The following is a 115,206-nucleotide window of genomic DNA, read 5'->3' on the forward strand; positions in this document are numbered from 1 at the left end:
AACAGATCCTTTGCCTGAACCCGTGAGCCTGAGTCAGTTGGCACGGACCAGCCATGGGTTTATAATTGCAGTGTAGACATACCCTCAAACACTGAATGAAGCTGATCTGCGTCAGACTCCCTAGTGCTGAGTGATCACTGAACACCACACTTGTTATCGTTGTTTCTTGAAGTCACTGGAAAAACTGCCATTGACCATGATCAACCTTGGATTAGACCCCGAATAAACAGAAGATTTCAGTCTCAGATACTGTCATCGTACACCTTTCATAAGCACTAATTAGGTTTTTACAAAAAATTAAACAAAGAAAAACTCACCAAAGTCTCAAGTAAATGTACCTTTATTTAGGCCATCAGACAGGAAGATGTAGAAATTAGGAAAATATCCATATATATTATATGAACATATCTCCAGTATCTAATATACAGACAGTAAACCAGGGGTGGGCAAACTATGCCCCATGAGCCGGATCCAGCCCGCGAGCCGTTTTAAGCCAGCCGCGAGCTCCCACTGGGGAGCGGGGTCTGGCTTTGCCCCGCTCCGGCACTCCAGCCGAGGTGCTGGGTTGGGGGCCGCATCATGCAGCTCGACCCCGCTCCAGTGCTCCAGCCAAGGCACAGGGTCGGGGTCCGCTCCATGCGGCTCCTGGAAGCCACAGCATGACCCCGCTCTGGATCCTATGCGCTTCAATGGTCCCCTCCAGCGCTCCAATGGGAGCTGCAGGGGCGGTGCCTGCAGATGGGGCAGTGTGCAGAGCCGCCTGGCCGTGCCTCTGCATAGGAGCCGGAGAAGAGACGTGCCACTGCTTCTGGGGGCCATTTGAAGTAAGTGCCGCTCGGAGCCTGCACCCCTGAGCCTCTCTCCACACCCCAACCCCGTGCCTCAGCCCTGATCCCCCTCCAATCCTCCAAGCCCCTCGGTCCCAGCCCAGAGCACCCTCCTACACCCCAAACTCTTCATCCCCAGCCCCACCCCAGAGCCCTCACCCCCTCCCACACCCCAACCCCAATTTTGTGAGCATTCACGGCCTGCCATACAATTTCTATTCCCAGATGTGGTCCTCAGGCCAAAAAGTTTGCACACCCCTGCAGTAAATGTATGCATCTGTTCAGAAAAAAATTAAAATGCTTTTAATCTAATTTTCAGATCTTGCAGTTTGATATATTAACCTGATCTCAATACAGAGGCAACAACGAAACCACAAACCATGTTGTGAAGCATGACTGATACTGTGAAAGTGTGGTTATGTTACAGACAAATATCTGCAACAAAAGAAGCATGCACTAGCTACTTAGTCAGTCAAATGTATGACTTGACTGTTATGCATAGGATTTATAAATAACAGTAACAGAAACCTGGTTGTTCGTTGTGAAGCCTACAACCATTATCACATCAAGCTGTGATCTTGTCATCTCTGTCATCTAAACACAAATGTTCTGAATCAGTACTTTGATGATAGACCTCTAAAGAAAATCCAGTTGCTACAGGGAGTGGTACTGGTATTTCAGTTTGGAGGATGTGCTTATCTCTCATGTATTACTATTGAGTCAATGCACAAGAAGGATGTTACGGGAGCTGCCCATGTAAGGAGAGTTTGGCTGCAGTGAGGACAGGTAAGTGCCCTTATTATTCAGCTTTTATTTTTCATTTCCATTGTTTTATTAGTTTTCTAGTGAGTTTAACTTCCTAAATGTTAAACTTCCTAAAAATGAATTTGGACGGCTTAGCAGTGTAAATACTTTCAACCTCTAATTTGTAGGGGCTTAGCATTTTATAGGCCAAGCATTTTAAAATTTTATTTTAAAATTGTAGTTTAAAATCTAGTTTGTAAGAGCTTAGCATTCTAAAGGTCGAGCATTTTGAAATCTATGGGCATGTCTACACTACAAAATTAAGTCAACTTAAGTTAGGTCGACCTACAACCATGACAATAATTAAATTGTCTCTTCATGTCTAGCCCCGGGGTGGCAGGGCTCCAGCTGTCAGCCCCCAGGGTGGCAACAAGTGATGTAAGCAATGAGTACACTGACACTGAATCAACCTAACTACATCGACTTAAGTGCTACCCCTTTCACAGAGATGGAGGTAATAAATCGGTGTAGTGAGCAACTTACATTAGCTTCTTTACGTTGACCTAACTCTGTAATGTAGACCCGGCCTTAGTTTAAAATCTAAAGGTTTACCCAAGGCTGGTCTATGCTAGAAACTTACATTGGCATAGCTATATTCCTCAGGGTTGTGAAAAATCCACACCCCTGAGAGACATAGCTATACCAAGTTAACCTGCAATGTAGACAGAAGAATTATTCTGTTGACCTAACTACCACCTCTCAGGGAGGTCGATTACCTGCACCAATGGAAGAAGCCCTCCCATCAGCATAGATAGTGTCTACACTGAAGCACTACAGCAGCACTGTGCCACTGTAATGTTTTAAGTGTAGGCATACCCCCCAATCTAAACCTTAACTTCCAAATGTGGTCAGGGAGGCTGCATCATAGCCCCCTAGGAAGTGCTAGGCCAGGGGTTCTCAAACTGGGGGTCGGGACCTCTGAGGGGGTCACAAGGTTATTACATGGGGGGTCACAAGTTGTCAGCCTCCACCCCAAACCCCACTTTGCCTCCAACATTTATAATAGTATTAAATATATAAAAAAGTGTTTTAAATCTATAAAGGGGGTCGCACTCAGAGGCTTGCTGTGTGAAAAGGATCGCCAGTACAAAAGTTTGAGAACTTCTGCGCTAGGCACAGTGGCAGCTGAGTCAGTCACTCATTAGTGATACTCCTTGATCAAAGGGATAGCCTGTAGAGGCTAGAATCTAAGTAATCAATAGGAGGCGGGAGGGGGTTGTGGCCTAAGTATAAACCTAGAGGCCTCCTGTGAGAGCCCCTTCTCAAACAGAGGGAGCATAGCAACTGAGGCCAAGTCTACACTACAAAATTATGTCAACCTAACTTACATTGGCATCGGCATACAACCACCACAGTCATTAAATTGCTTGTGTGTGTACAAACTTGGATCCTTGTGTCGGCGGTGCACATCCTCACCAGGAGCGCTTGTATCAATTGTATTGTCAGTGAGGGGCATTGTGGGACAGCTCCTGAAAGCTAGTAAGAGTCGACATAAGCAATGCAGTGTCTACACTGCCAATGCAGCGTCCTATTTACATTGACGGTGACTCTACACCACTCGGGGAGGTGGTGTGATCAGCATAGAGAGGCACTTCAGTTGGTGGGAGCCAAATTTAAGTGAAGACACCTCCACAGCTAGGTCAACGCCAGGCAGTTTACGTTGTCCTTACCCTCTAGCATAGACCAGGCCTGAGTGAACCTGCCCAGGTAAGGAGAATCTGGCTGCAATGAAAGTTTGGCTGTGAGGGGAGGAGTCTGAGGGATTATCGCAGTTAGAAAGGCACCAAGTCCTTCTCCCATGAAAAGTAACTGACAGAATAAAGAAACCCCAATAAATGGTAGACAATTATTGATGTAGTCCTAAGCGGCGCACAGGCTCTGGTGCAAGTATAAATATAGCTGAGCCGCTCGGTAGTAGTGACCATAATGTAATTAAATTAACATCTGTGTAGGGGAGACAATACCAAAAACCCCATCACAGTAGCATTTAACTTTGAAAAGGGGAACTACACAAAAATTAGGGAGCTTGTTAGATAAAAATTAAAAGGAGCTGTCACAAGGGCTAACTGCTTGCAAGCAGCATGGGGACTATTTAAAAACACCATAGTAGAGGCTCAGACTAAATGTATACCCCAAATCAGAAATGAATATGAGGACCAAAAGAATGGCACCATGGCTAAAAAGCAAAGTAATGAAAGCCATTAAAGACAAAAAGGCATCTTTTAAAATTTGGAAGTCAAAGACTAGTGAGGATAATAGGAAAGAGCACAAACTCTGGCAGGTTAAGTATAAAAGTATAGTAAAGCAGTTCAAGAAAGTTTTTGCATCTTTAGCAGGTTGCTTCTCAAATTGCAACAGTAAGAATTTTTTTAAGTATATCAGAAGCAGGAAACCTACCAAACAGGCATTGGGGCTACTAGATGGCCAAGGTGCTAAAGGAGCACTCAAGGAAGAGAAGGCCATTGCAGAAAAGCTAAATGAATTTTTTACATCAGTCTTCAATGCAGAGGATGTGGGGGAGATAACCACATCTGAGCTATTCTTTTTTAGTGACAAGTATGAAGTACTGTTCCCCACACTGATGTGTTAATAGAAGAGGTTTTAGAACAAATTGATATATTAAAGAGTAATAGGTCATCAGGACTAGATAGTATTCACCCAAGAGTTCTGAAGGAATTCAAATATGAAATTGCAGAACTACTAACTGTGGTATGTAACCTATCGCTGAAATCAGCCTCTGAACCAGATGACTGGAAGGCAGCTTATGTAACGCTGATTTTTGGAAAGGGATCCAGAGGCAATGCTAGCTGTTATAGGCCAGTATGCCTACCTTCAATACCAGGAAAATTGGTAGAAACTATAGAAAAGAACAGAATTATCAAACACACAGATGAATGTGATATGTTGGGGAAGAGTCAACACAGCTTTTGTAAAGGGAAGACATGCCTCACCAATCTATTACAACCCTCTGAGAGTGTCAACAAGCATGTGGATAAGTGTGATCCAATTGATATAATGTACTCAGATTTTCAAAAAGCCTTTGACAGGATCCTTCACCAATGGCTCTTAAGGAAACTAAGTAGTCATGGGATAACAGGAGAGGTCTTCTCATGGATCAGTAACTGGTTAAAGATAGGAAACAAAGGGTAGGAACAAATGGTCTGTATTCATAATGGAGAGATGTTGTGCTGGGACCAGTGCTGTGTAACATGCTCATTAATGATCTGGAAAAGGGAGTGAACAGTGAAGTGGCAAAATTTGCAGCTGATACAAAATTATTCAAGATAGTTAAGTCCAAAGCAGACTGTGAAGAGTTACAGGCACCCAGTGCTGTATAGGTCAAACTTCAAAAATGAATTTGTATTACAAACAGGTGCATTGGCAGTAGGACTAGGGGCGATCCTTTCTCAATACATAAATGGAGAAGAACACTGGATAGCATATATCAGCCAGAAACTCTCCCCCCATGAAAAATATACTCAGTGATAGAAAAAGAGTGTTTGGCTGCCAAAAGAGCAATAGAGAGACTGTGGAACTACCTCCTAGGAAAAAAGTTCATGCTAGTTACTGATCATACACCTGAGCTGTCCAAATGCGATGAAAGTGACACACCCAAGGATCAGGAGATGGTAGCTGTCACTACAACCACACAACTTTCAGATACAACACCGGACAGGAACTTGCATTGCAAGTTTATCAATTTTCTGTCCAGGGAAGTAGCCTATACCAGCTAAGGCTGGGCCTTGGCCTTGTGGAGAAGGCTACATGAACCCCATAATGAGCATAGACAGAAGGGGTAGGAGAGCCACTCCTCTTTATAAGCAAGCAACTTGACCACAACCCCATGCAGCTGCCAGAGCTGCCAATCATGGAGGCAGGCACCCACAGCTGCAGCCAATAGAGGAAACACGGCCCACCATAAAGGAGAGAGCACAGAAAAGGAAGAGAAAGCAGAAAGGCCTAGGACAGCAAAGTGGTGATACCCTCAAACCAGAATGCTTTGACAAACACTGCCAACAGACTAAAGCAGACTGCTAGACTTAATTAGTGATAAGGGTCCAAGAACTACCCTGACGGAGGACAAATTAAGTAGGGCCAGGCAGGAGCAGCAGAGACCCCTCAAAAGACCATACCAGGAGCCAGTGACTCAAAACTAAGGGTAGGTCTATACTTACCTCCGGGTCTGGCGGTAAGCAATCCATCTTCTGGGATTGATTTATCGCGTCTTGTCTAGACACGATAAATCGATCCCGGAAGTGCTCGCCGTCGACGCCGGTACTCCTGCTCGGCGAGAGGAGTACACAGCATCGACGGGGGAGCCTGCCTGCCGCGTCTGGACCCGCGGTAGGTTCGAACTAAGGTACTTCGACTTCAGCTACGTTATTCACATAGCTGAAGTTGCGTATCTTAGTTCGAAGTGGGGTGTTAGTGTGGACCAGGCCTAAAACTGTCTTCATTTGAAAGACGTGCTTTCAGTTTATGCTCACAGCCTTTGTAACCATTTGATCTGCCTATGTAACCACCAGAGAACTATTCTCGGCTACTTCAAGTAGCCTGAGAACAGGTTAAACCAACATCCAGTTACAGTTATGTTCTAGATGGAAAAGCTGCAAAAGTTGCACCAGAGTGGTACTGTATTGATAAAGCTTGTGGATGTCAGCAGTTAGGGCTTGAGGTCTTACTAGGGAAATACATCATGTTAGAAAACACACTAGCTAATACTTTACAAATAAATTATTTTATTATAAACATACATTAACTTTCCATACAAATATTAAGAAATCTTATTTGTAAGTTGTATTAACTTTAAAGACTAATTTGTGTTTGGTCAAACTCTTATCTGTGCATTTATTTTGTTCAAATTCCAAAAATAACCTTGTATTAGAAAAATCTACTGGATTCTGATAAGTCTTCTATTTTTTTTCCCCCACTGAAAGTATTTTTCATACTTTATTTCCCCATGCCACTAATGTTGGAGGATCTGTTACTTTAAAAACACGTGCGTGCGTGCGTGCACACACACACATACACACACACTGAGCTATCATACAGCTGGTTGCTAGTAGTAATTATGACTTGTATCTAAGGGTCCTTCCTGTAGTTAATAACCTCATTTGGACTGTAACCTATTAGAACCACTATCAGTTCTGGGAATAGCCTAACTTTAACTCGTTATTTTTCTGCATAATACTATTATCTTGGGGGCAATTCCCAGCATATTCTATTCTGTATAGGTTCTTATACCATGTGTAACGATGCTGGTTCTGGCGGGACCCACCTGAGAGTGCCAATTCAGGATAAATTGCTTAAACAGGGCAGTTACAGCCCTAGGCTGGGGTTTTTCCACCTCTAAGGCAAACCAAACCAGCCAGACAAAGAGGACTTTGATTTCACCCCACTGGCTAACCACAAGTCACGCAAGCAATTCCCTTAGACACTCCAGTTTCCCAGTATCACCACCGGTGCCACTCATTATGGGGACAAATGGTTATGAAAACCAATACCCCAGTAAAAGAAAAAAAGGGTTCTCTCGATCCCAAAGGACCAAGCCCCAGACCCAGGTCAATATACAAATCAGATCTTACCCACAAAATCACGCTGTTGCCAATCCTTTAGAATCTAAAATCTAAAGGTTTATTCATAAAAGGAAAAAGATACAGATGAGAGCTAGAATTGGTTAAATGGAATCAATTACATACATTAATGGCAAAGTTCTTGGTTCAGACTTGTACCAGTGATAGAATAAACTGCAGGTTCAAAATCAAGTCTCTGGAGTACATCCACAGCTGGGATGGGTCATCAGTCCTTTGTGTAGAGCTTCCATTTGTAGCAAAGTCCCTCCAGAGGTAAGAAGCAGGCTTGAAGACAAGATGGAGATGAGGCATCAGCCTTTTATAGTCTTTTCCAGGTGTAAAAACACCTCTTTGTTCTTACTGTGGAAAATTACAGCAAAATGGAGTCTGCAGTCACATGGGCAAGTCCCTGCATACTTTGCTGAGTTACAAGGCTTATCTGCCTTCTCTCAATGGGTCAATTGTATAGCTGATGGTCCTTAATGGGCCATCAAGCAGGCTAGGCAGAGTTAACACCAACTTGTCTGGGATGTCTCCCAGAAGCATAGCATAAGTTTGAAATACAGACAGTATAGAGCCAATATTCATAACTTCAACTACAAAATTGATACACACATATAGACAGCATAATCATAACCAGCCAACCATAACCTTGTCTTAGACACCTCATTTGACCCCCTTTATACAAGATTTGGTGCCACTACAGGATTTTGGTTGCGACAATGTTCTATATGGTCCCAGTTCAAATCAATAAAGTGACACCATGCTCATCACCATAGAATCTGCACATCTTCCAGTAGTGCATTAAGCAACATGACTACACATCTGTCATGTGGTATTAGTTCTCTCATCCTCTCCCAAAAGGCAGAAGCATGTGCAGTGGAGTATCATGTTTTGGTAGAGAGTGTGGGGTGTGTTTGTTTCAGTATAAATGTAGCTATTACCATGTGTTTGTTAGAGAAGGCAAAGTTAAAAAAAAAAGTGACTTGGAGTGGCAAAAGTTGAGGTATGAAATGGTCCTTAGTTCTTGGGGGTGTTTTCTGCGGAAAGGTCCCTGTTCTTCCACATCCTCTCCAGCATTTATGACTCCCTTTTTTATATATTTTCCTGAGCTTAAATAGAGTGAGTTACCATTGACTAATATACTTTGTCTAAATTTTCATTAATGGCTACACAAATAGATGAAATGTTGGCCTTCCTCCAGATATTCTCCCGCTGTTCCGAAGTGGTATCTATTTTAACTAACCTGATGTTAAACATTACTTTGCCTTTAGTGTGGGCAAGGATGGTCATGTTTAAAAATGTTAACTAGTCACAGTTAAACTTAGGATCTCCTCCTACACTGATGCCTGATCTAAGGAGCACCTTAGGGTTAACCACAACCAGTTAAAATGTTTTTAAATATAGCCTTTTCCCCACTAAGGGAAAAGTAGTATTTACTATCATGTTAGTTAAAACATGTCAGTCTTGTGATTAGGACACAGGACTAGGAATCAGAAAATTCTTGAGATTTCCCTTAAATGCACCGTACCTCAGGTTCACCATATGTAAAAAAGGTAGGATATTGTCTTACCTCACAGGGGTACTGTGAGGCTTAATTTATTAATGCTCGTGAGGCACTCAAACATTACAGTGACAAGCACCAAATTTACTTACAAGTAAAATAATACTACTGGAATGGGTCCTATGTTAATGACAAAGTTCCCGATTGTGGCTTATGATACTGGTTTCATACAATAATATCTGGAAAGATAAACCAACAGCTTCCTTCCCTACCAAAAAATAAATAAAAAAAATAGAGAGACCACAGACCCTTCCAGCACAATCAAAAGCCCTTCCAAAAGCCCCCAAACCATAGCTCCCTTTACCATAGTATTCCTTCCACCATTAAAAACAACAGAGAATTATGAGCACCTAATATTTTTGGCAAAGAGCTCCCATAAAATCCTCCCCTCCCCCCGCTTTCCGGCCTGTCTAAACACATGAGCTGTACTGTTTTAAATGTACCAGTGTAGTTAAGGTGATACAACCTCCTACCTCCCAGTGTTGACTCAGTTTTATCAGTATAAAGCAGGGGTTGGCAAACTTTCAGAAGTGGTGTGCCGAGGCTTCATTTATTCACTCTAATTTAAGGTTTTGCATGCCAATAATACATTTTAACGTTTTTAGAAGGCCTCTTTCTATAAGTCTATAATATATAACTAAACTATTGTTGTATGTAAAGTAAATAAGGTTTTTAAAATGTTTAAGAAGCTTTATTTAAAATTAAATTAAAATGCAGAGCTCCCCAGACCGGTGGCCAGGACCCAGGCAGCATGAGTGCCACTGAAAATCAGCTCGCGTGCTGCCTTTGGCACCCATGCCATAGGTTGCCTACCCCATTATGAAGGTACTTATACAAGTACAGCTATACCCCTATGGAAAGGTTCCTTTATATCAATATAACTGCATCCAAAGTGGGAGTTATATAATTATTTCAGTCAAAATCATGCCCCTAACCAATAGTTACACCAGTAAAAAAACTGGGTGTAAACCAGGCCTTAGTCTGAGACAAACCTCCTGTTTTAGGCATATATGAGTTGAAAAGAGAGGTGAGGGACTAGGGATCAAACAGAACAGTACTTCCTCATCATAAACAAAGAAAGATGCAACATCAGTAGCTAAGCCAAGTTATGCTGCATGCCCTGAGAATTCCTGTTATGCTAAATATTGATACTGTGTTTCTGAGAAATACACCAAGTATTGACAGTGCAGCTGAGAGTCTGGCTACATAATGGGGAAGCAGAGTAAAGTGCAGTAGTAGCTGAGATTTGAGGTGGGGCTATGTGTGTGAGGGGGCGCTGAGTGTGGTGGGTATGCAGAGTGTTGGGGGATGCTAATAGCTGAGTGGCAAGGGTTTGGGGGGAGTGAGCGGTGTATGGGGCTGTATGGTGTCATCGGGTGTGTATGGGGATGTTGGGCAAGTTGTGGTGTCTGATTAGAGGATTTGTAGGGGCTGCTGGGGGTGGTTTGTGGTGGACTGGCGGGGGGCTGCAAGCATATGCGGTTATGGGGGGGGAAGGGACTGTGGAATATGCAGGGCTGGCTCCCCCCACAGGCTCACACACCGGTCACGGTTCTCGCTCTTCTCGGGGAAGCGAGTGGCTCCGCAGCAGCATCTATGGCAGGGGTAGGCAACCTATGGCACGCGTGCCGAAGGCGGCACACGAGCTGATTTTCAGTGGCACTCACACTGCCCGGGTCCTGGCCACCGGTCCGGGGGGGCTCTGCATTTTAATTTAAATTTAAATGAAGCTTCTTAAACATTTTACAAACCTTATTTACTTTACATACAACAATAGTTTAATTATATATTATAGACTTCTAGAAAGAGACCTTCTAAAAACGTTAACATGTATTACTGGCACGCGAAACCTTAAATTAGAATGAATAAATGAAGACTCCGCACACCACTACTGGAAGGTTGCCAACCCCTGATCTAGGGGATCCCAGCCAGCGGGCCCAAGGCAGCGCAGCCCTGCCCGAGAGACTCGCCCCTGGCCCGGAGAGGGGATGTGCAGATGCCTGGAGCTCCGCCCCGTCCCCCCCCCAGCGATGCAGATCCCGCCCAGGCGCTTTCGCTTTCGCCCCAGTCCCATGTCGCCATGAAAAACTGCCGGGGCCCCAGCTCCTAGCAAGACCGCGCTGCTGCCAGGTACAGGGGGCACTGGGGAAGCAGGCGAGCGGAACGGCAGGATAGGGGCAGGTCCCCTTGTCTCCTCCAGCCCCGGGCGTGTGCTGCCGCCCCCTGCCGCGCTCGGCTGGCAGCGGGGCTGGGGCCCTGGGCTGCAGCTGGGGCCCCGAGCGCGCCGCTTGCTGCCCCGGGGTTGCGGCCGCCCCGCGCGGGGTAGCGCCAGGCTCTGGAACGGAGGGGGGTCGCTAGGAAAAGGCCCCTGTTTCCAACCAGAGACGTGGGAGAAGAGCTGGCTGGGAGTGATTGGTGGGCCTCTCACCGAGCAGAGATTTCCATTCACCCTACCCTCATTTCCCCAACACGCCCCCCCCAGTGGTCAACGAGTTACATCGCAGTGTTGCCAATGTAGTCATTATTTGGAAATTTGAATCGAAATTGAAATATTAATACACACTTTAAAAGCACATGCAGCGTATGATACAATGCTTGTACTGAAAAAGTATAATAGGTTTGAAAAGTATGAACAAAGACCAGCTTCCTCATACAGCTGTTGATTTTTCTGACAATGTTGGCACATTCGTTTCTGCAATGTTGGCCAACCTTATAATTTCAAATTATGATTTGTAAGCAAGGTCTGAATGAGCTCTCCCTGACAACTAGTGATGAGCCACTGGTGGGTGGAGAGGCTTCAGGACCAGACTGTATTTACATGACTCACCTACTCTCCCTAGGTATCTAGCAGACAGAGCTGTGTTGCCCAAGTGGCCCATTTTGGCTGGTGGTCGGTTACAGATCACTTTAGTATTGAATGTGGGGGTCATGAAATGTTATCCTTATTGTATGAGTAAAGGGCAGCAGAACTAAACTTAGCCTGTCCTGATTGAGGGGTTCAACCTCAATGCTTAATTTTGCCAGTGCTGAGCCCCCGACATCTTTAGGCTCCGCAGTTCATAGCCCTGGGACCTCTGGGCTTGCCACATCAGTTATGAAAGTAATGAACTTGCTTGAACTCCGGCACCTCTTTCTTTAGAAATTAAGTACTGATCACCCTCAACTGAAATGCACTTGATAAGCAAGGGGTTTGGATGGCAGATCCCCGGAGAGTGGTGGGGGAGGATATGGGGGGAAGAGGGAGAGACAGGGATTTTGCTTGGTGGTGAGGGCTGTACCTAAGAATAACAGGCACTATTTGACTTGCTCCTCTCCCCTATTTAAAGATAGAACTTATTAGGTGCCAGAGAGAATCTTTTGTTAAGTGAGAACTGAAGCTGAAATCAGTAATAATCAGGTCTAAGTGCTTAGACCTGCTGTGGGACAGTATTTCTGTGGAAAAGACTGCCCAGCCTGCACTCACTGTGAGGTTCCCCCACTGAGAGCTGAAATCACTGAGAGCTGGGTGGAACCTCAAGAGACCGACTCACAGAGGTCACAGTGGCAGGTGGCAGCAGAAGTTGATGGCACAGGGCCATCGGCAATGGGGTGGTGGAGTGAATAGTGGCATGACAAACAACAGCTGCCGACGCGAGTGGGAAGTGAACTCTTGAGAAAGCACCTCTGAACTCTGGATCTTCACTGACCAAGGTCAACAACTATGATTGGGGGGGAGCGGTAGAGGGAGAAGGGAGGGGCATGTTGAACATTTGTTTGTTGTACTATTTTTAGTGACTTTGCTCCAGAATACTAGATTTGTGACTGAGAAACTTATATAAGTATACATTTCCTAGTAGGCCAAGAGTTTTAAAATGCATTATTTGCCAGGATCATTATCTCAGAGTCTTGCTATCTTGAGAGGTCATTATCTTGGGGGAGAGTTTCTAGACTAAACATTATTATATTTTAATTAATTTTTACATAAGAATAGCCATATTCGGTCAGACCAATGGTCCATCTAGCCCAGTACCTTGTCTTCCAACAGTGGCCAATGTCAGGTGCTTCACAGGGAATTAACAAAACAGAGCAATTATTGAGTGATCCATCCCCTATCATCGACTCCCAACTTCTGGCAAGCAGAGGCTCTCAGAGCATCGTATGGCATCCCTGCCCACCCTGGCTAATAGCCATTGATAGAAATATCCTCCATGAACTTATCTAGTTCTTTTTTGAACCCCTTTTATAGTTTTGGCCTTCACAACATCCCCTAGCAAAAAGTTCCACAGGTTGACTGTATGTTGTTCTTTTGTTTGCTTTAAACCTGCTGCCTATTAATTTCATTGGGTGATCCCTAGTTCTTGTGTTATGTGAAGGAGCTTATTCACTTTCTCCACACCAGCCAAGATTTTATAGCCCTCTATCATATCCTCTCTTAGTCCTCTCTTTTCCAAGCTGAAAAGTCCCAGTCTTCTTAATCTCTCCTCATATAGAAGTGTTCCATACCCCTAATCATTTTAGTTGCCCTTCTCTGTACCTTTTCCACCTCCAATATATCTTTTTTAAGATGGGGCGACCAGAACTACATGCAGTATTCAAGATGTGAGCATGCCACGGATTTATATAGTAAAAGTGGAGGAGCTTGATTTGCCAGACTGATCAGCAAAGCCAATGCTGACAAACTATGTGAAAAGGCTGCAAAACACCAATCCTCTTGACTGCATCAACATGCAGAAAACCTTATAAGCCAGTCCTTGTCAAAGCCAATTTTAGAAGTACTTAGCCAGGCTGTTAAAAATGGTGGAGCCACAACACAGTTTATTCAAACAAACATGGCTGTCACATCATACTTTCTCTTTAAGCAACAGATACCACACACTACAAACTGGAGGTCAATGTTAAGTGCATTGTCATTTGTTAATCCTGAAGTTTGACACTGATTCTGACCCAGACCAGCAAATGCTCACTATCTTTCTGCAATAAATTCAACTGACTGGTTAGAAGTATGCATGCAACAGTGAAAGACTCAGCCATTGAAAACCCATTCAGAAAATGTGCATATGTGGCAGATGAATGAAATGGGTGTCAAGTATTAAGTCACGGCATAAGTTATCTTGATTGCAGTGATAGGCCAGTAGATTAATTTCTAGATGTTCAGGTTATAGAAGAGTCTTAGAAGAGTTAAATGCTTGTAAATTGAACCCTAAAGAGATGGTTGCTTGTGCATTTGATGGAGCTGCAAACTTCTCTGGAAGACATAGTGGAGTACAAGCTTTGCTCAGAGAAAAGTGCAACCCTAATCTCTCCAATACACACTGCAGAGGCCATCTACACCAATTAGCACTAGTATGAGCTGCAGAATCTTCAAAAGGCATTTGAAAAGCTATAAACTTAATGTCTTCATTATACTCTTTTTTCGGCAAGAGTCCAAAAGAACTGAACGTCTTGGAAAATATAGAAGATACACTGGGACTGAAGTTCAAATTAGTCCAACCTGGGAAAACCCGCTGGCTTTCTCATGAGCGATCCTTGGCTGTTGTCTTAAAATTACTGCAACCATTGTTATTGACTTTGGAAAGTATCTACCGAGATGGGACAAATCTAAGTAGTGAGGCTGGTGGACTGCTTTTGCTACTAAATTCAGAAAAGACAATTGCCCTTCTCTCTAATAAGTCTACTGTTGAAACCACTTGGGTCATTAAACAATGCCATCCAGGCATCTGCTACAACAGTAGTAGATCCCTGTCCAGAAATGGAAGCTACACTTGGATCAATCAGAGAGATATCCATTGAAAACATACTGGAAGAAGCAAAGACTTCCGTTCAGAAGTTGACTAATTATGGCACTTCTATTGACTCCTTAAATGAAGAGGACAAGAAAAATCCACACCCCTACCCTGGGGTATCCCCCATGGGCCTTAATAAGTTTGTTTAACCTTTGACTGTTTGCCAAGGGGCTGATGAGCTAATAGAGATTGTGGGTCACTAAAGTAATGAACTGTTGTGGGGAGGAGTGGCCAAGCAATCTAAGACTTATGGGAGTTGAGGAAATGATGAGCCTCTTAAGGGCCCAAGGTGGACCAGGCCTCATGAGGCTCACAGGGATAGGGAGGTTGTCAGGGGGCTGGAGAGCTTACTAAAGCCATGTCTAACATAATGCGCTGCAGCAGTGCAGCTGTACCGATGCAACTGCATCACTGCAGCGCCTCTGACAAAGACACGTTATGCTGATGGGAGAGCGCTCCCCCTTCGGCATAATAAAAAAGCTTCTGCCATTCACTACATCGGTGGGAGAAGCTCTCCCGCCGACATAGCGCTAGACACATGAGCACTTATGTCGGTGCAAGTTATGTTGCTCAGGGGGTGATTTATTCACACCCCTGAGTGACATAAGTTATGCCGACATAGGCTACGTCTACACTAAAGCCCAAGTTTTGGGGGAGTCAAAGGCAACAGGTAAGGGAATGTTCACTCGCTGGAACCCTTTTCGTGGGGACTAAGGAGCAATACAAGATAGTTGGATGGAACGTGACAACGGTTCAAGACTCTCTTCTTGGGAGATGGGCAGCAGAATGTGGACAGAGACTTTTCCCTGATTCTACTGATCCTCCAAGCCTCTTGCCAGGCATATTCCCACCCAACTTTCCCTTTCTGCAAGAGAGCCCCAGTCCTGTAGACATTAGGAGGCCAATTGGAGGGGAACCCCCTTCCTATCCATGTACTGATCTTGAAGGCCTGCAGAGGTTTAGAGGAATGGGACTTTTCAGTAGGTTTGCAGCAGGCAGATCTTTGTTCCTCTGGATATCTTTAAGTGAGAATAGTCAGTTAAAAGGGTGATGTTGTTACTGTTCACTTAATTTATGGTCCAGCTATCCGACTCCTGTTCATGATTGTTTGGCCTGAAATATTACAGACACATATCAATGTTTTGAACATATATTACCATTCAAGATTGTTAAAGTTAAAAACAGCCAGTATTAGAAACCCAGGAAATTCAGAGTTGAGTTTGAATTCTCAAGTAGGACACTGATTTTCTCTGAAGCAAGAACCATCCCCTTAGTTCTTTTCCAGTGAAGCCTGAGGCCTCATTTTCACTAAGAAGTTAGGTCAACCCATCTACATTACTCAGACTGAAAAATCCACACCCCTGAGCGATGTAGTTTTAAGCCGAGCTAACCCCGGTGTACACAGTGCAAGGTTGATGGAGGAATTCTTCCTATGACCTAGCTACTGTCTCTCAGGGAGGTGGATTGACTATAGCAACAGAGAATCCTTCCTGTTGCTGGTAGTGAGTGTCCGCACTGACATGCTACAGCAGCATAGCTGCAGCTGTGTCACATTTTGAGTGTAGATATAGCCTTAGGCAAAATTCCACAGTTCTGGACATAACTGTCAGTATTCCATTACATAGACTAGTCATCAGAATGTGTGAATGCAATGGTTGCAGTGTCATTGGAGAAGTGAGGCTGTGGAAAACTTATTTCACCATTCTTTCCATTGGAATTTCAGTATCCATATACAGATCCAAACCCCCAAGTTTGCATTCTGTCATTGTGGACATAAGGAAACCCTTTTCAAAAGGGACATGTGCTCTGTTCTTTCAAGTATTAGAAGTTGAAAGGGAAATCATTACGGATTGGTAATTGACAAATTCCTTATCCCAAAACTACAGATTTCATTAAAACTAACCAAAGCTTAATTTCAAAGTTAACTTACATTTTTATAGCAATTTCTCAAAAAACGTTTTATGCCCATAAATGTGTGGCGAAATCAGACTTGAAGAAACCAATAGATTATGGTATTTTGCCTCTTCCCATTATATTTTTAGATGTATAGATGTCCACAGCAATGGCCTGTAGACCTCTTTTCAGCTTATTTTAACACACACAAGTCACTGCCAGATGTTTTAGATGTAGAACTGTAAAAATGATCCATAAATGAAGTCATCTGTGACAGATTGCAGTTTTCCCTGCAATTGATTTATCTCCCTGAAAGAGATCCAAATCAACAAATATTCTTCCTTAAGCATAATGATAGAAAGGTAACACTGCAATATTTTGACTCCATTCAGAGAATATAATGTGGTTGCAATTCTAGTGGGGCAGAATTGTTATTTGAATGTAAGTCAGTGGCTTTCTCAACAGATGCAATTTTTAAAGTTTCTAGTATTTGGTGGTGGTTGTGGGCATTTTTTTTTAATTATAACATTTAAAAGTTTATATGCATTTTAAGAACATTTATGTACCTGCAAGCCTTTGCCTCTTTGTAAGAGGAATTTATATTGTCATCGGGATTGCTATTGTGCTTCTGAGTTTTTCTTTTCTGTAACAAAAAATATTTAGAAAGCACTAGAGAAAGAAATAAAATGTTGAAAAGATGACCGTTTGAGTTCATGAACTGTGAAGTAGGTGAGCATTAAATGCTGTAACTAGTCTTTTTAGATTTGAATTTCTCCCATTTTACAAAAGGGCAGATAAAATTCCTTTCAAGTAAGAATTTTTCCAGGTTGATGTATAACTTCAGAAGGACAGATTTATCCATATGTAATCCCTTATGCTACATCACAGATTATAATTAATATGCACTATAATTCCATAAGCAGTGTTTTCTGCTGCTGCTAAGCGCCGACTATTTATAAGAGCCATTACATCCAAACAACTGAATGAATTGAGTTGACTTTTCTTAGGTTGCTACTGTTTCATTAATACTTGGAAATACATGTGTTATAGGGATGGTGAAACTACCTTCTGTTAATGCTTGGGGTATGCCTGTTTGTATATGTTTTTAAGATACTTGTCAATGTCAGGGAGGGACTCTAGAAAGTAAGAATTTATCTTAACACTTGCATTTATCTCCTCTTTGTACAGTACTAACCTGTTGGAGTGTAGTGTATCACTGTAGACTTTAGCATTTACAGTGATATAAATTTGGATGATGTCACGGATGCAGCATTGTACTGATGTTTACCTCTGTATTATGTGTAATATTTTATTTAATGTTTAATCCATTTCATTTATATTAAGTGTTGTGTAATGGGTTCCTTGTAGTGTTTCTTCTGTCTGCTAAAGGCTTCTTTTTCATTCTTTGATATTCCCATTTTCATTCCTTTTTCTTCCTTTCCTGCAGGGTTGTTTGTATGTGTATTTAGACCTTGCAGGTACAGAAATATGTATATGTGTGTGTGTGTGTGTGTTTAATTTAGTTCCCTGGATTAAAAAGTTTCAACACACCTCAACATGGCTGCTTAATACTGGTGGTTAGGGAACAGTAATTCAGTTAAGGAGGATTTTGAAATTTCAAAATCTGGTTTCATTCTGACATGGAACAAAACCAAAATTTCAAAGTTCGCCACAAAATTGAGATCTAAAAAAGTTTTGTTTCAGAAACATTGAAAAGGCATTTTGTTTTGACCTTTTCAAAATGTTTCTGATGCTCCCCAACCTGCCCAGAGTCCTAGCAACCCAGGAGGTGGGCAGGCTGGCAGGAAATCTGCCTGGTTTCTGTCAGAATTTCATCAAGACACATCTTCATAGAACATTTAGATTTTGCTGAATATGCTAATTCTGATGAAAAAATATTTAGTTGAAAATTTTCCAATAAGCTGTACTGCTTAACCACAAAGTACTGAATCTTGTTAACATGTAACTTGATTTCAAACCTGTATCATTTTAAAGGTAAATTTATTATTCATTGTATCATATGCCTGACTGTATGGACATGCCTGTTACTTTGGTTATTCAGCATAATATTTAGAGCAGAATCCTAAAGGTAACTAATACATCTACTTTGCATAGTACTAAATATTCAGTGCTTTGCATGTATCTTGTGATTTATTGTAAGGATTAGGATTAAAAGAAATATATCCATGTTTTGGAAATTATTATGTCATTTACAGTAATGCAGATGTTGTGCAAACTTGAAAAATGGTTTCATTCAGTAGCTGATCATGTCTTAGCCTTAAGCTTTCTGTTGAAGAGTTTTCCATCACTTTTCAAAACAAATATTCCATTGCTGGTTTAGGCACTGGTTCTAAAAATGTTTACATTTATGCTTGACTTTGCACACGAGTATTTTCACCGACTTCAGTGGTCTACTCGTATGTACAGATAAACATGAGCATAAATGTTTGCAAGATCAGGGCCTTGGGGCAAGATCCTGCAAAGAGGCTGCCTTGGGAAGCCCATTTTGAATAGATAGATACCTTTGAAGGATTGGATCCTTAAATGACATGCTACTAAAGTGTACTTCTGCTCTTTAAAGTGACTGTAAAAATAGCATTGTGAGGTTCCATTTATTGTCTTTCAGTGGCATCTGTATGAAGTTTGCTCATTGCTGTTAAATATTTTCCTTAATGACTTGGATAATGGAGTGGATTATAACATTTGCAGATTACACCAACCTGGGAGGGGTTGCAAGCACTTTGGAGGACAAGATTAGAATTAAAAATTATCTTGATGAATTGGTCTGAAATTAGTAAAGACAAGTGCATAGTACTATACTTAGGAAGAAAGAAATCAAATGTAAACTAGGAAATAACTGGCTAGACAGCAGTATGGCAGAAAAGGGTTATAATGGAGCATACATTGCATGAGTCAGCAGTGTGATGCTGTGGCAAAAAGGGCATATATCATTCTAGGATGTATTAACAGGAATGTCATTTGTAAGACACGGGAAGTAATTGTCCTGTGCTACTTGGCACAGGTGACGCCTCAGCTAGAGTACTGTGCCCAGTTCTGGGTGCACATACTTTAAGAAAGTCATGAACAAATTAGAAAAAGTCAGAGGAGAGCAACACAAATAAGAGGTTTAGAAAACATGACCTATGAGGAAAGGTTGAACGTATTGGACACGCTTAATCCAAAGAAGGCTGAGGATGGGGGGAAATATTTCTTTAAATATGGGAAAGATGGTTATAAATTGTTCAGTTTGATTGATCAATTGTTCTGTTTGTCCAGCAAAGGTAGGACAAGAAGTAATTGCCTTTATTTGCAGTAAGGGAGATTTAGGTTAGATATTAGGAAAAACTTTCTAACAGTAAGGATGGTTATTTCCTGGAACAGGATACATGGGGGAGCTGTATAATCCCCATTCTTGGAGGTTTATAAGAAAAGGATAGATAAATATTTGAATACCTGTAAGGAATGGCCTAGGTATACTTAATCCTGCCTCAGCACGGGGGATGGATTTGATAGCCTCTCCAGGTTCCTTCCAGCCCTACATTTCTAGGATTTCTAAAAAGTAGAAAGTTGTTTTTTCTAACTGTCTAACTTGTAAACTTCCCCGAGACATGAAAGTAAAATGGTTGTTTCTGGCTCAAGCATTCTCACCAGAAATGAGGATTCTTCAGCACAAATTATGCCCTCATTTATATCTGTTCATTGAAAGCAATTAGGTTGCAAAAATGGAACTTAGTGCACTGTTTGGAACTTAAGGCTACATCCTGCAAGTATTATTTTACCAGTATTAAGATGGTAGAATAATTACATCTATGGCCAAGAGCAATATAATAGAGTTTATAATTTTGTGCATCTTGAATTTCCCCTCATGTTCCACATCTTTCCAGAAACAGTCGTTATAACCACAGATTTTAATAGCATTTCACATTCAGTCAAACCATTTTTAATTTTCATCTTTTTTATGTTGGATCTAGTGGCATAGTGCTCCCAACTGCCATCTGTCACAGGGCATCTGCACCTGTATTTCCCCTCAGTGTTCCAGCAAGGGCACCCACTCTAGAGTCCCAGTTCCCCAGCAGTTTCCCCACTTGGATGGAAACGTGTTCCTCTCCCGTCTAACTAGGGTATTTCCAGGCTGCATCATTTCCTGCCTACATTGTGTTATCCTCGGCAGAGGCCGGCTGCCCAAACAGAACCTGCTTGCTTTCTCTTCAGATACCGTTAACAGGGTAATTGCTACAGCCTACTTTATTCTCAGTAAAAAACATTACCAAGAAAACATTTAAAACAGTAAAAGAACCCACACACATGCTAATTAGCTTATCAGAGTTAACTCCTGTTGTTGTTGTCCTTCATAGCCGAAGATGACTCCAGCAGCTGTTTTATGTCTTCTGGATACAATTGTGGCTAAAAAGGCCAAGGAAAGAGTGGTAGTCCTGTCTGCATGAATTGCATACGTAGTGCGATACCAAGGAAGGGATTACAATCTGTGTCTCCTGAGTCTGCTGCTGTTTACAGCTCAGCCTCTGTGCCTCAAGATCCCTACAGCAGTTAATCTCAAATTGGGTAACCCCATCATTGACTGCTGCTTGCCAGAGTGATCTATCTGTTTCTGATGTCTCTAAGCATTAATGTTGCATTGTTTCAAATTACGCTTCAATGTGTCCTTGAAGCATTTCTTTTGGTCACTTTGTAGGCAGTTGCCCAATTTCAGTTTGCCATACTGCAGCTACTTTGGCATCCTGGTGATGTCCATCCTTTACACTTGTCCAGCCCAGAGTAATTGTGATGCAATAAGCATGGTTTCAATCCCTGTGGAGTGACTACTTCCAGATTCTCATTAATGGCAACTTTTGGAATTAGTAGACACTGGGTTTTTCTCCCCACGGTGTAGTTTGAAAATGGAGGATTGGAAGTGGGTCATTTGCATTCCCCAGGTACTTCCTAGGATATCCAGTTCACAGGTATTGTTCCAAAAAGTCCTTTGAAGTTTGTAAAAGCTTCCAGAGATTAGTCAGTCTTCAAGAGAAGGTACAAACATACAGGCCCACAATAACACAGACAGAATTGTGTTTTTAATACAATGGAACCCAAAGATGTTCAACTTAATTTGATAAAGTTCATTCAGAATATTGTCAGTCTATCACACCATTTTCATATAAACCCTTAATGAAAATACTTCTTCTTTAAACAAATGTTTGCCTATGTTTATTTGAAACACTACAAACCCTGCATATCTCATGTTAAAGATACTGTTTCATCCCAGTTCCCACACGACATTAAAGGTGTGATATCACCTCTTACTACAGAAGCCCTGTTGTGCTTTTAGATCAGTCATCCAGTAATTATGCTGAAGTTGATTTTGCTTGGTATAATTGCAGATCCAGAAGTAAAATGAGTACTTCACAATCAATAAGATGTGCTTCTAAATCATGATGGCAGTACTGATTGGACCACTGAGTTTTTGTCAACTTGGTAAGTTACTTAATTGTGTATACAGTACAAAGAAATAGCAGTGCTGATCATGCTAGTGGTCAGTAAAGATTCCATGGCATGTTTTATAAGAAGAGGGGTGTTCTGGAAGAACTTGTTGCATTCTGCATCCCTAAATTCCCCTGTACTTTCAGATGGATAGAGGATTTTTCATTTCCTGTCCTAAACTTTTGGACACTATTGCTGTATGATTTTAAATCATTGGAATTTATCAGGGTCCAGCAGGGTTAATACCCTAACATTATACAACTAAAAAATCTGGCTTATCTGCCATTTTAACAGGAAACCGCTTTGGCAGATTCATTTAACTCTGTAGAAAAAGCAACAGAATAAGCGGTGAATTTATTTGTCCTGAAGATTCCCCGTTTAACTTGCAGATCATATCCCTTTGCATTCTCATTCCTCCTCCTCTAATCTAAATCAAGATATACTTCTTCCAGTTTGTTGTTTCTTTTGCTATCTGAGGCCAGAACTACACACACACACATTGTGTACCAATATCACTATTTTGGTTAAGGGTGTGATTTTAAAAAATAATATTGAAATAGCTTTGCTGGTACAATCCCCTGTCTGAATGCAGTTATACTGGTATAAAAGTGTCTTCTACCACAATAGCTTATTCCTCTTCCAGTACGTGAATAAGCCCTTTTATACCAGTGTAACTGCATCCACATTAGCAGGTTGTACTACTTCAACTGTACCAGTATAGTTGAAGTGGTACAACTTTGTATCTATTCAGGACCTCAATCATACTGAAGAAAGAGCACTCTATAAAGGAAAGTAGTAGCTGAAAGCTGGCACTGTTGCACAGGTGTAATTTGTAAAGCTGTGGGGGTTTTTTGTTTTGTTTTTTAAAAAAGGTCCAAAATGGCTGTTGTTGGTCAGCAACAGTAATGACTAAACCTTGTGATGGCCTAAACAGAAAGAGCTCTCATCCATAATTATAGCTGTTTTGATCACTTCACACTAACTCAACAGATGTTCTAAGCTTCAGAGTGACATTTGATGTCATTGTGTGTTCTACTTGTGGCATTGTGTCTGGAGGATGTTGTGCTGGGATATTTGTGTTGATTTGTGCATGTGGTGAATGAGGGGCACATGCTGTTGTGAGGGCGGTCGGTGTGTTTCGCATTATTGTGCATCCTTGTTATATGGGTATGTAACGGGATGCACTTACTTCTTCTGAGCGCCCCCTTGGCCATGTGCGCGCCTGCACACTCACTCCTGTCTCTCTCCGATTGTCCCTCCTCTGGAAACAATGTCTTCCCCCTCTTGGGGCTTCCAAGCTACAGCTCTTCATCTGGGCCACTATAGTTCAGTTCCCCCTCTGGGGTGCCTCACTGTCCAGGCCACTTCTCCCAGTGGCTAATGGGCAGGGGGACCCAGGCCCGCTTACTACTCCGGGTCCCAGCCCAGGGACACTGTAGATAGCAGCTGTCGCTGTGTCCCTTTATCTAAAACGCTGCAGCTCTAATTCCCAGGCCACTTCCCTGTGGCCCTGTGCCATCTTCACCCTTACCTCAGGGCCTTGTCCTGATGGAGTCCCCACAACCAGCTCAGGGCTCCTTCTCGCTCTCCCTGGCTTCTGGCAGCACTACCTCATCTGAGGTCCTGTACCTCTGTCAGCCAGCCACACACCATCCATACTCCTTCAGCTCCTGCAAGGAACTGAACTCCGTATGGCCCTGCAGCTCTTCTTATACTAGGCTACTGGGCCCTGATTGGCTGGGTCCCACACAGACACTCTAGACAGCTTGGAGGACCCTCTCCACTGCCCTTTTTTGGGGTGGGGTATGGCAGGGCCTCGAGGTCTCTAGCAAGGGGCCTCAGAGGGTTTGGTGTACCTCGTCACAGGGTAATTGTGTTGGTTGGCGTCTAGGGAACTGCTGGGAGATTTGTATTGACTTGTGTGGATGGCTGTTTGTGCACAGGTATGGCAGTTGGGCCAACTAATCCACCAGTGGTGCAGTCTCCCTCATAGAACTAATGAAATTGCTGAATGCAAATTAGCTGTAGAATACAGGTATACTGCACAAGTTTAATTTACAGTATCTGTACACCACACTGTATAATTTGTAAAGTCAGAATAGCTGAAAACTTAATAATTGGATGGTAAAAGACGGCAAAACCCAGTGATGGTTTAGCCTGGTGATATTCTGAACAAAAGGAATCCTCTACCATTCTTGTGGCTGCTTCCATTGCTTCGCATTGGCTCAGCAGACGTTTTAGGTTTCATCGTGACACATAGCGTGACATTCCTGGAATCTTATTATATTGCTGACAAATATGATTTCATGTTAAGGCTTTCCAAGTTTCTGTTGATGTAAGGAAACTCGGTTGTTGAGGGCAATGTGAATTCTCCAGAATAGGAATTTCACCCATTGTGCTTGCCAAAGAAGTTACACTTTTAAAAAAATATTAACTATTGAGGACAGAAACTAAACCTTCTACAAAATTGATACGTTTTATAGCTGTAGTTTTAGTTACTATTTTTTAAATTAAAGATAACTTGTATCAACAATAGTGTTTATCTTCTTACAGAAGTGGTAGGGCCTCATCCAACTCCCACTGAAGTCACTTGAAAACTTTCTATTTATTTCGTTGGAAGCTGTATCAGTATCATAACAAGGCAGTAGTAATATTATTTTATTTGTGTAGTGGAAGCACCCAAAATATACTAGCTGCTACATTTATGGGAAGAGAGAGTTCCTGCCCCCAAAAGCTTAAAATCTTAACTTATATGTTACTCTACATATTATAAAAGTTATAGCAATTACTTATTTTTTAAAGCAGTGTTTTACTATTCATCCCACTAGACCAAACTTTATAAAATAGTTGATAATCTAATGCAGAAAATAAATTGTTCTAGTTCTCTTGACTTTCTACTCTCTTTAACTACCTTTCTATTGTGGATTTTTGTTGTGCAATCATAGGGAGGAGGAAAGAGTGTGACAGGAAGGATGTCTTGTGGTTAAGTCACAGACTGGAACTCAAGAGAAAAGGTTTCTGTTGGGCACCACCACAGATTTACTGTGTGATTTTGAGCAAATTGCTTAATCTCTGTGTGTGTCAGTTTCCAAGGATACTGAGAGGATAAATTTATTATGTGCGAGGCATTTAGTTACGATAGTGAAGAACATCACAGAAATGTCTGTAAATACATTTGTCTGCAGTTTCAAGGATTCTACACTGGTATCTTATTGTTTAATTTCAGTAATTAGGACACTTCATTTATACTATAATAAGAGCAATTAAGGGGTATTTCCAGGAAATAATTAGACTGGAAGTCTTTCTCCATGTACAATCAAATGTTATACTGTATTACATGTAGCATTATAAGCATGCATGATTGAGTTAAAAGCTTGTCTTTTCAATTGTAGCAAGTAATTTGCTATTTCAGAAAATATTTTTAGACTTCTGGGGACATTTCACTTTATTTTGTATCTCATTTGTCTGCATTGTGATCAAGTAGTTTATTTCACTGCTAAGTAGGATATCCCTCCTCTCAGAGACTGACATTTTTAAATTAAAACAAGAATTACTTTCCCTAATAGAATATTTAGACAATTAATACAAAAATGTTACTAGCTTATATCAATGCTGGATAATTCCTTCCAATGTCCCCAAGCTTATTAACCTCCTTCTTAACCTGGGCTGATGTCCCACTAGAATCTTGCACCCACTTTGATTTAAGGTGGGTTTGCCTTAATTTACAGTTCTCCATTCAGTGGTCATGTATTTTAAGTTTTGTCCTAAGACTCCTTTCATCCTTTCAAAATCTTCCATGCTATGACTTTTGTTAAAAGCTTAAAATGGTTATATTATTATTTATTGTAGCATCTAGGAGTCTTAGCCCTGGACCAGAACCCCATTGTTCTAGGTGCTGTACAAACAAAATAAAAAGGTTGTCCAAGCCCCAAAGATCTTACAAATGAAGTATAAGATAGGAAGTATAGCAGGTAGATACCAACAAGCAGGAGTATTTAAAAAAAAAAAAAGAGCCAATGTTGGTCAGCATGATAGGCAGTGGTATCAGTGCAACAGTGGCCTACTTGTTGATTTTTTGGAGGCATCATGGTAAATTAGAGTTTTAAGGAAAGATTTGAAGGAGGATGATGAGGTAACTTTGTGGGTATTTATGGGGAGCTCTTCCCAAGTGTGAGGGTCAGGATGGGAGAAGGTACAAAGGTGCTTGTTTGAAAATTTAACAAGTGGGCAGTGGAGGCTGGCATTATTGGCCAGTTGAAGGTGGGGGTTGACATCTGAATAGTAAATGAGAGATGGTAAGGAGGGTGGGGATAGACCGTGAAGGTCTTTGAAAGTGAATACAAGCAGCGTACATTTGATGCGATAAAGAAGAGGGAGCCAGAGAGGGGTAATGTGGTCAAAGCAATGGGCTAAGGGAATGAGATTTGCAGCAGCATTCTGAGTGAATATAAGTGGGGCAAGACTGCGTTTTGTCGAGGCCAGAGTAAAGGATGTTGCAGCAGTTGAGACACTAGATGATGAGACTCTAGATGAGGGTTTTAGCTGTGTGGATGAAAGGAAAGGGCATATTTTAGAGATGTTTTGCAGAAAGAATCTGCAAAATTCAGACATAGCTGGGACATGGGTACCTAGAGAGAGGTCCAAATTGAAGATGATGCCCAGGTAATAGGCCTGACTGACAGGCAAGATGCTGGTGGTGTCCACAGTGATCGAGGAAGGAGGGAGCGTGGATGGCTTTTGTGGAAAGATTCAGAGCTCAGTTTCAGCCATGTTGAGCTTCAGCTAACAGCTAGAGCCCTGCACGCATACAAATTTAGATCCGCGGATGCGGATATCCGTGGATATAAACCTGTATCTGCAGAACCACACGGCTCTCCCCGGAACCCGCAGCGGCGAAAGGAGCAGAACGTGGGGCCACCGCTCCCAGGAACCAGTGCCCCAGTGCAGCTGTACCACCCTCCAGCCCTGCCCACTGGGGTGGGCACCAGGCTCACCAGCAGCTGTCCCTGGTCTCGCTCTTGTGTTCAAGCGACATGCATGCCCCCAGACAGGAAATGCAGACAGCTGCATGGAAGGGATGGGGGCAGGGCTGGGAATGGAGCAGCAGGTGGTACAGCTACGCTGGAGGAGCTGCCGGCCTGGGCCACTGGCTCCTGGGAGCGGCGGCCCCACGTTCTGCTCCTTTCGCCACTGCGGTTCCCGGGAGAGCCCTGCGGTTCCATGGATACTGATTTATATCTGTGAGTATCCGCATCCGCAGAAATAAATTTTTATCCGCGCAGGGCTCTACTAACAGCTAAACATCCACAAGGAGATGCCAGAGAGACAGTTGAGATTTTAGTTTGGAAAGAAGGAGATAGGGATTAGGTAAATGAAAGCAGTGAATTATATGTTGCAACTCTAACAAGCTACAATATTTCGGAAGTCCACACTCCTGACATGTAGCCACCAAGGCACATGTGAACATATCACATCAATATTCCTCAAGTACTACTGGCTCCATATCCCTTTCCAGATAGAATTTTTAAGGCCTGGACACTGACTTGCCAGGTACTTAATAGGTTGGGGTCTGAGCTACCTCAAAAACCAATTATCCATTCACAACCCTCCATGACAGTGCTCTAAAAGAACTTTTCAACTAGGCTGACCCAAGCTAAGATTGTTGGGTCTGTGGAACAGAGTATTTTCAGCAGCAGGAACCTGGCTAAGTAATACCTTACCAGGGGAGATCAAAGTGAGCCTGAGTGACAGTGTACATGGATCTGAATGATCCAGGAAAATGCCATCCCACATTCTGGAAGATTGGAGGAGAGAAAGAAGATGGCAAGATGGGGGGAAGAGTAAGAAAAGAGCACCCACACATACATACTGGGGACAAGGGAGGCTGTGAGAACATTTCCATTTACTGGGGCTGTCTTTAATTATTATATAGTGCTTAAATATCACAATGATATGCAATTTAGAAACTCCTGAGCTATCGCTGATCACCTCCTTAAGGATAGTAATGGAAAAGCATTTGATACAGAAAGGAAATAATTCAAGTGCAGTTTCATCAAGAAAAAAATGGTATAATCTGAAAGGAAAATGATGATGATAGAGATAGAGAACAAGATTAACAGGAGTACTTGTGGCACCTTAGAGACTAACAAATTTATTTGAGTATAAGCTTTCGTGGGCTACAGCCCACTTCTTCGGATGCATATAGAGTGGAACATATATTGAGGAGCTATATATACACACATACAGAGAGCACGAACAGGTGGGAGTTGTCTTACCAACTGGCCTCTCAGAGTTGGTAAGACAACTCCCAACTGTTCATGCTCTCTGTATGTGTGTATATATAGCTCCTCAATATATGTTCCACTCTATATGCATCCGAAGAAGTGGGCTGTAGCCCATGAAAGCTTATGCTCTAATAAATTTGTTAGTCTCTAAGGTGCCACAAGTACTCCTGTTCTTTTTGCGGATACAGACTAACACGGCTGCTACTCTGAGAACAAGATTAGTATCACTAATAGTAAATGAATAAGAACTCTAATTTATCATTGACAAATACTGTAGAACACACATGTACCATTTCTCTAATGAATAAATATATATACACATGTTTTCATTTCCAGTGTACCTCAGCATTTTGACCACTACTTTGTTCAGCTTGCCAGGTAAGAATTTTTATTGTATTTTAAGCACAATCCTTGGAATAGCTCAAAAGATGTGTATACTTCCATCTGGCATCCTTTTGACTTCACTATGCATTTCCATGTAAGAAAGTTATATGGATAATATCCTGCAGGACAGTCCCATGCACTTGTGCCTCCAATGCAATGAATGTGCAATTTAAAATGAATTCATCTTCAATCTTGTAGTTTTCTTATCTTTTTGGGGGCTGATATTTAACTAATTGGTGGGTAGAATTACCATGTATAATGGTATTGCATTTGCTGTCCTTTTCGAATGCTTCTTAATCTTAGCAACTTTTTCTTTTAATCTAGAAGCATCTGTGATAAATCCACCTCAGAAGTTAACAATGCGCTCTGAGAATTTCCAGCACATTTTATCATGGGAACCAGGAAGTAATACAACTATGCCAACATACTATAATGTGAAATACATAGGTCTCAGGTTTGTTTCCTTTCATACTGTACATGAATTTGTACTTTTTCTTACTTAGTAGTCAAAATATTCTATTGACTATTTTGTTTTCCAAATAGATTTTCTGAAATTTGCCATTCATTGGATACAAGGGAAAGAATTAGGTTTTAAGATATGAGTAGCTATTTGAACAATTTTAAACAAGTACACATTAATTCCTAGAGCAAATTTGTACATGGAAGAAACCTGTATTTATCAAAGGAATGATAACTTCAACTTTTGTTGATCATTTCTGTTACTTTCTGTTCTTATTCTTTCATCAGTGCAAAGTACTGTACCTTAATTGAGAGATTGGACCACAAGCCCTTTGGAAGTGTGATGGATTGGCTGACTGGTGCTGAGCCATACTATATTTGACAGTGCATGTGTGCAGAGCACACTGAACTTTAAATCAAATATTTTTCAAACTGGTGATAACATATATGCTGAGTGCCCCACATAATCTGGGACACTGGGCATATAACAACACCGAACAAAGGTTCAATATCTATAAATAAAAATAAATACATTTAAACTATTTTTTTGTTTTCCTTTTTGGATTTCACTCCAAACTCTCCCTTTTCCCAGCGTAACACTGTTCAGTTCCTGTTCTCCCACCCCACTCCAGAATGCCTCATTCTGTGCCATCACAGGTACCAGGAAATTTGGCAAGCCAACAGACACTGCCAATAAGAGATTACCTAAATGGTATATAAAAAAAAAGATATCCACATTTTTTAAAAGAACAATTTTATAACCTTAAGAATATAAAATAAATTAAACTTTTCAAGAACATACCATGTCATGTTTTAAATGCTGCTTATCTTTGATGTTCCATAATGCAGTGTGGCTTCCTAATATTTTTGTCATAACAGAAATACGATCTGTGTCATCATTACAGAACTGGAGACATGGGAAGAGGTACCTGAAATGGGATCCCATCTGTGTGCTCAATGTTATATGTCAAATGCTGTTCTGTCTCAGGCTGTCTTGAGACATGCAAACAACTTTCAGGGTTAAACTATTTTTTTTAAATAATCCTTTGCAGGTCACATTTAAGTAAAAAGGATTCTTCCCCATTCTATTTATTATTTGTAATACAGTAGCATGTACGGACCCATCTCCGATTGGAGCCCTATTGTGCAATGCAGTGTGAAAACACATAATAAGATAATCCTTGCCCCAATGAGTTAACATTTTAAATAGAGAAGATGAAAGGTTCAGGAGAAGTGGAGTATGACCTACAAGCAGAGCGAAAAATGTGAGGGGCTGCAAACATTGTTAGTTTCCAGATTTTGTCGTGGTGGTGTTTTGATTTTGGGTAGGGTTATATTGAGAAGAAATTAGTTTGTACATAACCTATATGGACCAGGAAAGGAGCCAATATGATCCTAAAATAGATTAACCCTACTAGAGTGAGTAGATTGGGGTAGCCTTTTGAGAAGAGGAGCAAGTGGGGTCCCTCTTCAGGAAGTTTATTTTATGTTGCCGAGGTGAGTGGGAGATCCTGTGCAAAGCTTATGATTGACACTTCTTGTATATCATTTTTGTTTTTATCCCTTAATCATTCTGGTTTGTTGTGGTTTGAGATTTTGTTTTTTCAGGTTTCTTTGTCAAACATGTACCTCTCTTCCACGCCTCATGTAGGTACACTTTAAATAAACCATATGGATTTTACTAGTCTTTGTCGTTTTGATTAATTTTGACACTATTTAAGGTGAGAGCAGTGATCGCTTCATCCAGTGCATCTCTGAGTTTTCATGTTACTCTCCAGAGGTACAGTCACAAATCAGAAGATCCTTTGAACAACACTGATTTTTTTTTTCTTTCAACTTAAAGTGGATCAGAAAAGGAATGGAAAATGGCTAAAGAATGTTCAAATACCACATGCCTATTCTGTAACTTGACAAAGGAGTATGAAGAATATACTTCTACCTACATAGCAATGGTTCAGAGAGTCACAGAACATGGAGAATTAAATTCATCTATTCTTGAATTCTCTCCATATAGTTTCAGTAAGTTTTCGCTTACTATTCTATTTTATCTGCATTTATTTATTTTCTTGTTTTTATTCTCAGCTATACATAACCAGTGTTTTACCAATGATACTATAAGTAACTCCAAAGTAATTTAGTTGGTGATATACTATTTTATGTAAGATGTTTTGAGCTAACATATCATCTAGTGTATGTATAATGATTAATCATGTATACATAATACATGGCTTGAATAGTTCTTATGAATAGAAATAAGCAACGGTTTTGAAGGAAAAAGCAAATGTTGGAATAGATTTCCTTCCACTGTGCAGATATAAGAATCAATTTCTTTTATGTGTTTTTATTACAAACTTTTATAAAGGTGGTAGCATCATTTAGGGCATTTGAGAGTAGAAATTAAAAAAAAATTACTACCTTTATAAATTGCATAATCTACTTTTTTGAAGATAATTAATTGGTTAAGTGTTGAACAGGCAAAAACAAAAGGTGAGGGGTGGAGGAATATCTGTTTTCATTCTAGCTGTCACCTGGATTTCCCCCTACCCCCTTTGGTATGTCTCACATAAACACCAGATGCTCATTAGCAATGATTGCCTAATACTGCTAGAGGCTGCTTCTCCCTGGAGTCCTATTAACAATATCGCCACACTAATTTCTTTTTTTCCTCTCCTGAAATAAGGACCATTTATGTTGGGGAGCAAGTGGTTAAACTGAACACAGAGACTACTGTACCTCATGTTAGGTACAAGGTTACAGAAATAGTATCAACTCAGATCAAAGACTCTGAAATACTTTAATTGTAATGCTATCGAGCCAGGATAACATTTTCATGAATGGAAGTTTCTCCATTAGTTTTAAATATAATGGTTAAGCTATTTTGCATCTCAAATTTGCAGGCCTTCAGGGAATAGTGTAGCCCTTATTGCAACTTGAATTGACTTATATAGCTTCCCCCCCACACACCCTTGTTCCTGTCCTCTTCTGTCCAAACATCAATGCCCATTTATCTGGTGAAGCAGAGAATCCTGAACTTGAAAATAATGTAACACTTTTCCTCAGCTGACTCATCAACATAGTGCCTTACAATGAGATTGTTCTAAAAAATTGGAAATGGTAAATTATACCTTGTAGTCAGACTTCATTGTTCCAAACACCTATTTTTCATAGATATGTATCAGAAAAATAAAAATATTACTCTGTAACAGTGTTTTCCAGCTGTTTCGCATTTATGGATACGTTTTCATGGATGAGGGTGCACTAGCATCTTTCCCATGCCACCTCTATGTTTGCTGTTTTGTAAAATTGCAGAAAAGTATTATCAGTTTACTGAAGAGCCAAGCTCAAATGGTAAATGTTTTAACAAGGGCAATTTATCTATTTCTTTTCTTTTCTTTTCTTTTCCTGGTGCATATTTAAACCAAAATGGCCCTAAGTAGAAATGCAGGGCTGTTCTGATCCATTACCCTAAAGCATCTGATTTACTCCTACCCATAAAATAGGAAGGGTTGGAGCCTCTCTGTCCTTGGCAGAAGGATTTGAGGCAGAGACAGATGACTCTTGCAGTCAAAAACCATGGGAAAAACCACGTTCAGGTGAAAGCTTAGGTTGAGGTTTATTGTTGTTTTGTATAAATTAAGCAACAGGCAAACTACAGGAAGGGGTGGGGAGTAAGATTTGGACAGTATTAAGTGTGTGCATGCTCCTGTTTGGAGCAATGTCAGAACGCCACCTCTTTAAAATGTTTACTTATTTTACCTATATGATTACAATAATGAACCAGACAAGTAGTTAGCACTTACATAGCATGTTTTAGATTTTTCAAAGCTCTGTGTAGACAATAACTAATTAGATCAAAACACAGCACTTGCAGAAGGATCAGTGAAGTGCAAAACTTTTGACCTTCAGGTTTTGGAGATTCTGCTATGTTGTGCAGTGGAGAAAACGTCTGCATAGTTTTTAAAGTCAGGGAATTGTCAGAGCTCATGGCTCCCCAAACCCCTGGGCGTTCTGAGAAACAGGATCTCCAGGCATTGTTTTGAGGGCAAAAGTATTCATGCAGAAGCCAGGCTCAGGATGGTATTCCTCAGGTCCTGCCTCACAGTCACCTGCAAGAGTGCATCTTCCTTTGGAGCTCTGCGGCCAGTGGTTCCCAGCCAACAGTTAGTCCCTTTGTCTACCTTCCAAGGGGTATTTGTGTGTGGAGGGGCCACCTGCAGGGATTAATTCATATGGGTATTTCAAGTGTTTAACTAGAAGATGCTGCCACTGAAAACAATGTTCACCTCTTCCCCATCAGCCTGTACTCACTTCCAAGCCAAACAAACAGAGCCTTAGTTGCACAGAATTCACACAGAAGGGCTTCTGTGGGGCTGGAGAAACAAGGGATGCTGCTGTTTTGGCTCAACTCCCCTCTCTTCCCACCCTCCTCCCCAAATCCCTTTTCTCCCATGGTAGTTTTTGGATTGTTTTAGGTTTTACTCTGTTTTTATTCCCTCTGCTAAAAAAATTGGAGGAACAATTTTCCCCTGAATCTTTGATAATTTCAAGCCCTTTTGGGCAACTAATTAGTCAATCATCTGACACATGGGAATTTACTTGATTTTTACAGCTTGTCTAACTGATGTTACATGTATAAATGTAGTTATATTTTTGGGGTTTGTTTTCTTTTTCTTTAAACAGCATACTTGGGTCCACCAGCAGTTAATCTTACTGCTTGTCCAGCCTGCATAAATGTGACAGTAAAACTTCCAGCCGCATATTTAAAAGAAAGTTCTTTAATTGCTATATATCAAAAACTTGATTATACGATAACAGTGGAATCATTTGATAGAAAGGAAAAGGTAAGTAACTTGTAGTTTTTTAAGATTTTAAGAAAAACGTACAAAGCATAAAATATAAATTGGCTTGAGCAGTAAGGAAGCTTGCTGAAGATGAGCTCTGTCGTATCTTATCCTAGCTCTTTATATGAATAAGACTATTGTCAGTGGTTTACACTACTTAGGATAAATATGAGCCTTCTTCAGGCATGAACTGATGATTTGGGTACAGGAGGAAATCCTTCTGCCCTTCATTCCACCCCCCCAGTGATAAAGTATTCACCAGTAAGTGCAGTGTAGGGGATTCTCTTCATTCCTTTGAAGCATCTGACATTGGCTACTGCTAGAGACAAAATAGCTGATTAGGTAGACTATTGGTTTGTTCTGGTATGTCAGGTCTTATGGTATCACATAGTATTGCAGGTCTTATGGTATCACATAGTATTGATAAGAAAAGTAAACTCAGTGCTAGTGAATATCAAAAGTGCCTTTTTTCCCCTCTAGGAGCTCCCCATCCAAATTTTAAATTGTAGTGAGCCGTTCCTTCAACTCACTTGAAAAGTAGAGAACACATTTACATTGTCACTTTCATCCTGAAGGATCCCAGAGTGAACTGTATAAGGAGATCACTTCTCCCGCCTCTAAAATGAATCTTGAAGGTTTATGACATTCTAGGGTGTAATTGAGACCACTGTGGGGCGGTGTCACTCTTGCTCTGCAATCCTGGGTGCCACACAATGCTTTGCTGCTGTATCTTCCACTTGGGCTGCTCAGAAACAGCTTTGCAGCATGTGGGTAACACCCTTAGTATCTGTGTCTAGCTGTAATCTGCCAGTGACACATCAGTCTCACACTCGCTTCCACCAGCCTTGGTGACCACTTGCAGGGTGACTCCAACACACTCCCAGTCCTGGATTTTCCCCCAAAACCTGTGTTCTGTACTACCCGGCCCTCTCCTGGACAGTCCAGATCTATTAGTCCATTGCCCCTCTAAGGGGATAAGTATACAACAGTCTGCTACCCTAAAGGGAGCTACACACATGGTTCACAACAATGGATTACTTTTGATTAAAGAATAAAACAAGTTTATTTAACTACAAGGAAATGGGGTTTAAGTGAATACAAGTATAAGGCATTAAATTCACAAATGATACAAGAGAAATAAAGATAAAATGCTTCCTAGTACTAAAACTTAACAATCTTGATTTGGTTCAAGGTGTAATCTCTTGCCACATGTTTCCAGTAACATTGCTGACCAAATTCACAGATCAGGATCTTCTCCAAGAGTCCAAAGGTTGTTTCTTTTGTTGTCTTAGGTGAAAGAAAGAGAGGGATAGGGAGAGAGAACTTGGAGTGTTTTTGCCCCTCACTTTTATAGTTCAGTCACCTTCTGAAATGCATTTTCCTGAAGGTTACCTCTCAATAATGTTCATTCTCACTGTGAGGATAGAGACAAGGAGTCTGGTGGTAAAGAGGGTCCATGCTGTTGTTTGCTAAGATGCAGATTTGTTTGTTCATGCTCCCCCTTCCTTGCCAAAGAATGACCACTTGGTAGGTGATTGCCCATGAACTTCGATGCCTCCTGGCTAGAGGCGTTAGCTTGTCCTTTGTCTTTGAGAAACTGGTTTACCCAGACTTTTCTGGTAAACACATTTCAGATCTAATTTCTGCTTATCTTTATAACTTTACATATAATGTTGTTGTTCACATTTCACCTTGATATGATTGACAAGCCAGTTATTAGTTTTTAAATGATATCTTACAAGGCATATTTCATACAAAGATTATTACTATGGTGTGTAGGGTGTGACTACAGGGGTGCATTCGGTCACACATTTGTTCAGTATTACATGACAACAGATTGGGACAGACATTGCATAAGAATTCTCTCCAGATGAAAATGTGAGCTGGGTTCATTACTGACTCAGAGAGAAGTGCAAGAAGTATTTCCACAGTGCCTGTCACAGTGGTATCTAATCACCAAAATATGAGTGATTCAATTACACTGTTTTCTGCAGCATCTAGACCCCCTATCTAAGAACTGACCTAGCCCAATTCAGCTAAGCTTCTGAGATCAGATGTAACCAACATTAATAATCAAAACCATTGAAGGGGACTCTTCTAAAAGTCTTTAATAATCCACTGTGAAGACAGATACATTTGAAGGAAGAGAAAAGGAATGTAGATACAAGACTGTTAGCTTTTCTACTGATCAGCAAAAGTGCCGTTTTATGGTGCACCATCTTCTTGCTAATGTAGAACTTGTAAGATTGAGTTATCTGTAATGACACCCTTTTAATAAATTGAATCCAGTGGACAGAAGTGTAGGGTCAGTCCTTGAGCTCTAGTAACTGCTTTCCTTCTCTCGAAAACTGAAAAAGTGCTATGCTTCCTCCCCACTCTACCCCAACTATACAACTCAGTTGTACTTGCTACTGTACAGCTTCACAATGGGATATTAAAATAGCTATTATAGGCACAGTTTTTTTTAATCAGTGTGTAACAACTCTGTTTAGACAAACAGGTTTCAATAAGATATTGTTTTCATGGCAGATTCCTATTAAGAATGAAACCTCTGAAGAAAGCTTTACCTATGTTGTTGGAAGCTTGCGTTCAAATACAAATTATTGTGTGTCTGTTGCTGTGGCTGCATCATTAAACCGTCATTCCATCCCTTCGGCCTTGAAATGTGTAATCACCAAGTCCAACACTCAACCAGGTATCACATATTTTAAAGTTTGGTGGGGGAGAGAGTCAGGTTGTCCTATGGTTGTTTTTTAGTTTTTAATAGTATTTTCAGAAAAGGGAAACTGGTAAATATCCCAGTAAGAGAGAAAGCATCTTTTGATAGACATTTGGTTGGACCTATAAATGACGTATGAGGTACCTGATATCTTTGGCTAATCCTGCTGGCTGTACAAATAGCCCTTTAATTGTTTTCAGTGATGCAGAGCTGTCCTTTTCAATCTTAAATAAGTGTGTAATATAAAATAAGATAAATTGGAAATCTCTCCTGCATCTATTGGGTTTTACTCAGTATGGTTTTTTTTTTTTTCCATTTGCAGGTTATGGTATAATTCCAATCCTAAATGGTGGACTTGTTGCATTGATAATAGGCATCTTCCTACTAGGACTGTATAAAGGAGGTTTCATTTGCTTAAAAAGTAAACCGTGGCCAAAAGTTTTGGTATGTCTTTTTCATATTTAATTTACCTGGTGGGGGAGAGGGAAGGGCTCATAATGTTTATACAGCAAGTAGCAAGATATATTCTTCATTAGATAAAAGTTAAGCAACAAACATTTGCCCATTTCTGATTTCCTTCTCCTAGGAAAGGCGCAATGAGCAGTGCTTTGGGTCACTTTAAGGCTCTACTTCCTTGTGAATCAGAATGCTAACATCCCTTGCCCACTTCTGAAATGGGTGCTGTGACCTCTCTTGGCTGGGGTTTTCTCTTCCTCCACAGAGCATGCTCCAACATGCTCTCCCCCGAGATTCTTTCATAGAATCATAGAATATCAGGGTTGGAAGGGACCTCAGAAGGTCATCTTGTCCAACTCTCTGCTCAAAGCAGGACCAATCCACAACTAAATCATCCCAGCCAGGGCTTTGTCAAGCCTGACCTTAAAAACCTCTAAGGAAGGAGATTCCACCACCTCCCTAGGTAACCCATTCCAGTGCTTCACCACTCTCCTAGTGACAAAGTTTTTCCTAATATCCAACCTAAACCTCCCCCACTGCAACTTGAGACCATTACTCCTTGTTCTGTCATCTGCTACCACTGAGAACAATCTAGATCCATCCTCTTTGGAACCCCCTTTCAGGTAGTTGAAAGCAGCTATCGAATCCCCCCCCCCCCCGGTCTTCTCTTCTGCAGACTAAGCCAGCCAAGTTCCCTCAGCTTCTCCTTGTAAGTCATGTGCCCCAGCCCCCTGATCATTTTTGTTGCCCTCCGCTGGACTCTTTCCAATTTTTCCACATCCTTCTTGTAGTGTGGGGTCCAAAACTGAACACACTACTCCAGATGAGGCCTCACCAGTGCTGAATAGAGGGGAATGATCACATCCCTCGATCTGCTGGCAATGCCCCTACTTATTCAGCCCAAAATGCCGTTAGCCTGCTTGGCAACAAGGGCACACTGTTGACTCATACCCAGCTTCTCGTCTGCTGTAACCTCTAGGTCCTTTTCTGCAGAACTGCTACCTAGCCACTCGGTCCCTAGTCTGTAGCAGTGCATGGGATTCTTCCATCCTAAGTGCAGGACTCTGCACTTGTCCTTGTTGAACCTCATCAGATTTATTTTGGCCCAATCCTCTAATTTGTCTAAATCCCTCTGTATCCTATCCCCACCCTCCAGCATATCTACCACTCCTCCCAGTTTAGTGTCATCTGCAAACTTGTGGAGGGTGCAATCCACGCCATCCTCCAGATCATTAATGAAGATATTGAACAAAACCAGCCCCAGGACTGACCCTTGGGGCACTCCACTTGATACCGGCTGCCAACTAGACATGAAGCCATTGATCACTACCCGTTGAGCCCAATGATCTAACCAGCTTTCTATCCATCTTGTAGTCCGTTCATCCAGCCCATACTTCTTTAACTTGCTGGCAAGAATACTGTGGGAGATGGTATCAAAAGCTTTCCCCAGACAGACTGAAATCCTCTAGATGCAAGGTAGAAGAGAAGTTTGAGTGTGAGACTTGGGAGGCCACTGCTAAAAAAGGACAGAAGGGGAGGGGCGGGGACAACAAAATCTAAGAAGCCCAAGAAATTCAGGGAGCCCAAGGGGCAGCCTAAAAAGCACAGTGCTTCTCTGTCTGATTCCTCAAGTTCCTCTTACACAGAGAATGGTGAATTATCTGTGCTAAAGTAGACTGTAGTCTGTACATTGTTTTCTTGAAAGAAGAGTTTGAAGCCTTGAGAAGAAAAATGAGAAAATGTCATTTACAAACAGCCAGCTAAACCTGTTTCTGAGAAGATGAAACAAACTGTCCCCTGGCAACTATCTGCCCTGCAAAGTCAAATTAGACATGCTTTTGCACTTATACTTCTTTCAAGGATATGGTAAAATTTGAATGGGCATTGCCAGACAAAGGCGAGCAGCTAAGCAGGCAAGCCTTAGCTCTTGATAAGATCCAGGAACACAAAGATTCTGAGAATTGAAGCTGAGGTGGCTTCATGGCCAAAGAATGTAGGTATTGTCTCAGGTGGAGAGAGAGAGAGTGTGTGTGTGCGTGTGTGAGAGAGAGAGAGTGAGAGAAACCCTGTTACCAGAGGCAGAGCGCTTCCTGAGAAAAGAGTTTGAATCATCAACTGCCCTGAAAGTGGCTCTATTTTCTGCTGGTTTGGCTAGAGCCTTTATGGCGTGAAGTCACAATTTAAAATCTATGGAGACCTTGAAGATCTTACACGCTAAATAGACAAGGTACACAAAGATGTGGAGGAAAAACAGACACAGAGAGAGGAAGTAAATGCCCTAGAATTTCATACCAACCTATGATATCCCAGTCCCCAAAGTTCAGAAGTCAGGAAAGACACATGCTAATTATGCAGGAGATCTCTTCCCTTGTCATTCTGGAGGGCCAACAGCAGAAAAATTCCCAGAGCTGTTCTTCATATTTTTTATTGTCCACAAGAGGACAGGAGACCAAGAAGCGCTAAAAATTCAGCACCTTCATAAGAAAAGACAAAACTCTGGATGAAATGTGGAAAAGAGCTCTTACAATTGATCTATCACACACTGAATAAGAGCCCAGTATTTTACTTATGTCATTACACCCAGGGTGTGAAGGAGACAAGTCATGAAGGGCTTCTTTGGCCAGGTGGATAAGATGTTGCTTTGAGGAAGCATACAAGTCTTCAGGGTACGTCATTCCTGAGGAAACCTGAACTTGCTCTACAACGTCATCAGCAGTCTCCCAAGCAAAGAACATCTTTGCTGAAATAGATATACATAGAAGAAGTCTGGCCTTCAGATTCCTAGTATATCAGATGTTATCAACTGGATCTGCAATCATCCCCAGGAGTGTGCTCTAACTAGTGGTTCCAAAATAGATATGCCACAGGATTCAGGATTTCTCTCTTATCCCCTCAATTTCTCTTTCATCATTTATTAGTGTATTCTTATATCAATGAGAATTAGGGGAGAGTTTATGCTAGAGAATGGAATGGAAATTTCACTAGAAAAAAGGAAATTAGCATGTGAGTATTCTAGAATTGCTATGTTTTCTCATAGCCAACTACAAACGTATGACAAAATCTGTCATTAACTACCAAGTGTCAAAGCTGGAAAACACTTAAGTACTTATAGGTTTAGAACAGGGGTGGGCAAACTACGGCCTGCGGGCCAGATCCAGCCCCTCAGGGCTTTGGATCCGACGCATGGTGCCGCCGGCACCACGTCCCTGCAGCTCTCAGGGAGGGGGGCAGAGGGCTCCATGCGTTGCCCTTGCCTCCAGGTATCGCCCCCTGCAGCTCCCATTGGCTGGGAACTGGCCAATGGGAGTTTCGGGGTAGGTACCTGGAGGCACGGCCAGGGCAGTGCACGCAGAGCCCTTTGCCTTTCCTCCCCCAGGGGCTGCAGCACTTCCTGGAGTGGTGCGGGGCCAGGGACAGGACAGGTGTGCAGGGAGCCTGCCATGGCCCCAGTGTGCGCTGCTGCCACCCAGAGCCGCTTGAGGTAAGCGGGGCTGGAGCCCGAACCCCTCCTGTAGCCTGCCCCCCAACTCCCTGCCCTAAGCCCCCTGCCTGCACCTCGCACCCCTCCTGCACCCCAACTCCCTGCCCTGAGCTCCCTACTGCATCCTGCACCCCTGTGCACCCCAAGCCCCTGCCCTGAGCCTCCTGCCGCACCCTGCACCCCTCCTGCACCTCAGCCCCCTGCCCTGAGCCCCCTCTCGCAGTCTGCACCCCACTTGCACCCCTGCCCTGAGCTGCCTCCTGCACTCCACACCCGTCCTGCACCCCAACCCCCTTCTCTGAGCCCCCTCATACACCCTGCACCCCTCCTCTTCCCCAATCCCTTGCCCTGAGCCCCTTCCTGCACACTGCACCCCCTCCCACACCCCTTTCCGCACCCCAACCCCCTGCCCCGGTCCTGCATACTATTTCCCCACCCAGATGTGGCCCTCGGCCCAAAATGTTTGACCACCCCTGGTTTAGAATAACTCTTCTGGTGGTTGGCCAGGTAGGCAGGGCCAACATCCCCTGCATAGACTTTAAAGTAACTGTCTCCAGTCACTTGTACAGATGAAGACAAAATCCATGATTGAGGATTAATGGTGAGACTAGTAGAAAAAAGGAAATTTAATTGGCGAAATACATTGTACATTGTCTCACACATTTTGACTAAAACAATCTTTCTCAGGTTTGTTATGTGAGAAAATGTCTTTTACGGAATTCATACAGCTAGGATATTATACGTAGATATAAGATTTTGTACAGGTGGCAAATATTAAAAGGGCTTTAAAAGTTGATCCTTAGCTTCCAAGAAGGAAATATAAAGTGTTAGTTAAGCAGTGTACTGATGAGTTTCAGGACTACCCGCTGAACCCATTTTCTTTTCAAAGATGAGCTTTCAGTCCTGGAAATCTGTCTCTGCAAAGAGAGCTGGAAACTTCTTTTCCCTCCCCTTTTCCTTGTTCTTCAAAACCTTGCCACAAAATATATTTGACACTCTTCAACAGAGAAAATCCCACAAAAAATACATCTTGAAAGCACAGTGCCTTCCATCTGGGGTTTTCTTTGGCGAAAAGCATAAGGTCATTTCTGATCTTATTTGGAACGAATACGCAATTGCAGAGTCTATCCAGTTCTCTGTGTTTCTGTTTTGGAGCAGGATGCCATTCTTTTTTGAGTGCAGGAGGGGGAAGACTTCTGGATTCTCAGAGCTTTGAAAGATAATGCCAAAACATTTATATTGGGGTGATCCATTGGCTTCTGAACACTTTTGCCTGTTTACTAGTATAAGTGCAAAGTGGTGAGGCAGTTGTTAAAGTAAATAACAAGATTACTTTCTTATACTCTTATCTGTGTATAATTTTTGTGTGTGTGTTTTTGTTTTGTTTTGTTTTTTTTAGGAAACCACAAATAAATTACATTGCTCGGTGCATGAACCTGATCCTGAAAATGTGTGCTCTGTACAAGTCATGTATAAGGAGGTGAAAAAAAAGGAGTGGGAATACTGTTATGATGATGATAGCGAAAGTGATAGTGAAAATTCTGGTGAATATGCCAGACATGTCATCTTGGGCAGAGTTCCAAGTTCCCATGCCAAATCAAACACCTTCGCGCACCAGACTATAGACTGTACATCTGCAGAGAGTAGCAGTCAAGCAACTGAACTTCTGAATTCTGACGCAGAAAATTCTGAAGAGCATCAATCTGTCATTAGAGAAAATGAAATCACAAGTAGAGTGTTCTTTCATCCTTCATCTGAAGTAAACAGTTCCTCAACTTCTGAGTTAAGTAACAGTGCTTGCTTTAACATAAATTTAAATACTGTGATGCTGGGAGACCCTGACAAGACCTGGGATGATTCTGCAACATTAATCTCCCACCAAAAGGATGCAATTGACTTGCAAGATTCTAGTGCTTCTGATGCACTTGAATCAAAATTTTTTACTAACATAGTAGATGTTAAGAAGCCAGTTTGTCATAACATCTCACACGAATGGCAAAAACCTAGTGTCTCGGATGAAAGTGATGCATCAGATTCTGAATACATAAGGAGATGAATTGGTGAAAGCAAGAACCACTTTATAAAACATGAATAAACAATTGGTCATGTTTCAGAGTATCGCTTTCTGGTTTGAACATACAATTCAGCTTCTGATGAAGTCTGCATTTTTTACATTCTAAATATATGCCCGTACATTATAAAAGCATGCAGGACTCATGTATTAATGAACAGTGTTTTGGTAGCTTAGGGCTTATCTACACAAGGGGTTTAGTCCAGTCTAACTCAAGTTAGTACAGATTGAAAATACCTATGTACACATGAGGCAAACCCTAACTCTTAACTTGGTGCAAATTCTGGAGTCCTCCGTCAAAGTGTACTAAGTTCAGTGAAAATTGAGTTAGTGCAGACTATCGCTCATGTCTGCACAATGTTGCTACGTGCTACTTTAGCACTCCTCCAACATCTGTCCCACACGGCTTTGTGGGGTCAAATGATAGGCATGTGGGCCCCATCAGTTGCCCCAGTACAATTCAGGAAACCCTTACATGCATAGCCATCAATAATCTGAACATTACCAAGATTTATAACCTGGTGCAACAGTACCTTCTGCATGCCAGCACACACCTGCGTGACAATGCCTCCAGTAGTCGATCGCCCCACATCAAATTGGTTGGCTATGGACCAGTAACAGTTGGGGTGGCCAACTTCCAGATGGTGATGGAAACGCATTTCTCAGTGGGTTATGGGACATGACATGTTGGTATGGTGGCACTGCAGCTAGTTCAGCCCAGATCTCGGAAAAGATTGCCTTCACTCTTCTGAAATTCTGTTGCCACCGCTGGTCATCCCAGATCCTCAGAACAATCCTGCCCCACCAATCAGTGCTGGTTTCCTGAGCCAGAAATGGCACAGCACCAAGTGAAGCTGCTCCAGGAAGAGTTCAGTAGCAGTTGCTCGATGTCCTGCTCGTTCCTCTGCTACTGCTGCTGGGTAGCCACATCAGCTGCTTGTTGATTGGAGGCCAAAGCCACCCCGCACTCTGAGCTCAAATAAAGTCCAGACAGCCTCTGCGTATACTCATAGTTGCCAGAATTGTGATGTGGATCATTGTTGCCCCCATGCTAGCCAACAGCAGTTCAAAAATGGTGTTAGCCTTCCCTGATAGAGAGGAATCGAATCAGGGTAGACGGAGCAAAATCATGGAATTCTGAATTTTACCTCAAGTCCGAGAATTCCACTGGCTTCTGCAATGCATTTCACAGTGTGCAGCAAGAGAAATCCTAGAATGCACACAGCTCAACAGCAAAGCAAAGGACTATCAGATACTCACCCAAAATGCCACACGCTTAGTACGCACAAAGCCTCCACCATGTGTACGAAATGATGCAAATTGAAAGAAGGCACAACTGTCCCATATGCATGCTGTTAGAGCAAGTTATGTATTGGGCACCAACTGGTACGCATCAGCTGAGAACAAACTAAACCCGTTGTGCAGACAAGCTTTTAGTGTACAATACTAGCTGTATTTCACACACATAAAAGCAAAGTACAGATCTGAAGGTAAATATATGTAGCAACAGTATATGCTAGTTATTAAACTTGGTGAATTCTCACATGTTGTGGTCCACAGACAAATCTGCTTTAAGTGTTAATAAGTAGTAAACCTTTACCAAAAATTCACCATGAGAAACAGAAGTAATGATGTTACTATATGGGTGGTCTCACCACAAAGTAATCTCCACAAGCAGTCTCTGGAAGGCCTGCTCTGTATGGGGGGTTACTTTGCAATATGTTTTCACCATTGCAAACAATAGAGTAATGCTGCATTCCTGTAAATGAATTAATCGTACACAGAAGCTGATTATGCAGAGAAAGCTGATCAAGTGAAAACCCTGGGAAAAGAATGAAAACTGACATTGTTCCTGAACTGTATCTCCTATATTGATAATGTTTAAACAAATTCAGCATTTACTTCAATCTATAGTGAAACAGAGACCAGCCAACTAGTAGATGGTCATAGTGTAATTATTGCGACAGCTGTATGCCGACATAAGTTAGGTCGACTTATACCTATGGCCTTCGTCAATGGGACTTTTGCATATGTTTCATTGGAGCCAGGATTTCACCTGATGATTAAAGCAGTTCAAAATAGTATAAGGCAGTGGTCCCCAATGCGGTGCCATGGCGTCTGCCACGACATCTATGTGCACCCGCCCACTGGCCACCAGACAAGCTTCTTGGCGACATTTCAACAGCTGCTTGTCCAGCAGCCACGCTCCTCGGCGGCTAGTCGTCCGTCGCCTGCCACACGGAAAGGTTGGGGACCACTGGTATAAGGTATTAAGAAATAAAAATTTTATTAAAGTGAATGTTTAAAATGAAATATACATGAGTTAAGAGGCAAGGTACTGTACATCTGGGGTCAGGCTTGGGTTATGGGGGGTTACAGGTATCGTTTGCAAGGATGAAAAGATACATATATATCACATAACCTGCATAGACCCAGATTGGGGTGCAAGGGCTTTAAAGTGTCAGTGGATAGGTGGGCTCAGGTACGCCACCCATGGAATGAATAAGGAGTCAAAGTCAGTAGCGGATAAGTACATGGGTGGAGTGCGTCCCTGGGTCCATCAGGGAAGGAAGTGGGTTATTTTCCTGGTCGGCGGTCTCGGTTACTCAATGTGGTATTGACAGTATCCTGTGATGTGTTCCGTATAAATGTCTCTGGACCACCTGATGGTGTCGGACACCATGAGCTGCCTCATGAGCCGGGCGTAGACATATTTAGACTGGTACCATAGATATAAAATCTCTATCAGAAGTTAAAGTGTGAACTTCTAATGCAATGTATGGTGCTGCATGGAAATATTCCTTTTTGTAATGACATATCCAAAAAACTGTATGGCCAGAATGTATGTAATGAAACCAGGAAACACACAATATTTTCTGAGCACAGTTCAAGCTGCTAAATTAATGCAACTGGTCATTCCTAACCGGTAATGGAAGTGGATGTCTTTGTGGGGGTTTTTTATTTTAATTACCTTATTACTTTGTATATATATTTTTTACATTTTTTGTAAAATTATCAGCCACCACATTATATTTTTGAGGTGTTGTAAATGCCTTTTTAAAATAAAGTTTTTGAAAACGTGTAACTATTGCTCTGGAATATTTAGTGATAGTACATATATGCTCCATCTAATCTTGTGGCTAGGTTTAAGAATGAAGATAAACTGTTTGAGTCAGATTCTGTGTTTCATTCTGGCCCCTTTGTGCCACTGGAAAGCCACCAGCTCTTAGCAGATGAGAATTTCCTCAGCATAGGGAAGCTTTTAGCTGATGTAGAGCTGACATTCTGTTCCAATCTGGCTCTGGCATAGGAGACAAGGAGGTGCCATGGCCATGTGCACTGTGCTCCAGTTATGATTATGGTCCCTTGGCAGCCATTGCCAGCCAGTCTTGGGATGAGAGGGAAGGTCCTCTGATGGATCAGTAACTGGTTAAAAGACAGTAAACTGTAGCCCATAGAGCCAGCTGAGCCTTTTATGTAATGCAAGGAACCTACAGGCCTGTGTCCTGTAAGACATTGGCTTAAGCAAGTTAGTATAAGTAAGGTAGGCCTAGGAATAGCTTGGTCAAGAGAGAGAATTGGTCCATAACAATACCAAGCAACTGCAGGAACACTGAACTGGTACTGGGTTTGGATATTTCAGGATAGAATTGCTGGCAGATGTTTAACCACATGCGTGCTTTAGCAATAGGTGATGTATATGATAGAGCAGCGTTTCTCAAACTTGGGTCTGCAGACCCCTGGGGGTCCATCAGCCCCACTGATCATCTCATCTCCTCCCCCTCCCTCCCATCACCTCTTGCATGCTGGGAAACAGCTGTTACCCGGCGTGCAGGAGGCACTGGGAGGAAGGGGGAAGAGCAGGGATAGGGTGCGCTCAGGGGAGGGGGCAGGAAGAGGAGGGGTAGGTGTGGAGCAGGGATGGGAAGAGGTGGGGCGGGAGTGGGGCCTTAGGGGAATGGGTGGAGTGGGGGCAGGGCCTGGGGCTGAGCGGGGGGTGGGAGGGCAGGGGTATGTAGTTGTGTTCCTGAAAAATGCTACTTTAAGCAAAACGATGTTGAGCTAATCCAATTTCCCCATAAGAATTAACATAAATGGGGGGGTTAGGTTCCAGGGAAATATTTGTTATACACACACGCAGTATAAGTTTTAAACAAACAATTTAATACTGTACACAGCAATGATGATTGTGAAGCTTGGTTGAGGTGGTGAAGTCAGTGGGTGGAAGAGGGTGGGATATTTCCCAGGGAATGCCTTACTGCTAAATGATGAACTAGTACTCGGCTGAGCCCTCAAGGGTTAACATGTTGTTAATGTAGCCTCACACTCTACAAGGCAGCAGGAATGGAGGGAGGGGAGACAGCATGGCAGAGAGAGACAGAGACACACCCTGTGAGAGAGAGAGAGAGAGAGAGAGAGACACGCATTGCCCCTTTAGGTACACTGACCCCACTCTAAGGGTATGTCTACACTGGAAACTTCAAAGCACTGCTGTGGGAATGCTCCCCCAGCAGCGCTTTGAACTGTGAGTGTGGTCGCACACGAGTGCTGGGAGAGAGCTCTCTCAGTGCTCCTGGTAATCCACCTCCAGACTTGCTGCGCTCACAGGGGTGATTTTTCATACCCCTGAGCCAGCAAGTTAGAGCACTATAAAATGTAAGTGTAGACAAGCCCTAAGTAGATCAGCAAGTTGAGACAGCAGCTGCTGCCCGAAAGCTCCCTCCATCCTGAGACCTGTCATGTTCCCCCTGCTCCCTGCTCTGTGGAGGTGGGGGGAGGACACCCTGACATTAGCCCCCTTCATTCCCCCCCATCCATCCCCTCCCCCCCACACACACACAGCAAGCAGAAAGCTCCTGGGAGCAGCTCCAAAGCAGATGGCAGGAGCAGCACATGGCAATGGGGGGAGGGACAACTGAACTGCCTGGCAATTGATAGCCTGCTGGGCAGCTGCCACACAGGGAACTTAGAGGAGCTGATGTGGGGGCTGCCAGTCCACCCTGGTTCCAAGCTCCCACCAGCTAGCTTCTACCGGCTGCTCTTTCTGCAAGCAGTGGACAAAGCAGGCGGCTGCCAAACAACGTTATAAACGAGCATGTTCTCTAATTGATCAGCAATGTAACAACAAAACAACGTTAACCGGGATTACGTTAAGTGAGGAGTTACTGTATTAGAAATGAAGAAAGTAGAGAGAAGGGCAACAAAAATGATTTAGGGTATGGAACAGCTTCCATATGAGGAGAGATTAAAAAGACGGACTGTTCAGTTTGGAAAAGAGACAGCTAAGGAGAGGTAGGCTAGACGTCTATAAAATCACAAATGGCGTGGAGAAAGTGAATAAGGAAGTGTTATTTACCTATTCAGTTAATACTAGGGTGACCAGATATCCCAATTTTATAGGGACAGTCCCGATTTTGGGGATTTTTTCTTATATAGGCACCTAATACCCCCCCCACCCCCTGTCCCGATTTCTTACACTTGCTGTCTCGTCACCTAGTTAACACAAGAACCAGGGATCACCCAATGAAATTAATAGGCAGCAGGTTTAAAACAAATGTAAGGAAGTATTTTTTCACACAACGCACAGCAACCTGTGGAACTCATTGCCAGGGGATGTTGTGAAGGCCAAAACTATAACTGGGTTCAAAAAAGAATTAGATAAGCTCATGGAGGATGGGTCCATTAATGGCTGTTAGCCAAGATGGTTAGGGATGCAACCCCATGCTCTGGATGTTCCAAAGCATCTGGCTGGCAAATACAGGCACTGGATAAGAGGGGATGGATTAATAATTGCCCTGGTCTGTTTATTCCCTATGAAGCACCTAGCATTGGCCACTTCAGAAGACAGGATCCTGGGCTAGAAGGACCATTGATCTGACCCAGTATGGCAATTCTTATATTAACTTAATTGATAGGGCCATCTGTTCAATGATGTCTTCAAAGTATGTATTTACTTACACCTGTACTACCCTACTCCTGTGCAATCCAGTCCATAACTGAGGACAGTGAGACTATACAGATGTAACTGAAGGCAGAATTTGGCCTGCAGAAACTTTTATTACTGAAGATGATGCACAAACCAGAAAGAATGCACTGATCCACCTCTGATAAAGGACTGGCATTCCCAACTGACAAATGTATTTTTGCTTAAATGAGCATTGATTATGAAAGTATGAATGCAAAATCATCATACTCATGGTGTTGGATCCTTCAGTCTATTCATTATGGATCGAATCCTGAAATCCATAACTTTTACTTAGCCCCTTGTTCAGGTAAAAACTCCCATTGATTTCCCTGAGAGTTTTGATTAAGAAGGGGCTGAATATGAACTTTGTGATTTGTCCTGTGTTTGTCTATTTCAATTCATGCAATTATTCCATTTGTACACTAATCTCCATGCCTACAGTTACATAATGATTTTTTGTCATCATTTATAATAAAATACCAATAATTACAGTCATAGAGTTTAAGGCCAGAAGGGACCACCAGATCATCTCATCCGACCTCCTGTATATCACAGGCCATCAACACCACAGGGCACCCACACACTAAACCCAACAACCAAAATTAGAACAAAGAATTACAACCTGCCACAGGAGACTAGACTATTATGTGCCACGGGCAGAGAATAGGAGGTACCAAGGTGCACCAGTGCCCAAGGCCCTGCAATGGCAGGGAAATGATTAAGTGAGATATAGCTAGATAATCTTGGCAAGTGACCTGCACCCACACGCTGCAGAAGAAAGTAAAAATCCCCCGGGTTCATTGCCAATTTGACTTGGGGGGAAATTCCTTCCTGGCCCCATATATGTTGGGTGATCAGTTAGACCCTGAGCATATGAGTAAGAACCAGACAGCCAAGCACCTGAGAGAGAGAATGGTCAGTGACACCTCAGAGCCTGGACCCTCCCCATCCAATGTCCCATCTCCAGCCAGGGCCACTCCTGATGCTTCAGAGGAAGGAGATTTTAAAAACAAAACAGAATACATTGCGGGGGGAGGTGGGAATCCTTCCAGGCCCCAGCAAGTCCGATCCTCCTCTATACTAACAATGCCTCCCAACTTTGTATCATCAGCACATTTCATTAGCCCTCTGCTGCTTTTTGTACCAAGGTCATTAATAAAAATATCAAATAAGATTGGTCCCAAGACCCATCCTTGAGCAACTCCACAAGTAACTTCCCTTCAGTCTGATAATTCACGCTTCTGCACAACCCATTGTCTTTTCCCCATTAGCCCATTTCTTTATTCACCTTACAGTTCTTGTACTGATCCCCCATCTTCCCTAATTTAACTAATTACCTATATGCTACCATCTCAAACACTTTCTTGAAGTCCAAGTATATTAGATCTACTGCACTTCCCCTTATCTATAAAATCAGTTATTTTCTCAGAGGAAATCAAGTTAGTTTAGTGTGATCTAAATTTGGTAAATCCATGTTACATTACCTCCCTTTTACCATTTACCTCCATGAATTTAATTATTTTTTCCTTTATAATTTGTTCTAAAGCCTTGCATACTACTAAGGTCAGACTAACAGGTTTGTAATTACCTGGATCACTTTTTTTTTCCTTTTTAAAGTATAGGTATGACATAAGCTATTCTCCAGTTATATGGTACTACCCCTGAATAGATAGATTTATTAAAAATCATTGCTATTGAACTAGCTATCTCGTGTGCCAGTTCTTTCAGTATTCTGGAATGGAATATATCCAATCCCCCTGATTTCAGTCCAGTAAGCTCTTTAAGATTTTCTTCCACCTCAAATGTGGTAATTTCCATTTCTAGACACTCATTTCCATCAGCCATACTGCCTTCATGCACACAGTCCATATAATCATCCTTACTGAAAACCAAGACAAAGTATTCATTTACTTTTGGGGCCATACATAGATTATCTTTAAACTCTTCCTCATCCATGCAGCCTAGCAGCCCAACCTCATCTTTCCTTATTCTCTTTTTATATAACTAAAAAAACTCTCATTATTTATTTTAATTTCTTGGGCAAGAGCTAATTCCGCTCGACTTTTAGCAATTCTCACTTTATTTCTACATTTTCTAACCTCCATAATGTAGCTTTCTTTGCTAATCAACCCCTTTTTCCAGTCCCTATAGGCTCTCTGCTTACTCCTAATAATCTTTTTGAAGTGGTTATTCATTCAGCTGGGGCTGGAGCCTTTCTCTACATGTTTTTTCTCCTTTCTTGGGATGCAAATTTCAGATAATTTTGTATTGTTGATATGAAGAAATTCCAAGCCTCCTCCACATTTAAGTCCTTTAGCTCTGCAGTCCAGCTCATTTCTTTAACTAGTTCCCTTAATTTCCCCAAATCCGCTCATTTGAAATAAAAAATGACAGTTGATGACCTGGTTTTGATAATCCTCCCATTTAATTTAAACTGAATCAGCTGGTGATGGCTCAACTCAAGGTTATTTCCTATGACCAGCTCTTCTAGGATGCCTGCACTGCTAACAAAAGCCAAGTCTAAAATTGCATCACTTCTTGTTGGTTCAGTAACAATTTGAGGAAGAAAACTGTCATCTATCACATACAGGAATAAGGGGGCCTACCAGTATTAGTAACATTTATTCTGCAATTGATATCTAGGAAGCTAGTCTCCTATTATGACACAATTCCGGGTAGTATTTATTTTTCTAATAATACTAGAGAGATCACTATCCATATCCGAGACTGACCCTGGGGGTCTACAGTAGACCCCTAACATTATCCCAACAGAACCTCTTTTACAATCCTTCCGCAAAGTTATTTTGACTCAAACAGATTCTCTCTTGTCCATAGTATCACTTTGTATTTCTTTTCAGTTTGCTGCTTCATTGATGTACTACACTACCCCACCACCTTTACTGTTATTCCTATCTCTCTTAAACAGCACATACCCTTCAATACCTGTATTCCAGTCAGGGCCGGCTCCAGGTACCAGCTTGGCAAGCAGGTGCTTGGGGCAGCCACTCCGGAGAGGGGCGGCAGGTCCAGCTATTCAGTGGCAATTCAGCGGGAGGTGCTTCACTCCCAGCAGGAGTGAGCGGCTTTTTTGGGGTGGGGGGAGGGCTGCTTGGGGCAGCCAAAACCCTGGAGCCGGCCCTGATTCCAGTCATGAGAGCTAATCCACAACGTTTTTGTTATCCCTATATCTGGTTTGACCTCTGGCACCAGTAGTTCCAGTTCCTCCATTTTATTGTCCAGACCCTTTGCATCCATGTACAAGCATTTCAGTTGTTTTTCTTGCATCTCACCCAGTTTTTTAGCCAGACTGGATGAAGTCTTTTCAATGGGGCTACATCTACACTACACACCACTGGAGGTGACGTGTAGTGTGCATGTAGTTACACGCCACATTGAAAGGCATACCCTGTCCACACTGCAGAGCGCAACTACGTGTGTCAGTGAAAGGCTCAGGAAGAAGGAGACAGCGGAGAAAAGCTTCAGCAGCTCCCTGCTGCTGGAGCCTTTCACTGTGGCAAAGAAAGGCTTTAGAAGGGAGGAGACGGCAAAGGAAGCTAAGCCTTTCCCTGCTGCCTCGCCCCTTCCAGAGCTTTTCCCCACTGCCAGTCTTTCCCTGTATCAGGGAAAGGCTTCAGCAACAGAGGAGCTGGTGGAACTTTTCCCTGCTGCCTTGCCCCTTCCAGAGCCTTTCCCTGCTGCTGGAGTCTTTTCCTGAGGAGAGAAAAGGCTCCAGGAGCAGGACACTACACTACTACAAATAGCAGTGTCCACGGAAGGCATGGTTTGGGTGAGTAGAGAGCCATATAGGGCATGTATTCACGTACATATCCACACCCTTCAGGCATGACTTTACTCTCCTATGCCATGCCTTACTCTCTACAGTCCTGTTTATACTTGTGCGGGAGTGGGGGGGGAGGCCGCTACCCAAGTATGTACTCTACACGCTGCCAAAAGAAGCATGCAGTGTAGACATACCCTAAGTGTAACACCTACCTGCCTACTATGCCAATCAATATTTGTATTTTGTTTCTCCTTGCTGTCCATACTGTTGCCTAGTGGTGTTTCATTATCTCCTGTTTTATCTTCATTTAGCTGACTTTCTCTCTCCTGTGTACTGACACCAGGCATGGAGATTTCATGAATCGCTCCCAACCTTCCCCCTTTCATAGAATCATAGGGTGAGAAGGGACCGCAAGAGTCATGTAGTCTATCCCTCTGCCAAGATGCAGAATTTGTTGTGTCGAAACCAGCCAAGACAGATCAGGCCAAAAGAAATCTGATGAGGTTCAACAAGGACAAGTGCAGAGTCCCGAACTTAGGACAGTAGAATCCCATGCATTGCTACAGGCTGGGGACCGACTGGCTAAGCAGCAGTTCTGCAGAAAAGAACCTGGGGATTACAGTGGATGAGAAGCTGGATATGAGTGAGCAGTGTGCCCTTGTTGCCAAGAAGGCCAACAGCATATTGGGCTGCATTAGTAGGAGCACTGCAGGCAGATCGAGGGAAGTGATTATTCCCCTCTATTCGGCACTCCCCACATCTAGAGTATTGCGTCCAGTTTTGGGCCCCCCACTACAGAAAGGATGTGGACAAACTGGAGAGTCCAGCGGAGGGCAACGAAAATGATCAGGGGGCTGGGGCACATGACTTCCAAGGAGAGGCTGAGGGAACTTGCCTTGTTTAGTCTGCAGAAGAGAAGAGTGAGGGGGGATTTGATAGCAGCCTTCAACTACCTGAAGTGGGGTTTCAAAGAGGATGGAGCTTGGCTGTTCTCAGTGATGGCAGACAACAGAACAAGGAGCAATGGTCTCAAGTTGCAGTGGGGGAGGTCTAGGCTGGATATTAGGAAACACTATTTCACTAGGAGGGTGGTGAAGCACTGGAATGGGTTACCTAGGGAGGTGGTGGAATCTCCTTCCTTAGAGGTTTTTAAGGCCCGGCCTGACAAAGCCCTGGCAGGGATGATTTAGTTGGTGTTGGTCCTGCTTTGAGCAGGGGGTTGGACTAGATGACCTCCTGAGGTTCCTTCCAACCCTAATCTTCTATGATTCTATGATAGATCCAGCCTCCTTTTGAAAACCTCCAGCAAAGGAGCTTCCACAACTTCCTGATACAATTGGTTCTATTGTCCTACTGTAAGAATCTCTCCAGCTGACATAGGTTTCACACCTCAGAGGCTAGGTCTACACTACCCGCCTGAATCGGCGGGTAGAAATCGACCTCTCAGGGATCGATTTATCGCGTCCCATTGGCGCTCTTACTCCACCAGCGGAGGTGGGAGTAAGCGCCGCCGACAGAAAGCCGCAGAAGTCGATTTTGCCGCCATCCTCACAGCGGGGTAAGTCGGCTGCGATACATCGAATTCAGCTACGCTATTCACGTAGCTGAATTTGTGTATCTTAAATCGACTCCCCCCTGTAGTGTAGATGTACCCAGAGTGATGTAGTTGTACCAAAGTAAATGTGTCGTGTAGACCTGGCCTGAGAAGAATGAAGTCATGGGACTACTTACGTCTAATCAGCCCTTAATGTCCCTGTACAGTACTTCTGTTCCTCCTCTGTCAAGTGGGGATAATATTTCTCTAGATCGCTGGGGTGCTGTGAAGATGAACTAAAGTTTGCAAGGCACTTAGGTACTGTAGTGATGGGGAATATCTAGATCAGTAGTTCTCAACCTTTCCAGACTACTGTGCCCCTTTCAGGAGTCTGATTTGTCTTGCGTACCCCCAAATTTCACCTCACTTAACTACTTGCTTACAAAATCAGGCATAAAAATACAAAAGTGTCACAGCCCACTATTACCGAAACATTGCATATGTTCTCATTTTTACCATATAATTATAAAATAAATCAATTGAAATAGAATATTGTATGTAGTATATAGAACAGTATAAACAAGTCATTGTCTGTATGAAATTTTAGTTTGTACCAGCTTTGTTAGTGCTTTTTATGTAGCTTGTAAAACTAGGCAAATTATCTAGATGAGTTGATATAGCCTTTGGAAGACCCCTATGGGTACACATACCTCTGCTTGAGAATCACTGATCTAGATGTATACTGGTGTACGTGCTGAGCACTGTTAACTCTATTGATTTCAATGTCCGCTGAAGATGCGCTGTATCTAAACAGGGTCTGACCCATTGGGAATAGCTACAAATGTATGATTGTTAAGAGATTTTTAATATGTATGTGCTGTAGGTAAGATTGTCATTATAGTAAATATATATAAATATCCCAAAGAGGACAGATGGTCCCAGAAGAAATATACTATATTCATAAAGAGAATTATATTTCCCCTTTTATTAGCAACCAACGGCTTTTCCCCTGGCATGATTTGTTCCATGGGTGGATACATGGAAGAAGGGATCATTTCTCTTTGATAGTTACAAAGTGGTACAGTAAAAGTTACAAAGCTACAGTACTAAACAGCGCCTTTTTCTTGTAAGCTCCCGCCCACCACCTTTGCTACAATACAAGAAGAAGGTAGGACAAGAAATCCACACCAGGAGAACGAGCTCGTGGGTGGAAAACGAGGGGAGGGCCAAAAAGATCGATTTACACCCCGTCGGGGGACTCGAATGATCTCGGCGCTGGGTTTCTCCCTCCCGGGACCTGGGCGCTCAGTCCGCCCGGAGATGGCGAGGCATTGGTTTGTCCTCCTCCGGCCCCAGCGGGATACAGGGAGCTGCCATCAAAAGCCTCCGCCCCGCGGAGCTTTCGCCTTGCCCCATTGAGCCCCGCTGCTTCTGCTCTGCAACGCGCAGGGCCCGACTACTGCGGGCCGGGCTGGGCGCTGCGGGGGCGTTTGCTAGCGCAGCGGGCGGCGCGTTTCCTCCTGGCGCGCCGCGCAGGGGACGGAGTTCACCTGCAGGAAGGAGAGGAGGGCCGGGCTGGGGACGGTCGCAGAGGGCTCGCCCAGTGCGGAGGCGGAACCAGGTGCCGGGCTGGGGCCTCCGCTGGGCAGTAGCCAGGCGGGCGCTCCTGCCGCACCCCGCGGACAGCCAGAGGGACCCCGAGGCCCTGGCCATGGCCCGGCGTTTCCTGGCGCTGGTGGCCGGCTGCCTTCTCTGGTCGAGTCACTCGGGTGAGTGCTGCGGCCGCTCCTGCAGGGTGGCGATAGGGAGGCGGCGGGGGTCGCTTGGCTACTTCCCCGCGGGTCCGAGGCCATATGTACCACAGCGGGGCTCCGACACTTTCCCCGCCAGCGCCCCTTTCCCAAGGGAGCCCCCAGTGGCTTGGTTGGGGAACTAGCCGTGGCGCACGCAAAGCCGGGTCCTCCCCCAGAGAGCTTCTAGCCCCAGAGTGGGGCCAAGGGGAAGGCGGGCTGCAGAGCCCCAGGGCAGGCTGGAAGGGGCTTGGCTCCCAGGCGGGGCTGTGGGCCAGCAACCAAACCCTTGTCACCTGGTCTGTAGGCAGCCCCACAAAGAGAGTTGGGAGGAGGGGTTTGAGGGAAGATAATTAGGTCGTTTTAGATCGGGGGAGAACTTGGTGCAATCCTGCCCACCTCCCTTCTTGCCCCCCACCTGGATGACAAAACTCCCATCGACTTCAAGGGCGCCAGGATTTTGCCCTTAAATATGGATGTTTGGCCAACACCATCTCAGGCTTTCCCCTCTCCACAGCCCTAGGCCAAGCCTGGCTTTCTGGCCTGGTTGCAGGCTCAAACCACTTGAGGCAGGCATGTTTTCTTCCCTGCCCCATAGCTCCCAACAAAGGACATTGTGCTGAAACACATCCATGGCACAGGGCAGTGACAGATGTCCAGAATTTGCCTCCTGGCACTATGGGAGTTGAGAGAGGTTGGTTGGGTAGTTCTCCAAGGGGACTAATTATAGAACCATAGAAGTGTAGGGCTGGAAGCGACCTCAACAGGTCATCTAGTCCAGTCCCTTGCACTAGAGGCTAAGTAATAACTAGACCGGGGTCGGCAGCCTTTCAGAAGTGGTGTGCTGAGTCTTCATTTAGTCACTCTAATTTAAGGTTTCGCGTGCCGGTAATACATTTTAACATTTTTTAGAAGGTCTCTCTCTAAAAGTCTATATTATATAACTAAACTACTGTTGTATGTTAAGTAAACGTGGTTTTCAAAATGTTTAAGAAGCTTCATTTAAAATTAAATTAAAATGCTGATCTTACACCGCTGGCCTGCTCAACCCCCTGCTGGCCTGGGGTTCCGTTCACCTATGCCGGCAGCAGGCTGAGCGGGGCCTGTGGCCAGGACCCCAGCTGCAAGGGGCTGGCAGCCAAAACCCCAGGCTGGCAGCGGGCTGAGCGGGGCCGGCGGCCAGGACCCCAGACTGGCAGCAGGCTGAGCGGGGCCGGGATCCCAGACCAGTGGCCCGCTGCCGGTCTGGAGTTCCATCCGCTGGCTCCTGCCAGCCAGGGTCCCAGCTGTCGGTCTGGGGTCCCGGCCCTGCCCACATAGAGTGGGTACCTACCTTCTCCCTGGTTCTGGCCCATTCTCTTTCTCTCTCTCTGCACTGAGCTGAGGGTGGGGGTGCACTGAGCACAGGGCTGGGGGTGAAGGAGCAGGCTGGGGGTTGGGGTGTAGGGTCTGGCCAGGAGCTAGAATGAGGGAAGGGGCTCAGGGTTGGGGCAGGAAATTTGGGTATGGAGCGCTTACCTGGGCAGCTCCCATTTGGTGCGAGGGGTACAGGTGGGAATGTGTGTGGGGGATGCAGGAGCTCCTGTTTCGTGCTCAGGGTGGATGGTGGGGATGTGGGGAGGTGCAAGAGTCAGGGCATGGGCATGGGGGGGGGCTGGGGATGTGTGGGGAGTGCAGGAGTCAGGGCTAGGAGGTGAGGGGGGTGCAGGGGTCAGGGCAGAGGGCTGGGGGTGGGCTGGGATCGGGGGGTGCTCCCACCCCCCTGCCCTGAGCTGCTCACGGCAGGGGGCTGGAGGGATACGCCCTGATTCCACCCTCCTTCCTTAAGACCCCGCTCCTGCCTCTTCTCCGCCTCCTTCCTGGTCTGAGCAGTGAGGGTGCTGGGGCTCCTCTTCTCCCCTCCCTCGCAAGGGCCATCAGTGGCGGGGAGGGAGAGGAGGCAGGGCTCGACGCAGCATGCTGGGGGAAGAGGCGGGGTAGGGGGAAGCTTGGCTGCCAGCGGAGCCTGCCCTACAGCAGCAGCCAGCAGGACCAAGCTTGCTTCTGTCCCCCGCTCCCGCCAGAGAGAGCGGTAGGCGGGGGGTGGAGAAGAACGGGCTGGACCGGGCAGGATTTTTAATGGCACGCTGCTGCCTGCCAGGGTCCCAGCCAGCGGCCCCACTCAGCATCGGCTGCGGTGTGCCATTAAAAATCGGCTCGCATGCCGTCTTTGGCACCCGTGCCATAGGTTGCCGACCCCTGAACTAGACCATTCCTGACAGGTGTTTGTCTAACCTGCTCTAATGATTCCACAACCTCCCTAGGCAATTTATTCCATGGCTTAACCACCCTGACAGGAAGTTTTTCCTAATGTCCAATTTAAACTGCCCTTGCTGCAATTTAAGCCCATTGCTGCTTCTCCTGCCCTCAGAGGGTAAGAAGAACAGTTTTTCACTCTCCTCCCAGGAGTGGCAGAAGCTCCCTAAAAGTAGGGGGCCACCAGTGCCCGAACCATGGCTCCATCCCCACACCACCTCATCCTCCTAAGAACCTGCCCTCTACTCGCTCCTATCCACCTCTCTTCCCCCCACCCCCATGTTCGTCCTTATGGCCAGTAAAAAGGGGGAGGGTATAGCCTCCCACTTTTAAAAGTGATGGGGCCATGGGCCCCTGGCCTGCCTTCTCTTTGTAACAACCTTTTATGTACTTGAAAACTATTATCAGGTCCCCCCTCAGTCTTCTCTTTTCCAGACTAAACCCAGTTTTTTTCAATGTTTCTTCATAGGTCATGTTTTCTAGACTTTTAATCATTTTTGTTGCTCTCCTCTGGACTTTCTCTGATTTGTCCTCTTTCCTGAAATGTGGAGCCCAGAACTGGACCCATTACTCCAGCTGAGGCCTTATCAGCACTCAATAGAGTGGAAGAATTACTTATCATGCCTTGCTTACTCCTACCATACCCCCGGCCCTCTGCTCAGTGCTACCAATTGAAAAAAGCAGGCAATGCTCAGAAAAAAAAAATCATGCCTATGTTGTATGCATCCGCTATTGCAGCGGGATCAGGAGTTGACTGATTCTTGCAATTAAGTGTAAAGTTGTTTTCATTCCTGACCTCCCCAGTACTCGGCTGAATTGCTTGATTCTCAGGACTTCCCAAAGGCCCAGATCTGAGAAATCCCTATCTTTAAAACCCTTGTGCTGGGGCCACTTGGCCAATTCAGAACCTTCTCATTTTCAAAATATCAATCTAGTGTACATTTACTCTAGAGTTTAAATATTGCTGCACTCTAATATCTTGTTTACAAGATGTATGATTAGGGAAAGAGAATGGTCTTCGGCTGATCTTTGGTATTAATTAAATATTAGGAGTCAGATTTTCCTCTCAGTTGCATGGGTATAATTCTATTGAAATCAAAAGACTATAAAAAAGGAGAATTTGACCCTCCAGATCAGGGGTGGGCAAACTTTTTGGCCTGAGGGCCACATCTGGGTATGGAAATTGTATGGCGGGCCATGAATGCTCATGAAATTGGGGGTTCGATTGTGGGAGGGGGTGAGGGCTCCGGCTGGAGGTGTGGGCTCTGAAGTGGTGCGAGGGATGAGGGGTTTGGAGTGTAGGAGGGGGCTGGGTTTGGAGCAGAGGGGTTTAGAATATGGGAGGGGACAGTGGGTTGGGGTGTGGGAGGGGCTCTGGGCTGGGGGTGCGGGTTCCAGGGTGAGGCCAGAAGTGAGGGGTTAAGGGTGCGGGGGAGGGGGAAGGGACTCCAGGCTGGGGTTGAGGGGTTAGGAGTGCAGGAGGGGGCTCCAGGCAGGGGGTTGGGGAGGGAGGGGTCTGGCTGGGGGGGTGGGCTCTGGGGTGGGGCTGGGGATGAGGGGTTTGGGGTGCAGGAGGGTGCTCCAAGCTGGGACAGAGGGGTTTGAAGGGTGGGAGTGGGATCAGGGCAGGGGGTTGGGGCATGGGAGGAGGTCAGGGGTGCAGACTCTGGGCGCTGCTTACCTTAAGCAGCTCCCGGAAGCAGCGGCACGTCTCCCCTCTATCTCCTATGTAGAGGCGTGGCCAGGCGGCTCTGTGTGCTGCCCCATCCGCAGGCACCACACCTGAAGCTCCCATTGGCTGCAGTGCCAGCGCTTGGAGTGGGGGCAGCGTGCGGAGCCCTCTGGCTGCCTCTACACATAGGAGCCGGGGGGGGACATGCCGCTGCTTCTGGGAGCTGCGCGAAGCCACCTCACGCACAGAGTGAGACAAACTCCTGACCCCGCTCCCTAGCAGGAGCTCAAGGGCCATATTTAAAGGTCTGATGGGCTGGACTTGGCTCACAGGCTGTTGTTTGCCCACCCCGTACAGATCTAAGTGCATCAATCAGCCAAAGACCATATGATTTGTGTAGGGGGAATATGTCTGTATAACTGAAACACCCAAGATTCCATGCAGCAACTGAAGAAAATAGCAGTGAGGAGAAAGTACTGAAGCTGATATTTATATTTTAAATGAAATTTGAACAATAAATATTTTTAAACAATATTTATACTATGGCTAGATAGATCTACCACAATTTACAACAGCTGAAATTCTGGCCCTGCGCTTATAGCAAAAGACTATCGTATAAAGTCTTAAAAGTGATCTGAAAAGGAATTTCTTTTTAAATGGATCTGAGCCTGAAACTTTGGGGATAGTTTGGGACCCATTTTATTTAATCTATTTATTACTGACCTCGGAACCAATTGTAGGAGTGGGCTGATAAAGTTTGCGGATGACACAAAGCTGGGAGGTATTGCCAATTCGGAGGAGGATCGGGATATTCTGCAGGGAGACTTGAATGACCTTGTGAATTGAAGTAACAGAAATAGGGTGAAATTTAATAGCGAAAAGTGTAAGGTGATGCATTTAGGGATGACTAACAACAATTTTAGTTACAAGCTGGGGACGCATCCGTTAGAAGTAACGGAGGAGGAGGAAGACCTCGGGGTCCTGGTAGACCGCAGGATGACTATGAGTCGACAATGTGATGTGGCGGTAAAAAAAGCCAATGCGGTCTTGGGATGCATTAGGCGAGGTATATCTAGTAGGGATAAGGAGGTGCTGCTTCCGTTGTACAAGGCACTGGTGAGACCTCATTTGGAGTACTGTGTGCAGTTCTGGTCTCCCATGTTTAAAAAAGATGAACTCAGACTGGAATGGGTACAGAGAAGGGCCACTAGGATGATCAGAGGAATGGAAAACCTGTCGTATGAGAGGAGACTCGAGGAGCTCGGGTTGTTTAGCCTGATCAAACAAAGGCTGAGGGGGGATATGATTGCTCTTTTTAAATATATTAGAGGAATAAATACCAGGGAGGGAAAGGAATTATTCCAGCTCAGTACTAATGTGGACACGAGAACGAATGGATATAAATTGGCCGTGGGGAAGTTTAGGCTTGAAATTAGACGAAGGTTTCTGACCGTCAGAGGGGTGAAATATTGGAACAGCCTTCCGAGGGAAACGGTGGGGGCGAAGGACCTGTCTGGCTTTAAGATTAAGCTAGATAAGTTTATGGAGGGAATGGTTTAATGGGATAACATGATTTTAGTCGAAGGAACACCGTGCCATCACTGGTAAGTAGTATAATGGCTAATGAGGGTCTGGCTGGAGAATCTTGCCTACATGCTCGGGGTTCTACTGATCACCATATTTGGGGTCGGGAAGGAATTTTCCTCCAGGGTAGATTGGCAGAGGCCCCGGAAGTTTTTCTCCTTCCTCCGCAGCATGGGGCAGGGATCGCTAGCTGGAGGATTCTCTGCTAATTGAAGTCTCTAAACCACAGGATTTGGGGACTTCAACAACAGAGTCAAGGGAAAGGGTTGGGATGGCTTTGTGGCCTGCATCATGCAGGAGGTCAGACTAGATGATCATGATGGTCCCTTCTGACCTTAAAGTCTATGAGTCTATGAGGACCATTTTATTTTACAAATAAAATTAAGTGTTATCAGTTTGTTTCCACATTGCAAATAACAAGCTTGTCAAGTTTTTCCTTTTATGGTTTTGCTGGAGGACATTTGTGAAGATGCTTATTGTGAGCTCTCCCATCTTAGTTGAAGGTGTGGGGTGATGAAATTTTAACAAAGGGCTCATTGGGTAGTGGAGTCAAATAGATGATGAAAATTAAAACTTCAAATAATCTAAAATCCCTGCTCTTCTGAATTGCAGCGAGCTGAAGCTCTTGCCTCCTTTGATGTTGTTTTTTAATTAGTTCACCAGTCAGACAGACCAGATCTGATTTTTAGGAGAGGTGGGGAAAGCACCAAGCAGAACTTTTTTTAAACAAAAATCTTACACACTTCTTTATACATCATAAAGAAATGAAAAGGGGCACAAATCCACTTCCCTTTCCAGGTCACTTTTATTTATGTTGTGTTGAAATTGTGAGTGTGGAGAATTGTGTAGCCCCTTTGGAGAAAATGAGATACAATGGAAGCTGCTTGAGCCAGCCAGAAGGCTGCTTTGCCAAAACAATGTTACCTCATGTTGTCTGCAACCGATTATTTTCTTAGGGTATGTCTACACTACGAAATTAGTTCGAATTTATAGAAGCCGGTTTTATTGAAATCAGTTGTATACAGCCGATTGTGTGTGTCCACACATAAAATGCTCTAGGTGCTCTAGTCGGCGGACCGCGTCCACAGTACAAGGCTAGCGTCGACTTCCGGAGCATTGCACTATGGGTAGCTATCCCACAGCTATCCCACAGTTCCCGCAGTCTCCGCCGCCCCTTGGAATTCTGGGTTGAGATCCCAATGCCTGGATGATGCAAAACAGTGTCGCGGGCGGTTCTGGGTACATGTCGTCAGGCCCCTCCCTCCCCCGTCACAGCAACGGCAGACAATAAATTCGCGCCTTTTTACCTGGGTTACCTGTGCAGACAACATGGAGCCCGCTCAGCTCAGCTGAGCTCACCGTCACCATATGTCCTCTGGGTGCCGGCAGACGTGGGACTGCATTGCTACACAGCAGCAGCTGCTAACTGCCTTTTGGCGGTAGACGGTGCAGTAGACTGGTAGCCTTCATCGGCGATCTGGGTGCTGGCAGCCGTGGGGCTTGCCTTTTGGCAGTAAATAGTGTATTACGACTGTTAGCTGTCCTATTACAAGTCGGGTCATCGTACGTTAGCAGAGTCTTCCCTGAGCAGCCGATTGTGCAATAGGCCTGAAGACCATCGTCATACACCGCCCCGTATTTGCTGCCAAGCACCCAGAAAGATGCCGAGGGCTATCAGTCACGCTGCACCGTCGTCTTAAGATGTAAAAAATAGATTTGCTCTGTATTCATTTGCTTCCCCCTCCCTCCGTCAAATCAACGGCCTGCTAAGCCCAGGGTTTTCAGTTTAATCTTTGGGGGGACCATTCTGTGTGACAGTTGTTTGTGTTTCTCCCTGATGCACAGCCACCTTTCTTGATTTTAATTCCTTGTACCTGTACCTGTACGCCATGTCGTCACTCGGCCCGCCCTCCCTCCTTCCCCTAGTCCGTCAGATACTACGTTTGCGCCACAGCTCAGAGAGCCGAGAAGCGCCTTTCGCGCCTTTTCTTTGAATTCTGGGTTGAGATCCCAATGCCCGGATGATGCAAAACAGTGTCGCGGGCGGTTCTGGGTACATGTCGTCAGGCCCCTCCCCCCTCGTCACAGCAACGGCAGACAATAGATTCGCGCCTTTTTACCTGGGTTACCTGTGCAGACAACATACCACGGCAAGCATGGAGCCCGCTCAGCTCAGCTGAGCTCACCGTCACCATATGTCCTCTGGGTGCCGGCAGACGTGGGACTGCATTGCTACACAGCAGCAGTTGCTAACCGCCTTTTGGCGGTAGACGGTGTAGCATGAGTGATAGCCGTGGGGCTGGCAGCCGTAGGGCTGCATTGCACCAGCCCCTTGCAGGCGATGGTATATTATGACTGGTACCCGTCATCGTCATACTGGTATGGCTGTCAATCATGGCCACCTGGGCAGACATGCTACTGTTTTGATGATGATGGTTACCAGTCGTAATATACTATTTTCTGCCAATTGCCCAATATTGTCTGCTAAGCACCCAGAAGAGGCCAAGGGCGATGCTGGGTGCTGGCGGACGTGGGGCTGGCAGACGTGGGGCTGCATTGCTACACAGCAGCAGCCCCTTGCCTTTTGGCAGATGATGGTATATTATGATTGGTACCCATCGTCATCGTACTGGAGAGGCTATCACTCATGCTGCACCGTCGGCTGCCAGCTTAAGATGTAAAAAATAGATTTGTTCTGTATTCATTTGCTTCCCCTTCCTCCGTGAAATCAATGGCCTGCTAAGCTCAGGGTTTTCAGTTTAATCTTTGGGGGGACCATTCTGTGTGACAGTTGTTTGTGTTTCTCCCTGTTCCTGTACCTGTACGCCATGTCGTCACTCGGCCCTCCCTCCCTCCTTCTCCTGGTCCATCAGATACTACTTTCACGCCTTTTTTCAGACCAGGCGCCATAGCTAGCACTGGGATCATGGAGCCCGCTCAGATCACCGCGGCAATTATGAGCACTATGAACACCACGCACATTGTCCTGGAGTATATGCAGAGCCAGGACATGCCAAGGCGAAACCCGGACCAGGCGAGGAGGCGATTGCAGCGCGGCGACGAGAGTGATGAGGAAATTGACATGGACATAGACCTCTCACAAGGCACAGGCCCCAGCAATGTGGAAATCATGGTGTCACTGGGGCAGGTTCATGGCGTGGAACGCCGATTCTGGGCCCGGGAAACAAGCACAGACTGGTGGGACCGCATCGTGCTGCAGGTATGGGACGATTCCCAGTGGCTGCGAAACTTTCGCATGCGTAAGGGCACTTTCATGGAACTTTGTGACTTGCTTTCCCCTGCCCTGAAACGCCAGGATACCAAGATGAGAGCAGCCCTCACAGTTGAGAAGCGAGTGGCGATAGCCCTGTGGAAGCTTGCAACGCCAGACAGCTACCGGTCAGTCGGGAATCAATTTGGAGTGGGCAAATCTACGGTGGGGGCTGCTGTGATCCAATTTGCCAGGGCAATGAAAGACCTGGTGATAGCAAGGGTAGTGACTCTGGGCAACGTGCAGTCAATAGTAGATGGTTTTGCTGAAATGGGATTCCCAAACTGTGGCGGGGCCATAGACGGAACCCATATCCCTATCTTGTCACCGGAGCACCAAGCCACCGAGTACATAAACCGCAAGGGGTACTTTTCAATGCTGCTGCAAGCCCTGGTGGATCACAAGGGACGTTTCACCAACATCAACGTGGGATGGCCGGGAAAGGTACACGATGCTCGCGTCTTCAGGCACTCTGGTCTGTTTCGAAAGCTGGAGGAAGGAACTTTCTTCCCGGACCAGAAAGTAACCGTTGGGGATGTTGAAATGCCTATCGTGATCCTTGGGGACCCAGCCTACCCCTTAATGCCATGGCTCATGAAGCCGTACACAGGCAGCCTGGACAGTAGTCAGGACCTGTTCAACTACAGGCTGAGCAAGTGCCGAATGGTGGTGGAATGTGCATTTGGACGTTTAAAAGCGCGCTGGCGCAGCTTACTGACTCGCTCAGACCTCAGCTAAAGAATATCCCCATTGTTATTGCTGCTTGCTGTGCGCTCCACAATATCTGTGAGAGTAAGGGGGAGACATTTATGGCGGGGTGGGAGGTTGAGGCAACTCGCCTGGCCGCTGATTACGCGCAGCCAGACACCAGGGCGGTTAGAGGAGCACAGCAGGGTGCGGTGCGCATCAGAGAAGCTTTGAAAACGAGTTTTGTGACTGGCCAGGCTACTGTGTGAAACTTCTGTTTGTTTCTCCTTGATGAACCCTCCAACCCCCCCCCCGACCCAGTTGACTCTACTTCCCTGTAAACCAAACACCCCACCCCACCCTCCCCTCCCGCTTGCAGAGGCAATAAAGTCATTGTTTTTTCACATTCATGCATTCTTTATTAGTTCCTTACAGAGGTAGGCGGATAATTGCCAAGGTAGCCTGGGATGGGTGGGGGAGGAGGGATGGAAAAGGACACACTGCATTTTAAAACTTTAACTCTTATTGAAGGCCAGCCTTCTGATGCTTGGGCGATCATCTGGGGTGGAGTGACTGGGTGGACGGAGGCCCCCCCCACCGTGTTCTTGGGCGTCTTGGTGAGGAGGCTATGGAACTTGGGGAGGAGGGCTGTTGGTTACACAGGGGCTGTAGTGGCGGTCTCTGCTCCTGCTGCCTTTCCTGCAACTCAACCATACGCTCGAGCATATCAGTTTGATGCTCCAGCAGACAGAGCATTGCCTCTTGCCGTCTGTCTGCAAGCTGACGCCACCTATCGTCTTCAGCCCGCCACTTGCTCTGTTCATCCCGCGATTCAGCCCGCCACCTCTCCTCTCGTTCATATTGGGCTTTTCTCATCTCCGACATTGACTGCCTCCACGCATTCTGCTGTGCTCTATCAGCGTGGGAGGACATCTGCAGCTCCGTGAACATATCGTCCCTCGTCCTACGTTTTCTCTTTCTAATGTTCACGAGCCTCTGCGAAGGAGAAACATTTGCAGCTGGTGGAGGAGAAGGGAGAGGTGGTTAAAAAAGACACATTTTAGAGAACAATGGGTACACTCTTTCATTACAAGGTCGCATATTTCGGCTTGCAGGCAGCCATGGTAGGCCACAGTGTTTTGGCTTTTTTAAACTTCTTAACATGCGGGAAAGGTTGCAAACAGCAGCGCATTTCCCATATCAAGGATGAATTGGGCTGTCCATTTAAAATGGGGTTTCAATGTAAAAGGAGGGGGCTGCGGTTTCCCGGTTAACATGCGGCACAAACACAAGTAAACCACCACCCCCACACACACACACACACACATGATTCTCTGGGATGATCACTTCACCCCTCCCCCCCACCGCGTGGTTAACAGCGGGGAACATTTCTGGTCAGAAGAGCAGGAACGGGCGCCTCTGGATGTCCCCTTAATAAAATCACCCCATTTCAACCAGGAGAGCTTTCTGGAGATGTCCCTGGAGGATTTCCGCTCCATCCCCATACACGTTAACAGACTTTTCCAGTAGATGTACTGGCCGCGATTGCCAGGGCAAATTAATCATTAAACACGCTTCCTTTTTTTTTGTAATGTTTACAAATAGTTACAAAGTTACACTCACCAGAGGTCTCCTGTGTGCCCTGAGGGTCTTGGGTGAGTTCGGGGGTTACTGGTTCCAGGTCCAGGGTCACAAACATATCCTGGCTGTTGGGGAAACCGGTTTCTCCGCTTCCTTGCTGCTGTGAGCTACCTACAGTACCTCCATCCTCATCTTCCTCGTTCCCCGAACCGTCTTCCCTGTGTGTTTCTCCAGTGAGAGAGTCATAGCACACGGTTGGGGTAGTGGTGGCTGCACCCCCTAGGATCGCATGCAGCTCCGCGTAGTAGCGGTAAGTTTGCGGCTCTGCCCCGGACCTTCCGTTTGCTTCTCTGGCTTTGTGGTAAGCTTGCCGTAGCTCCTTAATTTTCATGCGGCACTGCTGTGTGTCCCTGTTATGGCCTCGGTCCTTCATGGCCTTGGAGATCTTTTCTAATACTTTTCCATTTCTTTTACTGCTATGGAGTTCAGCTATCACTGCTTCATCTCCCCATATGGCGAGCAGATCTCGTACCTCCCGTTCGGTCCATGCTGGAGCTCTTTTGCGATCCTGGGACTCCATCACGGTTACCTGTGCTGATGAGCTCTGCGTGGTCACCTGTGCTCTCCACGCTGAGCAAACAGGAAATGAAATTCAAACCTTCGCGGGTCTTTTCCTGTTTACCTGGTCAGTTCATCTGAGTTGAGAGTGCTGTCCAGAGCGGTCACAATGAAGCACTGTGGGATAGCTCCCGGAGGCCAATAACGTCGATTTCCGTCCACACTACCCCAATTCCGACCCGCAAAGGCCGGTTTTATCGCTAATCCCCTCGTCGGAGGTGGTGTAAAGAAACCAGTTTAAAGGACCCTTTAAGTCGAAAGAAAGGGCTTCGTTGTGTGGACGTGTCCAGACTTAATTCGGTTTAACGCTGCTAAAGTCGACCTAAACTCGTAGTGTAGACCAGGCCTTAGATTATTTTCTGCACTAGGAAATTGGACTTTCCTTTCCAGTTTTTCAGCAATGGTGTAGAGCTCTGAAAATGAAATGGGGTGAAAAACAATTGTCTATACTGGACCTTATGCCCTTTGGAAGCACTGGTGCAGCTGCACCATTGCTGAAAAATTAGTAACCAATGTCCTAGTTCAACAAGGCCCTAGTGTAGATGGCCCCATAGGGGACTGGATGTGACTTCATTTGGAGCCAGTCAGTGGCACTCTTGAGTTGGCCACAGAGGATGTTGTAGAGTGTATGGGAGTCCATACCTTCCTATTTCCAGTGGTTGAGCATAACACCTCTACAGCACTGCTAATCTGGGACAGAGAGACAGAGTTTTGAACTTGGTCCATTTACAGTAGCTTCATCTTGGCCTACATTGAAAAGTTATGTTGGCATAGCTACATTGTTCAGGGATGTGAAAATCCACACCACTGACCAACATAGCTAACAAACCCCCCAGTATAGACACAACTACGTCAATGGAAGACTGCTTCCATGAACACAGCTAACGTCTTCCAAGGAGGTGGTATTCCTACACTGACAGAAAAACTCCTTCTCTTGGTGTGGACTGCATCTGCAATATGGGTCTACGCCGGTATAGCAGTGCCAGTATAGTCTCCATAGCATAAACATATCCTCAGTACACCTCTACCTTGATAGAACGCTGTCCTCAGGAGCCAAAAAATCTTACCGTGTTATAGGTGAAACCGCGTTATGTCAAACTTGCTTTGATCCACTGGAGTGCGCAGCCCCGCCCCTCCCCCCCCCCCCCCCCCCCGGAGCACTGCTTTACCGCATTATATCTGAATTCATGTTATATCGGGTCACGTTATATCGAGGTAGAGGTGTATGTAGCAGATCAGGAAACATCTTGATGGCCATAGATGAAATCCTGTTCTCACTGATGTCAATGGGACTTCTTCCATTGACTTTAATTAGGCCAGGATTTCACCTTACAAGCTTATTTGGCAAGGAGGAAAGTGAAATGCCAGAATTTCTTTAAATCAAAAATTCTAGATCCAAATTATGTACATAAGTGACATTCTCTTCAATTTAATGGACATTCTGACTGAAATTTTATGGGTACAGGAAGAGGTCACATTTGAGGAAGTAAACTCTGTACTTGAAATGGAGTTCCTGTGTTAAAATTTAGTTTCTGTCTTGTGCAGGTGCATGGAGTGTACTTCTCACACATTAGTTTCATGCATCTAAAATATGCACATAAAATTACTAATTAGTTTTTTTTTTTCTTCTTAAAGAGCATACACATTTGGTTTCTCTCTTGTGGCTTAAAATGAAATCGGCTCTGAAGCACAACAGTAAGAGACGTGCTTTGTAGCTGGCTTGGCTGGTATAATTTCTGACTCATCTGTAAAGAATCAAAATGATGATCATAACTCAGTAGTCACGGAAACTACTAGTTAGCAGTACAGTATGTGTATATTCCAGCAATACTTCTGGTCTCTTTTCCAGTTTTCAAAAAGTCATTGGACTTTTTACTTTAGTCATTGGAAGAACATATATTACAGTGGTTTTGTTTGTTTTTCAGCATTTGGAATAGTGCCAGAACCAAAAAATGTAACAATTAATTCAGTTAACTTGAAAAGCACTCTACAGTGGGATCCACCTACTTTTCACAAAGAAAATATTACTTATACAGTCGAGTATATAAGGTAGGTCTGGGAGCTTTGTGTATTTACCTTTGCAAGATGTCTTAGATAAACTTACAGTTTATAGTATTGTGTTCTTGTGACTTTTTTTTCCAGACGTGGACTGTCCCTTTCTTTTGGCTTATGCACATAAGACCTTCTCCTGAGCTAGATACCATTAAAGGGCATGCTTTATAGTTTTTAATATTCATTAGTTTGTCACATATTCATCTGGAGTGGGAAACACAGTGTAATCTTAACTGTAATCAGTCAGCTACACGTACATTTACATTCTCTGTCATAGAAAACTACTACTTCAACAGGCTTAGTACTAATGCATTCTCCCACGTTTTCCAATTTCTAATGCAGGCAACAGGTTCCACTTTTTCCCCAGAGCAATCTGTTTGTCAGGGCCCTCTACATACATGGCTAGTGAAGTGCAGCAAGAATGTTCCCCTGTCTGCTGCCTCTGTGCTCAAAAGCAGAGGTTCTCAGCAGCTTACTCTGAGGCCTCATTTTGTCAGGAATTTTTCCCATTTTTTCCCTCCAGATTGGTCTTTGTCTGGGAGGGGAAGGATTTTGTGGGGAGCATTGTAAAGAAGGCTGAGGACTCCCCTAGTCTAGTACTAGATCCCTGGCTGCTTCAGTAGCTGAACAAAGCCCAGACATCAAATTACCCCAATGAGTCAAAAGGTTAATTTCTTGGCAAAGAAAGAGTAGGACCTTAGGGAGGGGGAATGGCAGACAGTCAGGTGCCTGCTGAGAAAGGGCCTCTAAAATGATGTAGAACATAAAGTAAGCGTGTCTGCTATGTCAGTTAGTGGGGGGAAGGTACGAGGGATGTGTGGGACCCCCAAACTGCCAGGCTAGCAAGCTCCTATTCCAGGGTGGGCTCTAAGTACAAAACAGACGTAACATTCCACATATTAACTAGTACCCATTCAAGACCTGGGCATATAATGAAAGATTAGGATAGTGTAAGGCCTATCCAAAGGACCATTTGTAGAAAGGTGAGAATTCAACTATGCCTGAATTTTCAGTTTAACTTGGCTGTGGTATCAGGCATTTTCTGTCTGCTCAATCAGGATTTGCGGGTGCCAAGTCAGAGCAACAGTGTGCTTTTTGCTGAATGGTCACCTTAATCTCTACCTTTATCATAAAGTAATAATAGACTATCCTAATGTTATGAGTGTCTAATACCTATATATAAGTATGTGTGATAGATATATGAATGTTCTTATTTTTTTTCAGCTAATGAGTTTTGCCTGAGTGGTAATTAGCAATGTTAATACATGGTGAGTGAGTACCGCCACTTACCTGCTTCACTGAAATGAAGGATGTTTTCTGTTCCTAATATATGACTCAGATGCAATTCTTTTGCCTCCCATACAGTAGTATTTTTAACAGGAATGTGTGTGTGAACATTGTCATCACGGAGTGTGACTTCTCTTCTCTGCCTGTATATGGAAACTACACCTTGCGAGTCAGGGCTGAATCAGAAAATGAAAAGTCAGACTGGGTGAACATCATCTTTAAGCCAATCGATGACAGTAAGGCTTCCCCTACACGGGAAACTTTTGCTCACTAATAGCGAACTGTTAATTAAATAAAATTGCAATTAATCTGAATAAGTAGTGATATTAAAATACAGATTGTTTTAAATTTACAAATTATTTTAAGTAAAGTATGAAATATCCGAGTCCTATTTGGTATACCTTTTGGGAAGAGGAGAGTTGCTCTCAGAAATACTCCTGGGGGAAATCTGCACCAAAAAATTAAACATTCTGCTTACAATATTTTCAAATTCTGCATATTTTGTTTGTCAAAATAACAGAATTCAATTATTTTTGGTCATTTATTTCAAAATACGTGTCAGCAAGTATGTCTGTAACAATATAGACAACAAAAAAGATTCAGGAAATGTTTTTTGGCAAATAGATTCCTTACTAGGCATATTAATACAGAACTCTGAGTAATAATTCATTTAAACTACAGTACAGAAATGTATTTCCTGCACCCCTCAGTAGCAGTGCAAAGGCTTGGGGGAGTCAGAGGTAATGGAGGAGCTGAGGGAGAGGGAAGTAATTGCTGGGAAGGAGCCTGGGTGTGAACTTGGAGGGCTGTTGGGTATGGGTGGGAAAAGTATGGAACAGATTTTTTGGGGGGGGGGGCAGGGAGGGATTGTTAGGGAGCTTCCCCCCATGCAGACCCTGGCTGATCCCTAGCCTCTCCCATTCAGTCAGGCACATCTGCCCCTGTCCCCAAGTTTCCCTGCACCCCCATGTGTCATCGTACCCCCTGTCCATGTGTCCCTCCACCCCCACTTGGACACCCACTCCTCCCATCCCTATGTGTCCCTGCACCCCTCTCCCTGTCACCATGTGTCTCTGTTCCCCCACCCAGCCACCCTCCTGTCCCTATGTGGCCCTGCACCTCCCTTCCCCCTGTGGCCCTGCGCCTCCATTCCCATTCAGTCCCTGCCCCAGTCTGTCTTCCCCCACTAGCTCTTACGAGTCCCTATCTGACCCCCCCAGCAGCCCCATGCTGTCTGTCTCCCCATATCTCCTGTCCTGGCCTGACAGGTGCTGTGAAGAAGGCAGGCTCTTTCTTTTCCCTAACTGGCTGGAAGCTGCTGCTTTGTTCTATTGCCACAGCGCCCTCTGGTAGGCAAAAGGTAGAAGTGCAGCAACTTTCTGGCAGAAGCCTTTTTCTGTGCAAAAAAAATTAAAAATATGCATGGCTCATTAATTATGCGCACATGAAGTAATGCAGAATTCCCCCAGGAATACAGAAAACGTAGTAAGGTCAAATGTATATGTAGGTCATCACTGACTCTCTTCTTCCATTCTGAGACATCTTTTGAGGGATTTGAACACATATATATTTTTCCCCCTAAAAAAATATTGCATACAAATTTTTAGAGCAAGAGTGCTTTACATCCAAGGATTCTAATTTCCTACATATTTAAATCAGTTCAGCTACTTTCTTGTCACTAAGCGGGTGGGGAAATTAACCCTCCTCCTATATTTGGATATGTTCAAGGGGGGAAAAGTTTACTCTTCAATAAAAAAAAAAATCATTTTGAAGGTACCATGTTTGATGTTTGCTGTCTTGTGTGAAAGGTGGTGGAACTTGGCACTGCAACACTTTCTTATAGCAGAGATCTTGGGCAGCATGCTGTTGTCTGAGTTTGTGGGGAGCAGGATCTTTGTCAATGATTCTCAAAATTATTTCATCCATTAGCAAGCACAATTTTGTCTACTACCCAAAATTTCCATTTCTCCACTGCACAGATGTCAATGGGAAGCTATGCAAGAGGCCTCTTTGGTTTCTCTACCTCTAGAAAGAATTCTTAGTTTTCTCTTCTTCTCTGGCTTGGCTTGGATTTACTTAAAGCTTAACCTTTCTAGTCCTCGGTTTTCAGAGTTTAAGTTTCCAGTCTCATTTTCTCAATGCAATTGTTGTTTATATCAAAACAGTGTTTATGACATAATTTTTCCATATTAAATTCCAAATTCATAAGATGTTGTGGCCATTGCTCTTTGATCTCTTCACTTGGACATCTCTCTGTAAACTCACTCCCATATCCATGCACTAACTCTTGAAGGACTTTTTAAAAAAGACTTCAAAGCACTGATGAGTTTAAAGTATTCATTGAGAAAAATCCCTCACAGTAGGACAAAAGACATATTACCAGTTACTCTATTGGAAATCTGAAAATGGTTACAAGGGGAAGATTAGTTGCATACATTAGTGCAAATATAATACTTAAGGAAGAAAAAGAAATTTGGAAAATGAGAGCACGTTTTTGGGATTTGTCTTTTTTCAAAAGCTTAACTTGGAGAGAATTAAAACTGGCTGAACAGAAAAGCTGTATTACAACATAGAAAATTGAAGTATTTAACAAATACTATGAGAGTTAGGGTAAAGCCAAAAGAAACAGTAGTACTTAGCATGAACCCCCATATCAGAGAACAAATCCATTAACAAGTCAGAGTTTTATAAAGAATTGCATTGAAAACAGGATTTTGATTCACATTTCAAGGAAAGAGTTAACTTCTAAGCAACACTGACCTTCAAAAGCCAATTTATAATTGGACTAAAGAGTGTATGTATAAAACTAATTGAGGGAGAAGACCTGGCAGCACTGGTGAAATCTGCAATGTAGATAGGACTCTTAATCACTGTGTCATTTTTACCACAGTATTGTTTAATCCTGCTCAGAGCACCTAGCCAGGTGTATCATATTTGTATCTTACAGTTTCCACCAGCATTACCACCAACAGAGTTGTAGTTGTTGGGAAATTACCTAATGTGTAGGTGCAGCCTAGAAACATCAGAGTCACCAATGGGGAAATTTTTCCATAACTTTAAACCAGTTGGAACTACCGTGTAACCAAGGCTGCCACAGCCAGAACTGTTTTTATAACTAGTTTGAATTTCTGGAAAAATGCAAAGCCTTGTCTACATTGAGCTATTTCTTAAAATCTCCCACTGATGCTCTAGCCCTGGTGTAACTTCACTACTGGTAGCAATGGTTGGAGTGCTAGTGTAAACTGACCATTGGCATTTTTACAACCTGATTACAGGTTTAAATGAGAAGCACCCATCCAGTGGTACAGGTGGAACACTGGGAGAGTTTATGAAAGAGTTCATTGTAGACACAACCTAACTGAGGACTAAAGTACTCACTAAACTAAGTTATTTAGTGGAACAAAAATACAGTAAAAGGAGCCAGTTTCAAAATATAAAAATATATCCTTTGATGTAAAAAAAGAATAATAAATTCAGAAGCAATTCAAGAGTTGCAGTTCCTCAAATGAGTTGCAGTGCAGAGAGCAATAAAAACACTTCACCGGAAAGTTTCCTCAGCGAAGTCCGACGTCACTGAGCTGCAGCTCAGTGGGGAAATGCAGGCAATAAGATGCCCTGGGAGTGGGTTCCTTAGTATTCTTACTTCTTCCACTCGTGAAAGCAGCTGGTGGGACAGAACTGAGTGGCTTAGTGAGTGGAGGAGGCACAGACAGCAAAAGTGTCTTCTATTTAAATGAGACAAGTGGGTGAGATAATATCTTTTCTTGGACCAACTTCTGTGGTTGGGACCAACACAGCTACTATTATAGTGTATACAGCAATGGAAGATAGTCTATTTAAGTGTAAAGACAAATTCACTTTGACACATCTGTGAATGAAGAGTTTATTTATCCTCGATTCTTTGAGATGAGAGTTTTCTTCAAGTAAATAAGATGATGATAGTGATTAGGTGTAGTGCTGTATGCGATATAAAAATATCACTCTGAGAACACAGTGAGAGATTGTATTTTTGTGATTTTTTTTTTTCTCCTCTCATTTAGCAATCATTGGACCACCTGATGTAAAAGTGAAATCTGAATCTGGATCTTTGCATGTAGATTTCACAGGCCCTGTCGCTGTACAAGAGTCGCATGTGTGGCCTTTAAATAAATATTATGGCTCTTGGGTTTACAGGGTGCTATACTGGAAGAAAGGCAATAGTGAAGAGGTAACTTTTGCTCAACTGACTATTGTGTAATTCTGCTTTACAGCTGCAGCTTTGAACAGGTATTTCTAGGTATAATATGATATTGATAATGTTCTGAGACATAACATTGCTGAAGCAAAACCAAGATCTCTGAAAGTTAGTGATATCAGCAACTTATTATTGTCACAACCTGCATTCAGTAGCAAACTGGCAGAGGGAATGAGTAACCACCTACTAAATAGGCATAAATTATCCTTCCATAGTTAGAAATAGTTATTAACTTATGAGGGTTTATTCCCTTTGTGCATCAATGTTTTTATTTTTTCAGTGGTATATACTGCACACTCCTCACAACAGTACCCATGCATACTGCACAAAAAAACAAATGTAATTTAGAAGTGTCTACATAGGTAATATCTAGGGATATGATGAATAGCTGCTCCGCAACCAAATCATATGTGATTCAAGCAGTTTTGCTAGAATGATCTATTGTACAATACTGGCTTGAAAAAAGACTGGATTTTGGATGCTTAACATGGCTGCTGCCATAGGGTCAGTCTCTCTCCTGCTACCATCTTCCCTGTTATCAGACATAATCTGTTTACTCTTTCACTTCCATTATGGTCACCCTCCGCTAAGCCAGAGAGACATTCTGTCCCAGAGGTGGGCATGTTCCACAGCCCCAAAGACTCCACCACACTGTATGCATGGAAAAAATGTTATAAATAATAGGTTAATTATAGTGTCATAGAATGTTGCTTTTGATCCAAGAAAGACAGAAATTTCTATCAATATCAATGGGAATATACTAGATCTCTGTACAACACAGGAAATTTTTATACATGAAGACTTTGGTGCCCCTATTATTCTGATTCATATTAGGTATCCTTCACAATTCCCAGTCTAGTACTTAATATGCAGTTCCAGAAATAAAGGAATCTTCTTATCCCTAACACCTTATTAGCCCCAGCTCACGAGTAATGGAGGAAGAGGGGGAAAAGAGAGTGTTTTTCTGTAGAGAAAGTCAGTGAGTCCATACCTGGTCAAGTAGCCTTCGGCAAACTGCCAAAGGAAGCGAGTTACCCAAAAAGAGATTTCACTAAGGATACTTGGATTCCAGTACTCGAGTGCAAAGCTGGGAGATTCCCTCAGTGATTAAAGAGGCTTCCAAGAAGTGCCAGACAATGAGATTTCATTAGATTTTTTTTTTTAAATTTAGTACTTGGATAGTTTGTTCAAGTATATTTATTCCCTCACAGCAGCCAAGTCTCCTAAGACCCACCTACAAAAAAAATGTGTCCTCGTTTACTGAAAGCCACATCTAGAAGTAACAGCACTTTTAGCTGATGTCACCTAGTGTGACGTTGCATAGAGAGAGAGGCAATCTCTTTTGGTATCACCTCCTTAACCAGGGCCGGCTCTGGCTTTTTGGACGCTCCAAGCAAAAAAAAAAAAAACTGCGGCGTGGCCGGAGTGCGAGTGCAGGGGGACCGGCTGGGGGAGGGTGGAGGGAGGGGCGGGAGAGAGAGAGAAGGGGGCGGCCAGGGCTACAGCAGGGGCACTGCCACGCAGCCCCTTCTGCTGCGCCGCCTCCTGCCACGAGGGCTCCACTCCGGTCGGTGGGGAGGGAAGGAAGAGGACTGCCCTGCAGGGCGCTCTGGTTCTCCGCGCCGCTGCCCCCTACAGAGCAACCGGAGCGGAACACAAAAAAAAACCCAGCCGTGCTGCCCTAGGATTGGGCAGAATGCCGCCTCAAACAATCTGCTGCCCCAAGCACCAGCTTCCTCAGCTGGTGCCTGGAGCCGGCCCTGTCCTTAACCATATAAGGATTTATACTCTTAAGACCAACACCATTAAACATACCCAGAAGAAGATAAAAAGTCTGTGCTGTGAACAATCACACACAAAGTACTTACATTGATCAGCTGTTTTAAGTAGGCAGTGTGCCACATTCTACATTAGCTAAAGTATGAGTGGTCTTCATATGTAACCCTAAACAGAGCGTGTTGCATGAATACTTGTTTGGTTTTGTTAGTTGCATGATTTTTTTAAAATACTGCTACTTAGAATTCTGTGCACATTTATATAATAGCTTTAGAGTCCCTCTTTCTGTTACAGTGTGTCTCTTGAAAAATTATTTTATGACATAGTGGAAGGAGTCTGATCACAAGAAACTTAGAGCCCACTTCCTGTTGTTGGGTCAACCAGCTTAGGAGCTAGGATTTCAACACTGTTACAGCTCTTGTTTTGGAAGGTGATTATTTTCACCATCAATAGGATGTTCTAAAATAGAAAAAGCAATTTGAAGACAGATGATTAATTTTAATATTTGTAGTGTCCTTTTTAAGTAATTCTTAAAAGGAAACTTTTCTTGGATTCTTGTCAAGTAAGTAATACAGAAAACTACAAAACCGTTTTAACAGCTGATATTTTAAACTTTCACTTTTTCAGGAACTAGATATTGTGTAAATCCAATCCATAGTGCAGCTACAAATGCAAAGACTACTAAATGGAGTTCTAATTAGAAACTAGTGCTGTAATTTGTTAATTTATTGGAACTTGAATTTGCTTTTGAATGTTCTGTATTCTTCTTTGATATAGGTTATAACCACAGATACTAAATATAACTCAGAAATATTATCTGATTTGGACCCTTGGACAATATATTGCCTTCAAGTTCAAGCAGTTATTCCTGAATGGAACAAAACAGGAAAACTGAGTGAAGAGTTCTGTGATAGGACAACTGATAATGGTAATAGCTAATGCACCAGTATATTATAAACATGTTGAGTAATTATGAAACATTGTAAGACACTCATTGATTGACGTAAAAGAAACAAAAGCATGCATGTAAACCTTCAGAAATGTTTTGATACTTCCATATTGTTCATTGTGATATCCAAGTGTATCTCTAATTTGCAAAAAAAAATTGAAACCTTCATGCCAGAAAAAAGGAGAGCTTTAATTCAGTCTCTTATAACTACAAATAATAAGATACACAACAGATTAAATGTACTCCCATGCAGAGAACCATATGAGGCACGTCCATCCCTAAAGCCCTTCAAAGCAAGATTTAAGTGCAATTTAAGTGGTGCATAGGCCTTGTGCTGGCCCTTCTGCACAGGCGTAAACGTCATCTACCCATAAGCCAATTTACGTTTGTTTGTGAACCCTTTGGCTTCCACTGGCCTAGTGGAGAGTAGAATTTGGCCCTGCATTGCAAAGTCTGATTCTGTTTACATTTTGTAACAGAATTACATTGCTGAAATATTTTTTTTTTAATGGATAGAGCTCAGTCATGCTTTCTTTTTCTGTTCTCATGTTTAAAATCTTTAACTAGGCAAGCATGCCAGATAATCAGTTTTCTTCATGGTTACAAAAAGCATGTAATTTATTAGTCAAGGTACATCTTCCAAAGGAGTGAAATCCTGGTCCCACTGAAGTCAATGGAAGTTTTGCCATTGTCTCCAATGGGACTAAGATTTTACCCAAGGTGTTTTTCTCCTGGTGCAATCCAAAACTACCATTATTATGAACTCTCAATATAAAAATAAAATATTTAAACAAAGAAATTAGTTGTTTATGCAACTATACCAGTAAGTGCCAATCATAAAAAATTCTCCAATGTAACATCTGCAATGGGTAATCAGTATTCCAGTCTTTAATTTTTTATAGCACTAACCTGACAGTGGAAACTGGCTGAACACTCCAATTTCCAACCACTCCACCTCAATAGCTATCCATCAGTCAGGTGGCCTCCTCTTAGAAGAGAGCTTTGTGTTTCCATTTAAAAGGAAAAGTGCAGTCCCAGACTAATTAGTAAGCAGCTGCTTAACAATCATAGACAGCTTTAAAGTGATACCTCGATCAATCTTTATTCGTATCACATGCCGTGACAATCCCGTGCATGAAACCAGGCTTTAGAAGACACAATATTTTGGAAGTTAAGGAATTTTGGACTACCCCCACCTCCAAATTAGTTGTCATTTTTGTTACCATTATTTCATGTTTCCTTTAGCGAGAAACAGAATTCAGTGCTCTGGTTTGAAGCATCCAGGAATAAGTATACTGGGACTTTACATGTTGTTACCTTGCTTTGCCTCTTCCCCCATTTACCTAGAATTTTTTTCTTTCTGTAAATGTTTACATATCATGGCCATAGGTCAAACTTATCTAGTGAGAATGTCATGAGTGGTTGAAGTAAAAACAAAGTTGAGATATTCTTCCTTTTGGGAACAAAAATATGTATTTGTTCATTCTCCAAAATAGTTGCTAATACGAAAAAGTGGAGGAAATTTTTTTTTATTCACTTACGAGAATTAAATTCTGAAAATTGTATATTCAAAATAATTATAAAGAAGAATCAGGTTAATAAAGAAGAATTTCTCGTCTTGTCTCTTGCAGGTGTAACTCCAGTGTGGATAATTCTCACTGTTCTTGTAGGATCAATGTTGGTTGTTCTAGTATCAGTTCCTGCCTGTTTCTTCATCTTTTCATATATATATCGACAGGCCAGATATGTCTTCTGCCCTACTTATTCTTTTCCACAACATCTGAAGGAGGTTTGTCTATTTGTATTCTACACAGGGCCGGCTCCAGGCACCAGCCCAGCAAGCAGGTACTTGGGGCGGCTAACGGTGAGGGGCGGCACGTCCGTCTCTTCGGCAGCAATTCAGCAGCGGGTCCCTCACTCCCTTCCCGGAGGGAAGGACCTGCCGCCAAATTGCCGCTGAAGACTGAAGCGGCGGCGGTAGAGCTGCAGATCGCGATCGCGGCTTTTTTTTTTTTTGCGCTGCTTGTGGCAGCAAAAAACCTGGAGCCGGTCCTGATTCTACATAAAATAATTAAGTAAGCCTTCCAGGAGAGCCTCTTGTCTGTCAAAGACTCCTGAAAAGCTTGCAACTCTTGCATGTGAACCTTCTGACAGCAGTTCCTCATTCTTACACATGCACCTGGATAGTTAACTAGCTGTGTTAGTGTTACATGGGTTTTGCCTGAAGTGAATGTATGGGGTAATGGTGGTTATTAGGCACACAGGCTAAAAGAACCCAGGGGTAGTATATATGTTGCAAAATAATAGATATGAGTCTTAGCAGCTATATGGTATGATCTGTTTAAGCTATGTCACCTTTGGTTACTTTAGTTCACTTGTCATAAACTGCTTGTGTGGTTGACTGTCATTTCTAACCCTTAATCAACTGCAAAAGTTGATTAATCTGCTGCCAAAGACTTTGGACCAAACTGAGCAGTAGTTTAAGTGAGTGTAAATAGTGACGTAATGTGACTTGAGCCAATTCAGCATTCAGTTGGCTTCATTCCACAACTTTCTCCCACACTGCATAGGGACTGGGCTACACTTTAAATTTATACTGACATAGCTAAGTAGGTCAGGGGTATGACAAAACCACATCCCATAGTGACATAGCTATGCTGACAATCCTCCCCCCATGTAAATGCAACTGTGCTGACTGAACAGGGCTTCTAACAGCATAACTCACCTTGTTTGGGGATGTGGTTTTCTTATACTGGTAGAACTCCTTTTGTCAGTGTATGCTGCATCTAGGGGGCTATGCCAGCATATACTACGTTAGCATGACATAACCGAGTACCTTGCTCCATCGTCTGTTTCTGTTGATTTCTGTGGCACTGCTCAGCATGAGTAAGAGTGGTGTTACTCTTTAGTAAATGATGAAATCTTGCCCATCTGGTATGTTGTAACAGAATACTGTAAAGGAAGCATTCAACAGCTCAGCCATATCACTGAGACACGGTGGGTGAGGCAATATCTTTTATTGGACCAATTTCTGTTGGTGAGAGAGATAAGCTTTCGAGCTTCACAAAGGTTTTCTTCGGGTCTGGGGAATATACTCTGTGTCAGAGCTAAATACAAGGTGGAACAGATTGTCTAGCGTAAGACACACATTTCAAGGGACTGTTCAAGGTGAGGTGGCCCGTTAACCCGCCTGCAGTGATGAGGGAAAGAAAGAAGGGAGGAAGGGCAGTTGGAGGGGTTGTTAGTGGGTTATATATTATTTTAATAAACCATAAATCCCATCTCTACTCAGTCCCTGATTTTTAGTATCTATCAAAGTTATGAATTTAAGCTCCCAGGCTCATCTTTTGTAGGGGTTTTTTTTTTTTTTTTTGGGGGTCCAATTTCTCCACATCTTTTTTAAAATGCGGTGCCCAGAACTGGACACAATACTCCAGCTGAGGCCTAACCAGAGCAGAGTAGAGCGGAAGAATGACTTCTCGTGTCTTGCTCACAACACACCTGTTAATACATCCCAGAATCATGTTTGCTTTTTTTGCAACAGCATCACACTGACTCATATTTAGCTTGTGGTCCACTGTAAGCCCTAGATCCCTTTCTGCCGTACTCCTTCCTAGACAGTCTCTTCCCATTCTGTATGTGTGAAACTGATTTTTTCTTCCTAAGTGGAGCACTTTGCATTTGTCTTTGTTAAACTTCATCCTGTTTACCTCAGACCATTTCTCCAATTTGTCCAGATCATTTTGAATTATGACCCTGTCCTCCAAAGCAGTTGCAATCCCTCCCAGTTTGGTATCATCCGCAAACTTAATAAGCGTACTTTCTATGCCAATATCTAAGTCGTTGATGAAGATATTGAACGGATCCGGTCCCAAAACAGACCCCTGCGGTACCCCACTCGTTATGCCTTTCCAGCAGGATTGGGAACCATTAATAACAACTCTCTGAGTATGGTTATCCAGCCAGTTATGCACCCACCTTATAGTAGCCCCATCTAAATTGTATTTGCCTAGTTTATTGATAAGAATATCATGCGAGACCATATCAAATGCCTTACTAAAGTCTAGGTATACCACATCCACAGCTTCACCCTTATCCACAAGGCTCGTTATCCTATCGAAGAAAGCTATCAGATTGGTTTGACATGATTTGTTCTTCACAAATCCATGCTGGCTGTTCCCTATCACCTTACCACCTTCCAAGTGTTTGCAGATGATTTCCTTAATTACTTGCTCCATTATCTTCCCTGGCACAGAAGTTAAACTAACTGGTCTGTAATTTCCTGGGTTATTTTTATTTCCCTTTTTATAGATGGGCACTATATTTACCCTTTTCCAGGCTTCTGGGATCTCTCCCGTCTCCCATGATTTTCCAAAGACAATAGCTAGAGGCTCAGATACCTCCTCTATTAGCTCCTTGAGTATTCTAGGATGCATTTCATCAGGCCCTGGTGACTTGCAGGCATCTAACTTTTCTAAGTGATTTTTAACTTGTTCTTTTTTTATTTTATCTTCTAAACCTACCCCCTTCCCATTAGCATTCACTATATTAGGCATTCCTTCAGACTTGTCGGTGAAGACCGAAACAAAGAAGTCATTAAGCATCTCTGCCATTTCCAAGTTTCCTGATACTTTTTCTCCCTCTTCACTAAGCAGTGGGCCTACCCTGTCTTTGGTCTTCCTCTTGCTTCTAATGTATTGATAAAAAGTCTTCTTGTTTCCCTTTATTCCTGTAGCTAGTTTGAGCTCATTTTGTGCCTTTGCCTTTCTAATCTTGCCCCTGCATTCCTGTGTTGTTTGCCTATATTCATCCTTTGTAATCTGTCCTAGTTTCCATTTTTTATATGACTCCTTTTTATTTTTTAGATCATGCAAGATCTCGTGGTTAAGCCAAGGTGGTCTTTTGCCACATTTTCTATCTTTCCTAACCAGCGGAATAGCTTGCTTTTGGGCCCTTAATAGTGTCCCTTTGAAAAACTGCCAACTCTCCTCAGTTGTTTTTCCCCTCAGTCTTGATTCCCATGGGACCTTACCTATCAGCTCTCTGAGCTTACCAAAATCTGCCTTCCTGAAATCCATTGTCTCTATTTTGCTGTTCTCCCTTCTACCCTTCCTTAGAATTGTAAACTCTATGATTTCATGATCACTTTCACCCAGGCTGCCTTCTACTTTCAAATTCTCAACGAGTTCCTCCCTATTTGTTAAAACGTTTGCAGACCCCTAAAAATTTTCGAATTAAGGTGCAGACCCCTTTGGAAATTCAACTTGTGGTCTGTAGACCCCTACCATAGAAGTCTTAGACTGAAAACTGACTGTACAGAATTCAGCTATAAATGTTGCACATGCTTGGCACAGCATTTGACACAGTGTGAGAAAGGGTGCTAAACTGGGCTTCGGTGGTAACGACAGCACTTCTGGGTTTTGACTGAAGGTGGGGTTATTCAGCTAATTTCAATTGATCAGAAAAACAGAATGCCTTTTCTGCGATCTGAAACTTTATTTTTGTAGTCACCTTTTGCAGTCTCCTTAGCCATAGTCTGCAGAATCCAAGAGGTCCACAGACCACAGGTTGAAAACCACTGATTTAGAGTGTCCAGAATGAAGGGAGGAAACATATGTTTAAGTAGTGCTTTATGTTTCTAAGAAGTTTGTAATCACGTTTTGCCTCATCTGCTCCCTGGTCACTTCATTTTTAAAAACAAGTTAACGTGGAATATGTGTCCCAGCGTGGAGGAGGGCCTTGTCCCTTTGTGAGCTGAAAATACCCATGTTCAGTGCAAGTATGTGTAAGAAATCTGTGAATATTTAGAAGAAATACATACTTCCATTTTAGGTGATCTTTTCTTCTCTCAGTATACACACAATGCCCCTTAAAGTTAAAGGAGGTTAGATATGTATTTTGTGAAGAGAAGACCCTTAAAATTTTGATTGTGCTAGATGTTTGTAGGAAAATATAACAATATGCATCCTAAAACTCAGAGTTTGGGAGGGGTCATGTAATTATTATTTTATTTTACTTTGGGGGTTGGGGGAGGGAAACCATTGAGAACTACCTCCAATGTTTCATTTTAGAACTCCAGTTGAGGGTTAAATAAGCCAAAATGAAGGACATAAGAACAGTGCAGCAATAACGTAAGATGATTTGCTTAATTTCCATAATATTCTGTGTAACCTCCATTTTTTTCATGCAGATTCTCATACCGTGTAACTCATTCAAACTGCTCTCTACTCAACAGAAAGCTGGTCATGTTCCCTGACAAAAATGAGTAACATTCACTGCTCTGTTGTTTATATGAAGGTGTCAGATATCTCTGAAACTCTTTAAGTATTAAGGGAGAGTAGCAGACGGGTCAGATTGCGCGGGGGAAGGAGGTGGTACTCTACTAAGCATCACACCCAAATAAACTCTGCCCATGTGAATTGCTCCCTCTTGATTGGGGGGGGTGTGGAGGGGAATTGTTATATCTCCCAAATCCCACCCACTGGTGGCGTCAAGATGAGACATCACTCACACTAAATTGTATAGATCTGTGATCCTCCCTCCCTCTCCTTTACTTGAGAAAGTAATGTTGACATTTAAATCATCTTTACTGGACTTCTAATTTAACACCTCCCTGAGCTGAACGGGGCAATTCACACCTCTAAGGTCTATTGTTTGAGTCTCTCTTCAGACTTCTATTGTTTAGGCTATGTCTATACTTAGGGCAGGTCTACGTTAAAAAGTTAGGTCGACCCAGCTACCTCACTCAGGGGTGTGAAAAATCCAACCCCATGAGCGACACAGTGAGACCAACCTAACCCCCAGCATAGACAGCGCTACCACCTCTCAGGGAAGTGGATTAAGTACAGCAATGAGAGAACGCCTCCTGTCACTAGTGAGTATCTACACTGAAGCACTACAGCAGCACAGCTGCAACTGTGCCTCTCCAGTGGTTTAAGTGTACACATAGCTGTGACATACCCAGGATACAAGACACACTAAGGACCCCTGCTCTCTAACCTGGGGTGCCCTTTATAGTGCTTTGCGGCTGTAGCCTCTAGCCTGGACTGCTCACAAACAGCCGCCAGCATGAAAGTCACTCCCAGCTGTGTCTGTGTGTGTGTGTGCTGCAGTCAGCCAGACACACCTTGGCTCTTACCAGCCTTGGCTATACTGAAGGGTGTCCCAAAACACCCCCAGTATTAGATTCTCGCTCAGAAATGTATGTCCTGTACCGCCCAGCCCTCTCCTGGACAATGCAAGTTTATATAAAGTCCATAATTTTATTACTAGAAATGATATGCACACATCTTGTTACCCGAAATGGAGTTCCCCAGACACTTCAATTTAAACACACTGGATTAGATAAAACAAAACACGTTTGTTAACTACAAAGAGAGATTTTAAGTGAGTACAAGCAATGAGGCATGAAAGTCAGAAATGGTTACAAGAAAAATAAAGATAAAATGCAACTGGTGCCTAACTTAACTCTTAAATTCAAAGCAAGGTTTTCTCATCACATGCTTTCAGTAATCCTCTTGAGCAAACCTCTTAGGTCAGGACCCTTCTCCAGTTCAAGGGCTGCTTCCTTTGTCCCCCCTGGTGCAGTGAATCGATGGTCAGAAAGAGAGAGAGGAAGGGGGCCATTTGGGGTATCTACCCCTTCTTTTTATAGTCCTATCCCCCCTTTGAGAAGAATTTCCAGCTGGGAGTAAGGAGACAGGTAGTCTGCGAGAAAGGGAACTCCATGTTGTTTCTTTGCTAAGATGTAGATTTTTTTGCTCCTGTCCCCTTTCCTGCCAAAGAATGGCCACTTAGCAAGTAATGATCCATCAGCTTTGTTTACACCTGACTGAGGCGTCTACTTGCCCTTTGTCTCTGAGGAACTCGTTTGGCCACTCCTCAGACTTCTCTGGAAAACATACATTTTAGTCATGATCTCTCATCTTATGTTTATAACTTCACATAGAATGTTGCTACATGCATTTTGCTGTGATATTTTTGATCAGCAAACTATGAGTTTTTAAATTATACCTCACAAGGCATAGTTTGCACAAAGATCATTACAATAGTGTGTAGGGTATGAGCACAGGTACATTCTGTCACAATAGCCTAATACACACAGTAAATAGTTCTATTTGTCTTAATTATTTTATTCTAATCAACCACATTTCTGTAGATGGTATTTGTTTTTGCAAACTGTTTGAGCAACAGTTTGAGAGATCAGCAAAATAGTAGTTGCCTAGATTATGTTAATTTAAAATATAGGCCTATATGCGGGGGGGTAGCTCCAGTCAGGCCAATGGGCCACGCCTGGGACAGGGCGGGGGGATTCCACGCCTGCCTGAGGCTTACAGTTTTGGGGGGCAGCACCCCCCTCTTAGCCCCCAATTATGCCCATGATTTAAAAGTCAAATAAATTTGTGCTGGAAACTCCAGAGAGGTTAATAGGACAGACAACATTTTTCTTTTGTTATCATCGTACAGTTCTCACAAATGTTAAAAAATTACTTAAAGGAAAAATGTTGGTATGGCTCTGCACTGCATTTAACCCTCATGTGATAATAATTCAGAATCAATGTGATTCGCTTTGAAATAGATTCTGTCAGAATTTTTTATGAGGATATATTAAAAGTGGTAATAATCATTTCTATATTTTGTTACTGTGGTGGTAATCCAGAGAGAATTCTTTCAGTGCATTGGAGTACCCATTGCTTCTTGAATGAGCATTGTTGTGTATCAATAGCAAGATTAAAGAGAATCTGATTAGGTCACATTGGAGGAGAGGTTGTCCAATGCATGTTGAATAGCGAGTAAAAATTAACAGATACACTTTAAAGTGGTCTACACTTAAAATTTTTGGTGGCATAGCTCTTATGGTCAGGGGTGGGATTATTTGCCTCTATCCCCAACCACCAAAATTATACCAGCAAAAGCTCTAGCACAGATGCAGTTATACTTGCAAAAAAGTCCTTTTGCTGGTATAGCATATTTCATTCAGGGAACTGGTATAAGCCATATAGATGAAAGCACTCTTTTACCAGTATAAGCTGTGTCTAGGAGGGTTTGCCAGCATAGCTAGACCTTTTCTAGTGTAGATGAGGCCTAAGACAGTGAGTCACCACTGCAAGGTCTTTAAAGACTGCTGAGAAAACTAACTGATGCTGATGCTGGAAAAGAGGAACAAGCAGAGTTTGATTCTTCTTTCCCCTCTTTCCTTCCAGTTTTTGAGCAAGCCTTCCTACAGTTCACAATTTCTTTCGCCACGCTTACCAGAAGAGGATCACTCCTTTGACAAGTTAACTGTCATTTCAGAAGAATCTGAAAACTGTAGCGATGAGACAAGCAACAGAAAGGAGCAGCTTCAGGACTCCCAAGAAGAGATTTCTATTGCAGAAAAAGTTTCAGCTTTTGAAAAGGGATCAAGTTCAGTCTTTATACCTGATTCAGGCTGAAAACAAATACCCAAACAGACAATTAAATATGACTTTATATTGAGAATGCAGTAGCAAGCACTTGATAAAATTCCAGATTTAAAATGTCTAAAGAGAATTTCGTCAATTATATTTATTTTTCAACTCTGAGAAACATTATTATAAATGAGTCCTGAAGTGGGATGCAATTTTTAGCCACTCATTTTTAATGACTTATTTATAACCTGTGGCACTAATTATATTGCACTATAATATGGTGCTTCTTGTAAAGTAAGTATTAAATATATAATTCTTTATTTTTATTTTATTGAATATTATTAAAGTTAATCAGAATTATGAACAGCACAGCATAGTTTTCAAAGGAAACTTTTCCTTTCCAAGAAAACTTTGAGATTTAACTGATTTTAGTATGAAAATCTTTGTATTTTGTTTCAGTGGTTGGCTTAAAATCTGACTAATAGTGAGTAGAATAATATTTTATATTTGATTTATACATGACACTAAAATTATGAAGTTTTTCTTGATAGGTACCACTTTAATAAAATAGTAGCAAACAATTTCAATATGTTTTAAATGTGAGAAATTACTTATGGGCCATACTTCATCATAGGCTTACAGTGGGGCAATGGAGCTATGACAGTTTACACCCTTTAAGGATCTGCCCCTAGTTCTTATAGCAAGTCACATTGAGCCTAACCCAAAATCACTGAAGTCACTGGAAAGACTTTCCAGGAAACGGGGCTAAATATCACACTCGCCTCCATGAATCTGCTAGACCATATAACTTAATTAATAGTCAGTTCAGAAACGGTCAGCAGCTAGGCTATGTTGCTGTGTACATAAAAAGAGGACAGTTGCTGCATGGGCTAAGAAAAATAATATTGGGCATATAGTTTGCTCTTACTTTAATAGAAACAAATCTTTCAAGTGCTGCAAAGTTATCTGAACATACTGTATTATATTTCTGCAAAATGTCAAATTTTTCCTCAGCAAAAATGGATTGCAATGAGTATATTATGTATAAAACATAATTTGTTATGTGGGTGACAAAATTCATTGCCCTAATTTTTGTTTTTATTATAGGGATAGGATAAATTTTTATCTTTTAGAGAACTAATTCAGAAAGAATACACAAAAAATAAAGAAAATTGATATTTCTTCAACATATCACATGATAGTATGCTTAATATACAAATGTATTATTGGAAATTTTTTTCTTTGTCTCTTTTTAAAATATTAATGGACAAAATATTGAGAAGGAAGGTAAGAGACATTATCATTAAAGAAAGGCATTTTGTTGCAGGGACACTTTTGCATCAAATCTATAGTTACAAAAGTGTCTGATTCATGCAATATTCACTGTACTCATTATGAAAGAGTCAACTTTCTACAGCTAGCAAGGAAGAAAGTCACATGGAACTATTACGCACTGTTGTAGCCCCTCTCTCTTTTCCCTGCTTTCACACTACTCCTTCAGCTAAACTGATTTCAGGAGGTTGGAGGGAGATAGCTTGTTGATAGACGGGATTTGTTTGACGTTGTCTCCAATGGCAGCAGTTTTTTAGTTCTGTTGACTGGTGCCTACCTGCAGCAGTAATTTAAAAGGAAGAGAGATCTATTTTCACTGTTTACTTTTCAATATATAAAAAGGAGCCGTGCAATATTTATTAAAAAATAATAATACTTTGAACACCACACTCACAGCCCAGCCTAGCCAGGAAAGGCCCAGAAAAATATACAAGTCTTGCAACAATCCCTGGAGGATAAGAAATCCACAGCCATTTTTTAGACCAGTGGTTCTCAACCAGGGGTCCAGGGCCCTCTAGGGGACTGTGAACAGGTTTCAGGGGGGCTGCCAAGCAGGGCCAGCATTATACTTGCTGAGGCCCAGGATAGAAAGCTGAAGCCCCCTGCATAGGGCTGAAGCCCACAGCCCTGAGTTCCGCCACTTGGGGCTGAAGCCTGAGCAATGTAGCTTTGCAGGGGTCCCTGTGGCATGAGGCCCCAGGCAATTGTCCAGCTTGCTATCCCCTAATGCCAGCCCTGGTTTTTATATGCAGAAAACCAGTTGTTGAGACACAGGTGGGCCATGGAGTTTTTATAGCATGTTTGGGGGGAGGGGTGGGGCTAAGAAAGAAAAAGGTTGATAACCTGTGCTTTAGACCACAGCAAGCAGTAAATTGTATAGTGGAGGACTGTGACAAAATACTGGGAAGCAACAGAACTAGCATTCTGGTCACTGTTTAATCAATTATGCTGAGCAAGGGGGCTGATTAAGGAGAGGAGTTCCTGATTATCCCACTGCATAGGAAAGTTCCCAACTATCCTACTGCATAGGAAAGATAGGAAGTATGGCAAGAGATCGCCCTGTCTTCACCAGGAGATCTTCAATGATCTGATACTCAAAAGAGAGTCCCAAAAAAGTGGAAATTAGGTGAAATTACAGAGGATGAATATAAACCGCATAAGTATGTAGGGACAAAATAAGAAAGGCCAGGGCACAAAATGAGATTGAACTAACAAGAGACATAAAGGGTAACAAGAAAACATTCTACAAATACATTAGAAGCAATAGGAAGACCACAGACAGGATAGGCTCATTACTCAATGAGGGGAGAAAACAATAACAAAAAATGTGGACATGGCAAAAGTGTTAAATGACTTTTTTGTTTCAGTTTTCACCAAAAAAGTTAGTAATGATTGGACATCTAACATAGTGAATGCCAGTGAAAGTGAATTAGGATCAGAGGCTAAAATAGGGAAAGAACAAGTTAAAAATTACTTAGACAAGTTAGATGTCTTCAAGTCAGCTGGGCCTGATGAAATACATCCTAGACTTCTCAAGAAGCTGACTGAAGAGATATCTGAGCCATCAGTGATTATCTTCCAAAAGTCATGGAAGACAGGAGAGATTCCGGAAGACTGGAAAAAGGCAAATATAGTGCCAATCTATTAAAAGGGAATAAGGGCTACCCGGAGAATTACAGATCAGTCAGCTTATCTTCAATACCTGGAAAGATAATGGAGTAAATAATTAAGCAATCAATTTACAAACACCTAGAAGATAATAAGGTGATAAGTAACAGTCAGCATGGATTTGTCAAGAACAAATCATGTCAAACCAACCTGATAGCTTTCTTTGACAGGATAACAAGCCTTGTGGATAGGGAGGAAGTATTAGATGTGGTATATCTTGGTTTTTAGTAAGACTTTTGACACTATCTCGCATGACTTTCTCATAAACAAACTAGGGAAATTCAATCTAGATGGAGCTACTATAAGGTGGGTGCATAACTGGTTGGAAAACCATTCCCAGAGAGTAGTTATCAGTGGTTCACAGTCAAGCTGGAAGGGCATATTGAGTGGGATTCTGCAGGAATCAGTTCTGGGTCTGGTTCTGTTCAATATCTTCATCAATGATTTAGATAATGGCATAGAGAGTTCACTTACAAAGTTTGCAGATAATACCAAGCTGGGGGAGGAGGGGTAGCAAGTGCTTTGGAGGATAGGATTAAAATTCAAAATGATCTGGACAAACTGGAGAAATGGTCTAAAATAAATAGGATTAAACTCAATAAGGACAAATTCAAAGTACTCCATTTAGGAAGGAACAATCAGTTGCACACATACAAAATGGGCAATGACTGCATAGGAAGGAATACAGCAGAAAGGGATCTGGGGAGGATCTGTGCTGATACGGTCTCAGCTGAAGTATTGTGGCCTGTTCTGGGTGCCACATCTCAGGAAAGATCTGGACAAATTGGAGAAACTCCAGAGAAGAGCAACAAAAATGATTAAAGGTCTAGAAAACATGACCTATGAAGTAAGATTGAAAAAAAATGAGTTTGTTTAGTCTGGAGAATGAAGACTGAGAGGGATCATGATAAAAGTCTTCAAGTACATAAAAGTACAAGGAGGAGGGAGAAAAATTGTTGTCCTTAACATCTGAGAACAGGACAAGAAGTAATGGGCTTAAATTGCAGCAAGGGAGGTTTAGGTTGGACATTAGGAAAACTTTCTAACTGACAGGGTGGTTAAGCACTGGAACAAATGGCCTAGGGAGGATGTGGAATCTCTGTCACTGGAGATTTTTAGTAACAGGTTAGACAGACACCTGTCAGGGATGGTCTAGTTATTGCATAGTCTTGCCTTGAGTGCAGGGGACTGGACTAGATGACCTCTTGAGGTAGGGTGACCATTGTTCCCAAACAGAAAAGCAGACACCACGTGGGGCTAGCCCTCCTCCCCTCCACCTGTGTGGGGCTGGCATCGCCACTCACCCTCTCCCTACACGTTCCTCTAAAGGTGGGTGTAGTAGGTCCTAGCCGGGGCTCGACCCTTCTGGACAGGAGGGGAGCCACACCGACTCACTGCTGTGGGAACAAGTAGTCAGTTAGTCCCGGAACTCCGGCTCTTTAGTGCAGAGTCGGAGCAGCCACAGTTAAAGCTCAGGCCCTTGACTGCAGGGACTGAGCGAGCAAAGAGTTCAAAGCCCAGGCAAGGCACGCCTAGGCTTGCTGTAGCCGAGTGTCGGGTGAGGGGGATGCCTGCCACCCGTGAGTGGGGGTGGCAGGGGGGAACGCAGGCCCACCCACTCCACTGCGTTCCAGCCCGGGGCCCTAACAGCGGTTGCTGCCGCTGTTGGTCAGTGGGGTATCCAGACCGCAACACACTGACATAGGCTCACATTCAGTTGCAGCCGGACCGGGGTCGGCTATCCCCGGGCCACTTCCGTGATCCCCCTCAGATCCTACCTCGCTCGTCGCGCCGGGCTCAGGCCAGTCCACCTGCATGGGCTCCTCTGGGCCGGGGCTCGGTGGCAGGTCCGGTAGCTCTGCCGGGAAGTCAGGCCAACGGTCCCCAGGCGGCTCCTCTGGGTAGCAGCAGGGGCGGAGGGGTTCGGGTCCAGTCTCACCCTCAGGGTTAGTGGGGTCCGGTTCCCAGGGGTTCTCCCAGTGGCGGGCGTGAGCGGGCTCCGGCGGCTCCTCTTCGTAGCGGGCCCGGGGTAGCTCAGGCCAGCCAGGGTCCAAGCCCCGGTCTTCAACGGTCTCCTGGGCAGGAGCTCCCGGCCGCACGTCTGCTCCCTGCGGTGGCTGGGCTCCAACTGAGCTCTGGCGGCCGGCCTTTATACTTCCTGTCCCGCCCCTTGACTTCCGGGGGGCGGGGACAGGCGGTGGTGGTCCCACCCACTCTGGTGCCGGCACGTGGGCTCCCTCTTCTGGACAGGAGGGGAGCCACACCGACTCACTACACACCCCCCCCCTTAAGACTGGCTCCCGCCTGTCGGGGCCAGGTCCTCCCATCTCCCCTATGCGGGATAGGAAGTCCGCATTCGTATGGTCCTTACCAGCTCGATGCTGGACCGTAAATGCGTAGGGTTGTAAAGCGAGGTACCACCGCATAATGCGGGCATTATTATCTTTCATCCGCATTAGCCACCGGAGGGGGGCGTGGTCTGTGACGAGGGTGAACGGGGCCCCGAGGAGGTAGAAGCGCAGGGCATCGCAGGCCCACTTCACCGCGAGGGCCTCTTTTTCTACCACGGCGTAATTCCTCTCACGGGGGAACAGCTTCCGGCTGAGATATACTACGGGGTGGTCCTTTCCCTCCACTTCTTGGGACAGGACTGCCCCTAATCCTACGCCAGAGGCGTCCGTCTGCAGGATGAATGGGCGTTTAAAGTCTGGGCTATAGAGAACCGGTTCCTGGCAGAGGCACTTCTGCAGTGTCCGGAAGGCCGCTTCACACTCGGGGGACCATCGTACCTGCCGGGGGCTGTCCTTCGTCAGAAGCCCAGTTAAGGGTGCTGCGATGGTCGCGAACTGGGGGATGAACCGTCTGTAATACCCGACGAGGCCCAGGAACTGCCGAACGTGCCGTTTGGTCGATGGGGTGGGACAGTCCAGGAGGGCCTGGACTTTCCCGACAAGGGGCTTGACCCGTCCGCCCCCGACGGTATAGCCGAGATAGTTGGTCTCTTGCCAGGCAATCCGGCACTTTTTGGGGTTGGCGGTCAGGCCCGCCTGTCTTAGGGACCTTAGGACCGCCGCAACCCGGGGCAGATGATCCTCCCAGCCGCGGCTATAGATGACCACGTCGTCTATGTACGCCGCCGCATAGTCCTGATGGGGCTGCAGAAGTTTGTCCATCAGCCGCTGGAAGGTGGCTGGGGCTCCATGGAGACCGAATGGCATCCGTGTGAATTGGTACAGCCCCGTTGGAGTGGCAAAGGCGGTCTTCTCTTTTGAGGTCTCCTCGAGGGGGATCTGCCAGTAGCCTTTGCTAAGATCCAAAGTGGTGATATACTGGGCCTCCCCCAGGCGGCCCAGTAACTCGTCTACACGGGGCATCGGGTAGGCGTCGAAGCGCGAGATGGCGTTTACCCTCCGAAAGTCAATGCAGAAGCGGCGGGTACCGTCCGGTTTGGGCACCAGGACCACCGGACTACGCCACTCGCTCTGCGACGGTTCGATGACGCCCAGAGCCAGCATGGCTCTTACTTCCTCCTCGACCGCACCCCGCATCCGATAGGGCAGGGGCCGGGTCGTTTCTCGAACCACCTTTCCCGGCTCGGTCTGGATGGAGTGTTTGACCAGGGACGTATGGCCCGGTACGGCCGTGAAGGTTCGATTGAAGGTTTTCAGCAGGCAGTTAGTCTGTTTACATTGCTCTTCCGTGAGCGATTGTCCCAATTGGGGTGCCGGGGGGTCATCCGTCGAGGGTACCTGGGGTCCCAATTCCGGCTCGGGCGGGCATGGGTTGATTAAGAGGCCCTCCCGGTCCTGCCACCGTTTCAGCAAGTTGACGTGGTACCGCTGGGTTTCCTTCCGCTTGTCCGGTTGCCGCACCTCGTAGGTGACGGGACCGACCTTACGCACAACTTCGTAAGGTCCCTGCCACCGGGCTAACAATTTTGACTCACTAGACGGGAGGAGGAGTAGGACACGGTCTCCTGGTTGGAACTCCCGGACTTGGGCTCCCTGATCGTAGGTCCGTTTCTGCCGTTCCTGCGCTGTCTTTAAATTTTCGCGGGCCAGGGCTCCGGCCTGGGCAAGGTACTCCTGTAACTGGATGACATATTTCAGGAGGCCCTGGGCTGGGGACGCTGACTGTTCCCAGGTCTCCCTCATCAGGTCTAGGAGGCCCCGCGGTCTGCGTCCATACAGCAGCTCGAAAGGGGAGAATTTTGTTGAGGTCTGCGGGACTTCTCGGATGGCTAGCAATAAGGGTGGAAGGAATTGGTCCCAGTGGCGGAGGTCCTCTGCGGGGAATTTCCGCAACATGCTCTTCAAAGTGCGGTTAAACCGCTCCACCAACCCGTCCGTCTGCGGGTGGTACACGGACGTCCGGAGTTGTTTGATGCCTAAGAGGGCACATACCTGTCGCAACAATTGGGACGTGAAGTTCGTTCCTTGGTCGGTCAGTATTTCTCTAGGCAGTCCTACTCGGGCGAAGATTTTCAGCAATTCCCCCGCGATAGACCGGGCGGTAATGCTTCGTAGGGGGATAGCTTCGGGGAACCGAGAGGCATAGTCCACCAAGACCAGGATGTATTGAAACCCCGCGGCACTCTTCGGGAGGGGGCCCACGAGGTCCATGGCGACCCGTTCAAAGGGTGTCTCCATCACTGGCATGGGGACCAGGGGCGCCTTGGGGATCCCGGGCGGGGCGACCCTCTGACACTCTGGGCAGGAGGCGCAATATTCTTTCACCTCCTGAGAGATTCCTGGCCAAAAGAAGCGCGCCAGGATTCGAGCGAGGGTCTTCTCTCGCCCCAGGTGCCCGGCGGCTGGCACATCGTGGGCCAACTTCATTACCGCCCGCCGGTGACACAGGGGCACTAACAGTTGGGTTTGCGGCTCCTGGGTGCGGGGGTCACGGTCCAGGCGGTAGAGCCGGTCCCGGCGTAGCTCAAAATGGGGCCACAGGGTGGCCCGCTGGGGGTCCACAACACTCCCATCTACTGCCGCGAGCTGCTCGTAGAAGCGGCTAAGGGTGGGATCCTCTCGCTGGTCCCGACAGAAATCGGTATCGAAGCGGGGCTGAGGGGCCGGCTCTGGTGGCGGTCCCGCTGCGTCCGTGTCGTCTATCTCGGTCGCCGGACCCTGCTCGGGGTCCTCTGAGGAAGGCCCCAACCGATCAGCCCCCAGGACCGGCGTGGACCGTAGGACTTCCTCAAAGGCCGGCCAGTCCCGACCGAGGATCACAGGATATGCAAGATGGGGAGCTACCCCAACCACCAGGTGTCGGGTGATCCCCGCGATGGTTAGGGGGACCCGGGCGCTGGGGTATGGTCGGACATCCCCATGGATGCATTGTAGATGAATAGATCCTAGGCGGGTCTCACCCGGCGGTACCAGGTCCTTACGGACCAACGTCTGACCACACCCTGAGTCGATCAAGGCCCGCGTCGTCCGTCCTCCGACGGCCGCCGGGATGGTCAGCTTGGGGTTCATGGCCGGCCTGGCTCGAGTGTGGCCCGCCCACACTTGCCCATAGCTGCAGTCCATCTCCGGACAGTCTCGCCGGAGGTGCCCCATCTTCCCACAACTGAAGCAGGGTCCGAGTTCCGGTCGTCTGCTCTGGGGGCCTTCTCGGCTTGGGCTCCGGGGGGGGCTTCGCCGAGCCCTTGGGGGCCCCTGGCCCGGGGCCACTGGTCCGGTCCGAGGAGCCGGGTCTGCGTGCCGGGTCCGGATCTCGCGGCGGGGGTCGGGCCTCGGTGCGGGGTGTCGTGGTCCGCTCGGGGTTTCCCCTTTCTTTTCGCCGCGGACTGGTTCGGGCCCGGGCCGGCGGAAGGTGGGCCCTACTGCATCTTCGGCGGCCAGGAAGTCCTCCATTAGTGACACTGCCTGGGCCAGCGTCGTCGGCCGGTGGCGAAGCACCCAGGCGCGCCCTCGGGAGGGTAGGGTGTGCACGAACTGTTCCAACACCACCTGCTCGGTTACCTCCTCCGCCGTCCGGGTGCCGGGCTGTAGCCACCGTCGGCAAGCTTCTTTCAGGGTTTGGGCCACCACCCGCGGTCGGGCCCCGGTGGGGTAAGTCTGGCCCCGAAACCTTTGTCGGAAAGTCTCGGGACTGACGTCGAGGGCGTCCAATATCGCGGCCTTCACCAGGTCGTAGTCCCGTGCTTCCTCAGCCGCCAATCCCCGATAGGCCACCCGGGCCGCCCCCGTCAGGTAGGGGGCTAAGAGGGTAGCCCACTGGTCCCTGGGCCACCCGGCGACGAGGGCTACCCGCTCGAACGTGACCAGGAATGCCTCCGGGTCGTCGTCTGGGCTCATCTTTGTCAAGCGAAGGGGGGCAGCTAACCGTGGCATCTCCGCAGCCTCCCCCGCCGGCCCCGCCGCGGGGCGAGGGAGCGTGACCAGCAGCTGCTGCAGCTGGACTCCCAACTGCCGCACCAGCTGTTGCTGCTGCTCGAGCTGGGCTGTGTGCTGCTCCTGCTGCAACTGGAGTTGGGCGGCATCTCGCTGTTGTTGCTGTGCGAGCTGAGCGGCCTGCTGTTGCTGTTGCTGCTGCAGCTGGGCCGTCTGCTGCCGCTCCTGGCTCTCCGTGAGCAGCTGAAACAGCCGCTCCATATCCATTCCTTAGAACGGGGGGGGCAACTGCCACTCCCCCTCTAGCCCCTTCTCACAGGGGCAGGGGCTCGGGCCCCACGTTGGGCGCCAAATGTAGTAGGTCCTAGCCGGGGCTCGACCCTTCTGGACAGGAGGGGAGCCACACCGACTCACTGCTGTGGGAACAAGTAGTCAGTTAGTCCCGGAACTCCGGCTCTTTAGTGCAGAGTCGGAGCAGCCACAGTTAAAGCTCAGGCCCTTGACTGCAGGGACTGAGCGAGCAAAGAGTTCAAAGCCCAGGCAAGGCACGCCTAGGCTTGCTGTAGCCGAGTGTCGGGTGAGGGGGATGCCTGCCACCCGTGAGTGGGGGTGGCAGGGGGGAACGCAGGCCCACCCACTCCACTGCGTTCCAGCCCGGGGCCCTAACAGCGGTTGCTGCCGCTGTTGGTCAGTGGGGTATCCAGACCGCAACACACTGACATAGGCTCACATTCAGTTGCAGCCGGACCGGGGTCGGCTATCCCCGGGCCACTTCCGTGATCCCCCTCAGATCCTACCTCGCTCGTCGCGCCGGGCTCAGGCCAGTCCACCTGCATGGGCTCCTCTGGGCCGGGGCTCGGTGGCAGGTCCGGTAGCTCTGCCGGGAAGTCAGGCCAACGGTCCCCAGGCGGCTCCTCTGGGTAGCAGCAGGGGCGGAGGGGTTCGGGTCCAGTCTCACCCTCAGGGTTAGTGGGGTCCGGTTCCCAGGGGTTCTCCCAGTGGCGGGCGTGAGCGGGCTCCGGCGGCTCCTCTTCGTAGCGGGCCCGGGGTAGCTCAGGCCAGCCAGGGTCCAAGCCCCGGTCTTCAACGGTCTCCTGGGCAGGAGCTCCCGGCCGCACGTCTGCTCCCTGCGGTGGCTGGGCTCCAACTGAGCTCTGGCGGCCGGCCTTTATACTTCCTGTCCCGCCCCTTGACTTCCGGGGGGCGGGGACAGGCGGTGGTGGTCCCACCCACTCTGGTGCCGGCACGTGGGCTCCCTCTTCTGGACAGGAGGGGAGCCACACCGACTCACTACAGTGGGCATTTGTCCTGTTTGCTCTTGCCAACTGATCAAGTTGGCAAGAGCAAATGGGATAAATGCCCCCTTTTGCCAAAAAAGCTAGGACAGCCAGGACAGGGCTTAAAAAAGGGACTGTCCCAGCCAAAATGGGACATATGGTCACCTTATCTCAAGGTTCCTTTCAATCCTCCATGTCTTTGATTCTATGATTATCAGATCAGATTGGGGCTGGGTAGCTAATGAGCTAACTAGCACATTTGTTATGCTTATAAGAAGCACACAGGATCTTTTTCAGGGGAAAAGGCAATACACCGCATTTATTCAAGATACATCAATTAGCATATGCATTCAACCACACCCCACACACACTCACTGTCCCAGTCCAGATCAATCTAGTGGCCCGCTAGGTTGATCACGGGTAGGTAGGAGCCGGGTTCCATCGATCACGACATGATGCTCTGGGGAAGTCTTGGCAGGACGAACCCAAAGTTTCATGGCAAGGCACCCTGTTTATATAGTGATTTTCCTTCACTGGGACCAATGAGTTTTGCACCGTCATGCTGTAATCAATTGTTGTTTGACAAGTGCTTGTTTTCTTAAATTGTCCTTCTTATCCTTTATCTTGTTCTTTCATCAAGTCTCTCAGGGAGTTACCCCAGGCTGGTTTTGATCACAGCTATCTTGTCCCCATTGATAGGTGCCTGTCTCATCTTTAGAGTCATCAATCTGCCCTCCTCTGACATCTCAAAAGGGGCATGTTGCAGCCTCCTGGTGCCTTTGTGTCTGTCTCCAGTTCCTCCCTAGCACATCCGGTTCAGCTATGGCCTTCAAACTTATCTCTTAACACACATTCCTCATTCACACACAAAACAGAATTAATTTACACAGAATATTTTGGACAGGAACATCAAGTAGCAATGCAAAAAAAACCCAATCATGACATTCTTTTACTTATTTTAAAATGCTAAGCCCACAACAAAGTGGTGACCCTCAAAGGTCTGTTACTGCCTTGAAATCAGTCCAGACACAAAGAAATTCTAGCTGATGCATCTCTACCAATGGCACATTAGGCCATTCTTTTCTGCTATTCATAATGGGTGTCTGGCAGGATATGGTCAAATCATACATCAATACATTTAATACATGCTACATTATTATCTTATTAATCTTTATCTTTCATTCTAAATCATACAAAATACAAACATAAAATACCTCTACTCCACATTAACAAGGATACTGGATAAAAGCGCACTGGGGAATGGGGGGGATGGGGTGGACAGGAGAGGAGGCTGATGGGTGGACAGGTGGGTTAATAGGGCCTGGCAAAAGGGAATTTTTGGGGCAGACACACCTCCCCCCCTTTGGAGAAGGGGTAGTAAAGCTGGATAACATTGTAAAATATTGTGACTGCACTAGTATGTAGAAGTTGTTTGAGTAAAACACTAAGGTGGTAGCTACGTAAGATAGGGTTACCATATTTCAGCAAGCAAAAAAGAGGACGGGAGGAGCCCCGCCCTAGCCCCGCCCCTGCCCCTCCCACTTCCCGCCCCCCCAGAACCCCCAACCCTCCCCCCGTTCCTTGTCCCCTGACTGCCCCCTCCTGGGACCCCTGCCCCTAACTGCCCCCCAGGACTCCACTCCCTATCTAAGCCTCCCTGCCTCTTGTCCCCTGACTGCCCCAACCCTTATCCACACCCCCACCCCCAGACAGACCCCTGGGACTCCCACGCCCCATCCAACCACTCCCCACCCCCTGACAGCCCCCCCGAGAACTCCCAACCCATCTAAACCCCTCTGCTCCCTGTCCCCTGACTGCTCCGATCCCTCTCCGCACTCCTGCCCCCTGACAGCCCCCCCGAGAACTCCCAACCCATCTAAACCCCTCTGCTCCCTGTCCCCTGACTGCTCCGATCCCTCTCCCCACTCCTGCCCCCTGACAGCCCCCCCCAGAACTCCCAGCTCCCCACCCCCCCGCTCCTTGTCCCCTGACTGCCCCCTCCTGGGACCCCTGCTCCTAACTGCCCTCCAGAACCCCACCCCCTACCTAAGACTCCCTGTTCCTTGTCCCCTAACTGCCCCCTCCTAAGACCCCCCCCAACTGCCCCCCAGGACCCTACCCCCTACCTGTACCCTGACTGCCCAAAACTTTCTCCACTCTCCCCAAAAAGCCCCCCCCGTTTCTTGACTGCCCCCTCCAGAACCTCCCTGGCCCCCTTACCCTGCTGCTCAGAACAGGGTGTTGGGCTCTGTGCGAGCGGAGCCGGACACATGGCTGCGCTCCCCAGCACAACAAAACCCGGTCCCTGGCCCTGCACAGTGCTGCCGGACTGGGCTGCAAGGGAGCTGCCGGCTCAGAATGCAGGGCGGATCCGGCTCCTCTACAGCTGCTCCAGAGTCCAGCCCGGGACTTTCCTGCAGCCCTCCCAGCTGCTCGCTCTGCTCTGCCGAGGGAGGGGGGGAATCCCGGACATTTTGAGTGTTTTACAAATTCCCCCCGGACGCTATTTTTAGAACAAAAAGGAGGACATGTCCGGGTAAATCCGGACGAATGGTAACCCTACGTAAGAGAAGATCTCTGAGCAGTCTGTGCAAAGCAAAGCCAGGAGCACTGGGTGACAAGGACTCTTCACTGAACTTTCAGATGCCAACCCTTCCCATTTAAACAGGGAAACTTTTAGCTCTCCCATCTCAGCTGATTTCAACTGCCGCAGTATCACATGAGAGAAAGAGGAAGCGAGGTTTCTGGACATTACTTTTTCAACTACTTTAGAGAAATGTGTTGTCTGTTGCTCCATTTGTGGAGATTACTGTATCGCCATAAATCTTTTCTTGGCATAAGACATCTCTGTTTTTAAAGGCATATAAAGATTTTCTTTTAAACTACATTGAGACCATTTAAGCTACCTCCTACATGAGCATCAAAAGTCAGTTACCAAGTACAAATGAAAAGGCAAAGAAGCCACACAATATAACGTGGTGCAAAGAGGCCCTTTGCAGCGTGGTATAGCCAGAGATAGAAATGAATTAGCCAGCGTTAGTCATCTTGCAAGATCACCACACCGCTCAGGTAGGAAACAAGATTGGAGAAACCTACAGAATACTAACAGATCTTGGCATACCCCTCCAGTTTAGTTCTAACCCTCTAAAAAATGTTAAGCTTTCAGATTGTTTGGAATATACTATTTCTGGTGTTGTCAGAGTAATCTGAGGACGACCTCATCCTTTAAATAAACTGATGTTTAGAGCAAGAAGAATTGCCTGTAAAATGCTCCATTTCATTTCTCACATGCAGTAGCCCAGCTAATAATTAGTCGTTAATTTAAATCAAGGAAATCGAATGCAGAAGGTCTACCTTGATAGAAAACTGTCTATCTTGTTTGACAAATTTATAGAAGCCCACAGACATGCAACCACAACATTTGTTTAACTGTCAAAATAGGAAGAACAAAGACAAGCTGAAGGTCCTCATGCTTTCCGTATGCAACTTGTACAAAATCATGCTTACTTGGGAAAATTTAATTTTCCCTTAGTCATGGCTTATGTCAAGTGAGTGATATGAAATGTATATGCAAGTCAACTTCCTTCCTTACTTCTGCTCTTTAGCAGACTGAAGGAAGATAAAATTTCGCAAATTTTCCCTCAAAAACTACGGTAAGTATTCTACCAGCTCAGAGGATAACCCACAGACACTACACTGGAAGTTTCTTAGTTACACTTCCTAATAAAATGACCTCTTGTTTCTTTGTAGAAAAGAGGAAATTTCTAAATGATTTGGTATACTCAGAAGAGATTACGGCAGAGGAATGTCTGTATGAAATGACAATGTTGTGCCATACTTAGATTGTATGATTTTGGGGCAGGGACCGGCTTTTCCCCATGTTTTTACAGCTTCTGGCACAATGGGGTTCTAGTCCTTGACTTGGGCTTCTAGGCACTACAGTAACACAAATAATTACTAATAATAACAACATCAAAAAGACAACTTAGATACGATGGGTGATATCCTGGCCCCACTGAAGTCAGTGGCAAAGTGTCAGAATGCAATGCTGGTGCAGGAAATATGAGGCCCCACCACCACCACCACCTCCATCATCCCCAATGCTGAAATGGACACTAAAAGCATAGGCCAGGCTTCTGCTGCACTGAGCCTGCTCAGTTCTCCTTTCTCACTTCTGCAGACTGATAAACACAGTTCACACAGCAAATGAAAGGCAAGGTAAAGTGAAGACTAAAGATGTGCAGATACCATCTGTGGAACAACCATGCAACACATATGTATGGCAATCGAGTGAAAGGGGAAGGGATACCATTGATTTTGTAAGAATTGTTCTCAGAGGCAAGTTTTCATTGCAATTGACCAGAAAAACCTCAGGATCTTTAAAAAGATATGGGTGTCTCTGCACCTGCAGTGAGAATACAGTACTATAAAACTGATTCTCATTAAAGATGGAAAAATAGTCTCAATCATCCAACTGTCCCTATATGATAGTCAAGCTACTCTAATATTCTGTGCATCCTCAATTCCTATGGTTGTTTGCCGTTAAATCTGTATCATATTGACTTTCTATTTGCTGTTGTTTATGGGTACAGCTACACTGCAATCAGAGGTGTGATTGCAGCTTGGGCAGGCATACCCACACTAGCTTTAATCTAGCTAACATGGATAAAAACAGCAGTGAAGACCATGGCATCAGCGCAGGCTGTCCAAGCCCACCTGGTCCCCCTGGATACTCACTCACATTCCTAACCTGTGCTGAAGCCTGCATTGCTACATCTTCATTGGTATTTTTAGCATGCTAACTAGATTAAAGCTAGTGTGGCTAGGCCTACCCAGGCTGCAATCACACCTTCGAATACAGTGTAGACATATCCTATGTAAGAAAATATGGCACAAATTGACACTATGTACCCTTCATCTTTCACAAACATATTTCATGGCTTTTTAAGACAGTATGTTCTAGAGGCTAGAGAACAGGGTTCTGAGTTGGGCACCTGACTCTGTGGCTTTGGAGAAGTGACTTAACCTCTGGGTCAGATTCTGATTAAATGCAAACCCAAATAGAAACCTTTCCATTATTCGTATATTTGAATATCAGTGAAAACCCTTTTAAAACAAATAAGCACTCCGGCTGTAGTGTCTGCAACGCAAGCATTGCAGGATTTAGAATCTGAAGGGGAAATTGACTTCAGTGCTTTTCATTGTCCAAGTGGAGATAATGCAAAATATGAAACAGCATAAAGTGTGAAATTTGGATTTTTAAAAAATCTTTTTGTTTAGCTATGCTAGTAAGGTTTTAGTGACAGAGGTAAAGAACTGCGTTTGTCGGCAGTACAGGCTTCTAACACTGAGTGTCTCATTAAAACGTAGGACGGTGTGTAGAAAAAAACAGTTCTAAGTGAAAGAGGAAACAAACCCCCATTTTGTAGCTGCCTTCTGCGACACTGGGAGCAAAGTTCCTTTCAAAAGCTAGCACCAGCAATGATGCAGCAAGGCCCAGCTCCTCAATGGTATTTAGGAACCTAACTCCCATTGATTTCACTGGAGTGAGCTGTCCAAATATCTCGGAGGATCTAGGCTTGATTTCTTTTCAAGATGTGCTTTTGACAGGTGTTTTCAGCCTTTCGCCTCTCATGAAACCCCACCCCCAGCATTCAAACCACTACTCAGGGTATGTCTACACTACGAAATTAGTTCGAATTTATAGAAGCCGGTTTTATAGAAATCAGTTGTATACAGCTGATTGTGTGTGTCCCCACATAAAATGCTCTAAGTGCTCTAGTCGGCGGACCGCGTCCACAGTACCGAGGCTAGCGTCGACTTCCGGAGCATTGCACTATGGGTAGCTATCCCACAGCTATCCCACAGTCTCCACCGCCCATTGGAATTCTGGGTTGAGATCCCAATGCCCGGATGATGCAAAACAGTGTCGCGGGAGGTTCTGGGTACATGTCGTCAGGCCCCTCCCCCTCCGTCACAGCAACGGCAGACAATAGATTCGCGCCTTTTTACCTGGGTTACCTGTGCAGACAACATACCACGGCAAGCATGGAGCCCGCTCAGCTCACCGTCACCATATGTCATCTGGGTGCCGGCAGACGTGGGACTGTATTGCTACACAGCATCAGCAGCTAACTGCCTTTTGGCGGTAGACGGTGCAGTAGACTGGTAGCCTTCACCGGCGATCTGGGTGCTGGCAGCCGTGGGGCTGGCAGCCGTGGGGCTGGCAGCCGTAGGGCTGCATTGCACCAGCCCCTTGCCTTTTGGCAGTAGATGGTGTATTACGACTGGTAACCGTCCTATTACAAGTTGGATCATCGCACATTAGCAGAATCTTCCCTGAGCAGCAGATTGTGCAATAGGCCTGAAGGCCATCGTAGTACACTAACTGCCAAGCGCCCAGTATTTGCTGCCAAGCACCCAGAAGATGCCGAGGGCTATCAGTCACGCTGCACCGTCGTCTTAAGATGTAAAAAATAGATTTGTTCTGTATTCATTTGCTTCCCCCTCCCTCCGTCAAATCAACGGCCTGCTAAACCCAGGGTTTTCAGTTTAATCTTTGGGGGGACCATTCTGTGTGACAGTTGTTTGTGTTTCTCCCTGATGCACAGCCACCTTTCTTGATTTTAATTCCCTGTACCTGTACGCCATGTCGTCACTCGGCCCACCCTCCGTCCCGCCCTCCCTCCTTCCCCTGGTCTGTCAGATACTAGTTTCGCGCCTTTTTTCAGACCAGGCGCCATAGCTAGCACTGGGATCATGGAGCCCGCTCAGATCACCGCGGCAATTATGAGCACTATGAACACCACGCACATTGTCCTGGAGTATATGCAGAGCCAGGACATGCCAAGGCGAAACCCAGACCAGCCGAGGAGGCGATTGCAGCACGGCGAAGAGAGTGATGAGGAAATTGACATGGACATAGACCACTCACAAGGCACAGGCCCCAGCAATGTGGAAATCATGGTGTCACTGGGGCAGGTTCATGGCGTGGAACGCCGATTCTGGGCCCGGGAAACAAGCACAGACTGGTGGGACCGCATCGTGCTGCAGGTGTGGGAAGATTCCCAGTGGCTGCAAAACTTTCGCATGCGTAAGGGCACTTTCATGGAACTTTGTGACTTGCTTTCCCCTGCCCTGAAACGCCAGAATACCAGGATGAGAGCAGCCCTCACAGTTGAGAAGCGAGTGGCGATAGCCCTGTGGAAGCTTGCAACGCCAGACAGCTACCGGTCAGTCGGGAATCAATTTGGAGTGGGCAAATCTACGGTGGGGGCTGCTGTGATCCAAGTTGCCAGGGCAATGAAAGACCTGGTGATATCAAGGGTAGTGACTCTGGGCAACATGCAGGCAATAGTGGATGGTTTTGCTGAAATGGGATTCCCAAACTGTGGTGGGGCCATAGACGGAACCCATATCCCTATCTTGGCACCGGAGCACCAAGCCACCGAGTACATAAACCGCAAGGGGTACTTTTCAATGCTGCTGCAAGCCCTGGTGGATCACAAGGGACGTTTCACCAACATCAACGTGGGATGGCCGGGAAAGGTACACGATGCTCGCGTCTTCAGGCACTCTGGTCTGTTTCGAAAGCTGGAGGAAGGAACTTTCTTCCCGGACCAGAAAGTAACCGTTGGGGATGTTGAAATGCCTATCGTGATCCTTGGGGACCCAGCCTACCCCTTAATGCCATGGCTCATGAAGCCGTACACAGGCAGCCTGGACAGTAGTCAGGACCTGTTCAACTATAGGCTGAGCAAGTGCCGAATGGTGGTGGAATGTGCATTTGGACGTTTAAAAGCGCGCTGGCGCAGCTTACTGACTCGCTCAGACCTCAGCAAAAAGAATATCCCCATTGTTATTGCTGCTTGCTGTGCGCTCCACAATATCTGTGAGAGTAAGGGGGAGACATTTATGGCGGGGTGGGAGGTTGAGGCAACTCGCCTGGCCGCTGATTACACGCAGCCAGACACCAGGGCGGTTAGAGGAGCACAGCAGGGCGCGGTGCGCATCAGAGAAGCTTTGAAAACAAGTTTTGTGACTGGCCAGGCTACTGTGTGAAACTTCTGATTGTTTCTCCTTGATGAACCCTCCAAACCCCGCCCCCCGACCCAGTTCACTCTACTTCCCTGTAAACCAACCACCCCACCCTCCCCTCCCCACTTCGAGCACCGCTTGCAGAGGCAATAAAGTCATTGTTTTTTCACATTCATGCATTCTTTATTAATTCCTCACACAAGTAGGGGGATAATTGCCAAGGTAGCCTGGGATGGGTGGGGGAGGAGGGATGGAAAAGGACACACTGCATTTTAAAACTTTAACTCTTATTGAAGGCCAGCCTTCTGATGCTTGGGTGATCATCTGGGGTGGAGTGACTGGGTGGCCGGAGGCCCCCCCACCGTGTTCTTGGGCGTCTGGGTGAGGAGGCTATGAAACTTGGGGAGGAGGGCTGTTGGTTAAACAGGGGCTGTAGCGGCGGTCTCTGCTCCTGCTGCCTTTCCTGCAGCTCAACCATACGCTGGAGCATATCAGTTTGATGCTCCAGCAGACAGAGCATTGACTCTTGCTGTCTGTCTGCAACCTGACGCCACCTATCATCTTCAGCCCGCCACTTGCTCTTTTCATCCCGCCATTCAGCCCGCCACCTCTCCTCTCGTTCATAGTGTGCTTTTCTCATGTCTGACATTGACTGCCTCCACGCATTCTGCTGTGCTCTATCAGCGTGGGAGGACATCTGGAGCTCCGTGAATATATCGTCCCGCGTCCTCCGTTTTCTCTTTCTAATGTTCACTAGCCTCTGCGAAGGAGAAACATTTGCAGCTGGTGGAGGAGAAGGGAGACGTGGTTAAAAAAGACACATTTTAGAGAACAATGGGTACACTCTTTCGTTACAAGGTCGCATTTTTCCTCTGCCTGCCGGTTTGGTATGAGAGATCACTCACGCAGTGCCCCAGGCAACATATTTCGCCTTGCAGGCAGCCATGGTAAGCCACAGTCTTTTGGCTTTTTTAACCTTCTTAACATGTGGGAAAGGTTTCAAACAGCAGCGCATTTCCCATATCAAGGATGAATTGGGTTGGCCATTTAACATGGGTTTTCAATGTAAAAGGAGGGGCTGCGGTTTCCGGGTTAACATGCGGCACAAACCCAAGTAAACCACCCCCCCCACACACACACACGATTCTCTGGGATGATCACTTCACCGCTCCCCCCACTGCGTGGTTAACAGCGGGGAACATTTCTGTTCAGAAGAGCAGGAACGGGCACCTCTGAATGTCCCCTTAATAAAATCACCCCATTTCAACCAGGTGACCGTGAATGATATCACTCTCCTGAGGATAACAAAGAGAGATAAGGAATGGATATTGTCTGCATGCCAGCAAACACCGGGACCATACGCTGCCATGCTTTGTTATGCAATGATTCCAGACTACGTGCTACTGGCCTGGCGTGGTAAAGTGTCCTACCATGGCGGACGGGATAAGGCAGCCCTCCCCAGAAACCTTTTGCAAAGGCTTTGGGAGTACATGAAGGAGAGCTTTCTGGAGATGTCCCTGGAGGATTTCCGCTCCATCCCCATACATGTTAACGGACTTTTCCAGTAGATGTACTGGCCACGATTGCCAGGGCAAATTAATCATTAATCATTAAACACGCTTGCTTTTAAACCATGTGTAATATTTACAAAGGTACACTCACCAGAGGTCTCCTGTGTGCCCTGAGGGTCTTGGGTGAGTTCGGGGGTTACTGGTTCCAGGTCCAGGGTGACAAACATATCCTGGCTGTTGGGGAAACCGGTTTCTCCGCTTTCTTGCTGCTGTGAGCTACCTACAGTACCTCCATCCTCATGTTCCTCGTTCCCTGAACCGTCTTCCCTGTGTGTTTCTCCATTGACGGAGTCATAGCACACGGTTGGGGTAGTGGTGGCTGCACCCCCTAGAATGGCATGCAGCTCCGCGTAGAAGTGGCAAGTTTGCGGCTCTGCCCCGGACCTTCCATTTGCTTCTCTGGCTTTGTGGTAGGCTTGCCGTAGCTCTTTAACTTTCACGCGGCACTGCTGTGTGTCCCTGTTATGGCCCCGGTCCTTCATGGCCTTGGAGACCTTTTCTAATACTTTGCCATTTCTTTTACTGCTACGGAGTTCAGCTAGCACTGATTCATCTCCCCATATGGCGAGCAGATCCCGTACCTCCCGTTCGGTCCATGCTGGAGCTCTTTTGCGATCCTGGGACTCCATCACGGTTACCTGTGCTGATGAGCTCTGCGTGGTCACCTGTGCTCTCCACACTGGGCAAACAGGAAATGAAATTCAAACGTTCGCGGGTCTTTTCCTGTCTACCTGGTCAGTGCATCTGAGTTGAGAGTGCTGTCCAGAGCGGTCACAATGAAGCACTGTGGGATAGCTCCCGGAGGCCAATAACGTCGAATTCCGTCCACACTACCCCAATTCCGACCCGCAAAGGCTGATTTTATCGCTAATCCCCTCGTCGAAGGTGGTGTAAAGAAACCGGTTTAAAGGGCCCTTTAAGTCGAAAGAAAGGGCTTCGTTGTGTGGACGTGTCCAGGCTTAATTCGATTTAACACTGCTAAAGTCGACCTAAACCCGTAGTGTAGACCAGGCCTTAGTGGTATTCTAGGATCCTTTATGACAGCTCTCAGGCAGGGCTCTTCCAAGGTGAACCAGCACAATGACTTCTGAAGTGCTCCTTGCAGAGAAAGGGCACATCCCCCAAATGCTAAGAATACCTGACATGTCTTGAGGATCAAACTCAGTAAATTAAGAACTCCTAGTTGATTAGATTTATGTCTGAACTACAACTTGACTCAATTCCATGCCACTTCCTATGGAAGGATAAAAGTGCTCTTTTGTGAAATCACTTGGGCTCTCTCTGAACGCAGCAGTCTACCCACACACTACCAAATGTAGAAATGGGGCCTTCATGTGCAAATGCAGGGTTTTTGTAGTCCTGGTGGGGATGCAGGTATTTTTGTGGGCATACCCACTGTACCCTCATTGGAAATGTTGGCCCTAATAATTATCCAGCTTTCAAAACTGCATGTATTAGGAATAGATCAGAAATAGCCATTTCCCCTGGTTCTGGTGCAGTGGGACATCAAAAGACAAATGCAGAGAAAGAGCATAAGATAATGCAGGGGTCGGCAACGTTTGGCACACGGCTCACCAGGGTAAGCACTCTGGTGGGCCGGGCCAGTTTTATTTACCTGCTGACGCGGCAGTATTCTAAGGGAAGTGAAACTAGAGAGTGAAGGACGCATTTGATGTGCTCACAGTAGACCTATATTCCTTTGTCATCTCTCATCTGTACTATAGCAATGATGAAAGATGACAAAGGAATGGATAACTCAGGCAAGGTCACCATCTGCCAGAAGGAGACAGAGTCTCCTAGCCAACCAGAGATGTTAGAAAGTGTCACTCACAGATGTTGCCATGCGATAGCATAGTGTCAATGAGGCACCAAGCGAACTCCTAAACAACAGTTCTGCACAGTGTCTGCACAGTGGATTATTACAGTAATCAGCAAAAATGCAATGCAGGAGTTTCTCCTACAAAAAGCCAGGCCCCTGCTAGTTTAGTTAAAGGAAAATCTCCAATAGCTGTAGGACGAAGACCTGTGTGAAAACTTCATAGTAAATCTCCTGTAAGTAGGCAGAACTCAACTGATTTCACATTTCATGATGGAACTGAAACTCACCAAGGTTTGCTGAGGTATGCCACCTCCCCACAGCTACATAACCTAAACCCACATATGTGTGCTAGATTCAAAACTGCCTAACAGACTGACGGCTCATCTCAAATAAAGAAGTTATCACTGGTTTATTTACTCCCAAACAAACTTTGTGCTGGAGGAAAGAAAGTCTCCTGCAGTATTTATTTTCAGGATATCTTCATGTAAAAGAAGAGATCACTTCTCAGGGGGTCTCAGTCTGCGGCAGAGAATTCAGTTGCCAAGTTTAAGATTCTTCTTCAATTTTGTCTCCCCTGAAGGGTCCCTGAGGATGAAGCACTTATGAGGAAGTGGGAGGAGAGATGGCTGTGAATTTACCAGTGAAACAGAGGATGAAAATGCCAATTCACTGAACCTGAAATGTTTCACGGAAACCTATCAGGTTCAACAAACTTTCAACAAACCACAGGCAGAGTTCCAGTGGAACAAGTGCTTCTCCTTCTGTCTGCACGCTTTTTCCCCAAGCACACACACACATACACACAGCTGCAACTGATAACCTAGTCCCTGAGTTTGCAGTAAGGGAATCCCTGAAACAACATGGTTTAGCTTCAGATCAGGCCTTGCCACGTAGCCCTTTGCCTTGGGCAATGGTTTCTATAGTTTCCAGCTATCTCACTACACAGAAGGGCTTAATTGCTCCTTTCACTGAGCCTGAAAGAAAGTTACTTAGCACAATCATTGGCTTTAACCGGCTTGTGATTGTCTGTAGATCAAAGACCTACTTGACAGCAGCCATTCTTAGAATCGTAGGATTAGAAGCAGGGCCGGCTCCAGGCACCAGCTTACCAAGCAGGTGCTTGGGGTGGCACGTCCGGCTCTTCGGCGGCAATTCGGCAGTGGGTCCCTCACTCCCGCTCGGAGCGAAGGACCTCCTGCCGAAGTGCCGCAGATCGCGATTGCGGCTTTTTTGTTTGTTTGTTTTTTGTTTTGCGAGGGGGGGGGGTAGCTGCTTCGGGCGGCAAAAACCCTGGAGCCGGCCCTGATTAGAAGGGACCACAGGGGTCATATAGTCTAACACCCTGCCAAAATTCATGATTTGTTGTGCCTAAACCATCCAAAACAGATGGCTATCCAGCCATTAACACCTACTTGTATAACACCTTCTAGTATAACTATATTAATATCTTTCCTTAGTTTGGTTTTCGTATTAAGGAGACAGCAGTTCTGCAGAATCCTAGAGATTGTTTTGATACAGATAGTCCATATAGTTACAGTAAAAGGATCAAAAGCCAACAAAAAATAACTCCAAAGGATAGCTATTAGTAGGAAACTGGCTAGAAATAATTAAGTTTATCTCCTGGGGGGGAAAAAAGTCCACTTCCTGCCAAGTAGTTTTAAAAGGGTTATCAGTACAGCTCATTTTATTATGAGCACTTAATGCTGAAAAGCTATCTGTGGAGATCTATGACTATGCTATTTTGTTGCTACAATCTGTTGTCAGTTGCTGTGACCCAGGGAGCCCCTCAATACCAACTGGCAGAGGGCCCACCAAACCATAACTCATATCATGCCTGACACACTCATTGCACCAACTACTGTTGTCATAAGCTCTGTCTAGAAGGTGTTGTGTAAGGTGTCATATGCAAATTGGTAATATATTGGTAATTAATATTACTGTGTGATTTATGTACGGTGGTGCATAAAGAAACAGATCTGTGCTGGAAATTTGTTCTTAAAATGTTTTTGGCAGACAGTGCCTAAGCCTCGCCTGTCCTAGACAAAGGCTGTTTCACAGCCTTGACTGTGTCTCCAATGTAAATTAGGCAAGGTGTGAGCTAAGACAATAAAAAACACATTTGCATGCAAGGTAAACAAAGCCATCAGGCAAGCAAATGAGGGAAGATGACCCCCTTAGCCATCTAACAGGGGATGGAGATTGCACCCCTCAGGAAGCCTTCCTGCCTCTTGAAACAGGGTCAATGAACTTTGGGACAATATAAACAGAGGCAAAAAGCCATTTTGTCATCCATCATTAGAGGGACGATCGGATACAGGATCCTTTGAGCCTATGAAAATTGGGTCTGCTAGTCTGGAGGGGGGGATAACTTGAGGTAAGCAAGGAAACTGATGATAAGTTGAGGTAAGTAAGGAAACTACTCAGGAAAGATTGTAACTTGCTAGAATCAAGTTTTAGTCATTAGAAAGCATGTTTGTTTTACTTGTAACCTTTCCTATCTCTTTCACGCCTACGTGTAATCACTGAAACCTATGTTTCTTGTTAATAAAATTATTTTTATTTTATTACAAACCATCTCAAAGTTGTGTATTAAACTGAAGTATGGGCCTTCAGCCAATCTATCAGGCTGGTGTGTGTGCTCTGTCCCCTTCGAGGCAGTAAATTTATTAAGTTCTGTGAGGGTCCAGTAAGAGGGGCTGATGGTGTCATCGGCAAGGAGTAACCAGGCTGGTGGAAGCCAGGGTGAGGCGATTATGCTGTGAGTTGCAGGCTGCTGTCAGAGCTCTGGGCCAAAGCTGCACAGCACAGAAGCACCCAGGGTTACAGGGCAGGCAACAACACAACCCCTCACTGATCTGAGTGAAACCCCAAGCGCCACAGTTACCTTTAATGATAATATTTTATACTCATATAGCATCATTTTTGAAGGATTACAAGGCACTTTATCAACATTAACATGCTGAGCCTTTTCACCCCCTTATGCAATAGTTAAATCTTATTTCTATTTTACATAAAGAAAAACTGATGTATAGAAATGTTGTTATTGGAGCCGTCTCGGTCCCAGGATATTAGAGAGACCAGGTGGGTGAGGTAATATCCTTTATTTCACCAGCTTAAGCTTGTCTTTCTCACCAACAGAAATTGGTCCAATAAAAGATATTATCTCACCCACCTGGTTTCTCTGTACAGAAAGATTAGCTGAGTTACCCAAGGTTACAGAGGAAGTTGTGGGAAAGCTGGCAATAAACCCCAGATGTGTTATGTTCTCATTTTGTACTTCAATCACAAAGCTCTATTTTTTCTTTACTTTTTGTTTTGTTTTTCTCTTGAGAAATAGCTGACATTTAAAATATATTCTTTTAGTTATAAAAATTTGGTTTTATGCAAGCATAGACACTGGCTCCCTACCCAAGTTCTCTCCCATGTGTTGTCTTCACCATTGTTTACTGTATTTATCAACTTCAGTGTTCTGTAGACTAGGGTTTATAAAGGGCCATACTTCAGTGAATATTTTGGAAGAAATTTGAGTTTCATCTGGGATTGGGGTCTAATCATATCCACAACTGGGATAAAACATGAGAGTTAAGAAGAAAAGACTGTTAACTCTCTTTTGAAACAGAGTGTGAGTTGGTAAGATATCTAAGGTACCTAATGTAATCTCAGAAACTTTATTTCTTTTATATCAAAAGCCAGTTCTCTCTGGAGGCATGCTTACTGCATAGGACTGGAAGTTAGCTGATCTATATAATCCATGAGATGCATGGAGCTATCAAGAACTATGGTTCTGATTTTGAGCCCTGTCTCTGGTGTGACACAATCTAAGGAAAAGAGGGCATCAAACTAATGCCTCTAGAATTCTAGAGATAGCTAGGAGCTAGGTTGGCCCCTACTGTTTGTTTTTTGTTTTAATTTACAGAAGCTGTCAATAATTTTGTATGTAGCTATCAAGCATCCCAGATTAGCCAAAGTGCAAAGTGTTCTGGCCACACATCTTTCTGTTCTTGGCAAGCTCCTACACTAGGAGAAGCAGAAGGGCACGGTGCTAGCCCTTTGCTGCCAGAGGAATCTGCCAGGATTTTGTCCCCTTTAGGCCACCCAAGTAGCATGAAGAGACTGGAAAGCAGACCAAAATTAGGCCTATATCCAGTAACCAGCCTGTATCATGACGCTAACCCCCCCCGACCTCTACTCCACCAGAATCCCCAGCCTTTACCACCTATTGGTCAGCTTTTCCCTTAAATACCTCTGTGCTTTCTCCCACACTGCCCATTGCATGTGGGGAAGATGCTCTGATAAAATCCAATCAGCCACTATCTTATCTTTCCTCAAATCCCTCCTTAAGACTCACCTCTGCCATCATATCTACAGTCCCCAGCCTGCTGACCACAGCTAGGCAGAGCTAAGATGTGACTATTTTTCTTCCCCTTTCTACCCTTTCCTACTCCCTTCCTCTGTACTTGTATGGCCAATAAAATTAATTAACTTAAAACCCTGTAACTAACAAAACTGTGCCAATTCTTCACCAATTTCATTTGCTTGTATGCTGCTATATCTCCATTCCCCTGTGCTTCATCTGTTTTGCCAGGACTACCCTTAAAAGTTTTACTGGTATAACTTTTTAGTTAGGACTACAAATTTTTACCAAAATTGTTGTATCTAGTGTACATGCCGATGGATAAAGGTGCCTTATGCTGGAATAATTATTCCCTTTCTGTATAAGAATAAGCTATATTGGTATAATCCTTTTATACAGGTATAATTGCACCCACTATACTGGTATAGTTGAAGTGGCACATCTTTTACATGTAGATAAACCCTCAGTGTCATGAAATTGCAAGGCTTTCAGGGCAGGGATTGTCTCTTCTCTGTGTTTATACCACATCCAACATAACAAGGCTTCCATCCTGACTGGGGCCTTTGGCTGCTACCGTAATAGAAAAATTTACTACTAATAATAATGGTTATTGTACATCCACCAAAGTCTGTGTATCTCTGCTTGTGTTAACACTGCAGGTACTCAACAGGAAAGCCTGTGTCTGCAGGGCACCAGAGGTAGATATCCCAGTGATACACGCACTGCCATCCAGCATGATGCTTTTCAGGAACTTTTCACAATGTATTGTGAGATGGAAATGACTCACACAGGGATCTCTGGGAGCTAGGAATCAAGTTCCCAGCATGCAATTTTCTCCATCCCATAATGCCATCACTGTCCCATAATTTTTGTGTTTTGTTTATTTTTATGTTTTTTAATCCCACAAACCCATTCAGCACCTTTTGGTGTCTGTCATCTCTGAGAGAAGCATGGAGCACACTGAGCTCTGCACTGTTCTCATGACGTTGCTGATACAGGACACATAACTGCAGCACTTCCTGTGGGTTTGCAAGTGTGCAGGGCCATTAATCATCTCCTGCTATGCAGGACTGTGACTCGCAGCAATGTGCAAGACATAGTGGATGGATTTGTGGTGAGGCAATAGACAGCATGCTGTGACTCTCCCCCCGGGGTATCTCACCACCACCTACCTGCCTTTAGCGTGAGAAAGTCCTGTCTGTGCCTGTTGTGCATCAGCTCCCTGAAACCACCAGCCTCTAGCAGCACAAGCCCTGCATTCCAGGCCTTGCTCTCTCTGCACAGGTAATGATAGCCACACACCAAACCCTGAATCCTCAGAGCATTCCCTGCAGTGTCCAGCCCCTTATCCACTGAACACTCACAGCATTACCAAGCCTGCTGTTCCCAAAGGAACAGTACACACCAACTTGTAAGATTCAACTCAAGACCACCACTTTGCTTCACACCCCAGTAGTTGGGTACAGTTATAGGGAAAACAAGAATAAGTTTGTTATTAAAGAACAGAGATTCAAGTGATAATGGGTAAGAATCTCAAAAACAAATGGTTATGTACAAAACAAAATCATAACACAGTTTCTAGAGACTAAACTTAACTAGCTAGTTACTCTCTTGTCTAAAGACATTCATCTCACCTAAAGCATTCATCATTCATCTCATTTTCAACTAAGCCTGGTTTTGACCCCTCTTTCATTAAGTAAACTCTCTGCCCATTTACTTCCTAGGTGAAGGATGACATGGTGTATT

At 44.9% G+C, this 115,206-nt stretch overlaps 2 protein-coding genes across 3 annotated transcripts; both read left to right on the forward strand.

Moving 5' to 3' along the window:
• The first annotated feature begins 10,807 nt into the window (after positions 1-10,807).
• Positions 10,808-45,676, forward strand: IFNAR2 (interferon alpha and beta receptor subunit 2). The gene is made up of 9 exons (XM_054048335.1): positions 10,808-10,898; positions 21,802-21,895; positions 28,522-28,563; positions 28,894-29,023; positions 30,872-31,047; positions 33,709-33,869; positions 36,399-36,564; positions 36,911-37,032; positions 41,925-45,676. The coding sequence occupies exons 2-9, from the start codon at positions 21,853-21,855 to the stop codon at positions 42,579-42,581; spliced, it is 1,497 nt and encodes a 498-aa protein (XP_053904310.1). The 5' UTR covers positions 10,808-10,898; positions 21,802-21,852; the 3' UTR covers positions 42,582-45,676.
• A 9,184-nt stretch (positions 45,677-54,860) lies between these two features.
• On the forward strand, positions 54,861-88,252 carry IL10RB (interleukin 10 receptor subunit beta). 2 transcript variants are annotated; one of them, XM_054048347.1, is made up of 7 exons: positions 54,861-55,645; positions 69,300-69,423; positions 70,795-70,949; positions 74,754-74,920; positions 77,501-77,651; positions 79,304-79,461; positions 86,876-88,252. In XM_054048347.1, the coding sequence occupies exons 1-7, from the start codon at positions 55,588-55,590 to the stop codon at positions 87,104-87,106; spliced, it is 1,044 nt and encodes a 347-aa protein (XP_053904322.1). In that variant the 5' UTR covers positions 54,861-55,587; the 3' UTR covers positions 87,107-88,252. The 2 variants fall into 2 exon arrangements, with proteins under 2 accessions (XP_053904322.1, XP_053904317.1); XM_054048342.1 differs by having other exon boundaries at positions 54,862-55,645; positions 70,792-70,949.
• The last annotated feature ends 26,954 nt before the right edge of the window (positions 88,253-115,206 follow it).

The sequence above is a fragment of the Malaclemys terrapin genome, chromosome 1 (genome assembly GCF_027887155.1).
Source record: "Malaclemys terrapin pileata isolate rMalTer1 chromosome 1, rMalTer1.hap1, whole genome shotgun sequence".
NCBI classification, from domain to species: domain Eukaryota; kingdom Metazoa; phylum Chordata; order Testudines; family Emydidae; genus Malaclemys; species Malaclemys terrapin.

Coding starts and splice junctions, on each gene's coding strand:
- IFNAR2 (XM_054048335.1), top strand. CDS start 21,853: ATGATGGCAGTACTGATTGGACCACTGAGTTTTTGTCAACTTG. Junction 21,896..28,521: donor ACTGAGTTTTTGTCAACTTG/GTAAGTTACTTA, acceptor TTTCATTTCCAG/TGTACCTCAGCATTTTGACC. Junction 28,564..28,893: donor TACTTTGTTCAGCTTGCCAG/GTAAGAATTTTT, acceptor CTTTTAATCTAG/AAGCATCTGTGATAAATCCA.
- IL10RB (XM_054048342.1), top strand. CDS start 55,588: ATGGCCCGGCGTTTCCTGGCGCTGGTGGCCGGCTGCCTTCTCTGGTCG. Junction 74,921..77,500: donor AGAAAGGCAATAGTGAAGAG/GTAACTTTTGCT, acceptor TCTTTGATATAG/GTTATAACCACAGATACTAA. Junction 79,462..86,875: donor TTCCACAACATCTGAAGGAG/GTTTGTCTATTT, acceptor CTTTCCTTCCAG/TTTTTGAGCAAGCCTTCCTA.